Here is a 113,921-nt window from a genome sequence, read left to right as displayed (position 1 = left end):
ATAAAAAGTTAATATAGCGAGTTGTTGTGAAATCTGTCTTGTGTTCATATTATTACTCATCCGTGTTCAGTCATATCATTTCGAAAGCTTCGATCGGCAGTGCGCTGTGCAACGGCGAATGTTGGATGGGAAATGGACTATTCTGACGTTGGTGGTGCTTTACCAGATGTAAGCTAAAATAACGGCATTATTCAAGAAGTTCACGGCTTTTATTCCATAAACAAATACATCTAGATACTATTTTAGCATTTATTCTATCTACTAGCGAAAATGATACCAAAAATCACACATTTTTTCATGCCCGCAACCCGCAGCCCGCAGCCCGCAACCCGCAGCCCGCAGCCCGCAACCCGCAAAATAGCGCATCCGAATATCAAGCGGGTCAGTCCATAGACCCTCGAGAAAAACTCGAGGGTCTATGGTCAGTCCAACCATAATGCATATGTGAAACAAACATGAGTAAAAAATAGTTCATATTTGATTTTTTTTCTAAGAAAACAGTAAACCTCATCGCATTGACTTTGATATACCATGCAGTTCAGTCATACACAGTGATTCTGTAATCGGCTGAAATTTTAGCAAACATGACACCAGTGACGCTTTACCCGATGAGTAATGTAAACGTATTTCTTTCATTCCAGATGACGGCGTATCTCCCACTCCTTAGGCCAAAAAAAAAAAAAAGAAATGTTTCTGGTCAGCGCGCGCGTCACTTGAACAACAGCGCGTCACCCTTTTTTTTTCCTGGTTTGAGGCCGGCGGCTGTGGCAAACTACATACTGATTACCATAACACCAAACCAAAACGGCTGAAGAGAAAGAAAATTCTTTGGGGCACATGATCAGTGACTGCATGAACAGTTTAAATGTTACTATATTGATAAAACTACAAAACTCAGTGTTTAATATCCCCAGGCCATAGCGGTCCCGCTACGCTTTCGCCTCCCCCCCCCGCTACGCTTTGATTCTCCCCGCTACGCTTTAAATTATTCCCGCCATCCTTAGTTCACACGCTCTGCGTAGCTACCAGCTGATGCTGCATTGTCTACACATAAGCGCTCACTGCAACTTTAACCTGGTGAAAGAGTGGAAGGTGTGAAGTATGGTATGCATCAGAGTATAGATAGTTGTCCGAAGTGTTGAGAGGAACGTTAAAACAATAAGAGAATCGGCTGGGTTGTTCACAAATTTTCATTCCAGAACGACTATTACGACCAACAAAGACAGTATACATCGCGGACAAGTGTTCACAGAGGTAGGCGGTGTAGCACTAGCAGGGCCTTTGATCACATTCCATGCTTTGATCAACGAAATGGACCGCAAAAGAAACAAGAGTTGACTGGTGAGGTTGATTATGATTGTACAACGATGAGTTTTGTCTGAGTACGATCACGATCGCGATCGAGTTCACATTGCATAAATTTCAATATGGCGGCGGCCATGTTGGTCGACAGGTTCATAACGTGTTGACATTGATCCTGGCGTCGCGTGTGGTTCCACTCTGACAGGTTCTCTGAAAGATTTTACACCTGATTTTCGAGGGATTCTAGTTGTACTTAGTTCATGTCTTGTGATCATCTTGGTGGTATTTTTAAATCAAGAATCGAACGACGATGTTCAGTGGAAGTAGAAGTTATGCGGGGGGGGGGGGGGGCCCGCTGGTTGAAATCTATCCCCGTGATGAAAAATTATTCGCGGTGTTTGTCGTTCAAAAATGATATAAAATTCAATTGCATTTGAATTGTGTAAAGCTTAAACCGGTAACTCTCGGTAGGGCCCTACCGAGAAAAATCGATAAAAATGGGCGGAGCAAAACATAACTAATATGGTATCTTGTGAACAAAAAGTAGCAAATTAAAACAGCTGGTTGAACACCTCCAAAAATAGAACGTGCACGCCACATAATGTAAACATTGACTGCACGGTGACTTTACGTATACTATTTTCACCCAATTTTACGGTTTACTTTCCATACGATAAATCCACTCATTTTCCCCATAGGTTTGTCTTGAACATAGACTTTTTCGAAGTCTTACTGGAGCAGAGGTTCGGCGCGGCGTCGCCTCGGATTTGTACAAAGCGTGATGACGTTGCCAGGCGATCGATCGACACTCCTTAGATCTCATGCGTCATGGTATACGTTTCTCGTCCGAAAACGAAGCGTTTGTCATTGTATTCTGCACGTTTTTGAATGATTCAACATAATGCATATCATGGCAGTGGCAATAGCTATCCGCATCTTTGTATACGGGTAAACGATGCAGAAATCCAACGAGTAGTTTTTCTGCCACGGGATCAATTATCAGATTTTCCTCGGCTCTGAGTCAGTCATAGTGTACATCACTCTTGCAGGGAGTCTTGATTGCAGTCGTATTTGCCTTGATAATGAAGCACCGTTTTGTCCAAACGCCGTCCTAGAAATGCCGCATTTCAGGAAAGAACGGGAAAAATCAAAACAGTTCTGAAAGAACAGCAAATTCGCCTACTAGATGTCCAAATTTATCGAGTGTGGTTATTTCAATGGACGACGTTGGACATTTACCACAATGCTCAACGGCCGAGTCGTCTACCAAATTTTGTAGAGCTTTTGTCTTACAAACAATCCTTTCCTCATTCTACCTTAGTTTAGCGAGGCAGGGCTGTGTCTCCATTATAAAACGTAGTTTTCCACAGTTCTTGGATGGTAGTTGTAGTTTCCTTTTCAAAATTTCGTTGTCTCATGAACTCGGCGCTGTCGCGGATGGGAGGGTACCGACGCGCGACGACTATTCCCCCCGGCTTCGATTACAAGTTTTATGGTGACCGAAATGAAATGTGGTGTCGATTTGTTGTCTTATGATTATTTCAAAAAGCTTCTGAAAAATACTTATTTTAGAAATCAAACCTGTTAATATTTAATCACCTAAAATAAAATCAGAATAAAGTGATCGCATGATCTCTCGGAGTATTTATTTCAATGTTCATCCCTCCTTATAAAATGGTGAGTTCTAGTATTTCGCTACTTTGAACGATCCCGCCAAAATCGAGTGCACTTGCACTTCTACACTCTCACGCAGTCGCGATACTAGTTCATTACAAACGCGTGGTAGTCAGAGTCAGACTAATCACACTATGTCAACTGGCTTTATGAAGATAGCGGTCACTGATGAGCACTAGAGGTAGCCTCGGGAATTTTCTTTGCCAGGAATGAATTGGAGCTAGCTGTGATGGGGATCGAGCGCGGACATTTGAGTGCAACTTATGGGACTGATTGATACGGTGACCTCAGCTGCCGCCGGCGACGTTTGTCAACTCGACGTCTGATCAGCATAAGTGACCCAGCAGTGACGACCGAATATGCCGAAGGCGATAGCAGGCGTCAAAAAAAACCCAGGTTTTGTCAGCACATTGGATTCTGGAGGCTACTTGTTTTGTGTTACATAGGCATGCACGGCTTTAGATCGGGAAAGAAAATGTATATCACTTTTGGAAACACCTAAGCGTAAGCGATAGTTACGCATATCGCATTGCGATGATTGCGCTTTCAACAGTACGTTGACTCGAGGGTAAAACTTGAAATTGAAAAGAAGACAGAAGATATACAGACAGTGTAGCTGTGTAGACAAAGTGAGAGATCATGCCAGAATTTGTGCTGGTACTTGTCGTGGTCTCAACCCGAACATATCAGACGTTCTGTATGTCGGGCATAAATGACAGTAGGCCTATAGCCTAGGCCTTCCTGTCTGTAAAATGTACGGCTCAGGTAGGCCAACATAAATGAAAACGGTCCTTTTCAGGACCAACAAATTTTCCAAAAAGAGAACTACCTAATCAAATGTGTTTGCATGTATTTATTATACACAGTGTGTGTGCGTTTGTATCTTTCGGTACGCTCCGAGTATTTGGTGTTTTTTCCCCGCGTTGAACAATCAACGCTACGTACGTAAAAAGTAAACAACGTATCGCTCATGACTCATTTGCAATTTGCATATCATGTCAATCATGCAGATTCAAACTGAACATCGAACGTTATACCGGCGATATTACCGGCAAATATTTTATCCTTTTCCTGGTTCCAGACGTCATTTCAAACTTAATTTCGTCAGAAACCAAGTATATTGTGCTCCAAATACTTATACACATATCCCTCAATTTCAAAGAAAAAAATTAATCGGTAGATTTCTAAATTAACGGTTTTTATTGACGACGTCCAGAGCGTACCGAGTACGTTTGAATATCCCACCATTATGACCACTCTCGTAGGTTCTCGCGCTTTTATACGGGAGTTGGGGCTTTAAACTTGTGAATTTTCCTCTTTGTTGGCAAGTTTTGACAATTTATTAGCAATATATGTATTAATGAAACTCCAATGAGACGAACCATTTCTTGCTCTCAAAGTTTCAATCTTAATCTTCTGTTTTAATTGCAATTGTAATTACAATACTGTGATGATTTATTTAAGTGTAATAAAGAGTTTCCATGATGTTCAAACTGCACACTTTTGTGTTACCATTGCATTTTGTTGTGAGTGTACATGTATGTGTGGATGCATGTGCAAGCTTACATCCATATGCAAATATAAATTAATGATATGCAAATGATTATGCAAATTAGCCGCTAAGCTTTGGCGCTTTAACTGACCCTGCTCCCTCCCTTGAGGAGGAAAAAAAAAAAAAAAAAAAAAAAGCCGCGTCGCCGCACCATTTTTTAAAGAAAGGCCTGACCAGAAACATTTCTTTTCTTTTTTTTTGGCCTTATCTGCCAGGGAACACCAGTAACGCGATAGAGAGGGCGTCTTACTAGGTTGCTAAACGTTACGCAACGTATTGACCACAGTCCCGATTTTAGTAAATGAAATTATGATTAATTCAGGTCAACGTGGTCACAGCATGTGAAATACATGTAAAAGAAGTTATGAACACACGGCATTTGTTCTCATCAACTACCACATTCGTCCAAATATAAAGCCTGCTTGCGGGTAGCTGCTCATTGCGGTTAAAATATGACATTAAACTGGTCTAATAATCATTTCCATTCAAGGTAATACTTTACCAGGTCCATGGGACATTTGTGACATACAAATTTAAGTAGGACCATCCTGAACCACTGACAGTTAGTGGTGGTAAGCTTAATGCCTGCTTGCGGTGCCCCCCACTTATCTTTAGAGGAGATTTGAAAATGCTGTTCATCTATAAGATATTCTACCCTAGCTTTGCTTAACTGTTCATATATGGCGGTATATACGTCGATAGTATGGCTGGATTGGTCGGATATGTGAAGTTGCGGCCGATTGACCGACTATTGCTTTGGAAGATGTCTTCATCAGGCCGTATAACAATGTGTTGTCACCAAAACGATAGCACTTATATGTGTGAAAGCATAAAGAGCTATTTGGGATAATATTTCTAAGGCCAGGAGGGGTGCGCAAGGGTTGGAAAACTGTTATTAATCATCAGACTATGTGAAAAAGTCGTGTGGTTCCTCTTACCTGACCCACCCGCCGAGCCTAAACTTATCAGAGCATTAAGTAAACGCTTAATTGAAAACAAAACCCGTGAAATCACGAAAGATGTGCGAATCCGCGAGATGGTTATTGGGATCTATGAAGTCTGTCACCATTGCTATTGGACGTTTATTTTTAAAACTTACAAACTTGCCAATGATGCATGGCTGCCAGCGATGTCCATTACGTCACAGTGTGCTCGATTTTATTGCAAATGCAATCATAGAGACGAAAAAAGGTTTTGGCTACTGTTAAAAAAAACACACGCTGACCTTGGAACAAACTTACTAGGGACATTATCTTAGTTTTCCACATTCAGAAACCCACTCAGTTCGTGTTGAATGTGCCATCGATGATACTATACCGTGTACTACACTTGCAAAGGTCATGGGGACAGTCGAGTTCAGAGAAGGAATTACCGTCCACCACAGGGAAAGCCTACTTTGATTTCGTTATATTTTAAACGGATTAGGTTTTTATATACTTTCATACAACACGTATTTATCATACAAAGTGGTCGTCTTTCAGTAAATCCACATCTTTTAACATTCCCTTATTGGTCGGGGTGACCCAAACGCCCTCACACGGCAGAGTACTCGCCCATGCGTTTTCTGACGCTTATCCTCACTTTGTACATCCGCAGAGCATAAAACGGTTTTTAACACGTATGCTTCACAAGTTAATCTCCGATGAAACAACATATCGGCATGTCGGAAAACTCAAACTCAGGCAATACTTTGCTTGCGAACTACGGATAGCGAAAACAGGCTTACTCTGCATGACAGTGAACGAACTCATCTCCACAAAGTTTCCACTGACGCTGGATAACATATTGGGAGCTAAAACTGATTTTCTCACGAACCTTTCAATTCTGAAGCTCAAGTTAGGCAAGCATTGCTCATTTCAGAAAACTCAAACCCAGGTACTACTATCCTTACCGGCTACCTTCGTGGCTAAGCAAAGCCCTCCCCATGCCAGTGAACATGCTCATCTCAACAAAAGATCGACCGATGTTAAAAAATGTTCAGACAGGGCATAAAAACAAAGCAAAAACAAACAAACTTCTGCAGGGTCATTGATTTTACAAGTACACTGGAGTAAAAGACTTTAAGACATGCAAGGCTTTGCTGTTCTAGGTCCCAATTAATTTGAGAAATCAGTTTTAGCCCCCAATATGTTATCCAACGTCATTTGGGGAAGATACCCGATTGTTTCGCAGCTAAATGTCTTCCAGAAAGAACGCAACACTCTCAGTTGTTTGACTGGAATCAAACTTACCTACCTGTGGAGGCTTTTCATCTATAATTTGAAAAAAAAGATCCATTGTAGGCTTCACTGTTATGCACATGTCAAAAAGACACGCTACTGATCAGAGGTGTCGTGTTTGGTCCTAGGATTCTGAACATTGGAGAACAAATCAGGTGTTTGCTCTTGCCACTGTTTTGCTTCGTAAAACACAAGCACTGTTCGAGTAATTTTCCCTCTTCGGGACACTGTTAAAAACATGCTTTCAGAATTCCTGATGTGAAATCAACATTTACACAAGCATAAATCACTTCCAGGCTCGACATCAACGTCACTCACAACATCTTCGGGCCAAAGTATGTTGTATCCTTGCAATGGATTCCTGTCCTGCCAAGTTTGACTCGATCCGTAGCTCAAGCCAGTTTTGTAAGCTCAACTAATCCACTAATAGCTTGGAGTTTTATGTATGTGTCTAGTTCATACGTACGCCAAGCCTACCACAATGTGTACATTCAACTAATATAATAAAAAGAAGGCAAATTTCAGCCAAATATAATTACTACTTCATTATCTATGAGTTTACCAATTACTTTGGGTAACTCTTTATGAAATGATATTGTTAAAATTCCATTTACTAAACATAAACCGCTCAATTTTTTGACTTGACAACCCACGTTTTGTTTGTTTGTTGAATATCATTCATATTCTGTGTTTTGTTTTTAAATAGGCGATCTGACAGCATAAGTTATTTTTTCCAAACAATTATCTAAGTCAAAGACAATAGAATGTGTAGCCTTGGCCAGACTTGATTTGTGATACATATACATTTCAAAGTCGAAACTTGAACGTAAAATACACATACAATACGAGTTACATTCAAGCTACCAAAATACATACGAAATACATGCATTAGATCAATAAATTTAGGGTTTAATAATAGATGGAAATCCTAGATTAAAGGAGACATTTTTTATTAAAGGAAATGGCAGATCAAACCTTTTTGGTCAGTATTTCTAATGTATAGTCCTTATGCAGGTCAATACATACAGAATTACAAGTATTGCCCCATATTTTTCTTTTTCGGCCCTTATTTGCCCTAAATACGGGTTGAACTACATGTCTATGTTTGTTGCTAATGTTGTTTAAAATGGTTGCCTTTATTACAGGCACGACACTTTGACGTCGCAGTGCTCGAGTTCCGAATTTCACAGTTTGAGAGCATGATGAATGTTTTCAAAAATATTTCTCTTCCTGCTAAAATCGATAAATGACATGACACCTTAGAATTCCTCCAATGATTGAGTTACATACATAGATAATTCCTCAGTTTGCTTCGACACAGTGCTCAAAACAAAGCCTTACAAACGAAGGTTAGTGAGTGAGAAAAATTAATAATTGTGTGCTATAAGTCAAAACACATGACCATGCAAACTATAGTTTTGTGTGTGAGAGAGAGAGAGAGAGAGAGAGAGAGAGAGAGAGAGAGAGAGAGAGAGAGAGAGAGAGAGAGTCTGAGAGAGAGAGAGAGAGAGGAGATATGACGGGAAAAATACAACTTTTGCTTTGGAATTAATCGTTATTAAAAGTTATGTCGTTACTTGTCGGTTAGTTTTAATCCCTGGCAGTAGAATGTTACTGTACAGTTGTTCAAATATTGAGGATTATTTTTGGCTATGGCATACACAAGCATCGGATCACCAAAAACATGTAAGAAAATGATGACAAGTACACATCAGACTAACACATGTGTAAGTCCATACTTGCCCCTTTCCATCGTCACATCGAAGCAACTCTTTTTTCCTTTTTAAAAGGCGTCACGAAGTTTTCCTTAAAGTTTGTTCTCATCACTCCTATCACTGTCATACACTGTCACTACGATCTACCGAATCTCCCAAACCATGGCAGTACAAACACATATTCAGGAAATTCTACAATGACGCAATATAGAATCTGGTAGTTACAGGCGGGCTTGACTGCTTTGGCGAGGTGTTGGACTTGCCTGTATTAGAGCTCACCGTCTACCTTCGGAAAACAGCCACCGAGAAGATGTCGGGATACTGAAACAGTGTAGAGGCACAAAGTTTTCAAAGTTAACACCATTTATTTCGTATAGCAAGATGTTACATCCTTCCAGGTGTTGTCCCTTATCTTGAATCAAGTCCGTGTCTGCCTGCTTCCCTGTACCTTGTCTGCCTTCAGCGCTTGTGTTTGTAAAGACACCTACTATATACAGTCTCTGCATAGTGCAATGGATATTTACATACAGTTGAAATGAAAACTCGTCATAAGTGTCTCTCCCTGATATTGACGTATATGTTGCCAAGGTACCTAGTACATGTACATGATCTTATTTTCCCAAATTAGTTCTGATCGCGTTATTACCTGAATATCACTTACTCATCTGATTTTGGATTTATTACACTAGCAAAAGCAAAAGTTTAGTTTTCTTCATAAGTCGACTTACAAAGAATAATTTATGAAAAATTCAGCTCGAGAAACACTACAGTAAGTGATGATATATCTTACGTTCCATATGCCAAATAATTTTAATTGGCCTGAAAATGGATTTTTGGAGAATCCAGGTATGGTTTCAACTCAGCGCCAACTTCGTTTGTTCAACTGACTTGGCAACATTTGAAGAAAGGAAAGTTGGCGTTGGTTTAAGAGCTACTGCCATTAATATATCAATACCTATCGGGCAACGCCTTCAACGATAAACATCCGCGTTGTATTTCGGATAAATTTAAATTTTCGTCTCAAAACACCGCGGCATACGGGAAGCAATGTCAGTGAGCGAAAGTGAACTTTATGATACGTCAGATGTGCCAATGTAAAATATTTCACAAATTTAATCTTCGAAACGACATTCTTCTTTACACGACCGACTCCGTGTAAGTGAACGCAATAGCATCTGTTTGGTGTGAGGAAATTCATGCTAAAAGTCAAACTTCAAACTCTATATCTAGGTAACAAGTGCGAAAACGTAATTTGTACACATTAACTTTAAGCGACAGAAGTTAATGATGGGACATATAAAACTAAACACACGATGCTTTGGTTTTAAAATCAGGTTGTTTTCATGCGCGCCTTAAACCGTGCTAATACCTTCATTACATGCTGATGGAAAGTAGTTATATCGACTATCTGTTACTATCTGTGTAAATGACGCATAATGATTCCTAACTGACAGCATACAGAACGTCGATTTGGACGTGTTGAATCACAACAAAAAAAAACAAACAAACAAAAACAAACAAAATGACAGACAAAACATATATTCCGCAGGTGATAACTCAAATAAACAACTTGAGATGGTCCTTTTGAGACTTTAATTTCTGCTATTACTTGACCCAATACCATTAGAATAAGTCAGATATACACTGTTGTGCACAGCACGCCTCAAAGCAAGGTGTGGTCGAAATTAGTACATACCGTGTACACAAAGTTGTATATTGTTTTTTTGCCAGTCCACACTACTCCAAATTTGAAAGTGCGAACAGGTGTAAGTCAAACAATCCTAAGCTTCATACTTAAGCGGTAACAAATTCAAGAATACCCGTCAACATATAGCATCAAAATATGCTGACAACTAAGAGAAAAAAAAACCCCGAAGTTCGCATTGGATGATACTTTGGAGCTTAAAATACCATGGTTTCTATTGGCTGCTAGGAAAGACAGGGTATGTCTTCCATGTATGAGTCTATAAAATAGCACTTGTTATTCATCCCTGTGCCAGCAGACCTGTTATTAAAACAGACACTCTAAGGGTGATAATTGGCGAGAAAAGGACTAAAAAACACCGGTAGGTCTACACATGCTCTGCTGTATTTAGCTTAATCCATTACTTTATTATTGCAAAAACTCTGTTACAGTTTTACCTTTCATGAACGGATAATGTGGAAATTTTGTATGGGGTATAACAATGCTCGGTATTAAACCTACCATTCTTACAATAGAAAACCTATGTAAAAGCAATTATATTTTCCTGTGGCAACATTAATATGTTACATGTAGTTAATATATTTTTTCCTTATGGTTAATACCGTACATCACATTGTCATTGAATGTCATGTATAATGGATGGAGAGGAAGGTATTTAGATGTAGTGCTGGATATCTACCAAGATAATCACTGCACAATCAATACATTACATTGTTATGTTAAAGTTTTACCTACAGCATATGAAGTGCAAAATTTACCTGAATTGTTTGTAAATCATGACAAATATTTTCTTCTCATTTAGGAACCAAAATGCGGTTTACTATTGCGATCGCAATTATTCTTGCTATCACATACGCCGACGAGGGTGTCGATAAGCCATTTCGTTCTAAGCCGTGGATTTGTACACATATCATCAAGAAAGTGTACGATGACGCGATTTGGAATATCGTCTTGTCGCCAGGAGTCGACTGTTTTGATGAGTTGTTGGCCCTGCCAGATAAAATCAAAGATATGACCCCGACCAAGACCTATCCGAACTATATGGTTTCTGGACCACATATTGGTAAGAGTAAATCTTTCAGAGTCGTTGCCGTGGTGGAAGATGAACTTGAAAATGTTGACCTGGTAATGTTCCACATTCTATTTGTTTGTTTTATTTATGTTCATGGTAAAGATGTTATTAACTTATATGACAATTCATACTTCTCAAAGACAGTACTGCCGTTTGTAAATGTTTGTTGCCAGTTTTCTGTTACTATATTCGTTTCTTGTACCGAATTGAACTCGTCTGTTGAAGCGATGACGAATTTTGATTCATCTTCCAAATTGTGCTTTTTCGAATTGATGACAAAGGATGTAGTTTATATATAATAGGTTTTGGCAGTATATTCATTCATGTTTCTAACAAAACTGCTAGAACAGAAAAAGCATTATTTTATCCGTTTTAAGAATCATTTTATGACGAAGTATGTAAATCGTTTCAAATATATGTTTCAACGTATATTCCTTTGTTGATATTCCAAACGTCACAGCAAGAACATGAACCATTTTTTCTTTTTAAGAACTATTCTATACTCATGAAGTATGAATACATTATTGGCTTTTTGATAGCAGCTCAAGTGCGTCAGTGTAAGACGAAAAATTCGTAATGAGAATACTTATTTTCTCGTTAGGTATTTCACCAATGTTTAGGGCTTCCTTGGTTTAAAAAAAATGGACGACAATTGTATACCGTGTTATTGTTATGATGTGCGCATTGTTTTCTTTAATTTATTAACATATAAAGGATTCGCACAATGGCAAAAACATCGCGTCTAAATCATTTTTTATTGTTTGGATTATAGGGAACAAAGATTAAAGGTGAATTTGCTGTCGGATGCTTGAAATGTAATATTATATATTATGGTAATAATACTGTATTGGCCTCATGCGACGAACTGACCATGGAAGTAAGTATTTGCTTATTAACCGCAACTTGTGGTTTTTTTTATGTAAAAAGTAAGTTTGTATTACTTGTAGTCAACGTGTCTGCTAAATAATTTATTCAGTGGAAATATATTGTGGCTATTATGTTGCTTTAAAATTCCTTTTCTCGCGTGCGTATAAATTTCTCATTTCATGAGATAGGTAACATTTCGGGTCCACTTCTATTTTGATCTTCATTAATGATCTTCCACTTTGCCTCAACATGGGAAGCTTAGATATGTTTGCCGATGACCAAACTTTGTGTGTTTCCGGAATTGACATTGAACAAGTTGAGGGGAGACTGAATGGAGATCTCGTTCCAATCTCAAACTGGGTTCATAACAATAGCATGGCAATTAACACCACTAAAACAAAATATATGATTGTTGCGTCTCGCCCCAAAATTTATCACTTAGCCGACTCTGATATTTCATTTCACATTCAGACCAATGGTACGCTCATTGACAGTGTTGCTGTTCACAAACTACTTGGTGTTCAAATAGACAACATTTTATGCTGGGATGACCACATAGATAATTTGTGCAAAACTTTGTCTGCAAGAGTTGGTGTTATCAGACGACTACGCCCCTATTCTCAAAGGAGTGTTCTTTTGCTAGTTTATAACGCTTTGTTCTTGTCTGTAATTGACTACTGTTATATTGTTTTGGGTAGTATGTCTAAGACCAATCTCCAAAGATTGTACAAACCCCAGAAAAGGGCTTGTAACGTAATTCTCGGAGTTGACAGGACTTTTCCTTCTCGAACAGTTTTTATTAGTTTGCACTTGTTGCCCATAGATTTACGTATTGAATACTTTACTGCTGTTATGACTTTCAAAGCTTTAAATGGTCCTCAAGCTATATTAGTGATCTATTCCAGCCTCTCTCAGAAATGGATCGTTTAAATACTCGTAGTTCCAGTAAGGTAACCTTTACCTACCAATGTTTAGGACAGGCATGGGTCAAAGATCATTTGTATATCGAGCTACTAAAATCTGGAATTCCATTCCCCCAACTATCCGTGACTGTGAAGCCTTGTCGACGTTTAAATCAAAACTACATAGTTATCTTTTCATAAAATATTGTAATGAAGGCTCTTACTTAGACTATCCTGTTTTTCTTTTGTCTTCGACATCTTCTATTCGTCTATTCCATATGTTTTTGTTTATTCGATGATTTGTTTGTGTTTTTTTTGCCTCTCTTCTCATGAGGGCTCTGATGGAAATTACAATTACTTTACTGTAATTAGATTACCCTCTTTAAATAAATTGTAATAATAATAATAATAATAATAACAAGGCAGTATTGCTGAAGGCAATGAGTACTTGGGCCGTGATAGAGTAATTTTGAGGACAATATATACTACTATTCAAATATGGTCTTGAATTTCCTCCTGTCAATGAGGCATTTGATTAACTGGTTATTAAACGAAGCAATGGCATGACAACGGCAAAATATGTCTAGTAACTTTTGTGGAGTTCGAGGCAGGGGTTCTTTATTTATAGCGGGAATTGCTTAAACTCCTTAAATATTCAAATTACAGCAAATTTCTTTTGTTCTCGATGGTAGATGTCTAATATTTAGATGGGCATATTTAGATTTCTACCCTATAGTTATCCCTATATACCAAAAATCGGACATCCAGCTCTATTGGCTTGCTCAGAATTAGATATGTGCATAATTAATGAGGTACAATATGTGGTGTCATAAGGTGTCCCATCATACCATTTATGAAGGGTGTAGCACTTGTGGTTACTGAGTTGTGGTCAAATATATATATATTTGAGGTCAAAGGTCATCGAGGTCACGTGACATTTTGTCAAAATAATTGTATTGCTAAGTTATTCCTATATACCAAAATCAGACCTCCAGCTCTATTGGCGCGCTCAAAATTATATATGCGCATAATTAATGAGGTACAATATGTGGTGTCATAAGGTGTCTTATCATACCAAATATGAAGGATGTAGCACTTGTGGTTACTGAGTTGTGGACAAATATATATATTTGAGGTCAAAGGTCATTGAGGTCACGTCACATTTTGTCATAATAATTGTATTGCTAAGTTATTCCTATATACCAAAAATCAGACCTCTAGCTCTATGGCTCGCTCAAAATAAGATATGCACATAATTAATGAGGTACAATATATGGTGTCATAAGGTGTCCTTTCATACCAAATATGAAGGGTGTAGCACTTGTGGTTACTGAGTTGTGGACAAATATGTATATTTGAGGTCAAAGGTCATTGAGGTCACGTGAAGTTTTGTCAAACAAATTATATTGTTAACTTATCCCTATATACCAGAAATCAGACCTCTTGCTCTATTGGCTCGCTCATAATTAGATATGCACATAATTAATGAAGTACAATATGTGGCATCATAAGGTGTCCCATCATACCAAATATGAAAGGTTTAGCACTTGTGGTTACTGAGTCATGGACAATAATGTATATTTGAGGTCAAAGGTCACCAAGGTCACATGATATTTTGTCAAAATGTCTGAGATATCTGCATGAACCGATGAACTCACTGATGCACTCACTGACGGATATGAGCCAATCTATAAGCCCCCTGAACTTTATCCGTGGGGACAAAAAAAACTGTGTCACTGCATCCTTTAGGCAATATGAATACGATGAGAAACTAAATTTTTATTTTTCTTGGCATCATACATGCGAGTCTATGGAGAACTGCCTTATACATGGGAGTCTATGGAGGTGTAAACTAAAAAGTCCTCTAACACGGCCAAATTTGATAGCATTGTGAAACAAATCGACGTGCATCTGTATGGGGTTGGGTACTGTAGGCGTGAACGGACGGACGGACGGACGCACGGACATGACCAAACCTATAAGTCCCCTCGGACTTCGTCCGTGGTGATTAAAAACAACGCAACAGTTATTACAGCTACACCGGCGGTAGGTTCATATCCAGAGCCCCGTACGGTCTGCCGCCGTCGCTTGAAAACAATCTCATGCACCCGGCCATATGGGCAGCTGGCCGGATCACAGTCCTGACAGTCGCTCGAGAGCTATTCAGCTCTGGGACTATTCGCCCCATAGACGAGTATACAGAAGCGAGGTATTTCTCGCTTCTGTATACTCGTCTATGGGGCGAATAGTCCCAGAGCTGAATAGCTCTCGAGCGACTGTGGCCGGATGCATGACTTCCCGGAGAAGGCGAGCTGTCACGTTCAAAGCTCAGGATTATTTGTCGATCAAATTTCAGTAAATTTACCTTACCTAGATGAAATTTTGTCTATAGGCTGAAATTTCGCCGAAGTTTGACAAAATTACATCGATTTTTCAGGTTCATATGCGACATTTTGAGTTTTGAGTGCAGACAGAAATAAGTTTTGAGGCAACATGGCTGCGACCCCATGTTGACCCCTAGCCCTGCGTACGATGCTATGTGCTACAGCTAAAACACAGCATCGTACGCAGGGCCAGCGAGAGAGTTGCCGACATCGACGGTTATTTACGAGAAGTGAATAAAAGACTGTCATTTTTGGAAGCGATCGAGTAGCTGAGGTAGGCTGGGATACGACTTGGGCCCAAGAACGCTGAATTTCGGCAGTAATTTGGCTTTTTACGTCAAGTCCCAAAATGGATTTGAAGTCACCGACCCAACGTACGGGTCTTTGCAGGGCTGTGGTGAGCGGTTCGGTTAGCTGTAGCGGAACACACAGCATCGTACGCAGGGCTAGTTGACCCCCAAGTGAAAATGTGTTCGCGATCAAATCTTCCTATATTTTTTTCAGAATTTTCAACAAAATCATTGCTTCTTACATCTTTTGTAAAATATAAAATACTAAAATAAAACTGCGATGTGCCATGTCTCCAGATTCTAAAATATCGTTCGTTGACCGTTCGACACAAACTTGTGACGCAGTTGAAATTCAATACTGACCGCCAAATAAATGAGACGAGATCAGTCTAGACATCCTCCAAATTATCCAACCATTCGCATTGGAGTTCAGCTCGCTTAGAGTATCATAACATTTTTCGGCCTTTTAGATCGACCCTAATATCTCCCATTTAGGAAATAAATACACAAGCTACCTCGACAAAACTTCGTGCACCATGCACCATCCAAGACCAAACGCACTACAAATCTGTCTTGACGTCATCATCTCCTTACATGGTAATCGGCATACCGTATTTTTTAGCAAAGGGGACACAGATACGTCGGAGTATTCAGTTTCAAACGTATTACATTGTGTGATGTTGTCAAAAAAAAGTCATGTTACTGCAGTGGTATAAATTACAAAACACAAAAATTCAAATCAGTTTATTTTGGACTGGCTTTACCCAACATTTCATATTGTTTCTTATGCCAGATTTGACCACGTGCTTACTGGCGACCCCTTTTCATGCAAATTTTGTGTCAAATGATGTGTTCCCCTGGAAAAACAAACGTACGATTTCTAAATGAAGGAGGCGAAATTTGCCCTCAAGACTCGAAACCACCCCTTATGGGGTGTACCTAGCTATTTTTAACGAGCTTCTCGAATCTGCAGCTCTATTTCGAAATGATGGTCTGGTTTTCTCAGCTCAAGGATAAGTGTTCTCCATCGCTGTGGGCGTTACTATTCTCAACCGGGGGTACAGTTTCAGTCGTAATGTTTTTCATTGTGTCCGGGATATAAAACCTTTCCTTTTCAAACTTTCTCTTTGATTAACACTAATCCACATCTTGTCAGTGATTAAACATGTTTCAAGTTTAAATGTTAAATTCTGGTCTCGAGCCCTCCTGTTCGACCAAACCGAAATTACCCCTCCCACTTTGGCTCGTCCAGTGGGTGTAGCAAGGGTCGTGCCATCGCCTAGTAAACGGAGGGTGCATTAATTGTTGCATTTCGATGCACATTTTGATTATATTCAGAAGATTTTGTGGCAAAAACTCAGATAGAGAAGCATTTATATTCACATCTCACTTATTCAAGACTGGCTGAGAGCAGCACTTCCATTCAGTTAACATCATTACGCCATTTATTATGCCAAGAAAGATGAAGCCAATACATTTTGCCCTCCCTGGTCTCAGCCAGAAATGGTTATACCTTACAGTTTTTTCCCACGGAATGAAAACAAATGTACTTGGGCTGAGGCCCAAGTACAATAATAATAATAATAATAATAATAATAATAATAATAATAATAATAATAATCATGTATCCTTGAGAGTATCATATGTGATAGCTCTATCAAATAATAATAAAATCTCAATTCCATGCATTTAACAAACTCATTAGCGTCATCGTCTCTTCTAAATATTAAATATTTATAACGTGAGTTGATGAAAATACATTAGCATTTTCATAAGACATCTGGAAAATAATCAAAAATTTAATTTTTTCCCTATCACTACAAGTTAAGAATGCCCATATATTACCACCTTTTGACAACAATGTGAGTGTACTTTAACGTTTTCAAGACATAGGTATTCCAGGAGATTGTCATCCATACTATAGCAAAATACAGAACATGCCAAGCGTGGCAGGTAGGTTAAGATTAATCTCAGTGATACTTACGATTTTTACAGTGAAGCTTCGTTAAGTAGAACTATTAGCCACTTAATCAGGTCTTCTCCAAGCAGGTGTGTTGTCTCATGAGATACACCCTACGCAACAAATACATTGCAATGTCATTTTCACACATTTTTTGTATGAGATAAAGCCAAAGGCTCAAATATCTGAATAAATTTCATTGTAGTAGTAAGCTTACTCTATTCTTTTGTTGTCCCATCGACGATTTGCAGGAGTGTCCAGAACGACTTTCGGGAGAAATATACTGGAATCCACCGGGGAAGATTACATCCTCTTCAGACGCCGAGTTCTGTATGTACAGGAAGAAAAATGACAAACATGAATATTTGTGCACGGTCTTCGACGCCGATCTGGACGTTGAGTCTTAGATTTGAGCATGTGTATGCAGATAGATTTCGCGTTGACACAATTCTTCGTTATTACTCATTACATCAAAGTAGACAATATAAACTTTGCGTTGAATATGTTTACTTTAATCTTGCTTAATTAATAAATCTTACGATCACACCTTACAGAAATTCACCGTCAATGAATTTTTGTTGTATTACAAAGTGAAATTCACAGAATTGCTTTCAGTCGATATATATCACGCAGGTACATATACGCTGTCCCTACAGTCCAAAACAAAATTTACCCTAATTTGACCAGGCTGTTTATTAATCCTCGTTTGATACTGAAACCATTGATGGCTTATATTCGAAGTTAAGCAAAAGGTCATCGACTTTCATCTATTCAAGGTCATTGCTTTTACCATATGCAGTGATGTAAAAGATTACAAGACAAATTTACAGACAAATAAAACGTTCATCTTGCTTTTCTCGGAAAGCGAGGTCAAGACTGTGTCCGTTGATAGAAGCAAATCATAAGACTTGAAAAATTCCTAAAACACGGATGATTGTGAGGAGTCTGGAATTATTTGAACGCTCTATGAAATACATGAATACGCTATAACAAAAACAGTTGTCCGAATCGTAGTAATCCACTATACTATACCCTGACCATCGTGACTGTTGACATACTTACCACGTAACTACCCTGATCCACTTCAGGTAACTCTTATGTTGAATAGTTAAACGTTCATGAGTATTTGGTGAAGCGGCCATACCCAATAAATACCCAATTCAGTGAACTGAACATGTTGAAATAAATATGTCGTTATCACTTGATTGCCCTGCCATAATGTGCTCAGATCCTGTCAGAAAGATCGATTCAAGGGTCTGTTCAGTAAATGGTACGCGTTTTCCTTACTCTGTAAGTCATAGAATAGAAGTTTGATACAGTTGCAAATGCAGAGACGTGATTTGTTAAACATGTTATTGTGTTTTACATCTACGCAACATGTGGGAAAAACTAAGTTGTAAATCAGATTCATTATGTATTCACTGTACAAGGGAAATACGCCACAGTTTGATTTCACTGCAGTCAAAAATGTAAAACTCAACAATCAGAGTGAATACATAAACAAGACTTCCTTAGCGTACACCCAGCGCGATATTTTAAAAATCTCCCCAGATGAAAACAAACTGATATATATTCATAACATCACTTTCGTATTATACTCATTGAAAACGTGAATTTACAACCTTATCCATTACGAAGATTTAATTCAGCACTTTGTTAAATAATGTTATTACAAAGTTATCACTATAACGACGTCTTTATCAAAGTAATGTTTTTTACAACACTACTGTAAAAGAAAATTATTTGACATGTCAAGTAAAAGTTTTGTTAATTAAAAAACTCACAGAAAATTAAAGGATCACTGTTTTGCATGCGTCGTTTGTCTTATGCGATCATAAACACCGATACCGAGAAGCGTAGATGTACACAAGAACTTCTGATGTCAGCTAGCAAACTAAAATTGATAGTCTGAAACTGGAGTTCAGAGTTATCCCTTCATAAATGCATGCAATTCACCGTTACAGCTAAAATAATTGTGTGTTTATACATATCGTGCCACAAATATTTTGATAATACATAAAACACTTTTGCCTATGGAAAAAATCCCGAATAGAGTCAAGTCTTTTTGTGTACAAATGATTGAAGGGGATTCAAAGGTTATGCATATGGTGACCGTGATAGAATTCATTGAGCTTTCAACATTAGCTAATGTAAATGCGCAAGGTCTTCGAAGGTCATGTCTCATTGGTAGATATGACTCATTTCAAAGAGGAAAAAGTGGCTTCAACGTGACGATGGAAAGAAGAAAGTGTGGAATTATGTCAGACTGAGGTAGTGTACTTGTCGTCATTTTTCTACGTAATGTTTTTTTTTCGTATTTGGTGCTTATGCATGCCCATTTTAATCCTGTGAACTAATCAAGTTTTGAAGATCTTGTTTTGTTTGTGAAATACAAAAGAGATGTTAGAAAGAACACAGGCAGTAAAATATATCGATGAACGCATTTGGTTTCTCAGTTGACGCACATGTTGTGCAGCCCCTGATTTTGTGCTTAATTAGAAGAAAGACTGTGTATAGTATCATAAACTCTCTTAGGCCTGGTGTGTACTACCTCAATGAGGTTAAAACTGATAAGAATGGAGGCAAATTTAATACTAGATAAACGCAAAGAATTCTATGTGTCTTTGCTGACGTGATGAACAAATCAGTGCAAATTGATTTCATAGCTAAAAAATCCTCGATATTTGAACTACTGTATAGTAGCATTCTACTGCTAGGGATACTGAAACGAACACAACATTACTTTTGTTTAAAACGGAAATTTACGTAACGTAATCGATTAATTCCAAAGCAACTGTGAAGTTGTATTTTAAGTCATTTCTCTCTCTCTCTCTCTCTCTCTCTCTCTCTCTCTCTCTCTCTCTCTCTCTCTCTCTCTCTCTCTCTCTCTCTCTCTCTCTCTTCCTCGCACACACACACACACACACACACACACACACACACACACACCCACACACAGACTATAGTTTACATTGTTCTATGCTTTGGCTTATATATGTTATTGATATTTCACATTCAATAACCTTTGCTTGTAAGGCTTTGTTGTGAACACTTTGTCGAAGCCAACTGAGGACTTATCTATGTATGTGACTTTATTATTAGTGGAATTCTAAGGTCACATGTTATTTATCGACTTGTGCAGGGAAAATATATTTTTGAAAAATTCCGTCATGCTCTCAAACTGTGCAATTCGTAACTCGAGCACTGCGACGTCAAAGTATCATTTCTGTAAATAAAGGCACCCATTTTAAACTACATTAACAACAAACATAGACATGTAGTTTAAACCATATTCAGGGCAAATAAGGGCCGAAAAAGATTAATATAGGGCAATAGATGTATTTCTGCCTGTATTGACCTTTATAATGACTATAATAAATACGGTATTAATACTGACCACAAGGGTTTCATCTGCCATTTCTTTTAAAAAATAAATTATCCTTTAACCAATGTTTTGCCATCTTTTGTTAAGTCCTACATTTCATTGATGTAATGCATGTGTTTCGTATGTATTTCAGTGTCTTGAAAGTATCTCGTATTGTATCTGTATTTTACGTTAAGGTCTCGAATCTATATTTATGTATCACAAATCAAGTATGGCCAAGGGCACACATGCTATTGCCTTTGACTGGAGCGATAGGATGATTGTTTGGAAAAAGATTATTTCTACTATCAGATCGTGTTTTTAAAAATAAACCACAGAATATGATTGATGATATCAAACAAGCATAACTTAAGTTGTAAAAGTCAAGAAATTGTTTTGTTTTGTAAGTTTGTCGCTTTATTTGTTTTTTTTTATGTTAGGAAATGGATATTTTACAATATCTTTTCATAATGAGTTACCCAAAGTAATCGGTAAACTCATAGATAATAAAGTAGTAATTATATTTGACGGAAATTTGCCTTCTTTTTAGTGAATATAGACATTGACATTGTGAATATAGACTTGGCTTGCAACTAAACTCTAAGCTGTTAGTGGATTAGTTGAGCTTTACAAAAATGGTTTGTGCTACAAGTCGAGTCAAACGTGGCAGGATAGGTATCCATTCCATCGACACAACATACTTTATTGGCCCGAGGATGTTGAGAGTGACGTTGGTGTAGGGTCTTGGGGGTAATTTATGCCTCTGTATTGTTGATTTCATATCAGGAATTCTGAGAGTATGTTTTTAACAGTGTCACTAGGAGGTAAAAATACTCGACCAGTGCTTGTGCTGCATACTCTGTTAAGCAAAATAGTGGCCGGAACAAATGCCTGATTGTTCTCCAATGTTCATATTCTAGGACCAAACACGACTCCTCTGATCACTAGCATGTCTTTTTGACATTTTCATAGACTTGGAATAAGCCTGCTTTTAGGGGAGATTCGTGTTCAATACAGTTGATTTCGGACTTATTCCTGGCCAAACGTAAATTATTTCACCTTTATCTGTATCAGGAGCTGTCTCTAGTTCTGTGCTTCCTTTTTCATTTATTTTTTTTTCTCCTCGCTTTTCTATGCAACTACTTTTGCTGTCTGTCTGACGCTCACTCTTGTTCTTGAAATGCATTTTGATGTTATGATGTCAGGCTAGTGCAGATTTTTTTTCAATGTCAAACGACCTGTTTCGAGAAGACCTTATCAAGGTGATAATGGATGTGAAATATTTGCTGGATGGCAAACAATAATCACGGACCTCTATGTATTAGCTCGCACCATTCCGGCCACGTTTGGCAGTGGTAGTCTAGAGTATTTGCGTTCATGTATCCTGTTTCTATTTTAAGTCCGTGAATACGGGTATTTCAAAGTATGCTACCCAAGGATGTTTACTGGAGCGGAGACTGTCCCTCGAAACAAGTATATGATACGCAGACCTAATCAAGCCGTGAGGATCAGACGTTGGATCATGTTGGCTGTTTAATCAACTCTCTTACCCCCTGCATCGCAAAATATCACTTATTTATCTAATTTGTTTGTCTTAATGCGCCCGTCAAAGTTGTTTAGGTTAGTTTTCTTCATAAATCGACTATACGACGAATATTAATGAAGAATCATATGAACGAAACCCTAAAGAATGAGCAAGTGATAAAAATACTTAAGATGTATTCTGAATTGTTTGGTCTCATTTGTCCGAAAAAGAATTTGTGGAGCTTTCTTGCACAGTTTGAACAGGGAGCCCGCTTCTTTATTTCTGAAACTGACTCGACAGTATTTGGCATTAAAGGGACATTGTCGCTATCTTTTGATCCTTTTTCACTGATATTGTTGCAAGCAAGTAGTCGCTGATGTTGATGTTGGTAGGCTACCTAAAACCCCTGACCCGAGGTTTTTTTACACAGTGTAGGCAAGAAGGGATGGAAGTTGTCTATGGTCGACCATTTTGTAGACATCTTTCAATAAGTCGAACAACATCAGCTGCTTGTTTGTAACAATATCGTTGAAAAAAGCGTCAAATGATAGCGATAATGTCCCTTTAAAGAGAGCATTAGTAGGGGCTATTTCAATTCATATATCAGAACCTTACGGGAACACCTTTGCAGGTGAACATTCATTCCTAATTCAGAACAATCTTAAGTTCTGTCACAAAACAAAGTACACGGAAAGCGAGGTCACTGTGCGAAAAGAGTACTTTATGAGAACTGCAAACAGCCGTAAGTCAACCAACCCAAAGCTTCGTTTGCGTTTTCGTTATTAAAACGTGGCAATTTGTATCAAAATAAAGCATCAAAAGATACTGGCTACTGCATGCTAAGAACAAAAATAACCAATATACTGCCTACTGCTAGCCTAAGAGCAAAAATAACCAAAGTTCGTATTGGTTGCTTCCATAGAGCTTAAAATACCCTGGTTCCTATTGGCTGCTGGGGAAGAAATAGAATGTTTCTGTCCATTTGAGCCTATGAAATAGTAATGCATTCATAAAAACTGGAAAGTGCCAGGAGAACTGTTATTAACAGACACTCCTAGTCTGACAATACGCGAGGGAAGACTAAAAAAGCTCTGGTAGGTATATACTTGCTTTGCTGCTTGTATTTGCTTCTATACCTCATCACTTGTACTTTCGTGAGCGAGGCATTCTTAAAGCCCCAGTGCTGCTAACTTTTGATGATAATTTCACCATTTTTATTTTGAATGTGACCCATAATTCCTTGTTCTTCTCCTCAAAGAATGTTGATATACACAGTATTCAGCTTGTCAACTCAGCCCCTATGGTTGTAAACGCATTGTTATTGTTGGTCCGGACTAGAATTCAAATGTAAACAATAACAATGCATTTTACACATATAGACGCTAAGTTGACAAGCTAAATAGTGGGTGTTTCAACATTCTTTGGGGAGTAGAATAAGAAGTTGCAATTGCTTTATAAAATAAAAATAATGAAAAAACCATCGAAAGTTAGCAGCACTGGGGCTTTAATAGTTAATTGTACGAGGGTAACAATCATCTATAGGAAAATTTCTAGAACTTCAATAGATACGTATATTGTCTTGTGGCAACATTTATGTGTAAGAATTTAGTACATTTCCTTTTTCACCATGGCGACTGCCGTTCACACTGATAATATTGAATGCAGAGGAAGGTATCAAAATACAGCGCTAGATGTCTCCACCAGAACATTATTACATTACATTGTTACATTAATGTTTTTAACTCTAGCACATGCTATGCAAAATTTACAGGCGTGCCTTGCAATGAAAAGTATTTTCTTCTCATTTAGAAAATAAAATGAGGTCTACCTTTGCTATCGCAATTATTCTCGCTGTCGCAATCGCCGACGACGGTGTCGATCTGCCATTTCATTCCAAGCCGTGGATTTGTACATATGTCGTCAAGAAAGTATACAATGACACGGTTTGGAATGGCATCGCAACACCAGGAGTCGACTGCTTCGATGAAGTTTTGGCCTTGCCCGATAAAATCAAAGACATGACCCCGACCAAGATCAAGATGACCTACGTTGCCGTCGGACCATATATTGGTGAAACAAAAACTTTCAGACTCGTCGGCGTGTTGGAAGATGAACTTGAAAATGTAGACCTGGTAATATTTCCATATTTCAAAATCTGTTTGCGTGTCACATTTACGTTCATGGTATAACTGTTGTGACATATCATATTAAAAAAAAACAGCACTACCATTTTTATTTTTTGTTACGATTTTATGTTACTCCACTCGTTTCTAGTATTATATTGAAACTCGTATATTCAACTGTTAAGGAATTTTGATTTACCTGCCAGGTTGTGCTTAGTCAAATTGATGACAAAGGATGTGATTCACATGATAACAATTTCCAAAGAATATTTCGTTCTTATATCTACAGACATTACCACATGAAAGCAATATTCCGCTATTTTATAACGAAGGATGTAATTCATTTCAAATAGTCTATCGCGTATTCTTGACCCGTCGCAAGAACGTATAACATGAACATATATTTTTCTTTTTAAGAACTATTCTATACTCGTGAAGAATCATTACATTGTTGAAATATCGCTTTTGCACCAACAGCAGCTTAAATGTGTCAGTACGGAACTGAAGGATCAGCATGATTGATTGAATATAACTGTTTGGGTATTTGAACAAGTGTTTGCACTTTCTTGGTATAATAATTCATGAACTTCGAAATTGTACAACATCTTTGCGCAGATGATTTTCTCTCCGAAATTCTTCAAATTTTAAAAGGAATAAAATTCGTCTGCCATTTGCATTAAAATGACGCGCACGTTGTGTTCCTCTACATTATTAAAATTTTAAGGGACCACTGATAGAAGATCCTAATGTCTAAACCACATGATATTGTCCTCATTATAGGGGGAAAAGATGGAAGACATATTTGCCGTCGAATGTTTCAAATGCAATATTGAATACTATGGTGATAATATTGCATTTGCTTCATGCAAGGAACTGACTATGGAAGTAAGTGTTCGCTTATTAAGCAACCACTTCCCCTTTTAACATAAATAGCAGCTTTGCAATATTTGGAGAAAAAGTGTCGGATAAATCGTTTATTCAGTAAAAAGTCCTCTGTGGCTTTATTGCCATTGCATTGTCTTGAAATTGCTTCCTGTCGGTGAGTATTACTTTGAAATTCTCATTTCACAAGATGGGTAGCCTGTATCCTTGAAGTGTTCATTTATTGTAGCTATATGTCAAATAATCTAAAGAAAGCATAAAGCAAAGTTCACAAAACTCTTAACGTCATTTTTCACTACTATATATTTTATATAATAAGGTAATTAGAAAAAATTCATTTGCGTTTTCTTGGGACATCTGGACAATGATTCAAATTTTGATTTTCTCCCAATCACTACGAGTTAAGAATGTCCGTAATTACCACCTTTGAACAATGACGTAAGTGTAATTGTACGTTTTCAAGACATAAAAAAACATTACTGGAGATTAGTTCCCATAGAATTTTAATTCAGAACATCTCAAATGCAGCCGATAGTTTATGATTGACCTAATACTCACCGTATAATATTGTAAAGGAACTTCAGTTTGTATGCCATTAAGAAGACATACTAACAACTTGATAAGGTCTAGCTCAGGCAGATGTCTTGTCTCCTGAGATACTCACTACGCAACAAATACATTGCATTGAAATATTCTGTTTACGCACAGTTTTTGTATGAAGTAAAGCACATGCCAATCAGTAAGCTTACCCTATTCTCTTGTTGTCCCATCAACGTTTTGCAGGAATGTCCAGAACGACTTTCGGGAGAAATATACTGGAAGCCACCGGGGAAGATCACATCTTCTTCAGACGCTGAGTTTTGTATGTACAGGAAAGAAAATGACAAACACGAATATATGTGCATGATCTACGACGCCGATCTTGACGTCGTGTCCTAGAACTGTGCATATGTATTCATGATATGACACAATACTTTCATTAATACTCATTATATAACGGAAGAAAATATAACCTTTTCATCGAATTTGTTTATCTATTTCCGCCTCATAAATCTTGCGATCACATCTTACGGGAACTCACAATTCATCATTCTTTATTACTCAGTAAAATAGAATCGCCTTTAGTTGACATATAATGCGCAGATACTTATACACACCACCAACAACACATTGCAGTTTAGCATGAGATCTTCCCCTAAATTGATTATAATGTGACCTTTTGAACCCTCGCTTGACACTGAAAACACCGGTAGCTAATATGCGAATTTCAGCAGTGGTCATCGACTTTCAAGGTCATTGCTCTTAATTAACATATACAATGATGTAAGACTTTACCAGACAAACCGACTGACAGATATAACATTCATCCTGCCTCTTACGGAAAGCGAGGTCAAGACAATGTTTGTTGGTAAAAGCAAATGATGGAACTTAAACAATTCCTACAACTCGGATGATTTTGAAGAGTCTTGAATTTATTTGAAAGCAAATTGATATGACAAATGAATTCTCTATTACAGAAATAATGGAGATGCAAAAATTTCTTAAATCGTAAACCGAATAATTATAACCTTCACACTGACCACCGTGACTGCCCATACAGATGCAACTTTACTACACTTACCCACTTCAGTTAATTCGAATGTGGAAAGATAAAACGTTTTTGAGCACTTGAAGAAGCGGCCATAGCCTATGAACCTCCGATCCAGTAAACTAAACATGTTGACATGAATATGCCGTTTTCACTTGATTTCCCTGACATAAAGTTCTGTTCACGAAGTTAATCTGGAGGTGATCAGGTGTACAGTTCAGTAATATAGCGCCCTCTTCGAGTTACAAATTATTTTCTTCGGTGGTGAGCAAGTACCAAACCTACCAATGAATACGCACTTCTCTTACTTTGTAAGTATATAGAAATCTCGGACAATGAGAATTCACTCTCAAAAGGAAAGTATCGGACATGATTTGCTTAATTCTTATATTGCATTAAAACCTTTCATCCAAATATTGACCTACTAAGTGGCTTTATGACGGAAAAAGCTCAAATATATGCTTGAATACAAGCTTGACATACTCAGACAGTTTAGTTTCATGAATTGCGAGAGCAAAAAAAAGGGAAAATATGGCCATTTGAGCACTGTGTACCCGCTTCGGCGGAGCCTTATTTTTTAGCTGGGGTACCCCAATACGCCCTCACATGGCCGGCGAGTAGTCACCTTTGCTTTCTTGAGAGGGACAACAGTTTCTGATACTAACTACTCACCTGATTTTATACGTCTGTAGGAGCATGAAGCAGTAACCAAAGAACTCGGCATTGAAGTAAATTCACTCATCAATACAAAGGATCCACCCATGCTGGAAAGAGTTCAGACAGGGTACAAAAACAAAGCAACAAAACACAATTTCCTGCGCTTTGGATTGACATGGGGTCAGTCAGCGTCATTGAACCTATAAGTTCACAGGAGTAAAAAAGTTTTCGGTATGGAATTCTTTGCCCTTATAGGTCCCAATTAATTAGGGGAAGATGCTCGACTGTTTCCTAGCAAAATGTCTTCTAAAAGGAATGCAACACTCTTAGTTTTTGACCGAGTACTCATCTCTTCTTTTTTGAGAGGGAAATTAATTTCAGACACTAACTCCTCACCTCACTTGACTAAAACTGAATTATCACGAACCTTTCTCACGAACTTTTGATTGACAGGGGGTCACTTCGGGTCATTGAACTTACAAGTACACTGGAGTTGAAGAGTTTCAGGCATGCAAGGCTTTGCTGTTTTTGTTCCTGATTCACTGGGGAAGATACCCGATTGTTTCGTAGCTAAATGTCTTCTAGAAAGAACGCAACACTCTCAGTTGTTTGACTGGATTAAAGCTTGCCTACTTGTGGAGACTTTTCGTCCAGAAAATGACCTTCTTGGTGGCTGTCGAGCAAAGGTCAATTATTTGCTTGATTTTAAGCTAAATCTGCAAAGCAAGTTTATTTGGTTCAGTTTCGAATGAAAAAAACGGGAAAATTCAGCCACTTTGGCAATGTTTGTCCGCTCCAGTGGGCCCTTTTTTGTTGGCGTGCCCCAAAACGCCCTAGTACTCGCTTATGCTTTTTTGAGAGGGACAACATTTTCTGACGCTAACACCTCATCTCACTTTACATATTCGTAGGAGCATAAAACTGTTTTAATCACGTATCTTTCACATATTAATCTTAAGTTAAACAAGTGTTTTTGCATGTCGAACAACTTAAACTCAGTTAATACTTTGCTTGCTGACTATGGATAACCAAAGTACTCTGCATGACAGTGAACTAACTAATCTTCACAAAGTTTTCACTGACATTTGATAACATAGTGGCAGCTAAAAAAAGATCCACCGATATTGGAAAATGTTCAGATAGGGCAAAAAAACAAAGCAATAAAACAAACAATTTTTGTGCGCCTTGGATTGACATGGGGTCACTCAGGGCCATTGATCTTACATATACACAGGAGTAAAAGAATTTTAGGCATGCAAGGCTTTGTTGTTTTTGGTCCCGATTAATTTGGGAAATTTGTTTCTTAGCTAAATGTCTTCTTGAAAGAACGCAACACTCTGAGTTGTTTGACTGGAATCACGCTTACATATCTGTGGAAGCTTTTCATCCCAAAATTGACGTGCTAGGTAGCTGTATGTTGAAAAAAGGTCAATTATGTGCCAAAAATATAAGCTAAGTCTGCAAAGCAAGTTTATTTATTTGAATTTCAAGAGAAAAAACGGGAATATTCGGCCATTTTGGCAACTTTTGTCCGCTCCGGCGGAGCTAGTTGTTTTTTGATGGGTTGCCCCAAAACGCCCTCACACGGCTGAGTACTCCCGTATGGTCTATCTTGTAGGATCGTACTTATCTGTTACGGCGGTTTCTCTTTTTCCTATGCACTTTTTAAAAGTGTTTTTGACCATTCGTTTAACAGTTTTCAGTTACTGTACTATCGACACTACTCCAGTACACCATAGCTGCATACTGTCAGGAAAAGACTGGGGACACCCTGAACGGATGTGTGTTCACGGCTGCTGTACTGGCATGACCGCAACACGAAATATATATTTTAAGTTAATATTTTGTCTGATTTTGTTTGTCATTCTCAGTTTACTTTTAAAAAACTTATCGGTAAAATTTTTTCACTTCAAGCACTGGATTTAAGCGTGTTGTCAAGAAGAGACGAGCTGTGTGATAAACCGGTATGCAAATTTCAAGAAAAGAACCTTGATTTTCTCTTAAAGAACACATGAGAATGGAAAATCAGGGACGTTCTAATTTATCTTCCAAAACGTTTGCTGTCATTTTAGCAGACAAGATAAAATATTGAATAATGCTATTCATCAGACTAAATTAGGAATTTTGATATTCTTTTCCTAAAAAAAGTCTATTAATATGACAAACTTTTGTATGAGATCACAAATTACCAAAACCTTACAAAAGAAGATAAAACATCCCATACAATAAAATAGTGAATTTCTATTTCTTTGACAGTATAGTATACATGTCAATGACAACATGCACAGTACCATAGACGGTAGAATTGTCTTCTCTTCCGCTGTGTACCTTTTACCACAATCCATACTGGGCGTGTTGTCAAAGCTGTATATCTCTAGCTCAAGATTGGCGTATCCTAAAAGTGTAGTGTAACCAAATATCAACACGTCTATGTGGTTGCGGTGCAATAACTTTCTACAAAATGTTTTTGAGAATCAACAGGTGGTTGCCAGAGGCAACGAACGCAAAACCACTTGGCTGCACCTGATACACAGAATTGCCAGCACGTCTTGGCGGGTCGCAGCTAAAACAACACTAAAAACCTCGGTAAAAATAGCACTTATAGAAGTCCTTATGTTTGCAATAGGGCAGTTTGTGTTTTGAGGTGCATGAGCGCGACATGCTTCAAATCCGGACAAATTTTGTTAGTGTTGCGGGCTTGGTTAAGCCGTTGTTGTTGTGTTCATTGTAACATTGGCAGCCCCTAGGCCCTGTTAAATTATATTGGCGGCTTTACTTGCTAGCGTAATTTCCAAAAACGATATCTGACAAATATTTCATTTTTGCATATCAATATGAAAGAACAATAAAAATCATTAGCAAACAACTCTGTGAAACAATGCTTTCTCTCGAAAGTCATAAACACCTGATTGCATGAAAATTCATAATGAATATGGACACAAATAAACTAAATTTGAAAATAAAATTTGGATAAACTACTGTAATTTGACATTTAAGTGTCAGTCAAATTAAATCAAATTTTAAAAACCTTTGCAAGAAAAGTGTAACGACTTCCGATGACCTCTTTTCGCTCAGGCTGTTCATCGTTTCAAGATTTTATATATTCATATGGGTTTGTTCGCTTTGCAACGCGAGCTGTCGAATCACTAAGTGCTCATTGTGACTTGCGCAAATCAAAGTCCGAGATATCAGGGACGACCTTTCATTTGCGTGCATACACGTCCACCAGTGTAACATAATTATGATACGATTAAATCTCGTGAACACCGCAGATAACATATGTGTATGTGTTGATAATATTGATCCTTTGTTCCCGTCAGCGCCCTCAGGTGTCTAACATTTCGACATTTGTTGATCCCGTTTGACTCGTCTTTGAGTAATTTGTTGGACTATAACTGTTAAGTGAACGATCAACGTACGGTCAGCATAGGAGAGAGCTCGCATGATAATAACATCGGTGGCTGGAGTTCAAACGAAGCTGCGCTTTTGATCTGCGTGTCAGTGAAAGACAAAGAGTGCGACATGTCCGAATAGCAATCGTGGGAATTTTGTCAGGTAAGGTATATACTGACTTTAAAACAATGTAAGTCGGCTTTATCAAAGTTGTCTTTTGGATCATTTAGGGCTATCACCGCGGGCATTATCACCATCATCGGTGTAAGGAGGCTATCACCGGACATCTTCGCTATCATCCCTCCGTGTAAGGAAGTTCCCGCTCATGCAAACGAAATGGTGTCAGCATTTTCTGATATCACGCTGGTTGTAAATCTGAACCTTGATTTGAATATGGGAAATTTTAAAAATATAAGGAAGGGAGTGTATACCCTTTGTGGTGCGACTGGTCGATTTTTGGATGTGTCCGAACCCTCTTAATGTCATATATAGCTCCAGTATATCCTGTCTCGATATTTAATATCCTCGGAAGCTTCAATGATAACATTGTATTCAGGGTAATGGCGCGATTTACATACACTGTATGTATTGCCTGCATAAAGTCAAGTTTTTACAGTGCATGGCTGTAACTATATGTCATTTAGGTTACATTTCAGATTTGAGCTTTGACTGAAAATTGTTTGACTCTGGGCACCGCTCTATGACAGCCCATTGTATATAGTGGTAAGCCTAAAATATTGTCTAAACAAATCAAAACTATTAGGTCTATTGGACAAAAAACAGCAAATTCATCCAATAAGCGCGGGTGCGATTTACTTATTAAAGTTTTTTGTCAATGTTTCGCATTTAGGCGGCTTATTCGGTATCATCAATTTGAAGCTTGCTTCGTTGACAACGACATACCATCGATAATATTCGGCCCAATCTCGGCATGTGAGCTGTTGATTTATTAAGCACAAAACGTACGACAGTTAACCCTTGTACAGCATTTCTGAGCAGTAAGGGAGGACTTTGATATAATACGGCAGTTCGTCGCAAAGTTCTAGAAGTATTTGTTTGAGCAAAATGTCCATGAAACAAACGAAATTACCACAACGACAGTGGTATTTTTATACGGGTCCAACATAAACCAGAGACTTGTGAAACAAAATTGCTGTTTGCTAGGTTAAAAGGTGTTAGTCTCATTCGATAACGTCGCGTATCTTGTAGAGTCCGCTTTCTGCGAAACATGCGCACAGCAGGTACGAGAAAGCGTACCTTTTTCACAAAATGGCGGTATTTTATTCGGCTGGGGCCTTCGGACGGTCAATATTCTACGTTGTGTAAGTGTGTATGTCAATGAATATTCTTCAGAAGCGTTGTGATATATTGCACGTTGTTAGAACAGGCGCTCATGATGGCCCACCCCGGAATTCTGTCACTATACAATTGTAGGTAGCACAGTCGCATACACTGTGTCCTGCATGATTTTAAATCGTGGGCGACACGTATAGTCTGTCCAGGAAACTGAGACACAGACTAGAAACGCGTTTAATCAATTTGAACAACCTTTATTCGTGGACACGCACGTTCATGTCGTTAATAACGCTTGTTTTGTTTTATATTGTTTGTCTTTCCCTATAAGTCTGGCCCACGAAGTCGGCGACAATCTAATAACACATAAGCTATCCTGTCAACGAGTTTACCGATACTACCTCTGTTTAGGTGTGTCCTCAAATGTCCGAGGTGCGCCGTCATTTTCAGCAAAAAAGTGTACGCGTGGGTGAACGTACATGTACCTGTGATAAGCGTGGCAAAAGACAGTTTGCTGGTGGTCGGGGGACAGGCACACATCACAATAGTTCAGTGTTGCGATGATATCACAACTCAGCTAACGAATCCTATTGTCATCATCAAGGCAATTTTGGTTTGTTTGTTTTTTTCTATTTTAGAAAAATGCCGGTTGCCACCTCACCGACGCGAACCAGCACACCTAGGGCCCAAAGGCTGAGCTACCAGGAACCGCGGAGATCCCCGATCTGCCGGACAAGCGATCCCGTATCCCCTACTCTACCGACGGAGGAGCACTGCAGACTGTGCGGCATACTGGTGGCGAACACTACCGACAGAAACGGCAGTCGTCGGCTGAGGACATCATATCCCTTCTTTAAGGTTAAAAAAGACGGGAAACCGCTGTATCTGAGAATTCAGGCGATACTAGGCTTCGAACTGATACCGCTCTCGGCCAACAGGGACGACAGGGTGTGCGCCGGTTGCTATCGGACAATTCCACGCATCGAGGACGCCATGCGGACGGTAGAAAACTGGGAGAGTAGTGTGTTCAGCGAGTACAAAAGACGCAGGTACACATTCAACCGGGACACGCGAAGATTTATTCTGGAGAAGATCGAGAGTTTTCGGGAACTCCCGCCTCTGCCGCCGCCGGTGCCGGAACCGACGCCCAAGAAACCCATTCGAAAGGAAGCTCGAAAACCAAAATCAAAACAGAGCAAAGGGTCAAGTAAGGGCAGTACAAAGGCGAATAGTGGTTCGTCGAAAGCCAGTAGTACTGCAGTATCTACAGATGGGGCTGATATAGACGATGATGTCTTCTGCACTGAGGTCACACCCAAGGTACAGACCCATGGTGGTGGTGGAGGCCATTATCTTGAGGCCATGAACCAGTTATCAGCAAACTCCATCAAATGTACTTGACATGTAACTGTGGCTCGAACTATAGCTGTAACCTCTAAAATTATTTCTTTAAAGTTTGCTGAACGAAAGTTTGAGCAAAAACTGGAGTCTTTCCACTTTCGGGGCGCACGCTACCTTAAAACCGACGATTTCTGACAAATACATATAATACAATTGTCGGCTGTTTATGCTGCAATAATCCTTGTCTTTCATTCACAATCTTTCCTAGAACTCGAAAACTTCAGGTAGGCGGAAGAGCAAAGCCTCCAGGGCAACTAATGACGTCATCGATTGTCCTGAGACGAGAAAACTGAAATCGCTTTTACAGAAGTGGGACACGTACCACAAGGAGCAGACGAAAACTGATGACGTCATCAAAAGTTACAAAGACGAAGTGAGTCACTTAAACCATAGACTCTAAAAAAGAGGGTGTTCGCTTTAACGCATATGAAAACCGTGCAGGCATGCAATTTTTTTTTTTAGTTAAAATAGTTTTATCAATTTCGCAATCTACGGATAACGAGTTTGTCAGTTTCTGATATTAAATTGTTGCTCATAAGTTCAATCCTTTTAACTACTTCCATTTGGTAATTGATTCCTACGCTTTCTTCTCCATCACTACCACTACCACAATCATCATCATCATCATCATCAGCACCATCATCATCATCATCATCATCATCATCATCATCATCATCATCATCATCATTTTCATAATCTAACTACTACTACCAAAACCAAAACGAATACTTAGGCCTACAAAAGGTATAGAGTAAATTTTATTGGACAGAGCACATTGTTAAATGACTCTCGTATACTTCCCAATAAATTGGCAATTTCTGTACTTATCAACAGACATTTGAAAAGTTTCTGTCACATACAGAATACTTGTAATAATAAAATAATAATTGTAAAGCGCCTTGATCACATCTACTTGTGGATATGTGCGCTATATAAGAACCAAATATTATTATTATTATTATACAGAATACTTTCGTCTTCTTCTTTCGTGTCTTAGACTTGAAAATGGCTTTGTTTCTCTGCAGATTTCAAAGTTACAAACACTCCTTAAAGAACAGAAAAGGGAATATCTAATGGTCGAATACGATTTACGAATCAGCAATCTTAAAAGGGGCGAACTTAGAGACCAGTGCCACGATCTGCGGAGACAGGTGAGTTCTTTCGGTTTTACATAGCGCCCTCTGAAGTCCAACTATGACAGAGTTACAAGACAAATAAAGGAATATTCTAATTCGTGTCTATCAACAAAATGCAGTATTTTTATCAAATGAATAAGGAAAAAACCCAAAGAAGAACAGATTTGGATAATAAATTGGGATTTCAAGCAGAGATATCTCGCTTTGCCAGCTTACTTCGTCAGTGTGTCACACTTTCGATACTATACTACTGAAGTATTTCCTCTTCGATGTTCAAGAGCGTGGAGATTAATGGTGAACTACATACGCTGCTCGTCAGTATCATTCCCCTTTCAGTAAAGCAGGCAGGGGGGGGGGGGGGCAACCTCAAAATATTACGCACCAGCTGATATATATAATTAGTTTCATTCATCTGATAGACAACGTTATTGAACTTTCATGGTGACTGTGGCGAGACAAATAAGTCTATAAACGCATGTAGTTCTCCTCGATAGGGAAGTGTCAAATTGGTAAAACCGCTAGATCACATAGCGAGCTACTAACATACAATTGCTATTACAATTACAAATATATCCTTAGGTACGCTTAAAGGAGAGCGAACTGAAATACACGAGAGACGCTCGGGACAGGCTGATGGACGAAATAGAGAGAAATGCATTGTTCATGAAGGATAAGGAGATTGAGGCCAGAAAATGGAAGGAAAAATACCAATTTCAATCATCGGACTATGACAATGCCTTTCACAATCTCACGTTGATGGAGACAGAAATCGGTGCTTACAGGACCTTGATGGAAATGGCAGAAAATAGGTGAGGAGTGTCACGTTGTTAGAAAATCAGAAACGTTTTGTTTCTTTCCCTGGTTATCACGTGGTGATAAGCTCTCACTGAAACTTAAGCACCAAGGTTAGCGTTATCGGCTGGTATTTTCCCTAGACGTGAGGACAGTTATCTCAACTTAATAGCAACTCGCGTGAGAGTTTATCTTCGCTCCACTGGTTTCGCGGTGAGTACGGCCCCTTCCCCTAAAATCTACACTATATTACCCACCTGTTATGTTAGAATTACTGCTGTGTGTTTGAAATAAAGTAACGCTGTGATGTTTGGAAACATTAATTCACTTTGAATTATACTGATGCATTTGACTGGTTTTTTATATCATACTGCCACACCTAAGATGATACGTCTGCTAGTTTTTTTTCAGTCCCCGAGCAATTGTATATCATCAAACTCATGAATTGTATAGAAACTCATTTATTTACCTGAATAACATTGATAATTGGACATATTTTGATGTTTAATATTACCCCCCCCCCCCCCCCCCCCTGCTATGGGGTTGCATGCGCAGTGCAGTAATATTGTTACAATACAGGTTTTGCTATTTTAAATACATTTTGCGCAAACTCCAAGTAAGATATGGGCTTCGATAACTGCTTCATACATGTATGTATAGAACAGTGTTTTGATTGTACTATTGTATATATGGCAATGCATGTCCAATATGACAGGTTGAAAGTTTGCAGCTGTATGTCAGCAGTCTGATCCGCAATTCACGCCTGCGCGGTCAGTAGCATCTACAAGCACAGGCGACCCAATAGGTTCTGAGTTTTTCACACTGTTTTCTCTATCATTTTCTCTTCTTTCTTCATGCTCTGAATGATCGGAATAAATAAAATAAATGGTTTATATAACCTAACCTAGCCTCTGTGACTCTTTATTTATTTTACACTCCATTACAAGGACGTATATCTCTCATACACACATGCTGTAATTAATTAGTCAACACAACTAATTATGTTAATCCGTGGACTTATCAGGGATTTTACGGGTTGGTCAACATCGCGAAAGATAGGAATGGTTACTAAAACATTAACATCACTATCTTTCCGATGTTGACCAACCCCTGATAAGTCCACGGATTAGCATAATTAGTTGTGTTGACTAATTAATTACAGCATGTGTGTATGAGAGATATACGTCCTTGTAATGGAGTGTAAAATAAATAAAGAGTCACAGAGGCTAGGTTAGGTTATATAAACCATTTATTTTATTTATTCCGATCATTCAGAGCATGAAGAAAGAAGAGAAAATGATAGAGAAAACAGTGTGAAAAACTCAGAACCTATTGGGTCGCCTGTGTACAGACCTACAAGGAGTCCGTCTGACCATGGAGGTACAGACAGAGATAAGACAGTTTCACTTCTACTTCCTACGGTTCGACCTTGTTCTCTGTAAACTCCCCAGCAATCCATTGTAAACCACAGACCCTGTAATTTCCTAGGTAACTGTACCCGAGCACATAGGAAAATTTACGGAATGACGCGCCAGTCGCAAAGCATTTAGTTCTCTAACAAATAATGTAACATCCTTTTCTGTATGACTTATCTCACAGCGTGGCTCTCACAGATCCGGAAAATCCACCAGAAACGGAATCCACACCAAAGTGAGATCGCTGAGAAACTCCAACCTTGTTGTTTGTTGGACACCGTAGTCGCCGCGACAACTCCTCTCGTGAGTTTGGGCGTTTATCGAAAGTTTGAAAGGCGCAACTTTACATGAACTTTTTGACTTGCAAACGAGTATCTGAAATATTACATGATGCAGGGTGGAACTGATCTATGAAAAGTTTTCCATTTCCTACTGTTCGGGGAGTTTGGTCCGAGTGAGAAAGTGCCCTCAATGTTACTCCGGAACCAAATCTTCGAAGCTGTGAGATTAACAAAATAACGCCCTCTATGGCAAGTTTCGCATATTTCGGTCCCATAGGTATGACAGATGGTGTTGCAAGTTTACTCAGCAATCCTTCCTTAGAAAACACAATGTGACGTTGTATCATGGTAGTTTGACGCACAAAGACATTAAATGTCTGCCTGAACACAGGCACAATGCTTATATATTTATTTGACAAATATGACAACTGTACACATATTTTTTGGAACTGCTCTCGAACGAGCAAACTTTTGCTTCATCTTTGCCACAGGACTAACATAATCACGTGATGTTACCATACTCTTAAAAGATTTGAATTTTTTATGATCATTTTTTACAGTTTGGCTGAGTTCATAAACACCCCAGAGAATTGAGTATTGAGGGTGGACTTGAAAAAATTGAGGTTCTATTGGGGGGGGGGGGGGGGGGGGGGGCTTGAAAATACTCAGGGCATGGAAGGGGAGGATGGGGGCTTGACAAAACTAATGATGTTGATTGGAAGAATCATAATGGACAAATGTTGAACAAAAAGTAACCCAAAAAATAGAATTTCGCAAAAATTGTTTGTATTTATTGTACACATACATTAAAAAAGGCGATTGCTAGAGGTTTACTAAAATACACAAAACTGCTCCAGTCACTTTATTGTGTTAAGAGACTGTTGCTTGCTTCAGAGCAATTCTTTTAGTGATCAAGATTACAGTGGCACTCTCTTAAAGTGCAGAATGTTTTGCCAGAAAACATGATGCTTGTTTTGATGTGCAAAAAAAATGTGCAGCCCACCATAACCTCTATGAACTGAAGGCACAATTTGTGTATTTTTATGGGGGGAGGGGGCAGTGGTTGAACTTCAAAATTATAAGTCGGAATGGGGTTACTTTAATTTGTTTAGGTTGTCCGGGTAGTTAAAGAAACAGAACATTTTCTATATTCTCCAGCATCTGTAGTGGTGTTTGTGAATGCAGCCTTACTAGACAATAGTTTTACCACATGTACCACAATGGCAGATTACACTTATGGAGACCATTTACATTCTGTAGAATATTGGGAAAAAGTATAAACAAATCAATTTCTCCTGAAATTCATGATTTGAAGAGCAAGTATTGATATTGACTCTGAGTGTACTTGTGAAAATAGATGCTACATGTATTTAACCCTATATATTTCATACAGTAAACATATTCAACATTCAAAACTTGAATGCTAGTTCTGACAAGAATTCACTTGTTAACAATAACAATGCAGTTTACACATGTACAGGCTGAGTTGGCAAGCTGAATACTGTGTAAACCAACATGCTTTTGAGTAGAACAAGAAACTGTTGTTGACACTTGAAACAAAAATAGCGGGGGGAAAAAACCATCAAAAATCATCATTGACAATTAACATCAGTATTAAAATGTTATGATTTGACCACTACATTATGGATTTTGAAACTTTTTCAGGGTAAAATGTACAATATTTGACAATTTGAAAATAAAATAAACAAAAAGACATTAGTTTTAGTTTGGATATCGTTTATTTCAAAGCCTTGGACCCTTTACACTTGGCACTTGAAATTAAGAAATGAGAGTCCTTTCTCATTGTGAGCCCCTGAACTTGTCCAGTATTCATACCCTTGGTCTCAGACACTGTCCAGGGGCAGTTGAAGTTCATGCACATTTTGTCCTCAGTGAGCACATCTGAAGAGCGCCCCCAAGCGACCAAGCTGTCAATTGTACTGCTAGTCTTGAAACCTGTGTGATGATTTTAAAAGATATTATCTGGGTATGCCAATCCTAATGTATAAATAAAAACATTCATAAATGAAAACAAGTTCAATGTCAGTTCATCATAAGGAGAAACTTGTCACAAGAAAAGGAATAGTTGTATGGATGGACTTTGTATACCCTGGCAGGCTTTCTCCCTGCACAACATAATACTTGCTAGTTCGTATAGGTGTTGCTTTGACATCAAAAATACATTTGCCATTGTGTTCTTGAGCAATAAAGGTCTAACTATGATAACATCAGTTCATAATCTACCTCTATAAGAAATCTACTTAAGGCTCTAAAGATTGGTTTTTCCACATTACGGTGGAGTGTGTTTCAAAAGTGAAAGACTTAAAATTTTGCTCAAACTTTCCTCATGAAACATTAAACCATACTCTTACCCAATCAAGAATAAAAATCAGGGGTCACCTAGCAAAGTTTGGTACTGGAGAAACAAATTACCTGACATTTACCGATATTTGAAATTCAAAATGGCCCCCATCTCTGTGTTAACTCTATGGGGGAAAATAAAATTTTCGATTTTCAAAAAACTAAGACGGTGAAAATTTTTCTTACTCCGAGAGCTTTAAAATTAACCCCACGAGTGGTATATCAGAAAATAATTGTAAAAGTTTGAGAGTCTGAATATCTGTCCCTGAGGCGCATTCTACCTTAGATTAAAGGTCTCTAGCATCTGGTATATATAAAGTTATTCAAATTGAGAGCAAACATGTCTTGGTTTATGTCACAGAATTCATGGGAAATGGATGGCTTTTTGGAAACTGGGGAAATAAACTCTTGTTGTGAGAACAATATTTCTGTATACAGGCCACTAGAGTCAATAAATATTAGACTTGTACATGAAAAAGCTTAAATTACGGTACGTATCGCATGAGCAAGATTATTGAACATCTTGCCATGGCAGAAAAAAAACTGTACTTGTTTTTGGGAAGATAAATGCTTGATAATTCAAAGTAACTATCAAATATTTCACTATTGCACTGGTGGAAAAGTAGAAATGTAAAGTTTTCTGGAGTTTGTCATACTTATGATAAGTGAATTTGTTAACTGTGAGCAATTTCATTGAGCATTTGATTGAAAGGACTTAAAAAAAACACAAAGTTAATTTGCATATTGATACCACTCATTTCTCACTTTGCAGTCAAATAATGGAAATGTATGCCTATGATCCAGCATAGTGTCATTTGAGTTCATTCTTTTCTAATAAATAATGTACTTTGTAATACAAAAAATTGGCAGTGGGTATTTACCAGGGAGCATTCAATTGTTTGTGTGAGCAGTCAGTGAAAGTAATGATTTCCTGTCTATGAAAATTGCAGGACTGATGTCAAGCACATCAGAATTATATAAATAGGAAAACTGCAGCAAGTCATTTACAAAACCATTGACAAGGTTTTCTTTACTGCTTTTGTGAAGTTACATGTCTTACTGCTGTCTGGATTTGATCCATGGACTACTATTGTTGTGATGGTCCCAGATTAGTGTCATCATTTGAACAGGATACTGATGCTGAAAGCAATGTAACATTCAATGTGCATTCCAACATTCACAGTTAGGATGTTTGGTTTTTGCTGTATAGTACAGCCCAGTATAACATGGTTCCTGTCTCAGAACTGGGTATGTAGAAATCCTGGCAATCTTGTCATATCTGGGTATGTGTGTATTAGTATAACCATGACAGTCTACGCCTGGTTGGTACTTCTTCCACACTGATGACTCATGGATGGACAGATGGATATTTCAACATCAAAAAACACCTAGCTTCCCATACAGTGCAAATTCATTCAACTGTTGGGGTTTGCCACCATCTCTTCTGCTTGCTCCCTGAGTGCCTCAGCTCTCTCCTCTAATTCCATCTGAATTTGGATGAATGACACAAAACACAGTTAGTGAAAAAGATGAAAGTCGAAGTATGAGTGAAACTTGTCAAACATATCAAGGATAGACTGATGACGGTGTGATAAGACAGTTTTGCACTGTCATGTTACAAAACATGAAAGAGCTTGGAGTCTTTGTTGAATCCTGAAATAATGACAATAATTATATTGAAAATTATATATGTGAGAGATATTCTCTCAGTTGCAAATACCCTACTCGTCCGAATATAAGCCCCCGGTTCGGCAACACAAAACGACGGCAAAACTAGGGGAGGGGCTTATACTCGAGCAACCCCATGTATCTGGCATGGACGCTTAATTTATGCTAATTTTATGCACAATTTTTTCAACACCACTCGATCTTTCTATCGCTTCAAAATCGACTTACACATCCAAAGAAATTGATTGTACAATCTCTGAATACAGAAGTGACATTTTGGTGAAATTTCAGCATCGAAAAAAACCCAAACTTGAAACAAAGACGTTGTGTATGCAGCTGATCAACAGTAATGTGAACAGGCATGCATTGCCTACACGGAAAGGCACCTCAATATTCAGTATCAAACTGTCTACATCTTGTGAAAACAACAACATAGCAGTGAAAATTGTAATAGTCACCAGGAAAAGTCTTCACAAATGAAAGGATAATTGCTTCAAACAAAAGACACTGCATGTTTCGAGCATGAAACATCATGGCCGTGAATGAAAATAAACAATGGCAGACGTGAGTGGGACTTTTCTATTTAGGCGATGGGGGTGAGCAGGGTCAAAGAATATATCAAGATAGTACTGGGAAAACGTGTCATTTTCCTTACGATACTGTCAAGGGAACTCCAGTTTCCCATTGTTTTAACATCTTTTGATAGTTTCTTTATTATCTAAAAGTAATTTTCCCAAGTTAAATGACCAAATATACTCTCCTAACCTTTCTGTATTTGAGTTACACTAGGGTAGGGGCTTATACACGATGTTATGCATTTTCTAAAATCCTCTGAAATCAGTAGGGGGGCTTATACTCGGACGAGTACGGGTATTTTTGATTCTTCATATCTGCAAGGGGCATCTCTTTACCGGTGTTGAATCATCTGTAAGACAATCTGATGAAAATGCATTACCGACAATGTCTACGCATGACAATTGAGAGCAATGAACTTTATTAAACATGAATGAGATGAACCACTTGGATCATGGTACAGAGTTAAACCACTGTGCCTCACCGATACAAGACAGTGCTAAATTTATGCTGAGAAAGCCATTAATGATTGGCCACACTCTGTACCTTTGCAGCGGATACTATCTGCCTGGCCAGTTTTCTTGGCATGTGTTCGATGTTCTTCACTAAAGTTTCTGGTGATGTGAACGCCAGCTGTTGTAGAGTCTTGAAACCAGCTTTCAACAACTGCCTAGCACGACCCTGGGTGAGTGAAAGTGAAATATCGTAAATAAAATTCAAAGACAACAAATACTTATGAAAACATACACTGAAATTTACCGGCAAAACATAATCCTTTGGTAATTATGTTACAGTAGTTGGTGTATATTTCCCTCGAAGAAATCCTATACAAAAAATTTTCATCTGGTGTTTCCATACATATGCAAATGAACTTGTCTGTTTGTTTGTTTGGTACATTCAGTAGACCATAGTGAGAAAAGCAGGCAGAGAATAATCTGAATGCCTTGATTGAATTCTTCTGAAATCTCATTTAAGGTAAAATGCACCTCACGATAAGATGTTTGGACTCTCAAAATTTTTACAGTAACTGATCAACCATTTGTGGTGGCTCATTTTACAGCTCTTGAAGTAAGAAAAATTTTCAGTTGCAGTTTTCCGAAAATCAAAAATCTTATTTTCCCTCATAGAGTCAGCACAGGGATGGCGGCAATTTTGAATTTCAAATATCGGTAAATGTTAGGTGATTTATTTCTCTCGTACAAAACGTGCACTGTGATCCCTGATTTTCATTCTTGATTTGGTAAGAGAATGGTTGAAAGTTTTCTCACCAGAACTTTGAGCAAAAGTTAATGTCTTTCACTTTTGAGGCACACACTGCCAGTACATAATTGGAAAAAACATGATTACAAGTGTTGGTGGAATTACCAATTTTACTCCTGGAATTTCCAGCAATGGCACCAAGTCTGCTGTAGCACAGTGTGCAAGCTCCTTGACAATCTGACCCAGAAGGTGCTGAAAAGCCCAGAATTCTGGCAGATCCTTTGCAGATGTTTGAAGAACAGAGGGAAATGGAAAGTGTAAAATAACATGTCAGCGTATGAAGCAAATAATGGCAAACAGGAGGAACAGCATGAAGTGAAAAGAGAATATTTAGAATAAGTTGATATTTGGATTAAAATAAAAGCATTATGATTTAAAATACAGTCACTGGAAAGATGACTGTTGTCTGACATGTCAATACATTGTCTTCTTTAAACTTTGATTTTGTCAGATAAGTTAGCCCGGCATTACAGCTATGTATTAAGAGGTCCAATTTATATATTCTGCACCAGGTTTGCGCCAGATTGTCTGGTGCAAAAGGACAGTGCCGATACCCAGCAGTGTAAAATGGCGCAGATTGATGGTGCAAAGAGTGGTGCAGCTGCTTGGTGCCAACCCCTGGTGCAGAGTGCCTTTTCTTGACTATGCAACTGGCGCAAACAAGGTGCAGAGTATACAAACTGGTCCTGTTACATACCTGGAGCGGCATTACTAGTGATTAGCATCCCTTTGATTGCCATTATCACTTTTTCCTTTCCTTTCTCAGACACATATCAACGCTGAAATTTTCTAAAATGTGTACAAAGTCTTCATGACGTAAAGTAGCACGCAAAATATGAAGTATTCATCTGTTGTGCTTAATTTATTATTTTGATTGCTCAATAAACTGTTGAACAAACAGCCACAGGAATGAGCTGACAACAAATTTGATGACTTTCTGTGTGCTGCTTGTTTGCTCACTAAGATGATCCAAAGTGAAACATTTAGTGACCAACCTCTGTAAATCTTTGAAGACTGGACGCAAAGGTGGCTGCCGATGAGAAGAGATTTTGCAGGAATCCCCTGGGCACGTCAAACATGTGGGCTACTGACCAGATACTGTGTCGTTTCAACACATACCACAACATCAAGGTCAAGAAGAATCTCTCAACTATGTTTACGTCAACATCACCCTGGAATACAGTGAAAGAACAAACACTTGAACTGGTCAATGTCAAGGTCAACCCACAACATTGAGAAGATGGAGGGCATGGGCATACTTATAGTAAGATTAGGGGTAAAATGAGAAACCTTAAGGATTACTACAAGGTTGAGTAAATTCACCTAACCCTTTCAAAACTATGGTCTGGTCTGATCTCATTGTAATCAATGATGGAGTTGGACAGCTACACTGTGAAATAGGGTTATAAGGTACATGAGGTTCTTGCCATAAATTTAGAAGGATTGATAATAAGGATGCAATAACAATTTTACAAACCATCCACGATTACTACATTTTGGCACATATTATCCATAGTGCAGATGTTCACTTTGTACCAACCTGTCTGATTCGTTGACCGGCTGCTCTCCTGACCAGGTAACTTTCGGGAACACCAATCACATTTGCCGTTGCTAATTCAGCCTCACTCAGTCCTGAAAACTGTGACAGAAGCCTTCTCAGTAAGATCCAGCTTATTAGGAAGTCTGAACATCTCAGAATATAGATGTTGAGTGGTAACTCGTGAGATAACAGCAAATAAATTCTTTTATGTCTTTTTGCCTTCTTTGTTCAACACAAATTCTGATTTACCCACAAAAAGAACCTATTCAAACTGAATCATTATGCAATGAAAGGGAAGAACTAATTTTTGAAAAAAATGGTTAATTTTCACATAAAAATATTTTTCATGTAATGGTTTAAAACTTTTATATCAAGATAGTTTTCTGGAATCTTGCTGTGAATACACTTCCATTCTGTTGAGTATTTTGAAATATGTATGGACGTTGGAATAGACTAATATAATGGGTGACATAATGAATGATTAAAGAAAACCATGATCATAAAAAATATTGCCGGTACCTTCTTGTGCAAAGTATGTAACAATGGCCTGAAAAGAGCATATACTTGCTATGTTACCAAAGACTAAAAGTTTATTGTCATGGAAAAATGGGTTCTTTGAAGATGAAAATATCCCTTTTACAAAGGTTTTCTCTCACCCTGCTGTAGTAGTTCATCCAGTCGATCTTGATGTTGGAATCCATGTCACGCGGCGTGACCAGGAACAACAGATGTAAGGTGTTGGTGACAACCAGACCTTTCTCAGCAGCTTGGTGTAACTCCTTGTAGACTGATGGACATGTATCAATGTCAATGGAACCTACAGGTTATCATAATACCATGAATGTTTAGTGGTTCAATATTTTACACAGACAAGACAGCAAACTCTCTACTACATGTAGCTCACTGACATGTTGGTTAAATGAAAGAGACAGTGGCTATAACTTTTTATAATTTTCTTTCACTATTTTTTGTTTAATGTCAACAGTATTTCTTGTTCTTCTCTCTAATGCATGTTGAGATACACAGTACCGGTATTCAGCTTGTCAACTTAGCCTGTACATGTGTAAACTGCATTGTTATTGTTGACAAGTGAATTCTGGTCCAGACTAGAATTCAAATGTAAACAATAACAATGCATAATACACGAATAGATACAATGTCGTCAAACTAAATAACTGGTGCTTTTCAATATGCTTTGGGGAGTAGAACAAGAATTGGACATTTGCAAACAAAACAAAAATAGCGAAGAAATTAACAAAACGTTACAGCTATGGTCCCTTTGACAGCCATTATGAGTACACAGCAGTTTTGCAAAGGTTGTAACACAGATACATGATTTTGAAACGATGCACTGAAACTTCAGCTTTGCAATACTATAACAGTATTGGCACATCACGACACAACCTGATACAGTCACTCAAGAACCACCATCATAACATTTACTCTCTTTACGTCGTTAACAAAAACTTTCTGTACTTGGTCACAAAAGTTGGATGGCTGGCGATATCCCCTCATGAATTTACACATACCTTTAAAAGCTGCATGCCCAAGTTTTGTCACTTCAAGTTTCTTGTCATGGCTGGAATCTTTACTTTGTTTTTCTTTCACAAGTCCAAGTTTGATTAGGTGTGAAACGGCCTCTTCCGCTTTGAAACTGATATCCACTGTCTCCTCATTCACAAGGTTCTGTACACTGTACAGTGTGCACTTCATGAAAGCTATGACTGCTTCTCGGCTACAGGTGAGCTGATGAGAACGAGTTTGCCTGATTAGGGGAGTGAACGAGAAACCACAACAGAGAAATGGATAGATAGATCTTGATAGAGAGAGACAGCAGCAAGGTCACACTGAGAGAGAGAGAGAGAGAGAGAGAGAGAGAGAGAGAGAGAGAGAGAGAGAGAGAGAGAGAGAGAGAGAGAGAGAGAGAGAGAGAGAGAGAGAGAGAGAGAGAGAGAGAGAGAGAGAGAGAGAGAGAGAGAGACAGAGAGACAGAGAGAGAGGGAGACAAACAGACAGATGTTCACAGCAGAGATGGACGGACAGACAGAGATGGAGAGTTTTTCTGCTCTATTTCATCTTTTGTTAGAATTGTATTTGCTTTGTATCAATGGATACTTGTAGCTGTGAATGAAAATGCTGCAGACAGTGTGCTTTTGGTAAAGGAGAAGGACCAGAAACTATGGCAAACATTGGAAAGAATTTTTGGAATGGCCATCTTTGCCATGGAACCACTTCGTTAGACATTATATGATATTTAATATCAAGGTATCTGATATTTTATCTGATAAAAATAGGATTATTTGAAACCTACTACAGTCTTTAACACCCCAGCAAGTAGTGGATTAGAACTTAGAAGTAAAACAAACAGATATCACAGAGTCAATGTAAAGGTGTTTTCCATTGAGGAAACAATTTTACCTGTAGGGCAATGATTGAAAGTACCAGGCTGCGAATTCCTTTGCCATCTTCATACAGCAAGCTACTATGACAGCTTTCCAGTGGACTGCTAAGGATATCCAGTACCTGGTGATATAAAACAATAGCATTTCCATGTCAGTAAAAATTTCCTTCTATTCAGGCTAATGCTTTAATTTCATGCACTGAAAGGTATTGTACCTGACCTCTTGACCGAGCCAATAGCACCTGTTGACCTTTAAGTGGTTTCATGACACTGACCCTTGTTAGACCCCTCATGTTGTCGAGAAATAGGCCATGTTTGGCATTGACCCAAAGGGGGGACGACCTAGACAAAAAGACCAATTCCATACATGTTTATAAGTCATATGCCAGAGTTGATTTAGGTTTTCACTGTGGGCTACCTACTTTCTACTCTCTTTTACTTGAGGTTGGTCAATACAAATGATCACAATTGTTTATAAGTGGTTTAATGTTTTCAAACCAAAAATTTAAAGCAAATTGATATTCTATTGTGCTGTTGATTGTAATATTGCATTAAGAAATCAGCCAAGTATGCTGTCACCCATGCTTTGTTTGTTTCTGAAAACAACTCCAGATCAAGATGTAGATCTTGCCTTGACTGGCGTCACACTTCATATATAGAGGATACCGCCACATTGGCACTTTAAGCATTATCGGATAATATTATCTAAGTTCTCTAAGTTAGAGTCTAATATCAGTGAGTGGGGAAGTGGCTGATGCCAGACATACTGTTTTATCGGATATTGTCAGATAAAATGGATAATATCGTCTAACATCTACGTTAGAGTCTGATATTAGACTAGTGAGGAAGTGGCGGTTGCCTGACATGCTGTTTTATCGGATAATATCAGATAAAATTGACAATATTGTGTAGCATCTAAGTTAGAGTCTAATATTAGACGAGTGGGGAAGTGGCTGATGCCAGACATGCTGTTTTATCGGATAATATCAGATAAAATCGATAATATCGTCTAGCATCTAAGTTAGAGTCTAATATTAGACGAGTGGGGAAGTGGCTGATGCCTGACATGCTGTTTTATCGGATAATATCGGATAAAATTGATAATATCATCTATCTTCTAAGTTAGAGTCTAATATTAGAAGTGGGTGTGTGAATAATGCACAAAACACTGTTTTATCAGATAATATTATCCATGTTAGATTACTTCGGTCTCTTGCTCCTTGAACACTCTAACTTAAACATCTGTGACGATATTATCAGATACTAAAGAAAAAGACGTATCTCGCACCTTCATGGGAACTGGGCAATTTGATACTGTTATGGAAAAAGAAATCCCTCTTAAACAAACATGAATCTCATTATATCTACTCTATTTACTTATTTTTCTGACCCAACAAAACCTTCATTTGTACCCAGGCTACGTGTACAAATCAACACAAGTGGCTTGGAATTTTTGGTCTGTGCATAATCCTATTACATTGGTATGAAGTGGTCTGACGTTGGTATGAAGTGGTCCACGGAAGGAAGTTTTTCAGACGCTCAATGATGCAAGTTTGGCTCTTAGTCAAATAGGGATCAGTTGATAGGACTCTCAGTACAAGCCAGGTGTTCTTCAATCTACTGGGAATGGCGGACCCACTTCCTTGCCGCAGCATACAACCTGTTAATCTCAGAGTACTTATGCAATATTACGAGCAGCACACACCTATGAATAATCTACTATGGATTTAGAACATAAGCCCATAGTATTCTTTGGGCTTGCTCCTCTCAATTTTCAATCCCCATTTTTCCTTGCTCTAAATACTTCACTGAAAACAATAGGCTTGGACCAAAGTTGAAGGGTGGGTGGGGAGTAATGATGGGCTCGATATCCTGCCATGGTTTGATAAATCAAAATGAAACTACACTTCCACAGTTTATTTCTTGAATATTTGCGGACTGTGACACCAGTGCTTAGATTCTGATCAATCCCATCCAATCTCCGATACATGTACCAGTTTTGAGCCATGCAAACCAGCTTTGCCCCCCTGCCCTTCCTGCCCCAAAACATCGGTGGTTCCTTATCGCTGCAAACTCCGATAAGCCAGTGAAAAAACAATGGCCTTTCAACAAGGCTGAGCCCTTGTCAGCATATCACAAGGTTGCTTAAAAAATCAACAAAGCAGAGCTACCTTGATGATAGTCACACACCCACTGATGTGAGACTCAGATACTGACGGCAAAATGCCCTCCATGTGAATGATATACACTGTGGCTTTATTGTGATAGAAAAAAATACGGAAAAAAATATGGTAAAAGGAAATCTTTGCGTGCTGCTTCTATTTTTTGCTCTGGTTGACTCTGAGGATGTGACCATCACCCCAGTGAGTGCAGAATTCAGCCACGGTGACTTGAACATCAACAAGGAGACCGGAGAAGAGCTGTGCACGTACACCATATCGATACCGCACGGCTGCTCCAAGTATGAAGAGATGGAACAGAGGCTGGACAGACTGACCAGGGAGGTTGCTGCGCTTCAGGGCCAGATGCAACGTCAGCTGGAGGACCTGTACGCAGACTTGCAATCACTCTCACTGGCGCTGGTCGTTCAGGATTACAGCCGGTCTTCAAATACACCCAAGTCGTACAGGGGTAGGTATACACATCAATTGGACAGCAGTCTACAAATCAAACTGCTGGTGTGTTGTTCCAAACACACTCAGAAAGATATCACATTCAGATATTTGGGTCACTTCATTCATTGATCATTGAGTCACAGACAAGGAGAAAATAGTCTCCCTGTGATTGATTGCAGGTTCAGGTAATGGTAGACTCCACATGACAAACTGGCAATTATGGTTTGTCCAAACATTGAATACCCCTAGCAACTAAACTGAGCATGCATATCAAATTTTTGAAACAGATTTCAGTTATTTTGAATCCTAGACTTTCATGTAAGAGGAGACATCATGGAAGTGACAATGAGTCAATTTTTTTTTTTTTTTTTTTTTTGGGGGGGGGGGGGGGGGATGGGGAGTAAATTTTTGTGTTCTCCTCTCCACTCCCAAATTATACAGCAATGCCCAGTGCTAAAACTGTCAACACAGCTAGGATGAGTGTATTAAAATGCCCAGGGTTATAGCTGACATCTGAATTTCACTGCAGACTAGAGTACACATGTCAAAAATTACCTTACATTTTCTAAAGACTACCATACCATCCATACCTTGCATACATCATTTGCAAAGAAGAATAAGGAAATGCATCCGTTGTATTATAGACAGTAGTTCCCCTACTGTCTATGGTTGTACAGAACAAACATCATCAAATGATACAGTTACTACTCCTTAAAACAGGTTCATATTTTGCCTATTTGTCCGTGATGTCTATGAAATCCTACAAAAACACATGAAAAAATGCACCTCCCCTATGTTTCTATGCATTTTCCGCTGATGGAAATTTTGTTGGACTTTTTTCTCGATTCAATCCAAATGGCAAACTGTTTCCAATAAAGAATAAATTCTGAAGATTTTTTCATTTTTCAGCAACGCTTCAATGACTCTTAACAGTGGTGCTAAACATATTTCTGATATTTCAGACTGTAGCAAGATCTACCAATCCAATTCTGACATGAAGAGCGGTGCGTATCTGTTGCAACCCTGGGACAGTCCACAGCCATTCTACGCATACTGTGAGGTCAACGATTCTGACGTCTGGACTGTAATACAGAGGAGGCTTGATGGCACTGTCAATTTCTACAAGGAATGGGAGGCCTACAAGGCCGGATTCGGAAATCGCACTGGTGAATTCTGGCTGGGAAACGACAACATCTACTACCTGACCAGCCAGGCCCACTACAAGCTGCGGATTGAGCTGGAAGACTGGGCTAACGAAACGAGGTACGCCGAGTACGACCGCTTCTGGATCGGAAGCCAGAGCGAGAAGTATCGGCTGCACCTCGGCGAATATTCAGGCAATGCTGGAGACGCCTTCTCTTACCATGACAATGAGAGGTTCACCACCAAAGACAAAGACTACGACAAGAACAGCAAGAGCAACTGTGCGGTCTTGACGGGCGGTGGGTGGTGGTATGACAACTGCCAGCAAAGCAACCTGAACGGGATGTACTATGAAGGTGGTGTCTATGAGGCAAGGAGCAATGATGGAATACAGTGGACCAAGTGGAAATCATCCTTCTATTCCTTGAAAACAGTAACCATGAAAATACAAGCTGTTTATTAAGACAGGGACAAATCTACCGAGGTTGACTTTCCATAGGTGTAGGATGCATTGAACAGCTTGTATTGTGGAAAAAATATTTCCTTCGACCAGCAAACTCATCATTTCACCAGACAAAAATCCTGACTATACATGCACCACTGCAGATGGATTCACAAAGACACCATGTTTGCAAAACACACCTGTACAGAAATATCTATGCCCACTCTGCCAACATCTGGCATGCCATTACAAATTAGACACACGAGATTGCAGATGAGACACACAGACTACAGATATCTGATCAAACAGATCACGACTCCAAATTGCCATTCTAATTTATCAACTATTTCAAATCTCATCCTTCCAATGCTCTTTTGAGGTTAAAACTAGTGAAAACCAAAATGTTATTGAAGGAAATTTCATCCTTGTCTTTACCTATTGAAAATTTTTTCAATATTTTTGTTTTCATTGTCAACTGTCATTGTTGTCAGTTCTGTTCTACTCCCCAAAGCATTTTGAAACATCTTCTACCTAGCACCTGTACGAGTAAACTAACCTGTCATTGTTTACATTCTGGTCCAGACCAGAATTCACTTGTCAACAATAACAATGCAGTTTACACATGTACAGGCTGAGTTGACAAGCTGAATACTGTATATCTCAACATGCTTTAGGGCATAGAACAAGAAACTGTAGTTGACAATAAAAACATAAACTGTGAAAACATCATTAAAGTTACAGATAGTGGCTCTTTTGAGACCCACACACAGCCAGTTCAGATTCATACAGAGCAGCTACACTGTACATGTATATTATATTTATCTCATCTTTCTGTTCACTGTTTACTGCTTTTCTTCACACTGAGCATGTTTCCACGTCAAAGATATCTCATTTTTGGAGAATTTTCTGGAGAAAAATAAAGTCTTGCGTTGACCAACAAATGCGTATCTAATCATTTCAGATACTAGTGTAGAAACAAAGGACCTGGTTAAACTAAGTTATTTCAAAGTTATGCTTGTGTCTGCTTTCAGACTTGCAAGGATTTAATGATTTAATGTAATCGAAATGATAGTAATATTTGTTATGTATTTTTTTCATTCATTTGTTTGAATTGAATTGTTATATTGTATTTTGTTCTTTTCTCAGAACCAAGAGTACCGTTCCTACCGTGTGTACTGTGCGTATGTACCATGCAACACGTGTAACAAGTGCTAAGACTGTGTAGACTCCATTGGTAGAGAGTTACATTAAAGGCCATTTTGAACTATACACACAAGTGTCCAGTGTTATAACCAGGGGCCCATGCTTTTTAGGTTTTAGATCATACAGGGACGTATGTACCTGTATTATAGCATAAAAATGCTGTGAAGATTTTAAAAATCAATATTTAATTTGAAATATCTTTGTATCTTTGTATGTCCGATGCAATGATAGGAAACTGTAATGTATGCTATTTCAACACAGTATGAGAAAAGTCCTCTTTAGTCGTTGCATATGAGTAAGTCATAGAAAGAAAGAGAAGTCATTCTTGTCTATGACACTGGGTAAAATTTAAAATCATACCTCTAGTTTTCTTCTGATAACCACTTCAGTATGAGATTACCATAACACCTTTAGCTTTTTCTCATTTTCCTTTTTGTGGGGCATTATATGGGTTAGAAGGAGGGCACCTCCCTGTCACTGTGTAGTCTAGTCATGTTAGTGATATATCATTGTGAATAATTACGATTGTGTTTCATATCCATTCGCTTTGAAAGACTATAGTGAGGATTTGTATCACAAACCAAAGAATGGAATAAAATATATGACTTCTGATTTTAAACCAAACCAGAGAGAAGTCAATGGTTTTTTTGCTAAACAGTGCATGGCATCTTAGTACAAAATTCAGAGCACATGATTAATTTATATGAAGTTTTAAATCAATCTGAGGATTAATACCGACAAAAATATCTGGGATATGCATAAACTGGCCCCCAGACACCTGGTGTTTCTCAGCAGCTGGGTTACTGGCTGGCCAAGGCGTTCACCCCACGATATACAAAACAGCCTACCAGTTTAGTCCTTCAATTTATTCTTTTTTGATAAATTAATATGCCCACTGAATTGGAGCAAGTCTAGGATATGCAAGAAAGCCTCATCATGTAATGTCCTGAAAATGTCCATGTAATTTGTGGACAGACAAACAAACAAACACAGAGGAAATGAGAGACAGCTGACTCCACTCACCTGTTCTTTGTCCTTTGGCTTTATAATCAAAATACTCTCCCCTGATGTGTCGATACCGGCTCTTCCTGCTCGGCCAACCATCTGTTTGTACTTACTACCTGTCAGTAGCTGATTGGCAATGTAAGGAGATCTGAGAATCACTCTGTGAAAAAAAAGAAAAAATAGAAGTGTTCCTAACTCTAGCAGATATACAGATGTGAGTCAGAACAGGCTTATGGCATCAAATATGATACAGTACTAATGAAGGGCACCGGGCCAAATCTTCATTATAAGAACAATTTTGCTTTCTTATGGGGCCTCCAACAGCCTTTGTGAAGCAAATGTACTCCCTAGGATTATGTTGATTTGTACATTTGTCTGATGTGGGTCCAGTATCGTTCAGTCTTGACAATGACATTATACCTCGTTTTCCCCTAAACTAAAGTGAGTGTTTTTTACTTTCTTCTTGGCTGTTGAATTTCAAATCTGAACATTACCATCAATGCAGAATTTGGGAAAAGTAATATTCATTTCTTAAATAAAGCCACATTCCACTAATAATTACTTCAATAACCTTTAAAATAAAACAAGAAGCTCAAAAATTGATTGCACTGTACAATTACAGGCGAGAAAAGTACTTCAAGAATGATGCAAATTGAAGAGATGAGTTTTGAGTCTGATCCGCTGAGATAGCAAGGTAAAGTGAAATCAAAGTGAGACTGAGTGGACACCGTGGGTCATCAGTATGTATTAGGGAGATGGTGCAGTGGCAAAGAATGTGAAATTTTCAGAAGAGTTACTTTCAGAATGTGCTAGTAGGAATACAATTCAGAATAACATTCAGACACTCACTATGTGAGATAATATTCTGTATATTCCAGAAGAGTCCTTTCAGAATGTGCTTTGGAATACAATTCAGAATAATATTCAGACACTCACTATGTGAGATAATATTCTGTATAGAAGTAACAAGTCATTGACATTGACATAGTCCCCACTTGTAATAGGAGTATTAGTCTTGATGGGGCAGGGAAATGAGGTCATTGGAAGTAGTACTGGAGTGTATATGTTCAGATCTATGGACACATAGGTCTACGTCATTGTTCCCAATTTGAAACAAGAGGCATGTCTAAGTTATGGTTCTAAATCGGGAAAAAAGATCAGACCTCAAGCTGTATTGGCCAGCCAAGAAAGACATATGTGCATAATAAATGAGGTACAAGATGTGACATCTTAAGGTCTACTATCCTATCAAAATTGAAGCGTAAAGAACTTGTGGTTACTGAGTTATGCATATATATGCATATTCAAGGTCAAAGGTCATCAAGGTCACGTGACATTTTGAAAAAAAAACCCATTGTATTGCTAATTAATCCATATATGCCAAAATTCAGACCTCTAGCTCTATTGGCTTGCCCACAATTATATATGGGCATAATTAACGAGGTAAAGCATGTGTTGTCATAAGGTCTCCCATCCTACTAAATATAAAGGACATAGCACTTGTGGTTACTATTTATTGACATAATCGTGTATTTACGTAAAAGGTTATCGAGGTCACATGACATTTTGTCAAAAATTTCTATCCTATAGTCTGTCCCTATATACTAAAAATCATACATTCACCTCTATTGGCTTGCTCAAAATTAGATATGCACATAATTAATGAGGTACAATATGTGGCGTCATAAGGTGTCCCATCATACCAAATATGAAGGGTGTAGCACTTGTGGTTCCTGAGTTATGGACAAATATGTATATTTGAGGTCAAAGGTCATTGAGGTCACGTGACATTTTTTCAAAAAAATTGTATTGCTAAGTTATCCCTACATACCAAAAATCAGACCTCTTGCTCTATTAGCTTGCTCAAAATTAGATATGTGCATAATTAATGAGGAACAATATGTGGCGTCATAAGGTGTCCCATCATACCAAATATGAAGGGTGTAGCACTTGTGGTTACTGAGTTTTGGACAAATATGTATATTTGAGGTCAAAGGTCACCGAGGTCACATGACATTTTGTCAAAATAATTGTATTGCTAAGTTATCCCTATATACCAAAAATCAGACCTCTAGCTCTATTGGCTCGCTCAAAATTAGATATGTGCATAATTAATGAGGTACAATATGTGCCGTCATAAGGTGTCCCATCATACCACATATGAAGGGTGTAGCACTTGTGGTTACTGAGTTATGGACAAATATGTATATTTGAGGTTAAAGGTCACCGAGGTCACATGACATTTTGTCAAAAAAATTGTATTGCTAAGTTATCCCTATATACCAAAAATCAGACCTCTAGCTCTATTGGCTCGCTCAAAATTAGATATGTGCATAATTAATGAGGTACAATATGTGGCGTCATAAGGTGTCCCATCATACCAAATATGAAAGGTGTAGCACTTGCGGTTACTGAGTTTTGGACAAATATGTATATTTGAGGTCGAAGGTCACCGAGGTCACATGACATTTTGTCAAAATAATTGTATTGCTAAGTTATCCCTATATACCAAAAACCAGACCTCTAGCTCTATTGGCTCGCTCAAAATTAGATATGTGCATAATTAATGAGGTACAATATGTGGCGTCATAAGGTGTCCCATCATACCAAATATGAAGGGTGTAACATTAGTGATTACTGAGTTATGGACAAATATGTATATTTGAGGTCAAAGGTCACCAAGGTCACATGACATTTCGTCAAAAAAATTGTATTGCTAAGTTATCCATATATACCAAAAATCAGACCTCTAGCTCTATTGGCTTGCTCAAAATTAGATATGCACATAATTAATGAGGTACAATATGTGGCATCATAGGGTGTCCCATCATACCATATATGAAAGGTTTAGCACTTGTGGTTACCGAGTTATGGACAAATATGTATATTTGAGGTCAAAGGTCACATGACATTTTGTCAAAGCGTCTGAGATATCTGCGTGAACGGATGGACTCACATGGATGGACTGATGGACTGACATGACCCAATCTATGAGCCCCCTGGACTTTATCTGTGGGGACTAAAACTGTGTCACTGCATCCTTTTGCAATATGAATACGATGAGAAACTAAATTTTTATTTTTCTTGGCCTTATACATGGGAGTCTATTGACTGCCTTATACATGGGAGTCTATGGACTGCCTTATACATGGGAGTCTATGGACTGCCTTATACATGGGAGTCTATGGACTGCCTTATACATGGGAGTCTATGGACTTCCTTATACATGGGAGTCTATGGACTGCCTTATACATGGGAGTCTAAGGACTGCCTTAAACATGGGAGTCTATGGATTGCCTTATACATGGGAGTCTATGGATTGCCTTATACATGGGAGTCTATGGACTTCCTTATACATGGGAGTCTATGGACTGCCTTATACATGGGAGTCTATGGACTCCCTTAAACATGGGAGTCTATGGATTGCCTTATACATGGGAGTCTATGGATTGCCTTATACATGGGAGTCTATGGATTGCCTTATACATGGGAGTCTATGGATTGCCTTATACAGGGGAGTCTATGGAGGCGAAAACTAAAAAGTCCTCTAACACGGCCAAATTTGATCACAATGTGAAACAAATCAACGTGCATCTGTATAAGGTAGAGTACTATCCTTTTACCAAGTTTGAACGAAATCGCTCCAGGCGTCTCTGAGATATCTGCCTGAATGAAAAAAGTCATAAAATATGCAAATGAGCAATTAATTAATAAGCCACACCCACCAAAATCTAATCAGATCTAAGTCTCATCATGATAATACCAAATACCAAATTGCATGACATTGGACCTAAGGGTTCTTAAGTTATGAGTGGAACAAAATCTGTCTACGGACGGACGGACGGACGGACGGACAGACGGACAGACGGACAGACGGACAGACGGACACACACACAGACATTGTGGCGACATAGGACACCTTTGGTGCTTCGCACCACGGTGTCCAAAAAGGATTAAAAAAATCAAAAAGCTCTGTCACTGTGGCAAAGTACTTAATGTGTGGTCACTGAGATTTAGTAAAACAGGAACACAAGGCCCAAAAAAGAAAAGAAATGTTTCTGGTCAGGTCTTTGTTTAAAAAATGGTGCGGCGACGCGCATTTTATTTTTTATTTATTTATTTTTTTTTTCCTTCAAGGGAGGGAGGAGGGTCAGTTTTATAGTTTTATCAATATAGTCACATATATACTGTTCATGCAGTCACTGATCATGCCCCACAAAGAATTTTCTCTTTCTCTTCAGCCATTTTGGTTTGGTGTCAGCCACGGTCACCGGCCACAAACAGAAAAATAAAAAAATAGCGCCAATGGCACTTGATCACAACTGGCACATTGTGAAACTACTCTATCTCTGGGTACACCTGTACATGAAATACTGAATGGGTAGGTGCTGCGGGTTTGGAGTTTGTCAGTAAATGCACACAGAAAACAAAGTCCCGAAGTAGCGAATTCCAGCCATTTTCAAACCACACTGTTTGTCAGTGGGGTAAGCAATATTCGCAAAAATCACATTTCCAGGCTAATAGACTATGTTTTACGAAATCACACGTCCTTATTACAAAATAAAAAGATCTTTGTCTTTAAATCAATGCGCCAGTAAACAGGTCCAGCAGCTAGTTATGTCATCAAGTCTGTAATGTTAAGGGTCATAACAAATGTGAGAAATCTAAAACATTAAATATGTTGTTTTTTATCAATTTTATTACCAAAAGCACATGAAAATCTCTGATACTTTGAATCAGCCATCCTGCATATTTGTAACATTCATCAAAACCTCATTTCTGTTCCACAACTCATTAAATAGTCCACAATGCAGGATTGGTGTACATTCCAAAACTATATGAAAGACCCCTAAAATCAATTAGTTAAAGGGGTTAGAAATTTCCACAAACTATCTAACCGCTGCTCTGTTTGGCTCCATTTTTCGGAATTGGAACCTTGGAATTAGTCTGAATATCTCTACCAAATATCAATGCAGTCTGTTCAGCAGTAATGACCTATGGTCATTATGTTAAAAAATACCGCCAATGGCACTTGGACATAATGACCGCCTAGTATTATCGGCATTTATCAACAACCACACTCACTGTGAATTAGACAGACCACGAAGTCAATGAGCAACATATAGCTGACAGACTATTTTTCACATTGCGATTTTAAGTTCATTTTCATGAGAAAAGAGACATGTATATGTATATGGAGAAAAAGCAGAAGACATATTTGTAAATTGTTTGTTAAGAGACAATCATATATGCATCTCTTGAAATTTTGTGGTTATAAGGTATAACAGTAGTGTAAGAATAATGAGGTATGAATAAGTTAGTAAAGCTAAGTTGACAGTAATTAAGATTACAAAATTATACACTAAGCTGGGGAAATCTGATTGAAATAAATGTTGAAAAGTAGCAAAGTCATGGTCATCTTTGTCTAATACCTTGTGTAAGTTCATGAACTTTACATAAATCTTGCTATAGATTGTTGCTAATGGGCAATAACTGTGTTTCAGATCATTTGAGAGCAATTTATCCATGACAAGTTTAAATTGTAATATACTTCTATTTAAAGGAGAGAAACTTCTCAAATAATTTTTTTCCTGTAATTTGCTGTGAGAACACATGGACAGATACTCAGAACTCTATGCTGGTGCTACCTTGATAACTAACCTACAACTTGTAACGTCATTGTCTAACCTGTTCACCCCAATTTCCTGTAGACAGGTCCACACTCTCCATTGATAACAATGGGTTTGGGCCATACCATTGTAGTGAAAGACTGTAACATGTGAGGTTGTGGATACTTAATATGTCAAAGTCTGCATATTGACTCAAGGATGTTTACTTAACAAATGCCTAGGGTCATCTCAAAAGTGGGAATCTAAACTATGAAATATGTTGTTTTAATGCTTTTGATGCCCAAAAGACCATAGAAATCTCTTATACTTCGAATCAGCCATCCTGCATATTTCTAACATTCATCAAAACCTCATTTCTGTTCAACAACTCATAAAACAGTCCACAATGCAGGATTGGTGTACATTCCAAAACTACATATATGAAAGACCCCTAAAATCAATTAGATAAAAAGGGGGGTTAGAAATTTCCCAAAAACTATCTAACCGGCGCTCCGTTTGGCTCCATTTTCCGAATTGGAACCTTGGAACCAGTCTATGTATCGGTATCAAATATCAACGCAGTCCGTTCAGCAGTTTTTGACTTTTTGTCGTTTACGGAAATGGACGACATCAAACACCGGTTGAAACCACCTCTATATCACAACTTCCAGTTGTGATAAAAAGGGTGACGAGCTGTTGTTCAAGTGACGCGCGCGCTGACCAGAAACATTTCTTTTTGTTTTGGCCTAAGCAAAGTGTGTGGTCTGTCCAGTGTATTGTTGTTTCAAAAGTTATGCATACAATTTCAAAGTCAATCCCACAGGAAGCCGGTGATTGTTAATTATAAGAGCAAACTTTTTATTTCATTTGTGGGTGACCACTTCCTATGATGTATTTCTGAATTCTCTGAATGCCCATCTGTAAAATTCTAACAATTTTAAATTTCAAAAATTGTCCTTCATTGTCATGTTGGTGGACATTAAGGAGACATTCACATCTACTGTAGCTATTGAACTGTGACATGATAATATTCATTTTTTGAACATTTATTGATGAGTATTGTTTAAATATGCAAATCTAACGTCATCCATTTTCAACAAGTCATTGTCAATGACATAGTCCCCACTTGTAATAGGAGTATTAGTCTTGATGGGGCAGGGAAATGTGGTCATTAAGAAGTATCACTGGAATGTGGCGTTCAGATCTATGGATACATAGGTCTATGTTCCCAATTTGAAACAAGAGGCATGTCTAAGTTATGGTTCTAAATCAGGAAAAAAGATCAGACCTCCAGCTGTATTGGCCAGCCAAGAAATACATATGCGCATAATAAATGAGGTACAAGATGTGACATCTTAAGGTCTATTATCCTATCAAAATTGAAGCATAAAGAACTTGTGGTTACTGAGTTATGCATATATAAGTATAATCAAGGTCAAGTTATCCCTATATACCAAAAATCAGACCTCTAGCTCTATTGGCTCGCTCAAAATTAGATATGCACATAATTAATGAGGTACAATATGTGGCATCATAAGGTGTCCCATCATACCAAATATGAAGAGTGTAGCACTTGTGGTTACTGAGTTATGGACAAATATGTATATTTGAGGTCAAAGGTCATTGAGGTCATGTGACATTTTGTCAAAAAAATTGTATTGCACAGTTATCCCTATATACCAAAAATCAGACCTCTAGCTCTATTGGCTCGCTCAAAATTAGATATGCACATAATTAATGAGGTACAATATGTGGCGTCATAAGGTGATCATACTATATATGAAAGGTTTAGCACTTGTGGTTACTGAGTTATGGACAAATATATATATTTGAGGTCAAAGGTCACCAAGGTCACGTGACATTTTGTCAAAGTGTCTGAGATATCTGCGTGAACGGATGGACTCACGGACAGACATGACCCAATCTATAAGCCCCCTGAACTTTATCTGTGGGGACTAAAAACTGTGTCACTGCATCCTTTTTGCAATATGAATACGATGAGAAACTAAATTTTATTTTTCTTGGCCTTATCTTATACCCGTACATGGGAGTCTATGGAGAACAGCCTTATACATGGGAGTCTATGGAGGCGTAAACTAAAAAGTCCTCTAACGCGGCCAAATTTGATCGCATCGTGAAACAAATCGACGCGCATCTGTATGAGGTAGGGTACTATCCTTGTACCAAGTTTGAACGAAATCGCTCCAGGCGTCTCTGAGATATCTGCGTGAACGGACGCATGGACGCACGGACGCACGCACACACGCACGGACATGACCAAACCTGTAAGTCCAGGGCTCGACACAAGGTCAAATCATCCACTAGCCCGAAGGACTAGTAGCAGTTCATTTTCAGTAGTCCTAAATGAAATCTACTAGTCCTGCTCAAGCAAAGCCAAACGTTGCTCTCATGTTGTAAAGAGGTGTATAGACCATTCTCATAATTTTTTGTCGCAAAGGTTTTAAACCTTATAACTAACTTTCATGCAAGACTAGCACATTTGCTTACTGCAAAATGTTTAACTTTGAATCATATATAAACCACAAAAATAACCTGAATGAAATGTCCTGTGTAGGAGGAGAGGTCATGAAAATGGCCTATTGCCATCAATAATAAAATCAGACGTAGCTGGGACGAATTTGTTGGAAAATTCTTCATACAGGTTCATAGCTCAGGTAGTACACCACTAATTTGCAAAGAACATGTTTGTTCATGGTGAGGACAGATTTGTTTCTCCAGAACTGAAATTCGTACAGCCATTCACAAATGTTCCTGTGGAGTGCCTTCATATTTTTGACATATACCGGTATCACCTTTTAAAATTGACCAGCTTGTGGGGAGGACCTCTCATTTGTAATAATGGTTTGTGAAAAATTTAGTTTTTAATAGTAAAAATGTTGCATTTTACCATTTCATGTGCTTGTGTCTTTTATGAGTTTTTGCCAGTAACTGGTAACAAAATGTGATTAGCACAAAAATGACCAATGACTCCCAGAAGTGATTGGATACAACAGTCTGATACACCCATTTCATACATTGTTTTTTCACTACTGTTATAAGGTTCACTTCACTATTATATATTGCCCCAATAATTTACACTTTTCCGCTAAAATGGCAAAACAATAAGTTGCTAGCACCAAGTTATTATCTATAAGGAATTCCCTCACCTGTACAGTGTACAAGCAGTAACAACTTGCCATAGCACTGTTTTGGCAAGCTAGATGGCTCTTTTGAAGATCAGCTTCAATCAAGCTAGGGGGTCTTGACTATATATGGAGGTCAGCATGTGGAGACATTCTAAAACAGGGTCAAGCTGGCTACGAACGATCGGAGGTGTTGTTTGGGAATGCCTCTGAAGAAATCTTGTGAAAGGCAAGGATACAGTGTTTGAACGAAATTGTGGGGTTGCTCATGTTTTTAGGCGAAGTGATGAGCTTCAAGCAAACCAAAATACACGACGTGCAGACAATTCCGTTTGATGCTCAGCGTTGAGCCATGTTTCCCGGGGCCATGTTACTGGCATGTACAGTACAATTTGATTCTCCGTAGCAGGTAAACTGTTTCATTTTAAGTTGGTGATCAATAAAGTTTGCTTCACTGTTTCACTGTCCAATTTGTTTGGGTAAAAGTTAGTTTATTTTTATGTAAAATGATCGAGGCTTGGTTCATTCTTATCGAATGAGTGGCCCGGCGTCCCATTAGTTTTGTAGCGATAAACTTTCCTGGACGACTATGGAAAAATTGCACTAGTCCGCAGGACTACCTCCGAAGACATTTTTACTAGTCCTCTTGAAAATTTACTAGCCTCGGGCTAGTGGGCTAGCGCTTATGTCGAGCCCTGAAGTCCCCCCCCGGATGGTGTCAGTGGGGACTAAAAAGAATTGGCACAGGAATATCTCAGATATCTGCATTCATAAGCCCCTGTGCATGGACACAGCATTAATTAATATTAATTTCATCCTGGGGACCCTGTGGATCATACCTGGGGACCCTGTGGATGGATATCAAAGACAGGAAAGAAAATGGCCGTCACACAGCCATTTATGATCGAATCATTACAAAAATCGGCGTGCATATATATGTGATAGAGATTAATATAGGTATCAACTTTCAATGCAATCCCGCCTGGCATCGCTGAGAAATTTACGTGAACGCCCGCACAGTCGTAAAATATAGGAAACAAAATGGCCGCCACGTAGCCATTTTAGACCAGATCAAAACAAAAATCAATGTGCATATGTGTAACATATAGAGTAATCTATGTACCAAGTTTGAATGGAATCGCTCCTAACATCACTGAGAAATTTGCGTGAACATATGCACTGACATCAAATACAGGAAACAAAATGGCTGCCAGACGGCCATATTGAATCAGATCGTAAAACAAATCGATGTGCATATGTATGGCATAGGTGATAATCCTCGTACTAAGTTTGAATGAAATCGCTCCAGGCGTCTCTGAGATATCTGCGTGAACGGACGGACGGACGCACGCACGCACGGACGCACACACGGACGCACGCACGCACGCACGGACATGACCAACCTATAAGTCCCCCCGGACGGTGTCCGTGGGGACTAATAATGCATATTCATTTTAATTGAATTGTGCAGACTGCAGATGTTTGCGTTTAATCTTTCTTGATTTTTACTGATAACAGACACACAATGCAATTTTATCTGTTGACAGACTTTTTGTATTCACAATCGGCAAGCCTTTAACCTTTTGACACACTTGTCTTTGGTTTTCATGAGTTGATGTCAATTGATGAAACACTGTTTTCTCTAAGCTACACAGATGCACCACTAAGGCTGTCTGGACAGATGAATACTCGGGGGAGTAGCTATCTTCATATCTTGTTTTCTCAGAAGCAAAGCAATGAAGTACAGTTTGACTGAGAAATTTACATGCTTATTATTACTGTGTACATATATTTGTGTGACGATTATCATGGTGGTGGTGGTTGTTGTTATGATGATGATGATGAAGATGATTAAAATGATGATAATGACAATGATACTGATGATGATGATGATGATGATGATGATAATGATGATTCTGATGATGATTAAAATGATGATGATGATGATGATAATAATTATGATGATCATGATGATGATGATGATGAAAATAATGATGATGATGACCATGATAGTGATGATGATCATGATCATCATGATAATGATAATGATCTTGATGGAGATAATAGTGAAGAAGATGATGATGATGGTGAGGATGATGATGATGATATTGATGATGACGATTCACATGATGATATTGACAATGATACTGATGATGATGATCATGATGATCATTATGAAGATCATAACAAAGATGATGATGGTGATGATGATTATGATGAAGATGATGATGTTGATGATGATGATGATGATGATGATGACAATGATTGTGATGATGATGATGATGATGATGATGATGGTGATGATGGTTATGACGATTATGAGTTATTATGATACTGATCATGATAACAATACTGATGATGATTATGATGAAGATTATGATGATGATGATGATGATGATGATGATGACAATGATGATTATGATGATGGTGGTGGTGGTGGTGGCTGCTTCAGATGGCAAGTAAGTAGTAGTATATAAACTTGAATTTACCGCTTCGCTGGCAGATTGACTCCAGCAGCCAGTGTGGATGTACAAGTCAACAAACACAGTGTACCCTGTGAGTATGCGTCTTCAATGAGTTTCCTCTCATCCATGGTTAGACCACCATGATGGTACGCAATACCATACGGCACAGTGCGCCGTAGAGTGGAACACAGATTATCCTCACTGTCTCTGCGGAGTGCAGCTAGCAGCTCTTTCTTCTCCTTCTGCTTGTGTTCTGTCAGAGACCTGAAAGAGTAGTGAAAGCAACTCAACAATGACTACACGGAATTTCTCTGATTTTAACCCTTTCACAACAATGGTTTGGCCCAAACCCATTGTTATCAATAAGGATTGTGGACCTGTTTAAAGGTAACTGGGGATGAACCAGTTAACTTTCACTTTCACACACGGGCACTTCCTATTAAAACATTAAATGTAATGGTATGCGATGACGACTGCTGGGAGGCTGGTCTGAGTTTGATTTTTTGGCCTCAAAATTAATTATTCATTCACATCACATCGTGTTTTTTGACATCATTGCTGAGCTTGATAAAAATTCACAATTGCGTGAGCAAAAAAGATAATTAGCTCTGGTTCTTGTATACGCACCGTGACATTATTATCTGTCTCTCTATTTGTCGCTCACATTACATAACCTGCCACACCACAAACCTTGGAGGCAAACTGATTATATACAGTTCGATAAACCAAAGTTGACCATGGAAGAATTTGCATTGTTCATGACATGTAATGTGATCAGCCTAGTGCCACTTTTATAATTCACAAACCATTGTCGATTCATATCCATATTTATTTTCAAAGATTTTGAGGAAATCAAAGAAAGGTTGGTTCTGCAGAATTTGAACTTACAGTTGTATTACTCACTTTTCATTTTTTGCTCACGTGTTCACACACGTGAGCATATGTCGCAGCGATGTCTGTCTGTGTCTGTCTGTCTGTTGGTCCGATATCTCAAAAAACGGCTGATCAGATCAGAATCAAATCTGGTACATAGATTCAGTTAGCAAATGGCAAGAACTGATTAGTTTTTGGTGGGTGTGGCTTGCATACTTTTTGCTCATTTGCATAATTAATGATTTTAGAAAAAAACGGATATACATTAAAAACGACTGCACACAATTTGATGAGATTTGCTACAAATGTTGATCACACCAAGATATATCAGCAGTGGGAACCATTAAGGGGTGACATGAAAGATAGTTGCTAATTTGCATATTTAATGAACTTTCCTAATCAGGGATATATATCTGATTTGACTGGATCAAAATTGACCAAACTTGGTATGTATATTGAAGATACTATGATTTAACATTATTGAAAGTCGTTAAGCATTTTAACTTCACCCAATTCCCAATTTGCATATTTAATGAACTTTGCTAATTAGGGATATATATTTGAATTGACTGGACCAAAGTTGATGAAACTTGCTACATGTATTGAAGCTACTATGATACAACATTCTTGAAAGTCATTTAGCATTTTTACTTCAGCCAATTCCGAATTTGCATGTTTAATGAACTTTCCTAATTAGGGATATATATCTGAATTAACTTGATTTTAGTTATTGAAACTTGCTATATACATCAAAGATACTGTGATATAACATTTTTGAAAGTCAAAAGACATTTTTACTTCAGCCAATTCCTAATTTGCATATTAAAGGAATTTTCATAATTAGGGATATATATCTGAATTGACGAGATCAAAATTGATGAAACTTGCTATGTACATTAAAGACACTATAATACAATATTATTGAAAGTCATTAAGCATTTTCTCTTCAGCCGATTCCTAATTTGCATATTTAATGAACTTTCCTAATTAGGGATATATATCTGAATTGACTTGACCAAAGTTGACAAAACTTGCTACATATATTGAAGACCCTATGATACAACAATGTTAAATTCGTTAAGCATTTTAACTTCAGCCAATTCCTAATTTACATATTTAATGAACTTTGCTAATTAGGGATATATATCTGAATTGACTGGACCAAAGTTGATGAAACTTGCTATACACATTAAAGATACTATGATACAGCATTATTGAAAGTCATTAAGCAATTTTTCTTCAGCCAATTCCTAATTTGCATTTTCAATGATCTTTCCTCTGAGATTCACTTGATCAAAGTTGGCAAAACATGCTATGAACATTGATGATTATACCAGGTTAAAACAATATCGAAAGTCATTTCACATTTTCATGTCAGCTAATTTATAATTTGCATATCTAATGAGCTTTCACAGTTCGGCATATATGGCTTGAAGGACTTGGCCAAAGGTAATTACACTTGCTATATAAAGTGGTGATACAATGACAGCAGTCAAAGAACTTTAATATTTTCATTTCAGCTAATTACATATTTGTATACTTCATGACCTTTTAGAATTACTCGGCAGTGAATATTGTTCATTATGTTGATCATAACACTTTCAATGAAGTTGCAAGCATGTGGCAAATGTTCAAATTTACACATAACTGAAACATGTGAGCATTTTCAGTTCAAATCTGGTATATCTATGATTTGAGGAAATACGTGGGTGCCATTGGATACTGTGCGTTGTGCGACAATAGTGACAGAGCGAGACTATGGGTATGGTTTGAAGTAAAGTAACTAGAAGAGCAATCACTGTGGAGGGGCAGTGGAGATTGCAAGTTTCACGATTAGAAGTGCCTTTGTGTTTCTAATCAGCGAGACTACCTTGGTATTGGTGGGTTATCTACCGTATTACGCAAGCACCAGCTTTCAGACTAATGTTCTGGACTGTGCATGCTTGCAGAAATCCCCTGTCCCATTGTACAGGGCAATGAGGGACAAGGCCCTTATCGTTGATTGCATCATGTAACACTTGAAATCTACACCAACAGCAAAAAAGACTATTGTTACACTATACTATTGGATTGTAAAATGGTGTGAACTGCTCCTTGGTATGATTAAGTTGCCCAACCCCGCCCAGACCATACACACATGTGGTGCAAAGTTTACACATGCACGTTACCTGTATATTTTATGTACATTATCTGATTCCTTGATGCAGGCGGATTATCTTGAGGTAATTTGCCACAGACAAAGCAAACACTTGAGATCACATTAGCTACCCTGTAAAACAGCTACATGAAAAGAAACCCTTGTTGAGGTGTTTACTGAAAAGATCTCCAGCCAGCAACACCTCACCAGTCTCAGGAATGTATACATTCAAATGTCATGCAGAACTACAATAACAAAGGCAACACATGTCAATTTCTGTGGAGGTAAAACACTGAATGTTTTTATAACACGCCCTGTATGAAATAATCTCTCAATAAACCAAAAGTATACCCTCATTGCTTTGGTGCGACCTTCTCAAAAGATTTGTTTTCAAGTGGTGACTTTTTAGAATTACCAGTATGTTCCACGTCATATATTTTAATTATGATTTGAATTAATTATCTTTCAGAGAACAGATGCACTAAAAGACCGAAAATCACTTGATATGCAGTAATTGATTATATGGGAGGTCTGAGTTTCCTCTGCCACTCTCAAATTCGTAAAATTACTAATTTTTTAGATGATTTACTAATTTTTTTTCATTGTTGATTCGTAAATATACGAATGCACGGAAGCAGCTAGTTGATTGAAGGCCCCCAAACCTCAAAATAGTTCTGTCTACGCACATGTTGTACTTAATTTGAATTTGATTGAATGATATTCTGTATTGGAACGGTTAAGTTTATTTATGAATTTCAAAATTTATGAAAAGTTTCAATACCCAATTAGTAAATTTACTAAAAAATTTCAGAAGCCAGAGGAAACACAGGAGGTGGAATGAAACCAGTAATTTGTAACCACGTAATTTTCGGTGTAAATAAATCATGGTCTCCACTACAGGATTTTAAAGGGTGGGCCACCCCTCAGGTTTTTTGGAACAATCTATGCATTAATAACCCTACAAAAAGAATACGTTTTCACAACAAAACAATATGCAAATCATGCATGGTTGGCTACCTGTCTAGTGATCGAGAACATGAAATTAATGACGACTTAAAAACTTAAAGGTCCTGTTGACGAGATCACAGAAAAGTTATATTGCATGATGACTGCCAACATATGTACTTGTAAGACTAAAATCACACAGACAGTCTCTGATCTACGTGTATCTCAACTCATAAAAAAACATGTTTGTTTCAGCTGATGGCTGTAGCAGGGGGTGTTAGTCATTTAACTACACACACAGGATAAGCAGATTTGATTTATTTTTTGCTGAATGCCATTGACCACATTGGCCTTTGTAGAAGGACTGTAGACATGACTGTCTTGCAATGTATCGTCTTTTTATGAAAGACATTCTGAGCAGTATACTACAATGTTTCACATAAACAGTTTCAAATTGAGGACAGGACATATATATATCTCTCTCTCTCTCTCTCTCTCTCTCTCTCTCTCTCTCTCTCTCTCTCTCTCTCTCTCTCTCTATATATATATATATATATATATATATATATATATATATATATATATATTATATATATATATATATAATATATATAGAGAGAGAGAGAGAGAGAGAGAGAGAGAGAGAGAGAGAGAGAGAGAGAGAGAGAGAGAGAGAGAGAGAGAGAGAATTCACGTCCATGTCAATGGAGAGAGGGTCCTGCCTCCATCAGAAATGTGGGAAGATCAATCATATAGCATGGATGAAGACTATCTAAATGAAAATATTACATCGTGTCAGATACTGACATTAGACGTATATTCATTGAACAATTTAATGACTAACTGGTTGCAATTATCAGAAGTTACATCAAAATCAAACTCAAAAACTAAGGTTATCGGTGACAATCTCCAGAAAGTGAATGACTAATGAGGCAAACAATGTACTTCCTAATAATGCAAGACAATGCCCTTTATAATCAATGAGAAAACAATCAATGACCTTTTGACCCTGTGCAGCTCAAGATTATCTTTCCTTATATGCCTTCTACAAACATTGGATGGGGCGATTGATTTCGGAGAGGTTCCACTTCTCTGCGTTTGTAACACAGTGGAAAGAACATGTGCAGCAAGGCTTTCCTCTGTTGCCTGGCGGTTGCGGCATGTTTTCTGACATTGGCCACCGGTGCAGAGATCGCTGCAGATGGCCATAGCAGCAACAGCAACGACAATGATGCCTGCTACTACACTTTCGTAGTGCCCGGCACGGAGGAGTGCATGGCCAGCAACGAGAGACTCCAGGTGCTGGAACGCAAGGCTGACTTACAGGAGAAGCAATTACAGGAACTGAACACACTGTTGCTAGTGGCTCTGACAACCTGTGAGTCAGACGGTTCACCGATCAAACCACGACTTTACGGTAGGTACCCACACATCACCTATAGCTGTAACTTTTACATGTCAATTCCAATATCTTGTTCTATTCAAAAACGGCATGAGGAAAAATCCACGATAAACTTGCCCACACAGTGTCTTTACATCTAGAATGCGCTGTTATTGTTTACATTTGAATTCTAGTCTGAACCACTTGTTAACAGTGACTATGCAGTCTGCACACGTACAGGCTGAATTGACAAGCTGACAACACAAAATGCTTTTGGAAGTAGAACAGGAGACGGCATGAACTTGACAATAAAAATAAAAACAGCTACTTGTCCTTTAACTGATTTAGCAGAGCAGCAAAAAAAGGATTTACACAAAAAGTATCAAGGAAAATATATTGACACATGAAGTTTTTGAAAGACATTCTCATTTGCGTGTTTCCATGTTCAGTAAAGTATTAAATAATACACATGTAATTCTGCTGGTCAGAGCAGTACCACAGATGTCTGGCTTTATTCACAACGCAAACAACACTCCACTTCAAACATGAACGAATAGGATGTTCTTGTTGATTCTCTGCTGGACGAGTTTAATCTTGTTGAAACCCTATCAAAGTGTCTGAGATACCTCCGAATTAAAATTGAAAATGAGGGGTCGTGACTAACTGTTATCATGCCAAGCATAATTTTGATATCTTTAAAGCAAATACCAAGTGTTCAGATCATTGACAATCATGCGATCACCCATGACATTTAAAATAAAATGAAACTGAGTTTAAACTGCAAGGTGTTGAGTAATTTAGTCTTGGGCCGACTTTGAGCAGATCATTATTGAACAGGTACATGTAAAGTATAGAACTAAAAATGCTTAATTTGGCAAAAAGATAATTAAAACTTTTGACAAATACATCTTTCCCTCAGTTTATGAATATGAATTTTAAATCATTCTTTCATAGAGGTCAAGTAGGCTGTGTGTATGAAATAACTTTATTCACATGTAGATTGGTTGTTGTTGGTTTAGCCGTAGACCTTAAAAACGTTAAAGTCTATGGTTTAGCTGTATTATGCCTCACAATTTGGATCTACATGCACAATGGAGGGGAAATGCTCAGCTTTGTAAAAAAGAATGTCCACAGGACAAATTGATTGCGGTATTTTTTATATCTGTGTGTTTATGAAAAAAGATCCTGGTTGACAACATTGAAATACTGGTAATGGACAATTAAATCTCTTTTTAGCTTTCTTTTGATAAAGAAACTGCCGTCCACAGAGACATGACGACATACCATGTAGCTCTTAATTAATTACCTTAATTATTTGAGTAAACTTTACAACCAGACAAAGCATATTTATTAGTTTCCTTCAGTGTGGACAATGTGATTAGATTAAAAATTGCTCACCTCACGCGCCTTTTTGAAAGTCTCTACCCATAATGCCTTACTCCTTCCAACTACCATGTAACATGTATATACATGTAGCCCTGATTGCTTCTAATACAGCTTCAACTACAGTTGTTCAATTAAAGTATAGACGACAATCTTGTCTATGGAATGCCAGAAGGAGATAAGTAAACATATGCATGTGCTCTCAAGTAGATTTCGTTCACGTCTGTGATTCCAGTTATGATAAAATCTGGTGTGGTTATGTTCATTTCATTTGAAAGTTATTATTGTTATTTTTCATCAGTTTATTTCTGACCATATTTGTTCCTACAAATCACAATGAAAAGTTTGTGATGTGAGTAAGAATGACTGATTGAGTCCAGCTTTGGGTCTGCAACTTTGCTTCAATCATTGTTCGACTGCCAGTATGTATTGCTCGGTGTTTTTGTGATGGTGTAACACTGCTGGCGACAACAGTTTTGTCAAACGATATGATCGCAGTTGATTGAGAGACTAATCACCGGGAAGCAAGATTTTTATATTGTTCCCAAACATCACAGATGCGCTGCAAACTAAATCATTCCTTTCTTACAGACTGCAACTCTGCACAAGATACCATCAACTCTGGAAACGGGGTCTACCTCTTACGGCCAGAGGGTCTTCACAGTGGATTTCATGCATACTGCGAAATATCCTCTGGAGAGGCATGGACGGTCATCCAGCGGAGAATCGATGGCACTGTGGACTTCCAACGAGACTGGGAATCATACAAGCACGGCTTCGGCAGCTGGAGAGGTGAATACTGGCTCGGCAATGAGAACATCTACCACCTGACAAACCAGGGCGATTACAAACTCCGGGTGGAACTGCAAGACTGGAATGGAAACATGGCGTTTGCAGAGTACGGGGAATTCTGGCTGGATTCAGAATCAGAAAAATACCGATTGCACGTTGAGCTGTACACAGGAAGTGCCGGCGACTCCCTGGGCTATCACGATGGCATTGGGTTCAGCACCTCGGACAAGGATAATGATTCACGCGACCGTGGCAGCTGTCAGACCATGTGTAAAGGGGGCTGGTGGTACAAGGACTGCTACAACAGTAACCTGAACGGTGTGTACCGCAAGAAAGGACCGTACTCTAGAGAGGAGTGGGACGGTCTCGACTGGGGAGGTTGGAGAGGCTATCACTATTCACTCAAGAAAATCACAATGAAGATCAAACGGAAGTGAAGATGATTACGAATCAGGAGCAATTCATCATGAAAGGGGCTGACTGAATGCCAAGAACTGACATACACGTAGATGCATGTCCTTTGTTAGTTTGTTTATTTGCCTCTGCAGAAAAGTAAAGAAAAAGCAAACAAACAAACCTGAATTTTGACTCTATGCAGAAATTTCAACAGCACCGGAGATGCATGTTTGACTTTGCTTGGCATTACAGAGTTTGAAAGGAGGGTACGACAGGGACACAAGCACACTTGGTTTAAAGAATCAACGACATTGCTACCTCATCATGCAAACATTTTACAAACTTTTGAATTCTTTTTGATTTTCATTTTGAACAGCTGTAAAAATCATCACTATTATATTTACAAATAAATATTTTACAAAATGATGTAAAAGAATAGAAACCTTGATTGTTATGCTTGTTGTGAAACGAAAGAGTTTGGAATTTTTCTCAAGAATTGTTGGATGGTAAAATCAGTCATTACGGGGATATGCCTCATCTTCGCAATTGGCCAATATTGGATCGCTCTCAAGATCAAATGCTGTAAATTTATGTTCACCTTTGTAAACATGAATTGTAAACAGCTGACAAGTTTACGTTTAAACGTGGCACTTGCATTGCATCACACCAATCTGTAATATGTGCAAACATCTTGCATACCAAACATCTACAAGTTGTTGACTCTCTACATTGCTTCACTAGTGCCTTCAGAATAGGCGAGAGAGCTGTTCAGTCAACTATTACTTACAATGAATGGTGAAAATTTCTTGAAAATTTAAAATGTAAATTATGAAAATGACTCTATAAGGTCCACATGTAACTTTGTACACTGTTGAGAACACATTGACAACATTACTTCAACAGAGGGTTCACGGCCCGTGAACTGCCTCCTTTATAAGCTGTCAATCTTAAAAATGAAATATTAATGAAATCTTTTTCTGCATCACTATAATATCATTTGTGACGGAGTGGGCCAGTTACTTTAATAATTTTCACTTCCATTTCAATGATTTCCAGCCATTGTCTGTGGTCATATTACAAACAAGCGACCTAGCGGCCGATATAGCTCCGCTGTGTTAATTAATGTAGAGAATAACTATTTTGATACATGTTGATGAAGAAGGTGGAAATCTTTGAAAGCTCAATGCAGTGGCCAGAAAAAAGTGGCTAAAATAGCTGCAAAAATACACAATTGAAGATTTCATCATACTTTGAATATATCACATCAGATCATCCCTAAGAACATGTCAACCAAAGCTATTTTGAGAGTAAAATTTTTTGACCAAAAATGGCAACAATTGCCCCCAAAAAACAAAACTGCAGATTTCATCATAATTTCAAAAGATTAAATTTGGTTCATCTATAGAAACCTGTATACCATATTTCAAAGCTGTTAGACCAGTACTTTTTGAGAAACACATTTTTTGACCAAAAATGGAAAAAAATTGCCCCAAAAATTCAAAATTGCAGATTTCATCATAATTTCAATAAATACTTTTAAGTTCATCTATAGAAACCTGTGTACCAAATTTTAAAGCTATCAGATGAGTAGTTTTAGAAATACACATTTTTTGACCAAAATGGCAAAAATTGCCCCAAAATACAAAATTGCAGATTTCATCATAATTTCAATAAATATCATTAAGGTGATCTGTAGGAACCTGTATACCAAATTGCAATGCTATCAGATGACATGTTTGGAAATACACATTTTTTGACCAAAAATGGCAAAAATTGCCCAAAAAATACAAAATTTAAGATTTCATCATAATTTCAATAAATATCATTCAGTTCATCTGCAGGAACTGTATACCAAATTTCAAAGCTATCAGATGAGTAGTTTTGAAAATACACATTTTTGACCAAAAATGGCAAAAATTGACCCTAAATTACAAAATTACAGATTTCATCAGAGATTCAATATATATTACTTAGTTCATCTGTAGAACCTGTATACCAAATTTCAAAACTATCAGACCAGTACTTTTGAGAAATACATTTTTTGACTAAAAATGGCAAAAATTGCCTTAAAATGCAAATTTGCATATTTCTCCACAATTTGAACAAATCTGAAAAAGATCATCCCTAGGGACATATGTACCAAATATCAAAGCTATCTGACCGGTAGTTTGAAGAAGAAGATTTTTAAAGATCTTTTTACCAAAAATGACAAAAATTGCCTTAAAAATACAAATATGCAAATTTCACCACGATTTGAACAAATCTGACTGAAGTCACCCTTAGCAAACTGCATATCAAATTTCAAAGCAATCGGACAAGCGGTTTCAGAGAAGAAGATTTTTTTACCAAAAACACCAAAAAATGCCCCAAAAATACAAATATGCAAATTTCACCACGATTTGAACAAACTGAAGTGAGGTCACCCCAAGTGAACTGCACATACAATTCAAAGCAATCGGACTTGCGGTTTCAGAGGAGAAGGTAATTGTTGACGGACGACGATGGACGACGACGACGGAAAATCAACCTATTTGATAAGCTCCGCGCGCTGACAGCGGAGCTAATAAAACATAGAACCCAACATCAATTACCATGTAGTAGCGAATTCAGATGTGATTTGATGGATGACAGAGATTATTTCTGCAAGAATCCCAGTGCATTGGTGCACCATGACCACTGTTTCTTACAGAGAGGCAGCCATGGGTGAATGTGTTACCGGCTTATCATTTATTTGTCCACTGACCATGCAATGCAGAATATACGCTTTATGCACATTCTTCAGAGAGATCTTCGCATGAACTAGTCGCAGTTTTATGATTAGAAGACAGTCCCTCTATCCACCGGTCTGGAAACGCGTATTGTAAAAGGTGTCAATCACCTAGACTGCACAGCATATCTGCAACACGAGCCGCGACCACGTGATATCAGTGCGTTGCGTTGGGTTTGACCTCTGTGTCAAGACATTTGTCCTGTATGCTTTTCTCTAATCTTCACTGTTTTTGGCACTACAAAGTATTCTCTGCATCTATCCATGACATCAAGACTGACTCCTGGTTGCTCAGAAGCATCTGATTACTGTCCTGTAATGGCTATTAAACTTATAGCTTTAAAATTCTCAGAGATTCAGTGGTTTGTGGGTCTCCGTCATCTTCAACCAAAATAAATGGTGAAAACAATCAGGAATGGGATATTCCATGGTGTATTTCATACTTTATTTTAATAAACAATCAAAGACTGACGGAAATTTCCATGAGATGACCAAAAGTTTTAATTGTATAATTAAGATAATTTTTGTAGGTATGGAAATATATAAAAGTAGAAATTTGTAAGAGAAGGAGAGAACTTTTGGCCTGAGTCTCATTTTGGAATGAGAATGAGATAAAATGTGAATATCAGGACACTGCAACCTTGCAAGGTATGAGACAGCCACACTCCACAGCCAATGACAGAGTGTGAGTGAGTCTAGTATGCAGAGAAGCATTTACAGACCAACGATGACAAGAAAAAGACAAATCTATGATACATTGCCTTTGAAATTTTTGAAATTTCGAAAATACTTGCAAATGTGTAGAGTGATTAAAGACCATGTGGGATAATATTGAATTGATAAAAATTTCAAAAGGGTGAAAAAATCAAAATTCATCACTCATGAGAAGTTAGATACTTTTTGTCACTGTTCATGACAAGAGAATATTGCATAAAAGCATTCACTTTCACACAATTTACATTTTGTTACAATGCCTTGGAACAATTATATTTTCATAAAACATGTTCATCGAATTTCACAAAATTTATATGTCGGCTTCTCCTGTGAAATACGAACAATTAGTACACCTGACCAATGGCACCTATCCAGGGTCCCATCTGTAGTAACTCCATTCCATGTAGACTAGTTTTTACCCAATACACAGCCATAATTGATCGTATAAATCACCGTATCTCTGAACAGATATCTATTCCAGGTTCAAAGGTCACCAGGATCTGTCCAGGTGAAGTGTTTGCTTTGGCTTATGAGATTTCTATGATTAGCCCTCCCTGGTGCTCAATATATCAACAATTACAACTACATTGTATCAATTGCATACAGAAGCTGTTCCCTACTTGGAGTGCTAGGCCACTGATTACCTCAACATCTTGCTGTATGTTTCACTCTGCATACAGCAAGCCCTGGTTTTCCTGCTTACAACGTTCATTCATATCCGTCACTCATTTCACTTGAAAAACAACAAAAGTGAAATGGATTTCAAAATCACCGCAGTTTTACTGTTGAACTGCCTTGTGACATGTACTGCGCAATCTACCACAGCAACCTACAGGAACGTCAGCAGCCCCTGCATCAAGTTCGACTACAAATGCGACCCCGAAACAGGACTCTGCAGTCAAGTTCTGGCGGTGACTACAGAAAGCCTCGCGGAGTGCAACTGTACAAATTTCGATGAGGAGATCAGTCGACTCAGAGCTCAGCTGGAGGAGCTGAGTGAAGGAGGGTGTAAGGTCACAGATGATCAGAAAACCACAACTGTTGCTACAACAGTTTCAGGACCATACAGAGGTAGGCGGACCGTTATCTCATTTAAAGCTCAGATAAACACTCTAAAAGTGTACACCATTGTAAAAACTGAATTCTGAAATCTTGCCTGTGGTTCAGTCAAAATTAAAGTGATATACAGTACATGTAGACCATGATCTCTAACCAGTGTGCCTTGTCAACCGATTTGACAAGCTGACAACTCAAAAAAGTTCTCGCAACTAGTTTACAGAAAATTTGCGGTACACCATGCAATGGAACAGGGCTAGCCCAGAAGAGTGAAGAAATGTTAAAATAAGAAGGCTCACTGTATCCAAATAAAGCACTACCATACCTTTGTAAGTGCATTTTAGGAAAGGTAAATAATTTAATATGAAGTTCAAGACATGTTCTTAACCCTTTGAGCGCCAAAGTCAATTTTGTCACCTTAATACAATATACCCACATCAAAGTTTTTCAGAGTTTTGCCAAAATTTTGATAAAAACTGTAGTCGATAAAGTATGATGTTCATTCAGTCCAAAATTAGCAAAAAATTACAGACAATTTGTTAAAATTGGTAAAATGTTGCACTAAATTTTGGTGCAAAAAAATTACAACACTCGAACGGTTATATCAACAACAAAAATTATTCTAATTCATGCACTATGAAATTGTTCCCCTTTTACACTCACCAAAGATTTATAAAAGAAACACCTCCATTATGTCTTTGTTTGTCAGATTACTGATAGTATCTTTGAACAAATAAACTGTCAATATTTGAACAAACAAACATTTTCAAAACAGGATATTTCAAATAACATCAGATAAACTGCAACACTGAATAGATCTTCAAGTAGTGTACACAAGCATTTTATGAACTTTTCCTGCAATTGTTCAGCTTAAATCCCAAGTTTCATCCTGAATACTTGCAGGGGAATGAAATTTGTGAAGTCTCTTTATATGCAACACAGTCCTGATGTATATAGTGACCTTGCAACTCCAGAGACAAATTCTTTCATAATGTGGGGGTGTATTTCAAGGTAGTATGCACCTCAAAAGTGAAATACATAAACTTTTGCTCAAATTTGCTTTAAGGAAACTTTCAACCATTCTATCTCAAATCACAAATAGAAATCAGGGGTCACTATGCAAATTAAGGTACTACAGAAATTCACTGATATTTGAAATTCAAAATGGCCGCCATCCCTGTGTTGACTCATTTTCAATTGTTCACAAAATAAGACAGTGAAAACTTTATTTACTTTCAGAGCTTTAAAACGAGCCAAGACAAGTACATGTACTAGATCAGAAAAGTATTGAAGTTTGAAAGTCTGAATATCTGTTCCTGAGGTGCGAACTACCTTAATAATAGGGGTTATGAGAATGGATGTCCTTACAAGTAAAAGTAAATTTTTTGAGGTAAGACTTCTTGTCATCTTCACAGCTAATATTTCCTGAAATGTTTTTACCATCAGATTGTGATGAACTGCTTCAATCGGATCCCACTATGGTCAGTGGTGTGTATGAAGTCACACCTGAAAATTACCACACCATTCTTGTCTACTGTGATGTCGATGGCGATGAGGCATGGACAGTTATCCAACGCCGTTTGGACGACACTGTTTACTTTGGTCGGCCGTGGTCCCACTACAGGCATGGATTTGGACCAATCGATGGAACCCACTGGCTTGGCAACGAGCAGATTCACTATCTGACTGAACAGGGCAGATACAAACTACACATCGACATGGTTGATGTTTCAGATGAGCATCACGTGGCAAAGTATGATAAATTCCACGTTGACAGTGAAAGCACAACTATCGCCTCAAAGTGGGCTACTACCATGGCACAGCTGGTGATTCCTTCAAGAGGGCGCACAACAAGAGAGAATTTAGCACTATTAACCGCGACAACGACCAAAGCATAACCAGCAACTGTGCCGAACTCTACCAAGGAGGATGGTGGTATGGCAACTGTGCCGACTGCAACTTGAATGGACCGTATCACGGTATGTTCTGGAAGACCCTCGGAGGCATTGGAAACAGACTTCAGAAAGTCACAATGAAGATACAGAGGAAGAAACGGCGATCTGTTTCAGATGATGCAAAGCAGAATAAATAAAAGACAACCGCACAAACATGTACTATTACACTTTTTGTTGGAAAATCAACTTACATATATAAGTGACTCAAATACTCTATATAGACCATTACGTTGATATGGTGTTGGTTATTGACACACACAATCAGGTTTCAAAATAAAAGCCAGGTCTTCAACTTCACCACCTGTGAAAGCTGGGACAACCATCATTCTTTCGTTTTCAGTTGCAAAATAGGACATCTATTATACATTGTGTATACTACAGGCAATTTTGGAATTCAAAGCATTTAACACTTGGAATAATGGGCCTGTAATAATACCTTGCTTGAAATAACGTGCTCAATAGCAGGCCTGGGCTACCAAATTCCAAAAGATTTTTATGCAATGGGAGAGACACAAAAGAAACTATTAGTATTACAAAGGATTTTTTTTTCAACAATTCACCGACTTGAACCAAGTCTAGCAGGCAGCCACCCCTAGAGTGTAATTAACATAGGATGGCAGGCTGAATTTTGAATATCAGAAATGTCTAATTTCATGTAATTTGTTGCTCTAATCCCAAAATTGGTAAGGAGACCACTGATTTTTTAATTCTATATCACAAAATAGAATGGTTTTAAGAAAGGCTTAAACTTTTCTTAATCTGACAACAATTCTTTAATAAGAAGCATGTACTTCCTCAAGTGAGATGAAGAAGAAGTTTAGCAAAGAAACAACACTTACTTGGAGAGAAGTCGGCACAGCATCTCCGCCACATGCTGACAGTTTTTCTTGGTTGCGCAGAATATCAGACAAGAATGCTTTGGAATCACCTCTAACACAAGACCAACAAGGTGATCTGGGTCTTCTTTCAACATGGCCGCCTTGTACTGCTCGAGAATAGAACAGTCAGAAACATGTTCAATCCTATGTCATCACATTTTGCTCACAGTAACAGATATCTTTGCCAGATATAGTTTCTCCAAAACTGACATCACAGCCATTGATTCGAAACACATACTTGAATGCAAAAACACAACAGTCAACTCTTTACATTTATTGGTCTCACCTGCTCCTTAGAGAGTTAAGGTAGTACGTGGCTCTAAAGAGAAAACTTAAACTTTTTCCAAACTTTCTTAGATGAAACTTTCAACCACTCTTCCATAAATCTAGAATAAAAATCAGGGGGTCACAACGCAAAGTTGGTAGTAGAGAAATAATTAAATTATCTAACATTTACTGATGCTTGAAATTCAAAGTGGCCGCCATTCTTGTGTTAACTCTGTGGGAAATATAAAATTTTCAATATTTGAAAAACTAAGATGGTGTAAATTTTCCTTACTCAAAGAGCTTTAAAATTGGCCCCCACAAGTGATAGATCAGGAAAGAATTATAAAAATTTGAGAGTCTGAATATCTGTCCCCGAGGCACATTCTACCTAAGTGATGTCACACTTGCATACACAGTAAAAAAAAAAAACAAGTACTTGCGAACTGTCAGTAAGCACACAGTTTTAACAACATGCATTTTTGCGGCACCTCAAGCGATGAAAATCAGTTATAGCTTACTATGTAGACAGGCCAGAAAAAATATCAAATTCCAGGAAGCTGTAAATTCAAGAACTTTCTTGGAGCATACAGACTCTGCATCTGTACCGTGAGAATACTTTTAAATCATTTCTCTTTTGGACAGAAAAGATAAAGAGTTAGTATTTTTTCTCTTTTGTATTCCAAGTTGGCGAAATCTCAATTGTAACACTACGGAGTAAAGACTTACAGGAAACAAAACAGTTCGTGCGTGAACAAATTTCTCTTCTGGACACAGTGCTCTAGGGTCTACTTTAAAGATATTATCACCAATCTTCACATATTCTGTCAACTCCACCTGCAAATCAGAGAATTAACAGGTAGACCTGAGTTGCAATTTTTTTTTTCAGATGCATATACCAAATACCATATCAAATGTGTCTCCATCTCTGGATCCAAGAATCTTCCAAATTTATGTTCATTCGAAAGTCACAAAGTGCTGCATTTTGACTTATAAATAAAACACGGAATCAAAAACAGATATGTGGATGAAAGCACACAGCTGACTATGTTTGTTGTCTACTTACAGGTCGGAAATTACTTGTGTAAATTTCAGCATGGAGAAAGTCTTGAAGATCTCTTATGTTGTTCAGAGTTGCGCTCATTCCAATGATTTGAGCAGTCTTGACGTACATCAGCTTAGTGAGCGTCATTTCCAACGTCGCTCCCCTTCTGCCACCTTCCCCAAGCATGTGAAGCTAATTGTTACATACATGTAGATTAAAAACATAAACAATCATAAGGATGTACGTGTGCAAGCTTTAATTTTTTCAGGTGTTTTTTTAAATCACATTTTAGCCCTACATCAGTTGTAGATATTGCTATCAAACATTCACACTGAGCTTGCTGTGAAAGTTCTTGTGAGTTCTATCATCAAGAACATGCAAGGAGTTCATCCCATGTCTCCCCCAGATGTTAATGTGTTTGTGCCAAACCCATCTATAAAGCACAAATGGCTTTTTATCATCCAGCTCACACGTTAATCTATACACTGCATAAACGTAGAATCTTCCTGGGTATTTCTGAGCAAGTGTCTACCTACAAGTATGACCATATATATATAATATTGTTGACAATTTTCATGCTTGCATATGAACCAATTTGTGTGATTGTTTGAAAGAGAAATTTTCAAAGATAAGGTAGAATGCACCCCGGAACAGGTATGCAGCCTCTAAAACGTTTACAATATTCTTTTGGCCTACCACTTGCGGGACGCTCATTTTGAAGCTTATGTAGTAAATAAAGTTTTTCCTGGGATAGTTTTGTGAAAATCAAGAATTTTACCTTCCCCCATAGAGAATAACACAGGGATGGTGGCCATTTTGAATTTCAAATATATGTAAATATTGGGCAGTTTGTTTCTCTACAACCAAAATTTGCACAGTGACCCCTGATTTTGATTTTTAAAGAGAAGCATTGAAAGTTTGCTGGAAAGACATTTGAGCAAAAGTTTAAGTCTTTTATTTTTGAGGCACTTGCTACTTTTAATTGCAGTATGAATGTCATTTTGACCTTATTTCGAAAATGTAAAGTTGCTAATGTGGTACCAGTAGTGCTGGAGCTTGATCATTTGCATTTTTAACCCTTTTCCTGCCAGAGTGTAATAACTGTATCACTTCCGCATCAGCCAAGTCAGTAAAAAGCGGTATAGAGCCAAAACATGACGTATTTTCACCCACTTGGCTTGGTATGTTATAGCATCTTTTGTCCAAAAAAATCAACTTTACAGTATCATGTTTTCAACAGCCTTCAAATGTACAGTATTATGTTAAAATACATCAAATGGAATTTGTTGTGTTTCATTAATTTTAACCATCTTGACCTGGTGGTGAAATATGGACTTGGCAGGAAAAGGGTTAAAGTCATTGAACGGTCTTTGATGGTCAGATATATTAAGCTCAAAATGTGGTGAATCCTTTGAGGAAGGTTTACAGGCAACAGACGGATGTTATTCATTGGAGTTCAGCATATTCTGATACTAAAATTCAGCATTTGATCTTTGATGAAAACTACAAGGAATTTCTCACAATGGCAGTGAATCAAACAACTGGCAGTTACTGTGTATAATAGATCAAATAAATAAAAGCATAGAAAGTATGTGGCATTGGCTTTACTAATAAATAATTTAGAAACGCTGGTCATTGTGGAGAGGTTGGATAAAATGCAATGTAAATTATAGCTTGTTGTAAAATATGACTATCTATGAGTTCTGCATTACAAACAACAATGCCAATAGATTTAGGCTGGGACATATTATGATATAATGGCCAACTTTGAAAAGGTACAAAACTTTGAAAAGAATTTTTTTCTTCGATTCTTGCATACTTTACCTCATCAACAACGACCAAGCCGACATCTCCTATCCTGGTCTCTTGAATCAGACAGTTCACTAAACTATGAGCCTTTTCTATGGTCGCAATATAAAGAGTGTTTTTCTTCCGTCTCTTTCTGGGAGGCATGGCACCTTTGCTTGCTGCATACTCTTCTACAAGGAAGCCTAGCTCCACTGCGAATGGAGACAGACTTCTGACCTATTGAGAAATCAGAGAAATGTTCCAAATGTTGCTACTTTTTGTCTCTGATGTTGGACATCTGCTAAGGGGCATGCAAATTCTGTTTTGCCATGAAGAAAATCAAAATCTTACATAAGAATTTGATTTTCTTCAGAACAGAATTTTTAAAAAGAAATTTGACATGGGTATTCTTTTCTCATTAGTTGTGTATATTTTAGGCATAGAATTCCCACGTAAAAGCAGTCTGTTTTTGTCAAATTTGCACAGATTGCAGGCTTTGCCATCTTGAAAACAACGCCCTCATGTGGCCACTTGACACTATTTTAGTGGTCAACTAGGGGTTTTGCAGGGTACGTGGTTAGCTACCTCAACACTAGGATGGGCAGCCTGGCTCAGCACAAGCTAGCCTAGCCGGCTAAGTGAGCTGGCAAAGGCAGCGAGATTTGCTTCCTGTACTGGCCCACTAGGCTAGGCTACACTAGCCACAGTGTGTAGCCAATGACTCCGATGAGGGACAGTCAGAGTCTAGGTTCGTGCTGTGATCCAGTGGTCAACTACAGGTTTTTCTGTCTACCACAGGTTTTCAGTGGTTCATCGAATGGTTTCCATTCCCCACCCCTATTTTTATACTACCTTTGATATTTACTGAAGGAGAAAGGACTGTAGCACTGAACATCACATTTATTCATAAATGTGGATGCTAATGTGATTATACCAGTGATCAGTTTGCCTCAGTTGATTCTTGTACATTTATGCTTAATGCCATCATACAGGCTGGTGTAGCATAGTCTCCCTAACCAACATGTGCATAAATGCTCAAAATAATGGCTGAAGCCTCTCAAACCAAGCTTTGAATCATACGGACCAATCACAACCACTGTATAAATTTTCGCAGTAAAATATGACAAAACCAAGGCAACTTCTCATGTTGTGTTTATCTTTGTTAGTGATACAGAACACATGTTGCTCGTTAATCGTCATGGTTACATGATCTTTGGATATACTGCAGGATCCCATTGTACTTTGACATTGGCCATAAAATGTTTCAAATCAGATTCACATGTGACTGTAGTGAGTGGTTTCCATTAGTTTATTTTGACTCCAAACTCTCGCCAGACACCTCACTGTTGAAAGTGATTAGTGTAAACAATTTGATCACAAGAAGCATCACGGTTTAAAAGTGACGTTAACTGTTATCTGTTATACTATTTCTTTCACTACAAAGATGGAGACTCAGAACACATATTGTACACATCACTGCTGTTTTGGAAGGTTCGACACCGCACCGTGGTGGATGGCGGACACTGCAAAGCCAAAATACTTGACAGCACTCTCAATTGCCAACATCACTTATGATTGTAAATACTGCCATGATCGTTGTCTTTTAAGTGTAAAATTAAGTTTGCTGCTTCCTTTGATTGTTGGTCAAACTATCAGCGGAAACAAAATACAAGTGACATGTTCCTTGAGGTCACTTGAGGGTGATATCATTATGACGTGTAAATGCAGTAAGGACGAGTTACATGATCTGCTCTACAGGCCATTTCTAGCTGTGCGATGGCACTGTCAATTATATGATTCATAGTCCATTCTGCCAAAGATTGTTCCGAGGGAGGGTCCCTGTCCAGGGAAACGCCCTCGGCTAGCAAAGTTTTGTGTGACTGAAACTGTTTGTTTATTAAATCCTGGTAAGTCTCTACACACATTTAGTTGTTGGCTGTCAAAATGTACCATTCTCAACTTAAATATTACTCTTGAATGTGTAAATCCTACTTTTATGTGTATGAATAAGGACCAGATAATACGCTTGAATGCTATTTTCTTGTTATGTATTAACTGGCATGAAATTTGAGGTTTGACTCAATTTCACTTTTAAAAGTGAGCAAAACACTGGAAATAATTTAAATATCAGACAAATAAAACCAAAACCAGTACAAAGGTCAAAGGCTATTACCTTGCAATTATGCATTGTATAATGACTATGTCGGTGGACAGTACATGTGCACACCAAAATGCTTACCTTTTCCTGTACTATTGACACAAACGGCAAGATGAAGAGGGCGTCTTTCTTGTGGCACAGTAACTGCTGCATGATAAGTATCTCGGCAACCAAGGTTTTGCCCCCACTCGTTGGCAGAGAGTAGATCAAGTTCTTGTTCTCGGAGATCGCTGGTAGAGTGAGGCATGAATGTTGCCAATCTGTATGTGAAATTAAAATGAAGGAACTGGAGAAACAATTCTCATTTTTCACAAATTGTAACATGATAAGAATACATTCTTTCTATCATTGCTCAACCATTTAAAGTTTGTTACTTTGTTTACCCAGCTACCATGTCACTAATTTGCATATTGTACAAGTGATCTTGGCGGATAAACAGACATGCAAATCTGCTCATCAGCATCACCTTTCATAACCATTGTTTAGCCTAAACCAATTGTCATAAATGGTGATTGTGGGTCTGTGTACATGGACTTGGGTTGAAAAGGTTTAAAATCATTTCAGACCTCTCTTTTACATTGCGCTTCAAATAGTCTCCATCAAAGTTCAGAAAATTTTTCAACCAGGTTTCGAATTGTGATTGACAGGTGGCTGGTGAAAAGGGGCCAGGAAGTTCACAGATGTATACTGGGCACTCATGGCTGAGAAAATTGTTGATGGTATAATATAATAGCCAGCCAAAATAACCAGATACCACATCACTTCACATGATGTCTAGCAAAGAATGAAAACTCTATTCTGCTGTGAGATGTTTACAAAGCTGAGAATTATTCTTCACCACTTCTTACAGCAAAGAAATATGCTACTGAAAGTGGCAAAGTCAGTAAAATTCAAAAATAGGCTGTACTGTCTTGCCGATGTGCAGTGGCTCTGAAGTTGTCAACTGAATGATTGGTAGATTATTATTTAAAACATTTTAAGCATGTCCGACACAAGGGATATTGTGTAGCTGATTGGAAGTTTAGAAATGATTCAACAACACAAAGTTTCAGGATACAAATCACCTGAAAGCTTCCGAGATGCTGCACATCAGCCCTACTGTCTTACCATACATCTGATCAATGCCTCTGAGTGTATTTAATAACTCCTTCACTTTACTAGGTAACCCATAGAATGGTCCAATGTCCTTATCAGAGGTACTTCGTTCCATTTCTTTGGCAACACTGATTGCTTCTCGTATTTCAACTTGCTTTAACTCTTGTACTTTGTTCTGTTGTGGAGTGCTGGTCTTTGCGTTGCTGTGCAATCGTTGTTTAATTCGGTCTCTCATGGTCATGGGAGTTTGTTCAGAAATTGCCACTAGATTTTTGCTTCCTACGTCACGGGAACCGCTGACATTGTCGTTTAATCCGTTCTCAGTTTCATTCACAAATGTAGACGTCTTTGTATTGTTACTGTTATTGCAGTTTCTACGCCTGCTGACATGGTCTGTTTCAATTTTACCTTGACCTTTGACCTCTGACTCTATCACATTAGGTTGGTCACACCCACCACCTTCCATCAAATCAAGCCCCTGTTGGCCATCCGAGGTCCTTCCAACATTTCTAACATTATTGCACTGTTCCAGTTTCTGCTGCGCTCCATCTCCCGCTTCTGAACCTCTGCCGGCGACGCTGAGGTCTGCATTGGCATTTGCAGCTCCAGCTACTATGTTACTGACATCTAAGTCAGCATAAAAACTGCTGTCGTCGCATCCCCACTCTGTCTCTTCCCTCTCCTGTTTAGCTGTCACCTCTGCAGAGCCCAACTCTTGACAACTGACTCTCTGTTCTGCATCTGATTGAAAGCCTGCACTGTTGATCGGACTGGCTGTGGGACTTAACAATCTTGTCTGAGATAGTTGAGATATAGAAATACATGTTGCAGTTACCAACAATTAACACATCAGGTTGAAAGCCTGCACTGATGATCATACTGGCTGTAGACTTTGAAATCTTGTCTGAGATAGTCGAGACATAGAAATATATGTACACATACCAAGAATTAACACATCAGATTACTGTTTTGGGGTAATGTACTGTATTTTAAATATTAATGTTATTTTGTTCTATTCATCCATTATCGGAACAGATCACAAAGATCCTTCACAGACTAGAGATATCCATCCACTCCGGTATATCGGTGAAAATGTGAGAAGTGCCTTGCTTATGGGCACAGCACACATGGATATATTTCAGTCTGTCACAGTTTGCCATCCTCCAATGGTGAGTTGTTTCTCTCCTAACCATGGTAAACTACACAGTTGCAATAATTTGCTATGCCACTGTACCTGTACATAGTACAAATCTATTCACAAGAAAAACAAGCTTATGGAAGGTTTGAGTAGGAAAAGTAGTGGTCTTACCTTAGATTGTGATCTTTCTCCAGATGGAGTTGATGTGGCAAGGTCCTTGAATACGTCCTGGCACTCTGTCCCTGTTGGTGTGGATGGCACAGGGACATCAGCACTGTCAATCAGCCGTCGCTGGCCTTTGAACAATGGCTTCTTACACTGTATCTCTCTTATGAGCTTTGGTGACCTGGCTGGAGTTGATGGCAGTTCTCTTGCTGAGACATCCAAGTCTTGCTCTTCACTAGCCCTGCGGCCTTGGTTCCTCCTTGGAGCAGATTTGAGACAGTTTACCTCACATTCATCCTGTTTAGAACGTTTCAGATTCAAATTCGATTTTGAATGACCACCACTTCTCTTTCTCACTTTCCGGCAAAGGTTGTCAGCCATGCTTCAAGTCTAGTGTCAAAAATAAAAGAGAAAACAGCAAGAGATATTACTTATATAACCTTTAACAACTACCGTGATAGACATGTATTAACAAAGTCTGCATACTCGTTCCCCTTGGCCATGCCGTATTGCAACCTCTTCAGCTGCTGAAAACATATCATTTTTCATTTATTAATTGTACTCAGGACTTACTTGAAGACATCGGTGTAATTGAGTGTAAAATCTTGAAATTTTTCTCTTCATAAATTTTGCATCTATCTTCAATCTGATTGTTTTCTCCAGGTTTCTCTCCCAAGGAGTGAATTCCAACTCTGCTTGGAATTTGGAGGGGGGGGGGGGGGGGGGGATTTGGTTCTGACATGATTGAGGGGATCATAATAAATTATGCACATTTTATGGTAATTTATGTAAATCAAGGTGCAAGTGTGGATCAAATATCAAAGAAATTCAAAGAGAGTCTTATATTTCTTGCTCTTATCCATGTGGCCAATGTTTGACATATTAGGAGCTTACGCAAATCATGCAGACTTATAATAATTCGTATGAGTTCAACCAGTTTTCTAATCTGGAGGCAAAGTCCAGATGACCTTCAACTTCTGCAGATAGGAAGTTAGTTTGGCAGAGAGTGGGTTTTAATCAACTCAATATGTGAAGTTACATCACAAACAGTAATCATGGTTTGAAATAAACCACTATCAATGTTTAGTGTTTGTCAATATCAAAAGACATTTAGGTGGTGACATGTCCTGCATTTGTGTTTAAGTAAGAACGCGCCTCGGGGACAAATATTCAGACTCTCAAATTTTTATACTTCTTTTCTGATATACCACTTGTGGGGGTTCATTTTAAAGTTCTCAGTGAAAGAAAACTTTTTACTGGCTTAGGTTTTCAAAATTCGAAAATTTTATTTTTTCCATAGAGTTAACACAGGAATGGCAGCCATTTTGAATTTCAAATATCGGTAAATCTTGGTTTATTTATTTCTCTGGTACTGAAATTTGTATGGTGAGTCCCGATTTTTATTCTTGATTTTGAGAGAGAATGGTTGAAGATTCTGGAGGAAAATTTGAGCAAAAGTTTATGATAAGTCTTTCACTTTCGAGGCGCATACTACCTTAAAGGGGGTTCAGATTAGTATTAAATTCATGGGAATCGCACACTACGGAGAAACATAGCTCTGCGTGGCAGGGCTTTGTGTTACCGGCTATAGGCCTCCTACAGGCCTATAGCCAGTAAAAACCACACAGTCCTGTCACAAAGACCTAGAGAATTTAACACTGATTAGATGTCCTGTAGAGGTAATAATGTTGGTCTTTTTCGTGAACACTCGATGGTCTTCCGCAGTCCTTCCCTAACACCTAATTTTAAATATCTTTCTTCGATGTTCCTTTGGCAATACAAGGTTAAGTCTCTTAAAATTATTATTGTTAAAGATGTAGAATTCATTGACTGACTGAGTGAGGGATATATGAGACTGTGTGAACAGGAACTCAGCTAGAAATGTCAATTTGAAAGCCAATATATGGTCACCGTCCCTCCACATGGATGAGGACCAATAAGCCACTCTTCCATTCCTATGGTCTGTCAAAGAGTTCTTCATGATAATAACTGCAGGGATGGAGGCAAACCAACGAAGATTACCTCCATGTTGTATGTTTCTACCACGATGTATTTTAAAAAATGGTCTCTCCCTATATCTGTCCTCACTCCTGGCACATGAGGCACTGTGTTGTTGCCGTATTACGACAATACAATCAACCGGTCACTGCGACCACTATATGTGCACATTGAGGGCGCAGCAGCACGTACTGGTGGGGCATTGTGTTCGACAAAAAACTGCAAGTTGGTCACAGTGGCCGGGTGGCTGTTCAGGGTAGGACTAAGCGTAAACACAACAATTATCACCACAGTAACTTTCTAGCAATCAATCAACGGTTTTGTTTCTTACATCCGTGAGCCTAGTCGATGGCTCAAGCAAAGTCAAAACTGAACGACTGGAACACGATTCCAGCAGGTCCAAAATACCTAGACCGCGCCTGGCCTCACCCGGCACCGTATGATCGTATCGCTACAAGTTTGCAGCCATGCAAGCAAGGGTGCACATGTGGACTAGATGACAATGTATCTGACATTAGCAACACATTTACGTGTACAACTTACCCAGTGTAAGCTCATGCAGCTTTATGTCGACTGGCGGAAGTTCCGTCGTCCGCAGATCAACATACATCCACATAATAACTACGATCACGCGCTTCACACATTTCAAAACAGTCCGTAGGAAGCTGAAGTTATTATCGTATTCGTATTCGTTTGAATCTTAGGTCAAAAGTCACATTAGATACGTCTAATATCGACGCAAGGGTACACTATCTGGTTGTGCAGGACCGAAAGTTTGTTAGGAATCGAGGAGCTTGCAACAGCCAACGACTGATGAAAACAATTTACAGAGAGAAAACTCAACTTGGGTGCGTAAAACTCCAATGAAAAGTGCAAAAAAACTCGAAAGCAAAAACCTCGAAGACAGAAAGCTCCCTCCACAAAAGGGACCGTGAATCACAGGCGCTCCTTAGCTGGGTAGTCTGCTAAGTAGATCGATTTTCGGATCGATCTATTGATCCCGTAGTCGATATGCCCGCCACTGCAACCTAAATACTCACAAGGTGTGCAACACAATCACTCAAAAAACACGCGATCCGGGTTTTCAACTGGCCGTGCGCTCGCACAAAACATTCAGAACTACACTCCCATATACCTAGTTGGATCACAAATTTAACCATCTCCTCAAAAATCACGCCGATGAATGTGTTACTCGCATCATCTTGAAGAAATCGGCCGTGTTTTGAGACCAAGCGCAGTGAAATGTGGCCTGCAGAACGATTCTACCATATGATGTAATTTATTCCACTACTGATTGGCTAATCAACGGCCAAAACAAAGGTCATGGCAAGACGTCACTGGTTAAGTATAGTTGAACCAATCAGCAGTGGAAAAAATGACGTCATTGGATCGACTCTCTACACATTTTTTCATTGTTATGAGTTTTCTATATACGCATGTTTTATTCGTAAATGCGAACACTGTTATAGTGAATTATCTTACCAATGTTTTTCTTAACAAAAGCGAATGAGTTTGATGGTTTTGGGGAAACTACTATGTGGTAATGAAGAATGGGCAATGGGCAATGAAATGAGCAGACAGCGGGTGATTTAAGATTAAATGTTACATCTTCACTGCAAATAAAACCATAAGTGTGTCATAAATAATACAAACAAAACAAATTCATGTTTGTTTGTTTTGTTGTATGTGAGCCACGTCTAAGACACACAACAACTACTGTTTCAGTCTGTAAATGTCACCTCAGATGCCACCAGAGAAAACCATTTCCACTCCAAAATTTCATTTTTCGCCTTGCGAGAGGGGGGACACCCCCCTCTCGCACTCTCCCCCCCCTCGTTCGCTACGCTCACTCGCCGCTCAGTCGCTTCGCTCCCTCGCAGTCCACCCGTCTACTTTCTTAAATTACCCGGCTACTTTCAATGTAAGGACAACACTGACAAGTAAATGCCATAAATGTACATGATTTTACAAATATGTTTTTGTAAAGTGAATCAAAAATGTACATGTATTTACATATCTTTATTTAGTTTCTTGAATATAGTCTGTGTGCGATAGAACAGCATCTTGTTACTGGGTGTGAAAAACCAAGCAAACAAACATTGCACCGAAATTTGGTAAAAAAAAATATCTCGAAGAAGGAAAGTGAAAAATAAAGTTGCCAGCATATGCCCTGTAGAAAAAAAATAATTCATAGTGAAGCACGTGGGGAAAAAATAATGGCTCTCTACCAATCTTCCAAGCCCCCCCCCCCAGGATATCAAATGGTCCACCCCTAACGGCATAACTTAGGGTTAGTTAGCGTTAGGGTAGGGTTAGGGTTAGGTCGCAGATCACAGTTTAAAGACGCAGGTCGTATGTCGCAGGTCGTGACAGGTCTTCCCTACATGTCGGAGTCCTAACGTGGCCGCTATTTCTCCCAGGGTGTATCCATTGTAGAAGTATGCAGAAATAAGCTCGTCTCTACCTCTGTAATCCATCGTTAGGAGGAGAACGAAATGACATGTATGCAAACGCCAAATTAGTTTTGCAACTCGCATGTCGCAGTTTAAGAACTCGCATGTCGCAGTTTAAGAACTCCCAGGTCGCAGTTAAAAAAAAAACTCGCATGTCGCATGTCGTGACCGGTCTTCCATATTACAAACCGCAGATCGCAGTTTTAAAAACTCGCATGTCGCATGTCGTGACCGGTCTTCCATATCTAATAAATTTACAAAATGTATTAAATGTAAAGAATGTATTTCGTGCAGACCTGATTCGTATGGAAGACCGGTCACGACATGCGACATGCGACCTGCGACTTCAAAACTGCGACCTGCGTCCTGCGAGTTTGAAACATACGACCTGCGACTTCGGCATTTAGACCAAGGTGTAGGCCTAACCTGCGACTTCACAACAGCGACCTGCGTCCTGCGTGTTTGTCAAACTGCGATATCAGTCTTGATTTGTTCGCACCATTGCTCTGAACACGAGCCTGAAAAACACGAGGGACACCATTGCACTATATTAAAACAGCCGGTTTACCGCATTCTCGCGACCAGAGCATTATTTTCGCACCGCTGGCCTACGCAAAAATCGGCCAGCGAAAGAATTCAACCAGCGATAGAAGTGCATGAAGCTGTGACGGTAGAGAATTCCACAAACGAAGAGCACAAATTTATTTTCCTTCTTACGAAAGGCAAACCGATCTGAAATAATGCAATAGCAATAGGGTTTTAAACGTCTACATCAGTGTTTTTCTGGAACTTTTCTGCCTACATGATCTAAAATATTATATACACACAAAAAATAATATGTACATATTATAGTATGTACATATTAGGCTTAAAGACTGAAAATAGGATTGTAGGAGGGTTTAATTATGTCCTGTTTACAGTTTTAACTCGCGTTATCTATAAAGAACTTGAGTCGGTCTCTGGCTATTCATGGTTAGCAAATATGTTTGCACTTCTGTCAATATCAGTATTATTTTAACTGCTTTACTTTGCATATGTTATTTGTGTAGACAAATGTAGTCCGAAGTTAACCAGTAAGAATATTTTTATTTTTCCAACTGAACAAAAGTTGGATCAATTCGATTTTTTGACGAAAAGTAAAAATGAAATTAGACGAAAAGATGGCAACATCCGATGATCAATCACTAGAGAATTGGAACAAAACTGGAAATGTTAGAAAATGAACGACAATAACTGAAAATTCGAATGTTTGCAATGACACTGACGCAGTTATGATACAGGGGGGACAACTGATGAATTAAACAGACAGCTACATGGTTATACCACAGTGAAATGAGGATAAATACCAGAGATTTCTAAAAATCAAAAAGTTTGTCGATAACATAAGGAAAGAAGCGAGGTAAGGCAGACGAAGAATATCTAAAATAATTTGAAATTATAATATAAACATATAAATGCCTAGATCACGTAGCATATTATTTTCCATGCATTAACACGTACTGTCAACATTTCCGTCATAAAATTATCTCTCCAGATGAAAATGAGTGAACTGGTGTGTACATGAATTGAGTTTTGCCAGACTTGGTGAACGATTTACCAAAGTGAAAGCAATGGCTTATTAATTGATCGATGTTGAACGTTAAATCTCCTTTCCACGTTTTACCCTTTGAGCGCTGTAATTTTCTCCCACCAAAATTTTAGTGCAAAATTTTACCAATTGTATGAATTTTCTGTAATTTTTTGATAATTTTGGACCAAATCGACATCACATTTCATTGGCTACAGGTTTTTCCCAAATTTTTTGCAAAAATTGGAGAAAAATTGACAGGGGTTTATTATATAAAGGGGACAAAAATAGACTTTGGCGCTCAAAGGATTAAAGTTCACGCAAGACGCCTCCAATCTAATACTGAGGAAAACACCATGAAACGTTACGTGTTGTTGTCGCATGTCGCAGTTGTGAAGTCGCAGGTCGCAGTTTGACAAACACGCAGGTCGCTGTTGTGAAGTCGCAGGTTACACCTAGGTCTAAAAGCCGAAGTCGCAGGTCGCATGTTTCAAACTCGCGGGACGCAGGTCGCAGTTTTGAAGTCGCAGGTCGCATGTCGCATGTCGTGACCGGTCTTCCATATTTCGTGTAATAAATGTAAAAAATGTATTAAATGTAAAAAATGTATTTCGTGCAAGCCGAGCTAGACCCGACCCGATCTTAGAATTTATTTCGTGCAGACCTTTCGTGTAATAAATGTAAAAAATGTATTAAATGTAAAGAATGTATGTCATGCAGACCTTTCGTGTAAAAAATGTAAAAAATGTTAAATCGGAAACTATTGGCCATAGCTCCGGTTTCAGACAAGCAGCCCCCGCCCCCCCCCCCCCCCCGCAACAACCCCGAAAATCCATGTTCATGTTGGGGAACAAACTGAAATTGTAAAATTGAGAAACCAAAGTAAATTATTAATTCAGAAGTGAAAACACCATATAATAATTTTGAAAAACTCCATGAGCCTAACTTATACGTCTCATTCGTAATTTATCATCGTCAGTATCAAAAAGAGCAGTACCTCAACATTGACCACCCCTATAATCACAGTCGACTAACCATTGTTAAGGAATGCGCACAACCTTGCGCATTGTATTTGTAAAACGTCTGACCCAGTCAACCAACCAGATCGAGGTTCTCTTATCGTCATTGGAATGGCTAGACACAAATACAGTGGCAGTACAGCGCATTGTACTCCGCGCCTCGAGACTCAGCCGGGCTAACGCGAAGCGGATTTTCTCAGTGCGACCTTGGCCTGGTCTTTTTTCTACGAACAAATATTTTATTATAGGGGTTCTGCACACTTTCTCCGCTACTCGCCCCGAAAAGTTGACTCACCACCATGCCTACTCCAAGTACGTTTTTTAGCCTTCGCATCGGAACGGACTGCTCGGGTGGCCCGATTCGTTATCTCCTCCGATATCCTGGTATATTTGTCATCATCGGCTTTATTTTGATTGTCATTGGGGCAATTCTCGCCGCCGTTATATTTAACTTTTACGTGTTAATCGTTGGGGCAGCGTTGATGTTGATAGGTGCTCTCGGCAACTTCATCGTCAGGCTGAGACAGCTGTCAGCTCACAAAAGTAGACGTGAGCGGGCTAGAGAAGACGCGGATGAGGGTCAACGCCATGTCGGTGGGGAAACGCAAAACACCACAGATCAAATGACCAGGTATGTTGATATTCATATTTTTCGGCCGTGATTGAATAAATATAATTTATTTTTCGCTAAAACTGACATCGCAGTCCGTATACATTGATGTCTAGCTGTGAATACGCTAGCGGTGCTGTGGCGTATCGACTCTCGAGTCCAGGGGTCGTCACCAAAGAGCCGCTGACGCGAGCGGGATGGCACTGCTAGTGTCCACATTAATGCCATGTTTTGACATTTCTTTCACTCCCAATGTCGCATGTTACCGGTGTGAAATGTAAGTCTACGTGCAGGCGAAAGTGTATGCGTTGCCGTCAATCTGCAACCCTACCAAGGAACGTGCGTGTACTAGCGTGTGGAATGACGGGCTTATTGTTCGAGTTGGGGTTGCGTCGGGTCAATGCCCCAGGGTCAACACTGTGTTTATGTTATCACAACCATCCGTTTTTTTAGCTCCATGTCACAACGAACAGAGCAGCTATCTATTTTTCGGTCAACCACGTGACATGCTGATCGACACAACGAGTATGGTAAAGGCGTATTGGGAAGCCAAATCCTTGGTTTACTTAGAAAAAATTAACTAAAACAACTTCGTGCTTTTATGCCTCCTTCTGCCCCAGCAGCTATCGTCGTTGGGATCTTACAGTATGTGCTCAGGCCACTGGCATTTTTATTTGCTATTTGGTTCATGACATGTCCTGCGTTGACGTCCCTACTTCACTCTTTGATATAGTGCGAGACTGGCTTGTCACAAATCACTGGGTTATAGGTCACTGATACCCATATACGTCAGCACATGACCGTTATGTCCACTAAAGAATGCATGTCCCAGGGTCATGTGTCCCAGCCCACAGTCACTCCACGAATCGTACCCTGACACATTTTTTTCTTGGTTCGGGGAAGAGGATACCGCGACATTGGCACTATAGGCATTATCGGATAATATTATCTAAGTTATCTAAGTTAGAGTCTAATATTAGACGAGTGGGGAAGAGGCAGATGCCCGACATGCTGTTTTATCGGATAATATCCGATAAAATCGATAATATTGTCTAAAATCTAAGTTAGAGTCTAATATTAGACGAGTGGGGAAGGGGCAGATGCCCGACATGCTGTTTTATCGGATAATATCCGATAAAATCGATAATATCGTCTAAAATCTAAGTTAGAGTCTAATATTAGACTTGTGGGGAAAGGGCAGATGCCCGACATACTGTTTTATCGTATAATATCCGATAAAATCGATAATATCGTCTAAAATCTAAGTTAGAGTCTAATATTAGACTTGTGGGGAAGGGGCAGATGCCCGACATGCTGTTTTATCGGATAATATCCGATAAAATCGATAATATTGTCTAAAATCAAAGTTAGACTCCAATATTAGACGAGTGGGGAAGAAGCAGATGCCCGACATGCTGTTTATCGGATAATATCCGATAAAATCGATAATATCGTCTAAAATCTAAGTTAGAGTCTAATATTAGACGAATGGGGAAGAGGCAGATGCCCGACATGCTCTTTTATTGGATAATATATTGGCCACTTCACTACCTGTCTAATATTAGACTCTAACTTAGATTTTAGACGATATTATCAATTTTATCCGATAATATCCGATAAAACAGCATGTCGGGCACCTGCCTTTCCCCACAAGTCTAATATTAGACAATAACATCTAAGTTAGAGTCTAATATTAGACGAGTAGGGAAGAGGCAGATGCCCGACATGCTGTTTTATCGGATAATATCCGATAAAATCTATAATATCGTCTAAAATCTAAGTTAGAGTCTAATATTAGATTTGTGGGGAAAGGGCAGATGCCCGACATGCTGTTTTATCGGATAATATCCGATAAAATCGATAATATCGTCTAAAATCTAAGTTAGAGTCTAATATTAGACTTGTGGGGAAGGGGCAGATGCCCGACATGCTGTTTTATCGGATAATATCCGATAAAATCGATAATATCGTCTAAAATCTAAGTTAGAGTCTAATATTAGACGAGTGGGGAAGAGGCAGATGCCCGACATGCTGTTTTATCGGATAATATCCGATAAAATCGATAATATCGTCTAAAATCTAAGTTAGAGTCTAATATTAGAAGCAGATGGGTGGAAAATTCTGAAAACGCTGTTTTATCGGATAAAATCGATAATATTATCCCTATTAGATCACTTTGGTCTCATGTTCCTGGAACTCTCTAACTTAGAAATTTTAGACGATATTATCCGATAATAAAGAAAAAGCCTATGTCGCGCCTTCATGTCGGGGAAGGGAGCGGTCAGAGTTAAGGCTGAAGTTCCATGATCATGTACTGCTAACACTAACCCTACACTAACCAAAATCAAGAATGTACCAAAGACACATGTCGGACGGACATTCCTTGGAGGATAAAGTGTACATCACAGTATTGAGATAAGCTTTGTTTTCATGACCACATCAGCCGCCACAATTGCAATCCCACAATCCTTGCGATTTGGTCATCAACGTTTCATGACCAGAGCTTCAATATTTTTTAACTTTAAACAAGAAGTGCAAAGGATGAAGTAATAGATTTACCAAAATAACTATCAAGATTTCAAAATTCAAATATTCTTAGTGTCAGGCCTGACACATGAACCTTCTATCACAGTATACAGATTTAACACAATCTCAAAGGCGAGAAATGTACCACAACGTGTAACCAGAAAGGCCATCAACATCTGTCAAGGTGAAGACTGGGTAAAACCCATGAACATCTACTTTAAACAGTCTACTGCCACTTTCAATTGACATTATTTTCAATCTATGGCTTATTCATATTGCAGGATTAATCTTATATGATATCAAAGCACCAGTAACTCAAACTTTTGATATTTTTTATTTTTGTTTTTGGTGCCTACCATAATTTTTTGTTCTGCTCCCAAAAGCATGTTGAGGTACACAGTATTCAGCTTGCCAACTTGGCCTGTACATGTGTAAACTGCGTTGTTATTGTTGACAAGTGAATTCTGGTCCAGACTAGAATTCAAATGTGAACGATAACAGTGCATTTAACGCATGTAGATGCTGCTGGCTTGATAGCACGTGATTCAACATGCTTTTGGGAATAGAACAAGAAAGTGCAGTTGACATACAAAATAAATTTTGAAAAATCATGAAAAGTTAGAGTTTGATTCTGCTTGATGTACGGTACTCATACTCCAAGGGTATAACTCAAAGCAAGGGTCCAAAATCACAGGTTTTCAGATTACCATCTACTCCGCCTAATAAAATATGGGTCAGTTTCAATATTACATTGGTTTATCACTGCCAACGATAATTTATTTGAACTGTTTAGCTTTTTCAGTGGACATGTTTAACACCTTGATGCGTGGTATTTAACACCTTTTGCGTAACTGTCAAATAAAATCGATGACAAGTAGGTATAAAGCAGCCAGATTTCAAAAGTAAGTGTTGTAATTGAGCAGTGGTGTATTAACAACGACAATATTGGTTTTTGTAATGTTTGTATTAAAATGAACTCAAAAGGCTAGATTTTTCTGGAGCTCTGTCACTGTGTTGCTCTGTCCAAGGCACTTTAAATGAGTGTCACCGCCATCTTGCTCCGCTTTGTATCCTGCTGGCCCCTGTTAAGCTGCATAATATTTGCATATGCATATTTTGGGATTTTTCCTTCAACTGCAACTACTTCTCTTAAACCTCTGGTACAATTGCTTTGAATTTTGATGTCTGATGCCTTTCAATGACCCTTTACAGGTATGTCCAATTGATCATGAATCTTGCGTATATTATAATGTTTTAATGCAATTTTCGCAATTTATGTATAAACATTGTCACCTAAGAAACCGCTAGTCCAATAGCTTTCAGCCTTGGGGAAGAAAGATCTCAGTGGAGAAGCTTATTCTGATGAGGGAAACTTATACTCTCATTTGCATATGTACAGTTTTCAGCCAGTTTTATTAATTGTCAAAAATTGTTATTGTGTGTTAAATATTCTGGGTTTTTTTATTATATTTGGCTCAAATCACCAAAATATAAGTTCAATAGTGCAGTCAATTTCAGTTGTCTGTGCATAATTTGTTTAGATTCTGTGCCCTCTGTTTAAAAGTGAACTCCTTTTCTGCTGAACGAGCTTGATTGCCCAGCTTTCAACAGTGAACAGGGAAACCTCAATTCCGTAAGATTTGCACTGACATCTAATCTGACAGAAGGACCAGTGGCTATAACTTTGATGAATTTTTTTGCAATTTTGTAAAAATCAACCACAGTTTTTTGTTCCTCAGAGATTGTTGTTATATACAGTATTAGGCACAAGACCTCTAATTAATTTCCCATAGGCCACCACAGTAGCGTTGAGTTCAATTTCCCTATTTTAAAACATTCAGCGGCACGAATCCTCTTAACAGGTGTTAGTGTTAGGTCAATGTCAGCTTGACTACCAATGAATTTTTCATGTGGGCAAGTCCACCTAAATTTTAAGATAGCAATGAAAACAGCGCCCTCAGTGGTGTTTTGACAAAATTCAGGCTTATTGTTATGATTCTATGGGCTTTAGATCTCCACACATTACTACAGAATACTTCAGCCATTATTCACAACAGTCTGCATTTTGATCAAGGCAGAAAAATATCTTTACAAAAGTACTTCAAATTAAAGTTCAAACTAAACGAGTATCCATGCAGATATCAAAACTTCAAGGTCTGCACCATTTTCCCTTCTGAACTATCTTCGTGGGTAACAAACCCAGAAGTGGTCTTGTGCCATTTAGCTCATCAACTCAGCATTTACATATGTAAATTGAATTGCTATTCAGAATTAACCACTACTGTCAATAACAAAAATCAGATTGACTAATACCTCCAACTCTGATCAGAAGCAACCAGTGGCTTATGGGTGAAATAACTTTTTGTGAACAGAAATGGTACATGCAACCCTTTCATCTGCCCGGCTGAAATTGCCCATGGAAGGTCCACACTCACCATTGATGGAATGGGTTTGGACCAGACCATGTTGGCAAAAGGGTTACTCAACCTTCCAATATTTTGTAAACTCTGTATCTTTGCATTTAACAGGGAGCAAGAAGCTGCAGCACAGGAACCGGCACCGAAGTATAACGATGTGGTTGCAGCACCGCCATCACCTACAAAAGCCACTTCGAACCCGACGGAGACGCATTCAGACACCAACGCTGCTAACCAGATGCCACTGTTGTCGACGCAAGACCCCAATCCAGAAGAGGGGGATTCCCCATCAGCAGTCGTGGTTGATTCAGAGGAGCCTCATCCCCCTCCTCCGAGTTACGAGACGGCTGTAAATCCAGAGGGACAGAAGTAGACTTTTCGCCACGATGTGACGTTGTAATAGACTACAAAGCATTTGGCTCTTTCCATCTTGCTGGTCAAACTCGGTCAATGAATTGGACTTTTCAGAGTGTGATTTTCTGATGAAAGCAAGCTATGGAAAGATCATACATTCAAACAATTATACCACATATATTTATCAAGAGGAACAATGTTTCAGATTGTTTGTTTCGTAATCTTCAAGCAAAGTATATTTATTACTGAATATTTTTCACAAATCAGTATTTAGCAACCGTGCATGCCTCATGTATATAGATATGTCAATGGAAGTCATTAATGTTGGTCTAGTTAAGTCTGTTCTCAATTTTGTGCGCATTCCAATTCTGAAGGTTTTTACTCTGTTTGTGCACATATGTTAGTCATCTATATTGTGTTCGCACCAACATTGGTACACTTGCATAAAATGCTTATGAAATAGGTTTGTTGTGCAGATTTTCTGATTGCCAGTAGAAATGCTTGCAAATTCTGTCAAAATAATGCATAGATACTTATAACAGTAAAGTCTTGTCTTGCCATCAGTAGGTTATGTAGAAGATTATAAATGCTTGATGTACAGTATATAATGTAGTAGTTAAGGTTGCTTTTGCCTTAAAAATGAAAGACAATTGTTCAAACTTTTCTCAAGCAAACTTACAAACCTAAGTTTCAAAATGGGTCCCCCGCAAGTGGTGGGCCAAAAGATTATTGTATAAATTTTAGAGTCTGAATATATATCCCCTGTTTCTACCTTAATTGTACATAAGAGGCTGAAAAAGAAAGAATGAAATATGGGTGCTTATTATGGTTCATGTGTACTAAAAACAATGTATTTTTGTCTTTTTTGTGTCTTTCCTATGGCGGCTCCAAATAAGCTGAAGTAAGGTTGCTTCAGGATACTTTTTCATACACTAGTGAGGCTGACATCACAGCATTCAGCATGAAACCAACTTTACAATTTCTGTCTGTAAACTGGGCTCATGCTAAAATGTATTACAGTTTATTAGTATACATCTACCTTCGAGAACAAAAGAATTTTGCATGCGCTGGAAAAGCCATACGGAACGCCCATTCCGTAACATTTACCGTTTCCAGGCGTCTTCCACCAGAACCCATGTGCAGTGCATTCTATGGCTGCATCTGCACGTTACAAGAAACCCATTGGACAATTGCCAGAATATGTCTCATGCTCTGTATGTGAAGTTCACAGTCTATCCAAGAGCGTGTACAAGATAGCCTTCCATACTTGTACTCTGAGTCTCTCAATCGGAAAAAACTGTTGAACTTGCATTGAAACGGTCAATACCTAGCTCATTTCATGCCCTAGTCATGATTGTAAGATGTTCAATGATGTTACAAAAGTACCACAAAGGATGCACTCTGACATTGCACCACACATCGCCCTCCGTTTTACATCGTGCAATACACTGTGCCAATGTCCTCGTGTATCTTTTGCAGTATTTTCATAATGTCCTCATGATATAAATGATACAAGCTCTGCCCTTCTCTACCAAGAAACAGGGTTACTGGAACTTACAATGACAATATCAGTGTTACTTATTGTCATTGCGTTACTTAAGTGTCAATGAAAATCTACTGATTGAACTTTCCATCACCCTTTAACCACCATGATTTGAACCATCACCATTGCTTTCTTTGTTAAAGTTGGACCACTAGACAGGGAAATGGGGATGAAAGGGTTAAGTTTTTTGCAGCCCTTTCATTGGATGTGACTTGGTCCCAGACATCATCATTCCATGAAAAAACATTCTCTGTTAACGAACTGTGCTGAAATGAAGTCAGGACATATTCTATAACTGCTGGCTAGTGTGAGAAAGTGCCCGCTTCAATTTTTAATAACTTCAATGTCATTTTGGACATTGTGATTCGACTGGTGTTTATGAGGGAAACGAAAGTTGCCAAACAAAAGTTTGAAAATAATATCAGTGTGCGAAAGATTTTACTAACTTCTAGAATGAATTTTAGACATTCCAGATAAGACACTGTTACATTGCTACATAATGACAATGTTCATGTTATGTTGTTATATAAATAAATGTCTGTATGTTAAAAATTATGTATTGATACGAGTATATATATGTGTGTGTGTGTGTCAACCCCCCTATAACGATAAAAACGAATATATATATATATATATATCTAATATATATATATATATATAAAAGGAATATATATAAAAGGAATATATATATATATATATATATATATATATATATATATATATATATATATATATATATATATATATATATATATATATATATATATAGTGATGAATGAAAAGTGACCAATGCAGGACTCGATCCCACACCCACCCTGTGCTGTTGACTTTTGAAACATGCTGACAGACTGGTCAACTGTGCACAACATCAGCTCTGCTTGCAGTCAGATAAAATTAAACATCCAATGAAACTTACTTTTTTACACACAAAACAAGTTAAGTTCTGTGCTCAACTCTCACCATGCAGGGTTGAACATACATTGCTACATACAGTTGGTCTGCATGCAAGCTTTGGAATAAAATGTTGATTAGCGATGCCTCTCTTATAGATAAGGATAGCAGCTTTCCCTTACATTGTGATAATGTTTATTTGTCATTGGCTAGGAAGTTTGGAAATAGGAAAAATCTATTTTTTCTAGAAGCCTCAAACAAAATCTTATGTTTTCATTCAACAAAGGGGTAATTTTTGACACTTTTGCAGTTCTTGTACACTGAGTGACTTGATGCTAGTATATTCCTTGATATCACGAATCTCAACGCAAGTACACATTATATGCCCTTTATATTTTTAGAGAATACAACAAAAAGCTAACAAAAGATTTTAAGATATATAGGTGTGAGGGCGCGGTCACAATTCTATTTGCATCTCCCGTTCTTTCTTTAAGGTCACGTTCATTGTTTGTTTGTTTATCTGATACACTGACTTTTTTCACATGATTCTCCAGCACATTTTCCGTTCACTTTACGTACCCATTTTGTTAATAAATTTTCACTTGTCAAAACAAATTTTTTTGTCAGCTATCCTGCATAAAAGTGATCGGTATGTACTATTATAGCTGTGGGTCCATAGCTGTGGTGTTTTCAGACGGGATTCCTGCCTTTTATGGGCTGGTTTTGACTTTTACGATTTTACCCCGCCACCACATCGTAAAAGGCAGGAATCCCGTCTGAAAACACCACAGCTATGGACCCACAGCTAGTACTATTATATCATTACGTCCGATAAGGTTACGTCGGATCTTACGGCAAGTGCTGGCCAATAACGGTTAGACCACGGTTACTGGGGTAGAGTAACCGTGGTTAGACTAATTCTAGGGTCTATGACTGTGCCAACAGACTAATTAGACATCACAAAACTACCCCCAGCTAAACCTTTACAGCCACTGATTTGCCTGAGGTGACTATCAACTATTACTAGTATATTAAAAAAGTATACATTTTTGCTACCTCAATTTAGTCTCATTAATATCCTAATTCGGGCATTAATGCACTTTTTCATGACTACTCAAGAGAGACGAGTGGTGTGCTGCTAGCAGGCCTGTGTCGGATTTTTGTCACATTTCAGAGGAATGCAGAAAATGCTCAGGTTTGGCCTATGAACTTGTGCTTTTTACATCGATATTACAAAAATTAAGAAAGGCGCTGACGTCATTCAAGTGTGATGTTCTAGCTCTATTCCAGTTCCGATGTTCCACCGACGTTTTTAAATAGAAGCTCAGTTGTCAAGCCAGGCAAAGCAACAGAGGTATCCCGAATTTCGCTTCATTTGTTACTTTTTCAACTCTTTAGTCCAGTCAATCTACGAGATTTTGGCACCTAACCCACCACAAATTGCAACAGAATTTTTTTCTTCAGAATGCATTTTAATGAGGTACCCAGAACAACATATTAAAAGTTTACTCGAATCCACCTTGGGGAACTATGTCTAATTTGCATAAATCAAATATGGCGGCCAACCATCCAACAAAATAACATAATTGGCTATATATCACATATTAAACAAGCTATTTCAGTTATTTCAAAGTCTGACACTAGTAATTTGGCTCAGGGAATCATTTTGGAGGTATAATGTTTCATATAGGCACCTCGTTAATTTGCATAATTCCAATATGGCGGCCAACATTCCTACAAAAGACATTTTCGGTCATATACCACGTACTAAACAAGCTATTTCAGTGATTTTAAAGTTAAAAGTATATTTCTTAGGCATGGACAAACGATTTTCGAGATGCTATGATTTGCATAGGTAATTTTTTAATTTGCATAATTCCAATATGGTGGCCAAAAGACATTTTCTGTCATATACCACGTATTAACCCTTTTGGCGCCAAAGTCTATTTTTGTCAACTTTATAAAATGTACCACAGTCAATTTTTCTGCTTTTTGCCAAAATTTTAATAAAAATATGTAGCTGCTGAAAAATGATATCCATTTGGTCCACATTTTATGAAAAAAACCGTACAGAAAAGTTCACAGAAATTGGTAAAATATTGCATTAAAATTTTGGTGTAAAAATTACGACAGTCAATGGGTAAACAAGCCATTTCTGTGATTTCGAAGTTAAAAGTGTATATCTTTTGCATGGACAAACAATTTTCGAGATGCAATGATTTGCTTATAGGGTTGCCAACATACCTACAAAAGACATTTTCTGTCATATACCATGTATTAACCCTTTGGGCGCCAAAGTCTATTTTTGTCAACTTTATAAAATGTACCACAGTCAATTTTTCTGCTTTTTGCCAAAATTTTGATTAAAATCTGTAGTTGCTGAAAAAGGATATCCATTTGGTCAAAAATTATGAAAAAAACGTACAGAAATGTTCAGAGACATTGGTAAAATATCGCATTAAAATTTTGGTGTAAAAAATTACAGCAGTCAAAGGGTTAAACAAGCTATTTCTGTGATTTCAAAGTTAAAAGTGTATTTCTTTGGCATGGTCAAATGATGTTGCGTTGGCACTTTGTTAATTTGCATAAATCCAGTACAAAAGAAATTTTCTGTATTAAAATGTATTGAACAAGCTATTTCAGCCATTTTGAAGTTTATATTATATTTGAATTATATTTCTTGAGCATGAAGAAACACCTTTTTTGGTTCAATGTTTTTAAAAGACACTTTGATGATTTTCAGAAATTAAATATGGCTGCCAAATTAATGCCCAAATAGCTTCTAATATAAATAAGGTTATGGTAGAGTTTTTTTGGAATAGGAATATCAAGAAAAAACTGTCAAGAGGGCAGTGCACCCAACGCACTGTATTTTGCAAATATTCTTCTAATTTTTTATTAATTTGTTAACCCAAGATAAAAAATTGGTTAGGTTCATTTTTTAGCTTGGCAAGCAGTCGTAAGTTGCATGATATAGAAGGGTTAATGTATGCAAATGTATGCAAATCACCTGAATTCCTGCTTTCCTTTTATCCGAATTTCAAGATTTCAAAAGTTCAAAGATTTCAAACAAATATTCTTCATGCTCCTGGTTTTAGCTGGGTCATATTTTCTGAAATTTTCACATTATGTTTTTAAATGCTATATAACAAAACAACTATTTTGTTTTGCAATAAAATTCTTACATTTTGAATTAGAGGCATTTTTATTTTGCTAACCATGATTTTAAGCACTTTTTTGAGTGTCAGTCGTTCAGCCCATGCCATTTTAGAATGAGGATATACTCTTGTTTCAAGTGAAATATTACATTTCACAAAATGTAAGGGTTTCCTTGTCATCTTAGATGAGAAATATTCCTTCGAAAAAAACTGTGTTGGCAACGTGCAGCTCCACATTAAGTCCTTGAACATTTATTTTAAAGATATAGAAAATATACAATAACATTTACATACAATAACGATCCATTTACGAATAAAAGTTTATTTTAATAGGTGTCTGTGATACCTGAATTCGTTAAAATACCCCATAAATATATTGTATTTTGAAAAGAATGTTAAAGCAAATTTGGTAGACTTACATATATGACTTCCGAACGGATTAAAATACGTATATGTTGATGTACGTTTACTATTGAGTTGTAAGAAAGTCATGCAATTTTAATTATTTGTGATTTTTCTAAATATGACAACCGTTAATGATTGTTAGTCATCTAATAATAATCTCTTTCTGAATATAACATTGGATTCATCTGTGTACGGCATTATTTGTGATTTTTATAGGTGCTTTATACTCTACAGTGTTAAAACATGTAATCTTTAATGTTTACAGTTTTAAAAAAGTCGTGGACAAAATCTTTAGTTTCTAATTTAGACTGAACCCCTTCCTTATGGACGAGTACATCTTTGGTACATCCCCCTAGATGACAGGCAAGAAGTCATCACATATAACAGCAAAAATATAATAAACACAACAAAGGTAATAAACAACGCAAAAAATAAATAATGTGACCAAAAATAACACATACCACAATACAGACAACTTAAAACTTAGCGCTGATGCAAACAATGTCAGACTCTTAAAAACTTGATCAACACACAAACTCACAAAAATTGAAAATTGCATGCTTAGCAAAGACTTAAAATTAATTCCAACAACTCATTAGCCCAACAGAATCCAACTGTTACACCATACAAACATGTACATCTGGAAATATGACACTTGAAAAATGACTCAAGATGTACTTCTTTATTGTGTAATAGTTGGATTCTGTGTTTGGATAAATTGTAAGTCTTTGCTAAAGCATGCAGTTTTCAGATTTCTTGAGTTTGTTTGTCCAGAAAGTTTTTATGAATCTGCAATTGTTTGCAATAGTGCTAAGTTTCAATTTGTGTGTATTACGACACTTTTTATTTCGGCCATATCATTTTTTCTGTTTTTTAGCTTTGTTGTGTTTATTGTATTTTGCTGGTATGTGTGATGACTTCTTGCCTATCATCTAAGGGATCTTATAAAGAAGCACCCATCCATAAGAAGGGGGTTCAGTCTAAATAAAAAACTAAAGATTTTGACACCCCTTTTTTAAACAGTAAACATTACAGATTACATGCTTTGACACTGTAGAGTGTTAAACACCCTTACAAATTACGAAAATCCACACACAGATGAATTCAATGTTATATTTAAAAAGAGAATATATCATTCAGAAGACTAACATTCATTAACATTAACAGTCGTCATATACAGAAAAATAAAAAAAATTAAAAATGAATGTCCAAGGACTAAACAGTTTCTTCTTGATAGTTTCCTAGTGCTAAAAACTATACCAAAACTGTTATTTATATTAGAAGCTATTAGCCATGGGGCATTAATATGGCAGCCATATTTAATTTATGCAAATTATCAAAGGGCCTTTGTAAAAACTGAGCCACTAAAAGTGTTTCTTCATACCCAAGAAAAATATTAAAACTTTAAAGTCAAAGAAATAGCTTGTTTTAATGCGTGATGTATGACCAACAATGTCCTTTGTAGGAATGTTGGCCACCATATTGGATTTATGCAAATTAAAAAATTACCTATGCAAATCATAGCATCTCGAAAATCGTTTGTCCATGCCAAAGAAATATACTTTAACTTAAAATCACTGAAATAGTTAGTTTAATACGTTGTATATGACCAAAAATGTCTTTTGTAGGAATGTTGGCCGCCATATTGGAATTATGCAAATTAATAAAGTACCTATAACGAACATTATACCTCCAAAATAATTCCCTGGGCCAAATTACTAGTGTCAGACTTTGAAATCACTGAAATAGCTTGTTTAACATGTGATATATAGCAAATTATGTTATTTTGTTGGATGGTTGGCCGCCATATTTGATTTATGCAAATTAGACATATTTCCCCAAGGTGGATTCGAGTAAACTTTTAATATGTTGTTCTGGGTACCTCTCTGAAATGCATTCCGAAGAAAAAATTCTGTTGCAATTTGTGGTGGGTCTAACCCTATTTGACTGGACTACTTGGCCAGTGTCATTGAAAGCCAAGGTCAGGGTCGAGGATAGACGATGATTCGTGTTTCACTTAAAACACGGATAGTGGGGGCGCTGTTTAGCTAAATTTTGCATCATCATGGGCCATTACACACCTGCAGATCTTGGATCTGAATGTAAGATTTTAAAACATTACACAGACACTTGGTGGCTTTCATTTCATTAAATTTATTGTCACACATGGAACAAAGTGAACAGAAATACACAAAGTCAAGTACACGAATGAAAGATGTGAAATGTCACTTCCTTGAATTCGAAAATGTTCCAGGCTGGATTGAAGAATACAATGCGCCGACAGATGTCATAATCAAGAAATGCTTTCTGGGTTTCAAATAGGTCGCCATGAACGTTTCTTTCATGATGTAGACTTGACTTCCATCAACAGTTCAGCTGTTGGTCAATTCTTGTCCCTCTCGGTAACTTTTTTCTTCACTAATCCGATATATTATGTTTTGATTGTCATATTTATTGAACAACTTTATGTATCTTCACACAGATACGAGCAGTTTGTCAACTCAGAATCGCCGATGGCTGCTTGCCTTTGCAGATACACGCGACAATTGTTTCTTGAGCATTTCGCTGCGGTAAGCCATCTTGATGGATTCCAGTCTGCTGAATCGGCTGTATTTGTCATCGAGATCAACGTCGAGCTCGGCAAGTTTGTCAGAACGGTCAGCAATATCAGCGTCTAACTTGGCAAGTTGATCACGACGGTTGGCAATTTCAGAATCAAGCTTTGTCAGCATGTGGCAGCGGCGGGTAACTTCAGATTCTAGCTCCGTGAGTCTGCTGGTAGAATCTGACTTACGAGATCCGTTGTCGCTGACGTCTGAGTTATTCCTGCTCTTGCTTTGCTTGCCCCCATCGGTGATTCCAACCACCTGTTTGACTTCATTGTGATCAGTAGCTTGAACTCCAACGATACTACCAATCATTCGGCCGAAAGAATGGAAAGAGCCAACGGGATCAAGAGCAGATTGGGCAAAGAGTTTTAAGAAGGTGTTGGGAATCCTATCAACTTCATGAGATGACCGAATGAAAGCATTGGCGAAGGGCAGTGAGGACAAGAGCCATTTACCTGGTTCCGTCGTTTGATTCTGTTTGGATCCAAGCTTTGCCATCCAATATTGGTTTGGTACGGATTTGCTACAAGCTCGGTCAAGCTTCTCCTTGTCGTCAGTTTCGGCTCCACGAGGTGGTGACTGACGAGTTGATTTTTCGGTATCTTCAGACACAAGACCGGCTGTGGTGTTCAAGAATGTCAGCACTGGTTGGATCGCTTTAAAAGCACTGACTGAGATGCGGAACAGCCGAAGCAGTAATCTTTCTGCGCTTGCAAACCATCGACCGACGATTGGCATCCTATGAACCACACTTCTTATTGTAAATGCGATGAAGACAACAACTTTCAGACTCTTGTGGATAGTTGTCCTCGTCCGTTCTGTGTATCCACTGAAACAGAAACGCTCCACTCCCTCGATGTGTTCCATCACAACTTCGACGTTGCAACGTAAATCATTGAAGAGGGCAGTGATAGAGTCAACAATCTTGTCAAATATCGTCAAAATTGTCCCGATGATAGGTAGGTAATGCAATAAACTGTACATCAACCTTACCACGAAGATGAAGAGAGTGAGAATGATTTGTTTCAGTCCCATTTTGCCAACTTTTCCAGTCTGATCCGTACAGCTATGTGTTAGTCATTGGAACAACGAACACAGAATGCCTGACGACGCCGAAACATTGGCTCTATATCTAAACAGAACATTTTAGCGCTCGGTTGTCAAGATTAATAGAACACTGCCTGCAGTCTTTACCTGACGCGACGCAATGTTTATCGCGTCTTGATGATGCCGAACGCCTTACCTTGATTCTTTCGGTGGAAAAGTACAACATTCCATTCTGTGAATGTTATAAACAACGCCATTACAGTGTGTTATTGCAAGTTTATTATGATTGTACATGTTGCCGTCACAGTGAGTAACACTATGGTGAGAAGAATGCCATTGGGTGTTTTCATTTACTTTTTAAAGGGACAAAGTCGGCCATTTTTCATGAATTTCATTTGATATGAGATACTAATTATATTGATTGACATGTTGAAAGATACTGAATGAATGGGTGACCATGCATATATTCGACCTCGGTTTTAGACAAATTAGGGCCTAAATGAAGCCATGGCAATAATGAATTAATGGTCATGACCATTAATTCATTCTCGCGATGATTTCGCTTATCGTGTTGAAAAGCGAGGTCGAATATATGCATGGTCACCATTCATTCAGTATCTTTCAACATGTCAATCAATATAATTAGTAACTCATATCAAACAAAATTTATGAAAAATGGCTGACTTTGTCCCTTAAAAATTAACTTACCATTAGGTTTTCCACATTGCGTTCTGACAAATTCCAGCTTTTCAAAACAGCAAGAAGATGAATCAGATTCAGATTGAATAATTGTCGTCTCCTTTCAGTTCCAAAATAAATGATAAATAAACAAATTTTAGAGTGACCTTCAGATTCATGAATAAAAATGTCATGTGTGTTGCTGTACAAGAAAGAAGATGCAATGATAATTTTGTCAAAAGTACAGACAAAATGCACTGAGTCAGCTTGGGTACATATGAAAAAGAGTGCGTTATTTTGCAATTAAATCTATCTTGAAATTTCGAGTGACATCACTTTCTGAAAAAAAAATTGGCTTCTCGTACTGAGTCTTTGGTTAGCCTCTTAAGAAAATTCTTTTGCAATGATAAAAATTCCTGCATTTCTACATACAAGTCAGTGGACCTGCCTTTCACTGTTCTACCTATGGGTGGTCCTTTAACTAAAATGTAAGTATACGATAGACATGGAAGCATGATTCGCTCAAAATAAAAAAAGTAAACGAAATATTAAATAAATCAATAAAAAATTGGCGAGAAGAACACACAGATTTCATTCTTCATGTCCTTGAGTAGGCTGACAAATTCAATATAACCCTATCATAAAATATGTATGGTTGGAGAATTGCAATGTTGTTTGAAATTTGGATAAGAAAGGGCATCTCATAGAAAATAAATTAATGAAAATCATGACAGGAAGTCCATCAATTGATGATGTCATCGCAACTTAGAGATATATTTAGACAGATTAATCCTGAGTCATTCAGATATACCTGGAGAAGACAAGAAAAATACTCAAGGTTGGTCTCCTATTTAGCATCACATGGTATAGAAAAGGAGACAAAGAAAGCCGAGATCATTGGAAGTATTGAAACAGACCATAATGCTGTAACATTGACGTTTAATATTCTCGACACAAGAATCAAATGGTCTAGGATTTGGGAAGTTCAATAAGAGTTCAGTCGATGACTCCGAATACATGAAATTTATAACATTAAGGAAATTATCACTGAAAGCGATATACTACACCCTAATCCTCAGTATCTTTGAGTATATGAAATATACATACGAGAAAAAAACTATTTCATTCAGTAAAGATAAATGCAAAGTGAGAGACGAAGAAAAAGAATTACGGAAACACCTTGATTTATCGGCAGAATGTTTGGACGATTCTTTGATAATGAAAGAACAAAACATCATTTGAAAAAAATAATGTCATACAATAACACGGTGCGGCAATAAGATCACGGGTAAAATGGTATGAACAAAGGGGGAAAAAGCAGTAAATATTTTCTTAACCTTGAAAAACGAAATTTAAAAAAAAGGTGCTAGATAGAGAAATGGTTTATACCACAAAGAAATGCTTGCTAATCTTCACGCTTTTAAAGAGACCAGTAAAAATAAAAACTAGCATATTGATATAGAAGAATTTAGTAATTTTTCTTGTACTATAATAGAATATATGAATAGTAAAAACTTGCGAGGTGCTATCTTGTTCAGAGATTTTAAAAAGGCTTTTGACAGTCTTGAGTGGAACCTGATGCACAAAGTTTTAAAAGTATTTGGATTTGGAAATAATTCTCGCACATGGGTGAAAACATTTTATACAGAGGTACTAAGCTGCGTCATAAATAACGGTTTTTCAACGGGATGGTTTGATTTATAATGTGGAATTAGACTGGGTGATCCCCTGTCGACAGCCCTAAGGCTTTTTGTTTATATCGGCTGAAATTTTAGCAATTGCTGTAAAAAACTCAGACCTGAAAATTTTAAAGGGATCGCCCTTCCAGGCCCTGCATATACAAAAAAGAAAATTGCTGAATTCGCAGATGAAATATTGTTCTTTCAAAATATTTCTGATTTTAAAGAGAGTTTAAACATTTTACAGTTTCACCAGTTGTTCAGGCTTAGAAATAAACTAGGGTAAAACAGAATTGGCTTTGGTCAGCCACTTAAAATGTTTATGTAAGTTCTCAGGCGATTTTTAACACAACTTTTATCGGTAACAAAATTCCTCGGCGTGTATATCGGACATGATAGAGCACAAAACGAGAAATCTAATTTACTCATGGAATAACTTACAGAAATTGAAAGATAAACTTGAAATTTGGAATGCCAGAAATCTGACGATATGACGAAAGGCGCTACTCACGAAATGTTTCTGAATCTCAAATTTAATATACCCACGGAAAGCCACATCTGTTCCTGAAAGTTTTACAGAAGAAGCAAACACTCATTTTTTAAATTTTTGTGGGGAATGAGAAAACCCACATAAAGAATGTGACTCTAATGGACGACACAGAAAGGGGTATGTGAAAATGATTGAGGTGACAGAAATGAATTAAAAAAGCATTAATAATTGTCGTATTTGAAACCACTTCTGACAAATAATTCTTCTTGGACAGATATCAAAATTTTATTTCCAGAAGCTTGGGTGACTAAATTATTTTATTAAATCGCAATTATGATATCAAACTTTTAGTTTTGCATCAGAGCCTCAGTGAAACCGATAAACATCACATCACATTACGTCACAGCACATCATGTCACATCACAGCACATCATGTTACGTCACGTCACGTCACGTCACACCACATCATGTTACGTCACGTCACACCACATCATGTCACATCACAGCACATCATGTCACGTCACGTCACACCATATCCTGTCACGTCACGTCACGTCACGTCACATCACATTACGTCACGTCACAGCACATCACTTCACATCACATTACAAAAAAATTAACACAAAC

At 38.0% G+C, this 113,921-nt stretch overlaps 8 protein-coding genes across 8 annotated transcripts; 7 read left to right on the top strand and 1 right to left on the bottom strand.

The window, feature by feature from the left end:
• Positions 1-10,459: 10,459 nt before the first annotated feature.
• Positions 10,460-18,060, top strand: LOC139152347 (uncharacterized). The gene is made up of 4 exons (XM_070725485.1): positions 10,460-10,528; positions 10,970-11,292; positions 12,012-12,116; positions 17,894-18,060. Exons 2-4 carry the CDS (start codon positions 10,978-10,980, stop codon positions 18,047-18,049), a joined length of 576 nt encoding a protein of 191 aa, XP_070581586.1. The 5' UTR covers positions 10,460-10,528; positions 10,970-10,977; the 3' UTR covers positions 18,050-18,060.
• A 5,499-nt stretch (positions 18,061-23,559) lies between these two features.
• On the top strand, positions 23,560-26,603 carry LOC139152346 (uncharacterized). The gene is made up of 4 exons (XM_070725484.1): positions 23,560-23,625; positions 24,341-24,663; positions 25,435-25,539; positions 26,320-26,603. The coding sequence occupies exons 2-4, from the start codon at positions 24,349-24,351 to the stop codon at positions 26,473-26,475; spliced, it is 576 nt and encodes a 191-aa protein (XP_070581585.1). The 5' UTR covers positions 23,560-23,625; positions 24,341-24,348; the 3' UTR covers positions 26,476-26,603.
• Positions 26,604-32,432: 5,829 nt separating this feature from the next.
• Positions 32,433-38,112, top strand: LOC139152345 (uncharacterized). Its single transcript, XM_070725483.1, has 6 exons — positions 32,433-32,496; positions 33,106-33,787; positions 34,077-34,241; positions 34,894-35,019; positions 35,584-35,813; positions 37,396-38,112. Exons 1-6 carry the CDS (start codon positions 32,444-32,446, stop codon positions 37,448-37,450), a joined length of 1,311 nt encoding a protein of 436 aa, XP_070581584.1. The 5' UTR covers positions 32,433-32,443; the 3' UTR covers positions 37,451-38,112.
• Positions 38,113-39,212: 1,100 nt separating this feature from the next.
• Positions 39,213-90,519, bottom strand: LOC139151128 (helicase POLQ-like). Its single transcript, XM_070723681.1, has 19 exons — positions 90,392-90,519; positions 87,857-88,240; positions 86,560-87,343; positions 85,534-85,712; positions 83,331-83,531; positions 81,528-81,698; positions 81,191-81,298; positions 80,159-80,304; positions 64,945-65,184; positions 53,722-53,863; positions 47,313-47,417; positions 46,424-46,640; positions 45,551-45,711; positions 44,895-44,993; positions 44,350-44,526; positions 43,460-43,573; positions 42,641-42,775; positions 39,937-41,340; positions 39,213-39,859 (listed from the first exon to the last, which is right to left on the bottom strand). The coding sequence occupies exons 2-18, from the start codon at positions 88,229-88,231 to the stop codon at positions 41,269-41,271; spliced, it is 3,426 nt and encodes a 1,141-aa protein (XP_070579782.1). The 5' UTR covers positions 88,232-88,240; positions 90,392-90,519; the 3' UTR covers positions 39,213-39,859; positions 39,937-41,268.
• Positions 49,468-52,492, top strand: LOC139151129 (fibrinogen-like protein 1). Its single transcript, XM_070723682.1, has 2 exons — positions 49,468-49,926; positions 50,873-52,492. Exons 1-2 carry the CDS (start codon positions 49,584-49,586, stop codon positions 51,514-51,516), a joined length of 987 nt encoding a protein of 328 aa, XP_070579783.1. The 5' UTR covers positions 49,468-49,583; the 3' UTR covers positions 51,517-52,492.
• LOC139151130 (angiopoietin-related protein 1-like) lies at positions 69,928-73,037 on the top strand. The gene is made up of 2 exons (XM_070723683.1): positions 69,928-70,292; positions 72,231-73,037. The coding sequence occupies exons 1-2, from the start codon at positions 69,995-69,997 to the stop codon at positions 72,866-72,868; spliced, it is 936 nt and encodes a 311-aa protein (XP_070579784.1). The 5' UTR covers positions 69,928-69,994; the 3' UTR covers positions 72,869-73,037.
• On the top strand, positions 76,875-80,735 carry LOC139151131 (ficolin-1-like). Its single transcript, XM_070723684.1, has 2 exons — positions 76,875-77,379; positions 78,811-80,735. The coding sequence occupies exons 1-2, from the start codon at positions 77,064-77,066 to the stop codon at positions 79,260-79,262; spliced, it is 768 nt and encodes a 255-aa protein (XP_070579785.1). The 5' UTR covers positions 76,875-77,063; the 3' UTR covers positions 79,263-80,735.
• A 4,452-nt stretch (positions 90,520-94,971) lies between the features above and the next one.
• On the top strand, positions 94,972-102,892 carry LOC139151117 (uncharacterized). The gene is made up of 2 exons (XM_070723672.1): positions 94,972-95,518; positions 100,552-102,892. Exons 1-2 carry the CDS (start codon positions 95,187-95,189, stop codon positions 100,811-100,813), a joined length of 594 nt encoding a protein of 197 aa, XP_070579773.1. The 5' UTR covers positions 94,972-95,186; the 3' UTR covers positions 100,814-102,892.
• Positions 102,893-113,921: the final 11,029 nt, after the last annotated feature.

The sequence above is a fragment of the Ptychodera flava genome, chromosome 15, assembly GCF_041260155.1.
Source record: "Ptychodera flava strain L36383 chromosome 15, AS_Pfla_20210202, whole genome shotgun sequence".
In the NCBI taxonomy this organism is placed as follows: domain Eukaryota; kingdom Metazoa; phylum Hemichordata; class Enteropneusta; family Ptychoderidae; genus Ptychodera; species Ptychodera flava.
Note: the sequence above shows the minus strand (reverse complement) of the source record. Positions and strands in the feature narration are given on the sequence as shown.

Bases quoted from the DNA above. Each gene is read 5' to 3' on its own strand.
- LOC139151131 (XM_070723684.1), top strand. From the start codon at position 77,064: ATGGATTTCAAAATCACCGCAGTTTTACTGTTGAACTGCCTTGTGACA. The intron at 77,380-78,810 runs GTAGGCGGACCG...TTTTACCATCAG, and splicing joins AGTTTCAGGACCATACAGAG to ATTGTGATGAACTGCTTCAA.
- LOC139151128 (XM_070723681.1), bottom strand. From the start codon at position 88,231: ATGGCTGACAACCTTTGCCGGAAAGTGAGAAAGAGAAGTGGTGGTCAT. The intron at 87,344-87,856 runs GTAAGACCACTA...CAACTATCTCAG, and splicing joins GAGAAAGATCACAATCTAAG to ACAAGATTGTTAAGTCCCAC. The intron at 45,712-46,423 runs GTATGTGTAAAT...GATAACCTGTAG, and splicing joins TGGGCATGCAGCTTTTAAAG to GTTCCATTGACATTGATACA.
- LOC139152347 (XM_070725485.1), top strand. From the start codon at position 10,978: ATGCGGTTTACTATTGCGATCGCAATTATTCTTGCTATCACATACGCC. The intron at 11,293-12,011 runs GTAATGTTCCAC...TTTGGATTATAG, and splicing joins AACTTGAAAATGTTGACCTG to GGAACAAAGATTAAAGGTGA. The intron at 12,117-17,893 runs GTAAGTATTTGC...GACGATTTGCAG, and splicing joins GCGACGAACTGACCATGGAA to GAGTGTCCAGAACGACTTTC.
- LOC139151130 (XM_070723683.1), top strand. From the start codon at position 69,995: ATGTGCAGCAAGGCTTTCCTCTGTTGCCTGGCGGTTGCGGCATGTTTT. The intron at 70,293-72,230 runs GTAGGTACCCAC...CCTTTCTTACAG, and splicing joins GATCAAACCACGACTTTACG to ACTGCAACTCTGCACAAGAT.
- LOC139151117 (XM_070723672.1), top strand. From the start codon at position 95,187: ATGCCTACTCCAAGTACGTTTTTTAGCCTTCGCATCGGAACGGACTGC. The intron at 95,519-100,551 runs GTATGTTGATAT...TGCATTTAACAG, and splicing joins ACCACAGATCAAATGACCAG to GGAGCAAGAAGCTGCAGCAC.
- LOC139151129 (XM_070723682.1), top strand. From the start codon at position 49,584: ATGGTAAAAGGAAATCTTTGCGTGCTGCTTCTATTTTTTGCTCTGGTT. The intron at 49,927-50,872 runs GTAGGTATACAC...CTGATATTTCAG, and splicing joins TACACCCAAGTCGTACAGGG to ACTGTAGCAAGATCTACCAA.
- LOC139152346 (XM_070725484.1), top strand. From the start codon at position 24,349: ATGAGGTCTACCTTTGCTATCGCAATTATTCTCGCTGTCGCAATCGCC. The intron at 24,664-25,434 runs GTAATATTTCCA...TCCTCATTATAG, and splicing joins AACTTGAAAATGTAGACCTG to GGGGAAAAGATGGAAGACAT. The intron at 25,540-26,319 runs GTAAGTGTTCGC...AACGTTTTGCAG, and splicing joins GCAAGGAACTGACTATGGAA to GAATGTCCAGAACGACTTTC.
- LOC139152345 (XM_070725483.1), top strand. From the start codon at position 32,444: ATGGCGGTATTTTATTCGGCTGGGGCCTTCGGACGGTCAATATTCTAC. The intron at 33,788-34,076 runs GTACAGACCCAT...AATCTTTCCTAG, and splicing joins GCACTGAGGTCACACCCAAG to AACTCGAAAACTTCAGGTAG. The intron at 35,814-37,395 runs GTGAGGAGTGTC...CTTATCTCACAG, and splicing joins ATGGAAATGGCAGAAAATAG to CGTGGCTCTCACAGATCCGG.